Source organism: Sus scrofa, chromosome 1 (genome assembly GCF_054392235.1).
Source record: "Sus scrofa isolate SSC_HxYL_T2T_F1_AM1 chromosome 1, Sscrofa_HxYL_maternal_Yorkshire_Landrace_v2.0, whole genome shotgun sequence".
Classification (NCBI taxonomy): Eukaryota; Metazoa; Chordata; class Mammalia; order Artiodactyla; family Suidae; genus Sus; species Sus scrofa.
The window spans coordinates 128,326,376-128,448,271 of NC_139383.1; the positions used below are offsets into that span (position 1 = coordinate 128,326,376).

Below are 121,896 nucleotides of genomic sequence, written 5' to 3' on the forward strand. Positions count from 1 at the left end.
ATGATGACTAAGCAAAGTCCAGCCAACTGCCCCAACCACCCCTTCCCCACACATCTGCTTCTGTAAACTTGCTTCCGCATCTACTGCCTTGCCTGACCTCACTCCAGTCCGCCAAGCATGGACCCAGAAGAACTAGCCCATAAAAGCCTTGTGAAACCCTTCTTTGGGGCTCAGACTCCAGAGAGTGATCTCCTCTGAGCCTGCTGGCATAATAAACCTGAGTTCTCCAATTCTCCAGTGCTCACTTGGTTTCTCGCCGGGTAAGAGAGCTGATACACTAAAGCCACAGAGCTGCTGGAGCTGGTACACTATAGCCACAGGGTGGTCGCTAGAGCTGATACACTGCAGCCGTGGGGCTGCTGGGCAGCTGCAGTAACATTGTCACCTAGGATGGCTGGGGGTGTTGGACCTCGGAGATCACACCCTGTGAGTTCCATTCTCCCTAGCCAAATGATCTCCCTCAGGGACATTTTTCCGTCTCAAGCCTGACTGCAAAAGGAATAAAATGTTCTTCATTCCCAAGTGCCATCAGGGTGAAGGCACAGACAAGAAAGAAAAAATGGGACTTATAGGTGTTCCCGAATGGCAAGGTGGTAGTCATATTGTAATATGAAAATATATCAGGTCAACACACTATATACCTGAAATTCATACAATGTTATATGTAAGCTATATCTCAATAAGAACTTAAAACATGACATGTTCTGACGGTTAGGAGGCCAGCATTGTCACTGTATTCGGTGATTTCTGAGCCACATTCTCATTGATACAATGCTGGGGCCTGTTTGTGCTAACAGTGCATTTGGGTAGTTTGCTTTTGCTTTCAAAATACTTCTGTTTTCATTCTCTTTTTTACTCATCCAAGAATAACTTTCTTATTTTTTCCACTGGGTCAACTGCCAGTTTGTTTTGGACCATATTAAAACCATTTTCCAAATGGTTTTTGCCATGGTTTAAGTTTCCCAAAACACTACCACTTCTGCAGTTTTGACCAATTTTATTTATTTTACTTAGTGAGTAATAACATACATATAGCAAATATATAAAGTGCACTCATAAGCATATAGTTTGAATTTTTACATATGTATATCTGAAGAACCACCCTTGAGTAAACTATAGACTATTTCCTGCACCTTATGAAATTCTCTTGTACACTTTTCACATTTTTCCCTGAAGGATTAATCACTATTCTGACTTCTGGAAACTTCTTTTAGTTTTGCTTGTTCTTAAACTGCATATAAATGGAGTCACATACTAGAACTCTTGTGTCTGGCTTCTTTCACACAACATAGTATCTGTGAGATTTCTCTATCTTGTGTTGCAGCCATTTTTTTTTTTTAATTGTGGGTAGTATTCCATTACCTAAATTATCACAATTTATCTGTGATGAATATGTTGTCTGATTTTTTGGATATTATGAATAAAGCTGCTCTGAATATAATGTACAAATGAGAGGGCATATGGATTTTTTTCTTGTGGGGATAAAAAGTAGAATCTCCCATATGAAGGTTTAGGAACTGCCATAGGCTTCTGCCAGGCAGTGGGTTTGGAAATCACTGAATTACATGGGACGCGCATGTATGACACTGCACTCTGTCATTGTGCGCCATCTTCAGTGATACTGTTCTGTATTGTTGATGCTCTTAAGTATATATGTTGATCTTCCTTTTTTTTTTTTATCTGTGATGAATATGTTGTCTGATTTTTTGGATATTATGAATAAAGCTGCTCTGAATATAATGTACAAATGAGAGGGCATATGGATTTTTTTCTTGTGGGGATAAAAAGTAGAATTGCTGTATCATATTTAATTCTAATTGAAACTAACTGATGATTTTCCAAAGAGATTGTACTATTTTGCAACTGCCACCAGCAATATATGGGACTTATATCCTTGAAAACACTTGATATTGTCAGTCTTCTAATTCTTGGCCTTTCTGGGGAGGAAAGAGTGGTCTCTAATTGTGCTTTTAATTTGCATTCCCTGATGAGTCATATAAATCCCTATTGAAATTTATTTCTCATTTATTGCCCATTTAGAATCCTCATTGTTCAAGTTTCTGTTCAAGTCTTGTGCCCACTTTGTGGGTTGAATTGGTTATCTTTTTCTGATTGCTTTGTAGGAGTCTTTTTTTTTTTTTAAGGTGGCTCTGAATCCTTTGTCAGATATATGCATTGCAAATATCTTCTCTTGTGACTTGCAAGCAAATTTATTTATAAGCAAATGGAATTATATGATTAGAATGGTAGTTTTAATCTTTTTAACCTTTTTTGCCCTTGAACCCGTTTGCAAGTATGCCTAAGAAGCCTATAAACTCCTAATGTAATAATTTTAAATGAATAAATTAAAATGCTTAAGAATTAAAAGGAATCTGGGGTTCCTGTCATGGTGCAGTGGAAACGAATCCAACTAGGAACCATGAGGTTGCAGGTTTGATCCCTGGCCTCGATCAGTGGGTTAAGGATCCGGTGTTGCCCTGAGCTGTGGTGTAGGGTCGCAGGGTTCCACATTGCTGTGTCTGTGGTGTAGGCTGGCAGCTACAGCTCCAATTCAACCCCTAGCTTGGGAACCTCCATAGGCTATGGGTGCGGCCCTGAAAAGCCAAAAAAAAAAAAAAAAGAATTAAAGGAATCTAATAATGTTGAAATACAAAATATTTAAATACATATTTTTTTGGCTGTGTCCATAGCATGTGGAAGTTCCTGTACTAGGGATCATATTCATGCCACAGTAGTGATCCAACTGCTGCAGTGACAACACTGAATACTTAACCTGCTGCAAAATGTTTCTTGCTTATGATGTTTGCTCCATGATTGGTACATAAAAAAGATCTAGCAGTAGATCTAATAATGATCATAATTTCAAAGTAAAAATGACTGTAAATAATATCTTGAGATAGATGTTTTGACTTGAATGTACTGTGAAAATATCTGTAATTTCTATTGATGAGAGTCATGGGTTCTATCACTATTATGCTTTGTTGCTTACATTTATAATTGAAAGAAATACTACATTTCAGCTAGATATTAGTGAAAATTAAAATGTTCTTTTCTCACAAAGTTCCAAGGCAGGAACTTTGCCTTATACACGTGAAAACTCTATGTGTGTATCCCAGATGAAGATTGCCTGTGGACAGAGGATGCCCCAGGTGAAAGGATAGATTAGAAGAAGGCATGAGCTGGTGGCAGGGAGGCCATGTCAATGGTCCAGACACATTTGAATGAAGGCTGTGGTAGTGGGGTTGAGGGCAGTGGCTGGTACTCAGAAACAGAATTGATGTGTTTGTGTTGGGAGTAGGTGCGGAAATGCCTGGTGAAACAGGAGAAAGTCCTGACCAGAGTTCACTGAGGCTCTGAGTTTAGGTAAGAGGGTTGTCGCGGTCCCAAGCCACACTAGCCCTTACCTGGATTATAGTAATAGCCTAGTAACTGGCTCGCAGTGTCTGTCCTTAACCACTGTATATAGTCTGATTTCAACAGAGCAGTCAAAGTGGACTTTTAAAACATAAGATTACACAATGTTTCTGTTCAAAGCCCTGCAACAAGCCTCAGTGCCCCATAAGATCTGGACCTCTGTCCTCTCTCCAACTTGTCTTCGGCTGTCTCCACCACCCCTCTCCCTCCCTCCCCCATTCACTGGTTTTCTGCTGCAGTTGCTCTTTTCAAACATACAAGGGAAAGTTTCTGCCTCGGGCCTTTGCACTGACTCTTCTTCAGTCTGGAACAGTCTTCCTTTAGGTAGCCACATGCTAACTCCCTTAACTCCAAGTTTAGGGCAAACCTCTTCAAGGGAGGTTTGCTAAGCTCCCTTAACGTCCTTCAAATCACAGCAATGAAGCCCACTCTGATGATATTTCACTCTATTTGAAATAGCCTGCCCATAACTGAGCAGGACCCCATGGGGCCTTCCTGGGATAGAGCCCTCCCCCATATTCTCTTCTTTAGCTCCTCTCTGAAGTACCTAGATAGTTGTATTTGATGCATATTTCCTGAGTTTTTCAGATGCTAAAACCCCTCACCAAATGGAAGGAATTAACTGCTTGATTATCATGAACACTTAGCTCCCAGACCTACTGGTGCCGAAGGATTGATAAATGTTAACTCTTGTGACACCACCTTGTTACCTCATCATCAACCAATTAGAGAATTGTATAGGAGCTGATCACAGAGCCTAGGACGCCCCTCCCTTACATGGCCCTTAAAAATGCTTTGCCAAACCCTTCAGGGAGTTTGGGATTTCTGAGCATGAGCCACCCTTTCTCTTTGTATAACATACTTTGCTTTACCACAACCCAGTGTGGTATAGCCCAGTGGCTATAGCTCTGATCTGGCCCCTAGCCTGGGAACTTCCATATGCTACAGGTATGGCCCTAACCAAAAAAAAAAAAAAAAAAAAGTTAAAAAAAAATGTACTCTGTTGGAGGTTTGAGTGTGAAATACAAAGAGACTGACGTGAAAAGTTGCAAAATTCTACGGTATATTTTTGACAAAAATGTATCAAAGTGGTCACATTATATAGTACACATAATTTAGAGAACTCACCTAGGGTCTTTGAACAAAAGAAAGGAGAGCTAGGTAGAAAGAGAAGAAAATGATTTAACTAGTTCAGGCACTCCTATCTGCCATTCCCCTCAATTAATACCATTTTCTATGTGAGCCGGAGAAGCGAGAAGGCTTGAAGCGACAATTCCATTACTTGGTATTAGTTTTCACAAGCTCTTTGTGTAAGCATTTCACTGTGTCAAGAGTAATTCGAGTGTTTCATGTAAACCTTTGTACTCAGTTTGCCAAATTCCATTTAAAAATCTTTTAGAGATTTTGATTGAGGTTGTGTTTAATTTATAGACTGAGAAATCTTTGTATTTGTTTTCTTTCTTTTTTTTTTTTTTTTTTTTTTTTTTGTCTTTTTGCCTTTTTCTAGGGCCGCTCTCTCACAGCATATGGAGATTCCCAAGCTAGGGGTCCAGTCGGAGCTGTAGCCACTGGCCTACGCCAGAGCCACAGTAACGCGGGATTCGAGCAGGGTCTGCAATGCCAGATCCTTAACCCCCTGAGCAAGGGCAGGGATCGAACCCACAACTTCATGGTTCCTAGTCAGATTCGTTAACCCCTGCGCCACGACGGGAACTCCTATTTTCATTTTTATTTTATGGGTAATTTGTAGTGATTATAGGAAAGCCAGAAAATACATACCATAAACATAAAGAAGATAAAAATCACCTATATAGATTGATAGATTGGGTAATCTTATCTTTAAACACTGAGTCTTCCTATCCAGAAACATGGTCTGTCTTTCCAGCTACTTAAGCCTTTTTTTGTTTGTTTTTTCGTTCTGTTTAGGGCTGCAACTGTAGCATATGGAAGTTCTCAGGCTAGGGGTCAAATTGGAGCTACAGCTGCTGGCCTACACTACAGCCACAACAACATCGGATTTGAGCTGCATCTGTGACCTAACACCACAGCTCAGGACCACATAGGAGCCTTAACCCACTGAGCGAGGCCAGGGATCAAACCCACTTCCTCATGGATACTAGTTGGATTTGTTTCCGCTGCGCCACAATGGGAATTCCCTGTTATCTTTTTTTAGAACTAGATCTTTGACTATTCTATTTCTTAGATGATGATTAGACTAGTCAAGTCCTCTACCAATTTTTGGTTCCATATTATGGCTTAAATATAATTATCCACTTCATATTAACTTTACAATTAATTATATAAATTATAAAATTATATAAATTAGAGTTCCCTTTGTGGCTCAATGGTAATGAATCTGACTGTTATCCATGAGGATGCAGATTTGATCCTTGGTCCTGCTTAGTGGGTTAAAGATCTGGCATTGCGGTTTGCAGACATGGCTTGGATCTGATAAGCAGGTAGGCTGACAACTGCAGCTCCCATTGGACCCCTAAACTGGGAACTTCCATGTGCTGCAGGTGCAGCCCTACAAAAAAAAAAAATAATTAATTAAAAAATAAATCAAATTGTATAAATAAAACTTTTGGCAATTAAATTATCTTCTGTAGCTGTAATTACGTCATCTCTTGAATTTCTCACATTGTCTGTGTTCACTGTTTGGAGGGCTGCAGATTGTTTAAACCACAGCCTATTGAAGACAAAGAGGTAATTTCCATAGAGGAACCATAATGACTAGACTAAGTCTTATGTAGCAATTAGAAGTTCAGGGGTATAGGGATTTGAGTATCTTAGAAGATAAACATGAAAAAGTTTCAGTGGTAAAATATAACTAAGAGCATTTCAATCCATTGATGCACCAAGTAAAATAATGGAGTCTGAGAACCTATGAAGACCTTAACAGTTTTCTCCTCTCTGCTCTCATTGGGCCATCTTATCTCCACTGAGAAAGACATTCACTCTTAATTTTAGTCAGTCTAAGAAATACAGCATTAAAATTTTTTGCTTGACTATTGAGTTACCAGCAGGATGCATCAACGTCAATTCCTTGACATTTCACTTTCACCAAGCACCAGATTCCATCTTCTCCATTTTTCTTCAATCTAGTTTAATGAATCACCTATATCTTTATTTTCAGCCTTGTTATCTTGGGCAATCCATGCCATTAATTTTCAGTTTATCTTTTACTTAGGACGAAGAAAAATGTTCAGCCTTTTTACCTCAGGATTCACTTTCATTTAGAGGTGGCACATTGCCACTGTTGGAAAATGTTGGCATATAAATATCATCACTTTATTCTCTTCAGTTGATTTTTACAATCCTCTTCTTGCTACTCCGCTTCTGGCTCTACCGCCCAGGTGAAATTCTAGTTAATAGCTTATAGTTTTGTTAACCCTGATTTCTGTTGTTTGCTTTGTTTCAAATATGGTTAATCTTAGAAAGCTCCAAACTAAATGTTATTTGGATATAAATGTGGGTATCCTTAGACTAAAGTATTAACACAAGTATTAACACCATACCCTTATCAATGTAATATATTTAGAAAACCATTAATTTAAAGCAAAAGAAAGCAAATGTAGATTACAAGCTTCTGAGACATATTAAATTCAGTTTGTCCATAAAGTATGTATATATTAAGACCCAAGTAATCTAAGTGTTCCGGCCTAGATCATAGCACTGTACAGGCAGGAGTCATGTCAGTCTTGTTTACTACCAAATTCTTAATGCTGGTACACGACTGGTTACATAGTAAGTAATCAGTACATATTGCTGATTGAGTAGTTTTAATTGACATATGTAGGGACCCTAATTCAATATATATATATATTTTTTTTGTCTTTTTGCGTTTTCTTGAGCCACTCCCACGGCATATGGAGGTTCCTAGGCTAGGGGTCTAACGGGAGCTCTAGCCACCGGCCTACGCCAGAGCCACAGCAACGCGGGATCCGAGCCACGTCTGCGACCTACACCACAGCTCACGGCAACGCCAGATCCTTAAGCCACTAAGCAAGGCCAGGGATTGAACCCGCAACCTCGTGGTTCCTAGTTGGATTCGTTAACCACTGCGCCACGACGGGAACTCCCTAATTCAATAATTTATCTTAACATTTTCACTCATGATTGAAAGCAATGTAAAACTATGTTAGATGTTTTCAAGTTTCAAGTATCAGAGATCTTCACATTGCCTTTGTTATAGAGGTTTATTGTAAAGATTCATGGAACTGTAAAAGGAGAACTCCCCCCCCACAGAATCTCAACACATATTCAGCTGGTTAATCATTTCCATCCTTTGGGACTGGCAGCACCTCTAGCAGCCTAATTGCAGCTCTTGGCTTAATAATACTTAATGCTTTTTTAGGAGTTCCTGCCATGGCTCAGCGGTAAGAAACCCAACTATCCCAAGTATCCATGAGGATGCCAGTTTGATCCCTGACCTCTGTCAATGGGTTAAGGATCCGGCATTGCCATGATCTGTGGTGTAGATCACATACAAGCTCAGATCCTGTGTTGCTGTGGCTGTGGCATAGGCCCATGGATACAGCTCTGATTTGACCCCTATCCTCTGAACTTCCATATGCTGCAGGTGTGGCCCTAAAAAGACACACGCACAAAAGAATACTTAATGCTCTTTTAGAATTGTGTGTCTGTTGCCGCCTTTTCCATTGCTCACCATGAAGGTGGCCTCTGGGTTTGCTCAGCTGCTACTAATTTTACATGTTTGGAATAACATCACTACCCTCCCACCACCACCATCATAATGATTATGATTAGCCAGTCACTAGCCAATATAATGGTTCTCCAGCTGGGCTTAGAATCTAACACTGAGCCACTTTGCAGACCACATGCCAACTTATATAGGATTGTCTTCAGGTAAGATTTGATCCTTAGTTCAGTCACCTGTGGTCAAAAAGTATAGGGTCACATGGCAAAAAGGATGTCACAAATAAGGCAGGTATCCTGAGGCACTTGCATGGCCTAGTATTATCTCACTATTAAAAGCAGTAACTAGGGCCTGTCTAACTATCCAATATCTAACTATCCAAACAGCCCTGCTGGTTTGTTTTTGTTGATTTTTTTGACCATGACTGCAGCATGTAGAAGTTCCTAGGCCAGGGATCGAACCTGCATCACAGCTGTGACCAGAGCTGCTACAATGACAACACCAGATCCTTAACCTACTGAGCCACATAGGACCTCCACATTGGTCTTATTTTATATTTGTTTTACTACGTATTTGCTGTGTGGATTCCATTAACTAGACATGCCATCAATACCCAGTTATGTTGTGTTCTGATGAAGAGAAAGAAATGAGCCATGATTTCCTGAGAGAAAAATAGCAAGTACATAGCACACTGAAGAGACATTCAAAATATGGGCACTTATGAATAAGAACTGGGGAGGGTGTTTTTATTTTTTTGTTTTTCATATGTGACATTCCTATAAATCATAAAACATTTCTGAAGTACCTTGCTCTCACAAAAGCAATTTCTGTGAAATCTCTGCATGTTGGATTTTGCTGGTACACTTCATGAAATCATAGATAACGGTCTTTCTGGGATATAGCACAAATGATGTTGAATTCCCAAAATATAGGCTGATAGTAAATCTATCAGCTATTCTTAGAATTATGCCACACAGACCTGGTGTGAAGTAGTGATCTGCCCTGGCATGCTGAATTTCTCAGTTATGGGTTATTTTCTGAATACGTAAATGGTTCATTTGGGCCCAGGCTACTGCTGTCAATTTGTAAAAATTGTTCCTTCTTTTAAGGGTGACATGATTGTTAAAAGAATATTTCTCAGTCCTTACCTTTTTTTTTTTTTTTTTTCTTTTTTTCTTTTTATGGACTGCACCTGCAACACATGGAACTTCCTGGGCTAGAAATTGAATCGGAGCTACAGCTGCTGACCTATGCCACAGCCACAGCCACAGCAATGCCAGATCAGAGCCGCGTCTGCAACCTACACCACAGCTCATGGCAATGCAGGATCCTTAACTCACTGAGTGAGGCTAGGGATCAAACCCACATCCTCATGGATACTAGTTGGTTCGTAACCCACTGAGCCACAACGGGAACTCTCTGTCTTTACCGTATTTGACTTCTCCACAACAGTCAACATTTATGAGCACCTTTCCTTCTTATACCCGTGATAGCTGCTGCTGCTTCTAGGGAGTAGCCACCATTTGGATGATGATGGTTTCTGAGTAAGATACATCTGTAGGACACCTCATCCCCAAGCTTCAGGATAGAATTTTCCTCTGCTTTCATAATGTCTGTCTAGATCATTACAGGTTTTTCAAACTTAATGTATCTAAACCAAATATGTTATACCCTGTTCCCCAACTCCTACCCCACACCTCAGTGGCCAATCTGATTTTCTCCTGTGTTTCCTATCTAAGAAGTATGTGGTGGTACACCAACTACTCCAAGCCAGGGTAGGGTAGAGTGGTGAGGGCAGGAATGCTGACCTCTCTCTTTGCCTGCAACCAATCACCACCAAATTCTGTACCTAAACCTCTCTCTAGTCTGTTTTCTCTACTCCTTATCCACTGCCATTCAGTTAGGTCTGAAAGCTCTGGGAGTTGAATCATTGGAATAGCTTTTTTGGTCACCACTTCTTTCCAATCTCCATCTTCCACTGTACTGCTGAAGCCATCTTTTTGAAACAATCTGATTACCTATTTATTACAGTCCTTTATAGTTTTCTGTCATCCACAAGATAAAATCCAAGTTCATTACAATGGCTGTATTGGTTTGCTAATGCCTCAATAATGCTGTGTAATAAACCACTCCAAACCTTACCGACTTGTATACTCATGGATATATAGGTTGACTGTGGTAGTTCTGCTAATCAAAGCTGGGATTGATCTATGTGTCATGTGAGGCAGCTAAAGTTCATTCCACTTGTCTCTGATCTTCCACGTACCAGCAGGTTAGCCTTGGTATCTGGTTTTCATGGTAATGGCAGAGATACAAGAGAGCAAACAGCCAAGGCCTGATAAGGTCTAGCTCAAAACTATAACATTAGCCTCATTCTATTCATCGAAGCAAGTCACATGGCTGAACCAGGAACTGGGAAATATATTCTGACCTATTACTGGGAAAGACTGCTGGTTATAAGGGAAAAGCATGGATTTGGGGAGGGATGAAGAACTGGGGCCAATACCAAAAAGGAGGGGGAGAACCTAAGATTGTACCTATCACTTGCATTTAACTTCCTTGAATCTGACCTTCTAATATGGCTCCCTAAATAAAATATGTTCTGTCATGCCTTGATAACATGCTGGAGTGGCATGTTAGGAACAACTCCCCCTTCTCCATCCCACTCCATTATGCCTGTCTGATGATGACCCCTTCATTCTCCAAAACATAGCTAATATGTTCCTTTTTAGCAACCCTTTGTCCTAGAGGGGAGGGACTTTCCTTCTTTGTGCCACATGTTTTCCTTAGGCATAATTTCTTTGGTATCAAACAAATTGCAGTTGTTTATTTACATTGCTACCTCCTTTTAGATTAACAAAGCTTTTTGAGGGTAAGTACTTGCTTTTCTGGCCTCTGTCTCTCTAGGGTCCAATAAAGTTTTTGGCATGTGAAGTTCAACGAAAGCTGAATTGAATTAAACTTATGTTAGGCAGAAATGACATTTTGGAGGTAAAGATGAATTACACTGAGTTGCAAGTACAAAATTTTGCCTGTGCAATTTGGAATAAGAAGGCAGCTAATGTTCTGTTCTCTCTGAAGAATGGCTGTATGAAATTATTGAGATATACACAGCAGGCAAACAAAGGAATCACTTCTAGAATTCTTTTTATGCTGCATTGAGCTTTTGGGTTCTGACAGAAGCAGTAGAAATTTGATTTATTAAAAATAAATTGCAGATTATTCTATCATGCTCTGTTACAGGTGAAAAAATTAGTTTCAATTATGAGTTGTCCCATTTGTGAAAAGGAGTTAGGGATTTTCCGCATTATTTTTGTACAGTCTTATAAAACTTTTTTTTTCTTTCTTAAATACCTAATAGCATTTTAACATAAAGAAAGATTGTTTCTTTCAAACCTTTTTTGAGGGATAAGACTATGCTCAAAATTATTTTCTGAAATAGCTGATCATGTACTTTATCATATATGTTTTGAAACTGAGATCACTGCTATTCTTTATACTGTATTCAAGTCAAATGTCTTTTTTTTTTTTTTTTTTTTTTTTTTACTATGTAGAGCACTGTTGTAGAATTCTCATTAGGATGCAATGAACTGATATATTCTGATGGAAAGATTTAAAGGATCAGTAACTTGATTTATAATAGCCTTAATATCTCTACCAACTCATGGAGAGCTTAACTATTCAGTCAGATATACTTATCACTGCTTCTGAAAATAGCTGACACTGTTTGGGGGTAAGGTAGTTAGTTCTGTGTGTGATCCTTTCACAGACATGAAAGGAAAAATACTGTCTATGAAAACTCTACCAAATTTAATGTGTGTTTGTACTCGTCATTTACTACTGTGTCTACTACCTCTAATGTGTACTCTGACTATTTTTGAGGTGCAGTCAAGTCTCATTAGGATGCATAGAACTTTTGATAGAATGAGGGCAAGCAGTAACTTCCCTTGGCCCTACATTTGAACTGCTAGAAGGCATCATTTGGTTGGGGAGCATAGATTTTCGAATGTCTTTTGTGTTGTTGCCGCTAAGCCACTAAGTCCTAGAGCAGTGTTGTCTAATGGAAGTATTGTATGAGCTACATATGAAACTTTACATTTTCCAGTAGCCACATTAAAAAAATTTAAGAAAGCTCATCTATCCAATATGATCAATATCTTAAAAGTATTAATAAGACATTTTACATTCTTTTTTTTACACTAAGTCTTTGAAATCTAGTGTCTATTTGACACTTTCAGCACGTTTCAGCTTGGATGCTAAATTTTCATTAGAAATAATTGATTTATATTTACGTTTCCTACAATTTGCCGCTGGAGAAAGTAGATTCACACATCCAGGTGGTTCCAAATATACTTAATTTTCTGTCTTTTTTTATGGCTTTACTTTTTTTTCCTTTTTTGATTAAATTTTTAATTTTTTTCTATTATAGTGGATTTAAAATGCAAACATGCTTAATTTTCTAACAGTGGAATCAGTCATTAAGTTTATGTTTAAATTAATTAAAATGGGAGATTCAATTTCTCAGTTTCACTAGTAACATTACAGGTGCTTAATGGTCACATGTGACCAGTGGCTAGTGCATTAGCTGGAGCAGTTTTAGAGAATAGTGTTGGCCTCAGGTCTTGAGTAATTCTTGAGGCTTTCTGCCCAGGCTGGTGCTAGTCAACACAAGGAAAACAAAGGAACCTGAGGTCATAGTTCATCTCTGCCCATAAAAAGATAAAATATATATATGATTTTAATATCATAAATTAAACATAAATTCAGAGAAAAGACAGATGGGTGTGTCTGAGTGTGGGCTTTAGAAGGCATTGTAAGGTATGATTTTTGGCCCTGAAAGTCTACAGGGCTTAGATAGGAATTGGGGAGGGACATTATGTGGGGGAAATGACAAAAGCCCGTAGCAGGAGGGTACAGAGTTTAGGTGGAAAATCAAGCCATATGGGACCAATACTAGGTGTTGGTTAAGACCTAAGCGCCACAGTCACCTCCTTGGATTTAAATCCTGGCTCTGCTACTTCCTAATTGCTTGACCTTTGGCACATTATTTAATTCCCTTTTCCTCTCTATTGGGTTATAAAATGAGGATAATAATACTTCATGGGAACATTGTGAGGATTAAATGAACTAATACTTATAAATCACTGAGATAGTGCTTACTACTTAAGCACTTAGGAAATGTTAGCTGCTGTTGTTAACTGAGTGTAACAAAGAGTATGTAACAAAACATAGCCATTTTATTTACATTTATTTTTATTATTTTTTATTTATTTTTATTTTTTGGCGGCACCCATCCAGGGATTGAACACAAGCCACAGCAGTGATAATATGGGATACTTAACCATTAGATCACCAGGAAGCTCCTTTACCTATTTTATTTAGAACATATATCTCAAAGCATTGAACTTAAGTTTATATAAACCAATTTACATTCCAAATGTGCAACATTTTCTATGTTTCTGAGTCTTAGTTTCCCCATTTGAAAATTTATTTATTTAATAATTTAACCTACTTTGTAATGTTGCAATGGAAATTAAGTGAGCCGATTTAGGAAGTCAGCTTCTTCTACTTATTAACTAAGCCTTGGGAAATTTACCTCAGCGCCTCAATATCACCCTCTTAGGATCAAATGTATAATATATATGAAGTGCTGAACACACTTAGTCACAAAAATGAGCAATTATTTTTAACTTTTGAAAAGATCTTAAGTCTTGATGACTCAAGACTACCAGCAGCTCAGCAAAACTTCAGATTAAAGGTTTCCATGGCTTGAAGTTTAGAGGCTTTTGACTTTCTAACTACTACAGTCACTTCTGCAGGAAGGAACAAAGAAAGAATCATTTTTCACTTCCTTATACCTGTGGTTATAGAAGGTAGACAAACAGGAGTCTCAAAAAAAGACAAACCAGCCAACCGATTTAAAAGAAGGTAGAGGGTTGTTTACATGAACCAATACCTTAGCAATGGCTCCATGATCTTTCTCCCTTGGGAAGAAATGAACTGTAATGAATATAAGTGAACAATCAGAAACAATTTAGATATAGGAAAGATAGCTTGACTTTCATCTTGTTGCTTCAAGAACTGAAAGTACAGTTTGATTTTTTTTAACTTAATGTAGAAGATTTATCTATACATTATAATTAATTCTATTAGTCATTTATTTCCACAGTGATGAAACAGATCTACCAATCACTATATTTAAAAATAGTGTATTTTCATGTGGTGATTCTCAACTACTTATTTGTGATCATAAAGTTGTTCTTTTATGACACTAGAGAGATTTTCTACATATTTCCAACTGATTTACTGTAATTTTTACAGAATTAAAGATCTTGATTTGGTGACCGTTCAGAACCTGGAAGTTTTAGAAAACTTGCAGTATCAGCAATGCAACTTTCATGCCAAGAAAAAATTATGTTAATATTTTTTGCTAGAGTTTTGTATTAGTTTCCTAGGGCTGCAGTAACAGAATATAACATGCTTGTGTGGCTTAAAACAGGAGGTTTATCCTCTCATAGTTCTGAAGATGAAAACGACAAAATCAAGGTTTTGGCAGGGCCATGTTCCCTCCGAAGTCTCTGGAGAAGACTCCTTCCTTGCCTCTTACTAGATTTTGTGGCTCCAGGCAATCTTTTGCATTCTTTGGCTTGCAGCTGGATCATTCCAATCTCTGTTGCCTGGTCACATGGCCATCTTCCCTGTGTCTCTGACTTCAAATCTCTCTCACTTTATAAGGACACTTATAATTGGATTTAGGGCCCACCCCAATCCAACATGACTTCATCTTAACTTGATTACATCTGCAAAGACCCTAATTCCAAATAAGGCCACATTCACAGGTATAATGGTTAGCACATCAACCTATCATTTTGTAAGGTACAATTCAATCCACAATAAATTCCCACTATTAGAAGACAATACCAAAATTTAATGAAAACTTATCTTTCATGTATGAAATTTGTGCCACCCATTGGTTTCTTAACTCTCTAGCTTTACCCCACTAGGGAGAAAATGTCAACTAGTATTAAGGGTACAGTTTGTGGGCATATACAAGAAAATTTAATTGGTGAATACATAGGTTGACATGTTTAGAGTGACTACTCTGGGCCAGGTCCTATGCATGGTGTTAGGGATAGAAGAAGAAACAGGCACCATTCCCTGCTTTAGTGGAGCTCTTTCTGGTAGCCTGGACTGGTTCCATGACCTTGGTAACAGTAACAGTCCTGTACTAATAAAGTTAGCAAAGCAGTTATCCTCATCACCTTAATCAGTAAAAGAACTATAGAGACTTCCATTAAACACATAATTTTGTTATCCACTGCCCATCTCAGCAAAGCCTATCAAGGGTAAGGGGATTACCTCCTTGCTTAAGACAAGCTAACTTTTTTGAGATTAATTACTCGTAAGTCATTGGGGAAAGCAAAATGGAGAGAAAATTGGATGGAAAAGGGGTAAGGTTCCCGAGAGCTGTTTTGACTTGCTTGCTTCACCCACCTTCACCCCTCGTCAAGCAGGAACCAGAGATGTTTGTTTTGCTTGGGTGCTCTAAGGTGCAAACACATTTATCACGAACACTTAAGAGTTCCCATGGTAGGTAGGTCCTTATTTCCAGCTGCTCTGGATATGTTTTATACAGTTATAGGATACTTTTGGAATTAGAAAGGAAACAGATTATTTACTGAGTCCCAACACCTCATTTTTATAGGTTTAAAAAGGCTATAAAATGTGACAACCAGGGCCTTCGTGGCTCAGCAGGTTAAGGATCTATTGTTATCACTGCTGTGGCTATGGTTATAGCTGTGGTAAGTTCAGTCCCTGGCTGGGAACTTCCGCATGCCAAGGGTGCATCCAAAAAATAAATAAATAAGAATGTGACAACCTAGGCTATGCAATTGTAGCAATCAGTGCTATAAGCTTCATGAGGATAATGACCCTGTTTTTGGTGACTTTTGTATTCTCAGAGAGTAGCATATGCTTAGCAGATAGTGAGTGCTCCATAAATGTGTGCTGAGTGAAACAATAATTTGAAAAATGAATGAATGAGTCAAAAATACACCTCTTTGAAATCCTTTTCCCACTGCCATAACAATCTCCAATTGTTAAACAGATTTAAGATGCTCAATAAAAGCTAGTTTAAAGAATGTTCACACATCAGCATATATCCATGTGCTGTTAAAACTTGTTTAAAAAGAGAATTCTTTAGTCTGTGTTCCAGATTATCCAATATTCTCAGCTTCTACTCTGAACTTTTTTAGGACTGTACCCATGACATATGGAGAGGTTCCCAGTCTAGGGGTCTAATCAGAGCTATTGCTACTGGCCTAAGCCAGAGCCTCAGCAATGCCCAGATCTGAGCTGCTTCTGTGACCTACCCCACAGCTTATGACAACGCTGGATCCTTAACCCACTGAGCAAGGCCAGGGATCAAACCAGCAACCTTATGGTTCCTAGTCAGATTCGGAGCCACGACGGGAACTCCATTTAATTGTTCTTTCTGTATCCCATTACCAAGGTTAATTGAGAAGCAATTGTAGAACAAATAAAAACTTCAGTTGGTAAAAGAAACTACATAATATAATATTCAGTAGTATCAGAGTCAGATTCACTGGGAGTTAACTTTTGTAGCCATTCCATAGATTAAGGAACTGTTGCCATTTGTCAGAATTTTTATCTTCATGATGCTAGAACATTTCCCATGAAAATGAATGTTATCCTCCTGAATGTTCTGTCCTGTTTTTATTAGTTACAATCTTAAAGGTTTTAATTACAATTACACATGTATTTTACTGTACACATGAAAACATCCAGATAATATTATTATAATAGAAACTTCATGTGTTTGATGAATTTGAGGCCTTAAAGTAGGCAATCTCAATCTTATAATTTCCAAAACCTTTTCTGATGTAGAAGTAAACATACTCATTGTAAAATTTTGGAAACCTCAGAAGAGTACAAATACTAAATCATCTTTAGACCTACCCTAGTATCTTCCTGTTGTGATTATTGTATGCAAAGTTATTTCCATCCAAAAAAAAAGCTTTTTCTAATGAAACCAAAGAGGATTGCAAATTTTGTACTTCTCTCTGTTTTGAGCTCACAACTCCATCTGTACTTTGTCTATAAACTGAGTAGTTAATAGCTTCAGCCCTTGTTGGGATTGCTTTTTCTAATTACAGCAGATCCTTCTCATCTGTTTGTGTTGAAGTGATGACACAACATCCCAACACGAAATGTCATCATATCACATCGTTATAGCACAACAACAAAATTACATCTCCCCGACAATAACACAGTGTCAAAAGTATCCTCCTGCCATGAGTCAGTGTTTTAGAGGTTATAAAAGTTATTTTTAGCACAGCGAATGTCTCAGGAGCTTGGGTTCCAAATCCTACTAAAACTCCTAGTGATCTGAAAAAAAATCCAGGGGGGAAGGGGGCTTCTTTTTCTTAAAGTCACCAACCCCTGAAGCATATGGCTGCCTACTCTCCTGTCCTGGCCACATTAGACCCGGCTTCCACTGCGTGCTGCAAGCCACTCGGGGCTGGGTCGCAACTCTAAGCCAGCATCCCATGTGGAGGAGGTGGAGGAGACTATAATTATCCTCCACGTCTGGGGCAGGCCCTCGAATGACAGCTCCCCAGTTACTCTGTGCTCTAATAGCTCAGCTTAGATTCCTGGTCCCAGACGCGCAGCAGCCGGCACGGAGCTCAGGCGGGAGGTGAGAGCTGCCGAACCGCCCGGCGCCTCTCTGGCCTCCTGGGCTCGCTGGCCCCTTGCAGCCCGCAGCACCTGCGTGGAAACCCAGGCTGCGGGTTAGAGCCCCTGGGCGCGCTGGGCGTTGCCATAACAACTGGGCGCCCAACACGAAGGCCGCCGGGGAGGAAGTGACGAGCGGTGGGTTGGCTGTTGTTGGGACACGTGATCCGGGCAGTGTTTTGACAGGGCAAACAGCGGAGAAAGAACTGGGCGAGCGAGAGGGGACTGGAAGCTGGGGCGCTAAAGCTAGAGACAGCGGGCGGGCGAGGAGCTGGCAGAGGCGCGGGCCGAGCGGGCCGAGCGAGCCGGCCGGGGCGACGGGCGGGCGAAGCCCGGAGGCCGCGGGGCTCGGGTGCAAGTCGGGCAGGGCTTGGGGTTGAGTGCCCAGAGCGGAACGAGGCGGCGGCCGAGGAGGGGTGGATGGCCACAGGGGCGCCGGGGAGCCGCGTCGGGCTTGTCGTCTCGGGCCCCCATGGTCCCCTAACGCAGCCCAGGGGGCCGCTGCGCGCCACACTCCGCTCTCGCCGGCCCTGCACCTCTCGGAGCCTCGCGTCTGAGGTGGGGAGTGTGATGTGAACCCCTGGACGAGCGGCGGAAAAGAAGTGCCAAGAGGAGGGATTGGGACGGAGAGGAGAGCGAGTTAGTCAGCAGAGGTCGTCCGAGGGAGCCATGAAAACAACTCTCCGGCTGGGAGAAGGGCCGGCGCGGCGCTCGGGGCTGCGGAGCTGAAGGAAATCCCGGGCCGCGGCGGGACGGAAGGGGCCGGCACCAGCAGGCTGTGCGGAGCCCGGGCGAGTGCCCGGCTGTAAACACCGTCCCAGGACGACCTCAGCCGAGACACAGAGGGCCGGGGGGTGGCAGGGGCCACCTGGGACTGCCCAGTAGCGTTCGTTTGGGACTAGGGGCTGGGCGCGAGGAGATGACTCGCGTTTCTTTCTGATCCTCTCATTGTGTAAACTTGGCCGCGGTTTCGGCAGGAAGACTAGCCAGAGGGTAATTACACAGGTGAGGCCCCGCGGGACGGGCAGAGCTCAGGGCGAAGCGCTAGGGGTCTCGAAGAATTTTCTGCGCCCAGTCATCGGTTCGGATCATTTCTACACCAGCCACTGCGGAGGTGCCACAGTTCCCAGCGGCGTTCTTTACAAAGGGGTTAGTTAGCTTGTGTTGCTTGAATCTGTTTTTTTTTTTTTTTTTTTTTTTTTTCTTCCTTGCCTGTACCTCCAGGTTATAAATAGATCTTCCTTTTGGTTCAGAAACACGGTGTCAAAGAAGGACACTTTGGCCTGGAGAGCACAGGGGCGGGGAAGAGAGGTGCTTGGTCCGGAGGAGATGGGGGAGGCGGTGCGGAGAGAGTTTTGCTTTTTTCAGACCTGCGGATGGTGCTGTCACTACAGTTAGTGCCAGGAAGAGGCCTGTTAGCAGTAGTTTTCTTGCTAGATCGAGTGTTAGGGCAGGACCAGATTAATTTTAATTTGATCTCTTTTAGCATTTTTGAAAACGGAGCAGTAGCCACAAAATCCACGGCGAGCCTGTTGAAAGAACCCACACATTTATTTCACAGCACCTGGGTGGAAATTGGTGTGAAAATGAAGCCAGACCGAGGTAAATTATTTAAGTAGGCTTAAAAAAAAATGTGCCCCATTTTAGAAGCGTTAACCTAATTTTACAGCAGGATCAACTCTGAATTGCCTGTGATTACTTGTTTCTGCTACAGATTCCAGCTGGTAAGGTCTGGAGGAGGGCACATGGAAGAGAGAGTAAGGAACTAGATGGGAGACAACATTCTTCAAAAGTGCTTGCAAAGTATTAGTTTCAAGAGCGAATTCAATCCAGAATGAAATGAAATTGTCAAGAATAGCATTTGTATCTGTTGCCACAATACTTATCATTTTAGAGTTACATTACTCATTTTTAGGTAAAGTTAATCTAACTTCGATTTTAAAGAAATTTACAAGCCTTTTCAACTTGAGAATTTGAAATTGATAAATTGAGGAAATTTAAGAAATTTGTTTGAGGTAGCAAATATTTGTCACTGGCGATTTTTGTGCTTTAGGCAAACTCTGAAAGCTTACAAAGTACTCTAGGACTTTATTTAGTATATCAGTGTGTGGATAGGGCTACTGCAATCCCTATATAATAAGTACTGTAAATATGTCATTTCCTTTCTAAACCTATATTTTCAGGACATGTGGGAATAATGTATACACTGTGTTTTTCAAGGACCTCAAAATAATTGAAAACTCATTTATCAATCTAATTTTGATTAATGGCAAGGACTAACTTTATATTTTCATATATGGGTAGTTAGGGGTGAAGGCTTGTCAGTCATATGGGAATTTGATTCCAAGGAACATTGTAGGAAGAGGATTAATGTATTTGTTAGGGAGTTAGACTAGATGACAGAGGTCCTTCCAAATCTGAGAGTTTTGGGATTGGAAATGTTAATTTATCCTTATGAATTAGATGCTCATTTTAAAAATGATATGTATTAAACTGGTTATTTCTTCCAAGTGAATTGGATACATTTTCTTTCCTAGTTAAAATACTTTTGGTAGTATTGTCTTAAAATGTACTAGAAAGAGGTGGAAAAAGCCATACTTAGTTTAAATGGCTTAAATTAGTTTGAAGGGTTTAGTTGTTTCTTATAATCAGCTTTGGGAGCTCAATTTTGGCTCAGGGGAAACAAACCCAACTAATATCCATGAGGACGCTGGTTCAATCCCTGGCCCTGCTCAGTGGGTTAAAGATTCCATGTTGCCCAGAGCTGTGGTGTAGGTTGCAGACGTGGCTCAGATTTAGTATTGCTGTGGCTCTGGCCTAGGCTGTCAGCTATAGCTCTGATTAGACCCCTAGCCTAGAAACTTCCATATGCTGCGGGTACAACCCTAAGCAATAAATACATAAATAAACTAAAAATTAAAATGAGCTTTGTTGCTTTACACATTAGCAAGTATATTGCTATAAGCAGATTGTGTAGAAGTCCAAGTTTAGACTTTTAGATTACATCAGTGACTTTGGAAAGATGGCATCAAAGTCAGTAATTACATCTCAGAATAAACAAGCAAAAAAAAAATCAAAGTTACTATTTGTGGGTTTTTGTTTTTTTTTTTTTTTTTGTCTTTTGTCTTTTGTCCTTTTTAGGGCCGCACCTGAGGCATATGGACTCCCAGGCTAGGGGTCTAATCAGAGCTGTTGCTGCTGGCCTACGCCAGAGCCACAGCAACTTGGGATCCGAGGTGGGTCTGCAACCTACACCACAGCTCACAGCAATGCTGGATCCTTAACCCACTGAGCAAGGCCAGGGATCGAACCTGAAACCTCATGGTTCCTAGTTGTACTCGTTTCTGCTATGCCACAACAGGAACTCCTGTGGTTTTTTTTTTTTTTTTTTTTTTTAAATTGTTGTTGTTATTGTTAAAAGTTACTTTAAAGTCCTTTAAGATCCTAAATTTAAAAAATAATATTTGCACACAATTTCTACTTTAGCCAAAATTAGCACTAAACAAGATAAAATATTATATATTGATATAGGTTACTTGGAGAAGTAAATAAATTTATGCATCGACTCCTGAAGAAGTGACTTTAATGTTAAAATTGTAGCTTTTTCTTTAGAAGTATGATGTAAAAATGAGGGGATCGCAAATTTAGTACTGTGACTATATTTTGTAATAATGTATGAATCTTTAGGCCCATGGCTTTCTTTGACCAGGAACTAGAGTAAGTAATATCTTTTACTTTGCAAAGTAGTATAGAAATACTGAAATAAAGTTTTCACAAAGCACACTTACCCTTACTATGTGCAATGTGGTCTTGTATTTTCTCTTCTATTTCCATTCTTTTTCTTTTTTTGGAAGGGGACCGCAAATGCTGCATATGGAAGTTCTCAGGCTAGCGGTTCAATCAGTTGAATTGGAGCTACAGCTGCCGGCCTATACCACAGCCATAGCAATGCCAGATCCAAGCTGTGTCTACGACCTACACCGCAGCTTGAAGCAACACTGAATCCTTAACCCACTGAGCAGGGCCAGGGATCCAACCCTCAACCTCTTGGATATTGGTCAGGTTTGTTTCCCCGAGCCACAATGGCAACTCATATTTCTATTTTTTGTTTATTTATTTATTTTTGTCTTTTTGCCATTTCTTGGGCCGCTCCCGCGGCATATGGAGGTTCCCAGGCTAGGGGTCGAATCGGAGCTGCAGCCACCGGCCTACACCAGAGCCACAGCAATGCAGGATCCAAGCCACGTCTGCGACCTACACCACAGCTCACGGCAATGCCAGATCCTTAACCCACTGAGCAAGGCTAGGGATCGAACCTGCAACCTCATGGTTCCTAGTCGGATTCATTAACCACTGTGCCATGACGGGGACTCCTATTTCTATTTTTAAATCACTGATATAACCCATTGAATTGATTTCTTGACCTGTGATTGGCAAGGCACAATTATGGGCAACACTTAGCTAGCTAAACAACAGTAATACTTCACTTTCTCTACATTAGTGTCTAAGAAGCTATTCTGTATGAGTTAATTTTCTGTATAACTGAAACTTTACTCTTTAAATGCCAGAAATATTTTCAGTTGTAATTCTGTTATGTGGGCAGATCTCTAAAATAGTAATGCTTCCTTGCCCTTAAAAAATAATATAAAAATTGAAAAAATATACATAGTTTAATCTTTACTTGATGATTAAGGGGTATTGCTATGAATTTCAACTTTGTACTTTGTAGTAATCTAGAAATGCCCTAAAAGAGATTTTTTTTTTTTTTTTTTTTTTTGCCTCTAGCTTAAACCATGTTAGCCTATTTTTTTTTTTTTTTTCTTCTTTTTAGGGGCACACCTGCAGCATATGGAAGTTCCCAGGCTAGGGTTTGAACCAAAGCTACAGCTGCCAGCCTACACCACAGCTCATAGCAGCGCTGGATCCTTAACCCACTGAGTGAGGCCAGGGATCAGACCCGTATCCACATGGATCCTAGACAGGTTCGTTAACCGCTGAGCCATGAAGGAAATTCCCCAGCTTATTTTTTTTTAAATCTTATTATTATTTTTTTTGTCTTTTTAATTTTTTTTAGGGCCACACCCACTGCATATGGAGGTTCCCAGGCTAGGGGTTGAATTGGAGCTGCAGCTGCCAGTCTATGCCACAGCAATGTGGGACCTGAGCCACATCTGCGACCTACACCACAGCTCACTGCAAGGACAGATCCCAGATCCTTAACCCACTAAGGAAGGCCAGGGACCGAACCCGTGTCCTCATGGATGCTAGTTGTTTTCGTTAACCACTGAGCCATGACGGGAATTCCTAAGATCTGATTTTTGAATTCTTAGGCTGTCAATAGTCTTTGTTTTTAGTATGCTTATTCTTGCCTGCTTTTAATTTTACTACTTTTAGTTTCCGGGTTAAAGAGCTAGATAACCACGCTTAACACTCAGTTTTCTAGAAAATGAGAGTAAATAGGAAAACCTTCATATATTCATTCAGAATCTGAGAAAGTATATGAATTCTGGTGTAGAAACTGAGATATTAGCTTAGTGGAATACAATTGTGCTTCTGAACATTTCTAAATAGGAGCCTCTTATCCTCCATGATTGCATGTAGTGGTTGGTTGGCTAGTCGAACAAGTCAGTTTAAGTGAGGAATCAGAAAAAATATCAGCTTTAATTGTATTACCTGTCTTTTGATGTAAGCTCTAGGCCCTTTTTGGGGGTGAAATTGGGTCTGTTTTTCAGAGTTAGATGTGATCATTCTTTTGTAAACCACACCAAAAATGTATACCTAAGTTTTCTGGTTTTGATTTCTTTAAAGTGGAATAAGACTTTGCAAAGAAATCTGAGGGTGGAATATTTGACATTTTAAAAACATTAAATTCTTTTTTAATGTTTCACACAATTTTATAGATGCTGTGTACACCAGGAATTATAAGAATATTTGTGTAGTCAATAGGACTTTGTTTTAGGGGGGAGAGGGAATATGTGTTCATCATAGTTAGATTCATTAAAATAAGCTCTTTCCAAAGCATTCAACATGGTTTCACAGAAATAACCTTTTTTTTTTTTGCATTCATTTTATTGATTTATATAGTATTTAAAGAAGTTCATTATTACAGAGTGGCAGAAGCAGATTTGGGAATAAACACCAGATGCTAGTTAAGCGTATAACTTAACTGGTAGGGGGTAGAGATATGCAGGCAACTGGAAAGTAACTTATTAGCTGCTAGGTCTCTCAGTTTGCTGTTTTGGAAGATATGGAAAACATTGGACAGTCTTGCTAGTTGGTTAAGTGAAAGGAGAGTTCCCATTGTACTTTCAAATAAGATATTACTATATAGCACAATGGCTACATTTCATGGCAGCCAATAGGATTCCACAGTAGTCTGAGGTAATTTTTTTCTTCTTTTTTCTTTTCCTTTTTCAAGCAGTTATATAACACTACTTGGCAATGCTGCCAAAGATGAGTCTTTGAAGTTATCATTAGCACAGATTTTGGAATCAGATTTGTATTTGTATCCTTGTTCCATTACTTACTAGCTGTGTAATCTTCATCAAATTACTTAATTCCCGAGTCTCAGGTTCTTTATCTGTAAAAGGAGAATATTTCCAACTTCTCATAGTTGTGAGAATAAAATATCATACTGGTTGGCACATAGTAGATTTTAATAAATATTTATCATGTTAAGACATTACATATGCTTATATGTTGGTCAGTTATAAAGTATATTCAACAGAGGTAAGGAAATAATCAAATGTGCCATAACATAATAGTATCTTGGTTTTTTTGTCTTTTTTTTCTAGGGCCATACTGGTGGCATATGGAAGTTCCCAAGCTAGGGGGTCTAAATGGAGCTGCAGTTGCTGGCCTGTGCCACAACCACAGCAACAGGGGATCCAAGCTGCGTCTGCGACCTACATCACAGCTCACGGCAATGCCGGATCCTTAACCCACTGAGCCAGGGATTGAACCCACATCCTCATGGATCCTAGTCGGGGTCGTTAACCACTGAGCCACAAAGGGAACTCCTGCATTTATAGTCTGCAACATACTAAGGCTCAAGCAGATTTAATAGGTTTTTAATATTTAGTTATCTGAGAAAATATAAAAGCTACAAAAAGATGCTTGACATAGGTGTAATTTAATTCATTTCTTATTACAATTATATCTTAATTTCTATATGTAGAGAGTGGCATGGGTTGACTGAGCCTCCTGGGATTTTATTTTATTTTATTTTTTGGTTGCACTTGCAGCATATGGAAGTTCCTAGGCCAGAGATCAAATTTGAGTTGCAGCAGCAACCTACACCACAGCTGTGGTAACACCAGTCCCTAACTTGCTGCACTCTGGGAATATGTTTTTGAATGGTGTTTAATTCTGACTTGAGCTGGTCAGCTGGGGAATTTAAACCATGTTATGCCCCCCACCTTGTACTCAAGGATGTAAAGTTTGGATCTAATCCTAGTTAGGTATTGAATGCCCAGTGTTTCAAGAGAGGTGTAAAGTATGGGCTTTGCATAGAAGCAATTAAAACATTTAATAATTATTTTTGTTATAAATATATGGTATTTCTAATTTTGTATATTTTTGAATGCATGATGTGTTTTTTCCTTAAAATTTGTTTATTTTTTTCTCATTTTTAAAATTATAGTTGATTTAGAATGTTGTGTCAAATGTATTTATCTACATATTCTTTCGCTATACCATTCCACCAATAGGTTAGCATACATTGTAAAACATGCAACAAGAAAAAGTCAAGTATAAAGAAAAATTACATGCAGTTGTAAGGATACCTCCCCACCTTGGCGGATGGTCATGCCTCAGCCCTCAGGTGTATGCAGTTCCTCGGCAGAGACAGTGCTCCAGAAACCTGAGTTTTCAGGCTAATGCTTTGGACAACAAATGCCTCTGCAGACGGACTACACAGAGGGTCTGTGTAGAATTTCCCGGTGACAGGGCCCTGGCTTAAAATTTATTAAAAATAATAGAATATAAACTTATGTTTTGATTTCAAAAGTCCCAAAGATTTCAGAAGTCCTAAGTTTTCATGGTATTGTACAAAAATTAAAGCATAATAAATTAAAATCAATCAATCAAAATCTTTTTAATTTAAAAGATAAATGTCAATTTTCTATGCTTTATACTTTGGTTAGAAAAGTTTTTTTCCTCAGAAATTTCTTTTTTTTTTTTTCCACTCTTCTGGCTTCTCCATGGCATATGGAGTTCCCAGGCCTGGGGTCACATCTGAGCCACAGCTGTGACCTATGCTGCAACTGCGGCAGCAATGAATCCTTGAATCCGCTGTGCCAGGCCTGGGATCCACCTTGTGTCTTGGCACTGCAGAGTTGACACCAATCCCATTGAACCACAGTGGGAACTCCTCATCAGACATTTCTAAGAATGTTATCTGAGCTTATCAACTGTTATGAAAGGTTAAGGCTTATAACATCTAGTAAATCATCAATACATTAATAATTTAATTTTTTTAATGGCCCAATACACAGTATATGGAAGTTCTTGGGCCAGGAATTGAATCTGAGCTGCTGCTGCAACCTACACCACAACTGTGGCGAGGCCACATCCTTTAATCCTGTGTGCAAGGCCGGGGATCAAACCACCTCCTCTGCAGAGGCCTGGGCTACTATGGTTGGATTCTTAATGCACTACACCACAGTGAGAACTTCAATACATTAATAATTTAAACATACTGTGTTTCAATTCACACTTGAACACATAGGTTATTTATTATTCTTAATTAAAAACTATTATTGTAAAATCTATTCCACAAGTAAAATACCAAACAATTTGATATTTTGAAATTAAAACTGAGAAGAATGTTGTCTTAGTTTTTTCCCTCTGCTATAGGTTGAATATCTGTGTGCCCCCAAAATCTACGTGTTGAAACCTTAAGCACCAAGATGATGGTAGCAGGAGATGGGGGCCTTTAGTAAGTGATTAGGTCATGAGGGCGAAGACCTCAGGAATATCATTAGTGTCCTTATGAAAGAGACCCAAGAAAGGTCCCTTACCCTTTCACCATCTGAGGTTGTAATGAAAAGACAGCTATCTATTGAGGAAGCTGGTCCTTAGCAGACACCCAAATCTTCTAGTGTCTTGATCTTGGACTTTCCAGTCTCCATACTGCAAGAAATAAATTTCTGTTGTTATTAAGCCACCTAGTTTATGGCATTTTGTTACAGAAGAGTGAATGGACTAAGACCTCCCTCCTCTGTTCTCTTTTTGATTATATTACAAATTTAGGCTTTAGCCTTAGTATTGCAGTAGCTTATGAACTTACCTAGAATATAAAGCAAACCATTTTAATCTCAAATAATTCTTTCTGGACAGCTGAAATAGGAGGAAAGAGTAAAGACTGGAAAAAATTAGCATGAGAGTTAGATGCATTGCTTGCTTGCTAAGAATAGTTATTGTTAGCTAATGTAAATCAAACAATAGAAATGACAGATATTGGAGGAAAAGAAAAGAAGTGTTGACTGGATTAAATAGAGCAGCCTTCTGCTAAACTCCCCTGGTGGAGGTGGTGGTACTAATAACAGCTAACTTCTATGTACTATGTGCCAGGCACTGTTCCAAGTTGTGTTTGTGTGTGTATATGCACACACCATGCATATATATGACTCATTTAATCATCACAGTAGTTTAAGGAATTAGATCCTGTTGTTATTTCCATTTTATAGACAAGTGAAACCAAGTCACAGGGAGAGATTTGGTAGCTTACCCAAGGTACACAGCTAATAAGAGGGCTATCCCGTATTTGAAGTAAGCTTGAGTACATGCTCTAGACCCTCTGACTGGTAGGAGCAAGTTACATTAAAATTTATGAGATAGTGGGACCAAACTGGTTTAAAAATAAGCTTGAGGAAAATGGAAAACAGATTGGCTGAGTATTATGATCTTGGAAAACTATGTATCTTATTTTTGGCTCACCTTCTCCATTTTTTTAATGGTGGAAGTGATAGTACCTTACCTTATTTTGAGGATTACATAAGTTAGTGTATGTAATGTGCTTAGAAATATGGCCGGCATAGAGTAAGCATTCAAATGTGAACTGCTCTTGTTACTGTTGGATGTGTTCTAATTAAGAAGTCAGTCATTTAGGGAAAGCTGGGGAGCACAAAAGAAAGGGGCTAATTCAGCTGTACGTGTTTTGTATATTCACTGTGATCTCAAGTCAAAAAATGACTACTGTTGGTCTTTCACCCATTTACATTGATGGATCTTGACACATCAGTAGCTGTCAAATAATTGCTGGCTTGATAACAACTTCTAAGATTTGGATACTAAAGGGATTGACACAGAGGTTCCCTATGTTTTTGCCTGTCATCCAGTAAGAAGGAAATGATTCAGTGGACAGAACATTGTCGTTTCTTTGAAGGATGAGAAAAAAGATAATTGGAAGGCAGAATTGTGAGGCTAATGTGTACATAGGGAGAATGACTCAAAAGCTGATTTCCTTTTCAAAAAGTGAAGAAACTCATGGGGCCTGAGTAGTCTACATTGTGAATAGGCATGGAAAAAAATGTTAAATGTAGAATATTTATATTCATTTATTCTTTTGCCCTTCTTAACTTTGCATCTAATTATGGTAATGTTTTCCCCCCATTTAAGGCTGAGTGTTTTAAAGACTAAAGGAATGTAAAACTTAGAATTCTAACTTAACACTGACTTTTTTTTTTTTTTTTTTTTTTAATGAGAAAGCAAAATCAAAAAGTCCTGGGAAACAGTATTTCTTTCTCAGTTGGGTAAACCAAAGTCAGTTTGTCAGTTAATTCTGTCTTTGCTCAAATGAGTAAAGATCTGACATGAATTGTGTAAGACTTTCATAATAAACTGAAACAGGTTGGACTGGTAAAAATGCCAGTAGCTAGAGAAAATATTAGACATTAATCCATGTGTAATACAAAGACAGACCTAGTAATAACCTAAGTTGAGATTTCTATGTAAAAGAAACTAATCCAGTAAAATGATAATAAGCCCTATTGTATTTTTTCCCTTTGTTCAGCATGCCCAGTCCTATTGGCCACTTTTAGGTTTTTGATTACCATTCACCTCCTTGTGTGCACTATTTCTTCTGCCTGAAAAACCTTTCTCCCCAATCATCACATGGGTAGATCATTCTTCTGATCTTGGCTTAAATATCACTTTTCAGAGGATCATTCTCTGTCTTAAGTGCTCAGTTAATTTTAGCTGCTATTATTATTTATTAAATTAGTATCCTCTGTTGTTTTGTGCCTCAGCAGTCTGTTTCCTTTATAGCATTTAACTACATTTTGTAACTTTTTTCTTTGTTTATTGTCTGTCTCTGCAACTAGATTTTAAGTTCCCTGAGGTCAGGAACCTTGTCTTTTGTTCATAGCTGTGTTTCCATCACCTGGCACAAAACCTCATACATGTTAGGTATATATCAGGTACTTAATATATACTTGTTGAAAGAATGAATGAATCACTTGTATATCCCAATATTTATAGAGCAAAAAGGAATAGAAACAGATGATTAGCATTTATTTTTTAATGATACCAACTGAAATTCTCCTATTTTAGGGATTTGTTTGCTTTATTGACTGTTGGGCTATTACAACTTTATACCTAGTTTTTTTTTGTTGTTGTTGTTGGTTTTTTTTGGGTTTCATTTTCTTTTGTTTTGGCTGCATCCATGTTATGTAGATGTTCCCAGGCCAGGGATCAAACCTGTGCCATAGCAGTGGCATTGCCAGATCCTTAACCTGCTGAGCCACCAAGGAAGTTCTATACCTAATTTTTAAAAAATAGATTTACTGAGTTCCCTGGTGGCCTAGCACCTAAGGATCTGCTATTGTCACTGCTATGGCACGCGTTCAATCTCTGGCCTGGGCGTGGCCAAAAAATGTGTGTGTGTGTGTGTGTGTGTGTGTGTGTGTGTGTATTTGCCCATAACTTAACTTAAAGGAGGTTGTGTTTTATTTATTTTATTAAAGTATAGTTGATTTACAAAGTTGTGCCAATTTCTTTTTCTTTTCTTTTTTACTTTTGGCTGCCCCAAGGTAAGTGGAGTTCCCAGGCCAGGGATCAGATCCGAGCCACAGTTAGGATCTTAAGCCACAGCCACAGCAACTCTGGATCCTTAACCCAGTCTACTGGGCTGGGGATTGAACCTGCGACCCAGAGCTCCCAAGGTGCTGCTTATCCCATTGTGCCCACAGTGGGAACCCCTATTGTGCCAATTTCTGCTGTACAGCAAAGTGACCCAGTCATACACATACATATATATTCCCCCTCCTATATTATCTTCCATCATGGTCCATCCCAAGAGACTGGACATAGTTCCTTGTGCTATACGGTAGGACCTCACTGCTCATCCACTTTAAGTGTAATAGTTTGCATCTACTAACCCCATAGTCCCAGTCCATTCGACCCTTTCCCCCTTGGCAACCACAAATGTTTTCTCTAGGTCTGTGAGTCTGTTTCTGCTTTGTGCCATAGGTTCATTTGTGCCATATTTTAGATTCTACATACGAGTGATATCATAAAGTATTTGCCCTTCTCTTTCTGACTTTATTTAGTATGAAAATCTCTATTGCATCCATGTTGTAATGGCTGAGTAGTGTTCCGCTGTATATATGTACCACATCTTCTTAATCCATTTATCTGTTGATGGACATTTAGGTTGCTTCCATGTTTTGGCTGTTGTGAATAGTGCTACTATGAACAAATGGTGCATGTATCTTTTTGAATTGTAGTTTTGTCCAGATATATCCCCAGGAGTGGGATTGCTGGATAATATGGTAGTTTATATTTAGTTTTCTGAGGTACTGAGAGGTACTGCATACTGTTTTCCACAGTGGTTGTACCAATTTACATTCCCACCAACAGTGTAGGAGGGTTCCTTTTCTTCAAACCCTCTCCAGTATTTGTTATTTGTAGACTTTCTACTGATGGCCATTCTGACTAGTGTGAGGTGGTACCTCATTGTAGCTTTGATTTACATTTCTCTAATAGTGATGTTGAACACTTTTTTTCATGTGCCTACTGGCCATCTATATATCTTTTTTGGAGAAATGTCTGTCTAGGTCTTCCGTTTTGTTTTGTTTTTTCTAGGTCCCCTCCCGCGGCATGTGGAGGTTCCCAGGCTAGGGGGTCTAATCGGAGCTGTAGCTGCTGGCCTACGCCACAGCCACAGCCACAGACACAGCAACGTGGGATCCGAGCCAAGTATGTGACCTACACCACAGCTCTCGGCAACGCCAGATCCTTAACTCACTGAGTGAGGCCAGGGATCGAACCTACAACCTCATGGTTCCTAGTTGGGTTTGTTAACCACTGCGCCACGACGGGAATTCCTGGCTAGGTCTTCTGGGTTTGGGTTGTTTGGCATTTGTTGTTGTTGAGTTGTATGAGCTGTTTGTATATTGTAGAGATTAAGCCCTTGCTGGTTTCATTGTTTACAACTATTTTCTCCCATTCTGTAGGTTGTCTTTTTTTTTGTTTGTTTTGTTTTTTGTTTTTTGCCTTTTTTTTTTTTTAAATGATTTCCTTTGCTTTGTAAAAGCTTGTAAATTTGCTTAGGTCCCATTTGTTTATTTTTGTTTTTATTTCTGTTACCTTTGGAGACTATCCTAAGAAAACATTTGTATGGTTTATGTCAAATAATGTTTTGCCTATGTTCTCTTCTAGGAGTTTTATGGTATCATGTCTTATGTTTAAGCCGTGTCTTATCTTTAAGCCATTTTAAGTTTATTTTTGTGCATGGTGTATAAGGGTGTGTTCTAGTTTCATTGATTTATGTGTGCCATTCTAGTTTTCCCAGAACCAGTTGCTGAAGAGACTTTTTCCCATTTTATATTCTTGCTTCCTTTGTTAAAGATTAATTGACCGTAGGTGTCTGGATTTATTTCTGGGTTCTCTATTCTGTTCCATAGATTCATGTGTTTGTTTTTGTAGCAATACCACACTGTTTTGATTATTGTAGCTTTGTAGTATTCACTGAAGTCTGGGAGAGTTATGCATCCTGCTTTGGTTTTTTTTCCTCAAGATTGCTTTGGTAATTCTGGGTCTTTTATGGTTCCATATAAATTTTTGGATTATTTGTTCTAGTTCTGTGAAAAATGTCATGGGTAATTTAATAGAGATCACATTAAATCTATAGATTTGCTTTGTGTAGTATGGCCATTTTAACAATATTAATTCTTCCACGAGCATGGGATATCTTTCCATTTCTTTGAATCCTCTTTAATTTCCTTGATTAATGTTTCATAGTTCTCAGTATATAGATCTTTCATCAGTTTGGTCACGTTTATTCCTAGGTGTTTAATTTTTTTGATGTGATTTTAAAAGGTATTTTTTTAATATGCCTTTTGTAATATTTCATTGTTAGAAATGAAACCAATTTCTGCATGTTAATCTTGTATCCTGCTACTTTGCTGAATTCATTGATCAGTTTGAATAGTTATGTGTGAAGTCCTTAGGGTTTCTATATACGGTAACATGTCATCTTCTATATGGTAACAATTTTACCTCTTCCAATTTGGAAACCTTTGATTTCTTTTTTCTTTCTTTCTTTTTTTTTTGGTCTGACTTCTGTGGCTAGGACTTCCAATACCATGTTGAATAAAAGTGATAAGAATGGGCATCCTTTTTTTGTTCTAGGTTTTAGTGGGAAGGCTTTCAGCTTTTCTCCATTGAATATTATATTGGCTGTGGGTTGTCATAAATGGCTTTGATTATGTTGAGATATGTTCCCTCTATACCCACTTTGGTAGTATTTTATCATAAATGGATGTTGGATTTGAGAGTTATGTTTTTAAATTTATTAAATCTCACTGAATTGAAATAAAATACTGTAAAATAACCAAGGAGTAGGCAAAAGCTTGTATAAATGGCCACCAGTTTATATACATCTACTTAATAAATGATCCACTCACAAACATTTGCTGGTAGCGCTTTGCTCTCCATCCACCATGCTGAATTTGTTCCTGTTGCTTTTTCTTTGAAAAAGAGAGAGATTAAATTGATTGGTGAACTTCAGATTTATGAGTATAAGTAAGATAAACACTCAAAGGATTTAGGGTTTAGATTTGGGGTCCATTCTGTTACTTATAGGTTCTATGACTTGGGTCTTCCAAACCTGTTTTCTCATCTGTAAAATGTCCTGGGCTCAAAGTCTTGCTTCTGAGTTTCAGGTAAGACAATGTGCCAAAAACTTTATATGAGGTATGAAATCCTGTATATGTTGACTGGTTTTCCCAATGGACAGGATCATCTGTATAGGTGAGGAAAGGCCAGGTGCTCTCAAGCATATCTTAGGTGGGGTCACTGTCTAAAAATATCTGTTCACACCGTGCCTGGTTTTTGCTGTTTTGAAAGTTTCTCCTTGTTATCCTGACTGAAAGTACACTCACTAGAGATACCACTTAGATTAATAAATGCATATTTAATTACAAATTTTTGAGGAGTATTGAAATGATGGTCATATTTTGTTATAAAATTAGCTCAACTAGATCCTTTTCAGCAATATGCCATAAAGGAAGATTTAAGACCCTAAGGCTTTAAGGTCAAACCTAGATCATAATTCTAACTTTAGCACTTGTCAGCAAAATGACCTTGAGCAAATTACATAACCAGTCAGAACTTCAATTCTTTTTATTTTAATACCATCAACTTTAAGGATTGTGGGAGAGATGAACTGAGAATTTGTGGCTTAGTACCTAGTATGTGCCTGGCACAGGATAGGGATTGTGAAGTGTTTTACTTGCAAGGATATGCAACTTAGATCAGCTGCGCATAGGAAATGTGTGTTTGGGTGCTGTATAGTGAAAGCTAGTTATAAAAGGCATAGGATCAATAGACCGTTATTGTTTGTTGCTTTGATCTTTGTATTCTGGAGTATACAATTAGAGGAATTGAAAACCAGCACTGAAGTACACACCTGTAATGTGCATGCAAGGGAGATGGAAAGTAGGTAATTGGAGCACACTACCTATTTCTGGGTGATCATACACCATTAGGAGCATTTAGAACAGTGTTAGGGCAAAGAGGTTGGGGTGGGAGTGAACACTAGAAGGAGGCTGATAGAAATTATTAGAATGGTCAAATGGTGCCCCAAATTGCTTTTTTCTTAATTTCAGAATATTACCTAGGATTGATTCAGTGCTTGGAGCATGGCCCTTCTACTTCTGTGACCCTGAATGTAGACTTGTTCCATGATGCTACAAGTAAGGGCCTAATTATTATAGGTCAAGAAAACTTTGGTAGGCTAGCCAGGGTATCTAGTCATAACTTATTATTTGTAATTATTTTTTGTTTATTTCTTTGTATATACAAATAATGATATTTATTCAAAGTATGACCATTATTTGGACTTTAAAACTTAACCTTTTTGAGAGTATAAGCAGTTTATAATTAGAAATTAACATTTTGCGATCCGGCGTTGCCGTGAGCTGTGGTGTAGGTTGCAGATGCGGCTCGGATCCCGCGTTGCTGTGGCTCTGGCGTAGGCTGGTGGCTATGGCTCCGATTCGACCCCTAGCCTGGGAACCTCCATATGCTGCAGGGGCGGCCCAAGAAATAGCAAAAAGGCAAAAAGGCAAAAAAAAAAAAAAATTAACATTTTAAATTAATATGAATTTTTTATTTTTTATTTTCCCACTTTTAAACTTACATATTCTTTTTTTTTTTTCTGCTTTTTAGGGCTGTGCTTGTGACATATGGGAATTTTCAGGCTAGGGGTCCAATTGGAGCTACAGCTGCCACCTTAAGCCACAGCCAAAGCAACATGGGATCCAAGCCACGTCTTTGACCTACACCACAGCTCACGGCAATGCCAGGTTCCTGACCCACTGATCAAGGCCAGGGATGGAATCCAAGTCCTCATGCATACTGGTCGAATTCATTTCCGCTGTACCACAATGGGAACTCCCTAAACTTATATATTCTTTTTTTTTTTTTTTTCTTTTTTGCCTTTTCTAGGGCTGCACCGGTGGCACATGGAGGTTATCAGGCTAGGGGTCGAATCGGAACTGCAGCCACCGGCCTATGCCAGAGCCATAGCAACGCGGGATCCGAGCCGCGTTGGCAACCTACACCATAGCTCACAGCAATGCGGGATCCTTAACCCACTGAGCAAGGGCAGGGATCGAACCCACAACCTCATGGTTCCTAGTCAGATTCGTTAACCGCTGAGCCATGACGGGAACTCCTAAACTTATGTATTCTTGAATGGAATTAAATTTGTTTACAATAGGTAAAATCAGGCCATTTATAAAACTTTATCCTGCTCTCTAGAGAATTCTTTTACATTTTTTAACCAAATCAGCCATTTTTTGGTAAAAAGATATTAAGATTTGTTGCATTATCTAGTGAGTCTTTTCTACTTAGATTTATAATGGTAAGAGAATATGTAACTTTAGCACTAAATATTGGCAAATTGCTTTTAAGGCTTTGATCTTAAAAACAACTTTAGGTTAAAGCTCTATATTATGTTTGGTATACTTCACAATATTTTGACATACAAAAAACTTTTTTTTTTTTTCTTTCTAGGGCCATACCCATGGCAAATGGAATTTCCCAGGCTAGGGGTTGAATTGGAGCTGCAGCTGCTGGCCTACACCACAGCCATGGCAATGTGGGATCCTAGCCATATCTGCAACCTACATCACAGCTCATGGCAAGACTGGAACCTTAACCCACTGAGAGAGGCCAGGGATTGAACCTGCATCCTCATGAATACTAGTTTGAGCCACAACAGGAACTCCCCAGAAACTTTTTTTTTTTTTTTGTCTTTTTAGGGCTACATCTGTGGTATATGGAGGTTCCCAGGCTAGGGGCTGAATTGGAGCTGCACTTGCTGGCCTACACTATAGCCACAGCAATGCCAGATCTGAGCTGTGTCTGACCTATACCACAGCACACAGCAACGCCGGATCCTTAACTCACTGAGCAAGGCCAGGGATCGAACCCGCGTCCTCATGGGTGTTAGTCAGGTTCATTACTACTGTGTTACCATGGGAACTCACCATATACAAACATTTTTTAATATACAAAAGAATTGGCTGTAGGATTTTGTTAATCTTTCCCACATTGCTTGCTCTATAATTTAGTTTACATCTGATTTTTAAAAGTTTCAAACCCACAGGGAAAGTTGAAATCATACAATTAACAACCAAATACCTTTTCATAGATTGTGAACATTTTACCACTTTTGTTTCATCTCTCTTAAGTGATAGGTAGGTAGATTAGGCATAGAGACATGGGAACTTTTTTGTTTTGTTTTGTGTTTATAATTTAAGGGTAAGCTGCAGCCAACATGACTCTTCAACCCTGTGTACTTCTGCATGGAACTGGCTAGTAACCACATGTGAGAACTGTTGTTCTTCCCATCTCTGCATCAAGTTGGTGCTTGAAGTCAGCAATTGCAGCAATGTTTACACATGGAAATTGGCAATGCTACAAACCAAGGTTTCTTTCTCCTCTGCAGAGCCAGTTGTTAAACATTTACCATCATACCGCTGTGTATATCTCTTAAAAATAAGAACATTTTCCTAAATATCTACAATACAATTATCATACCCAAGAAATCTAACATTAACACAATGCTAATACCTAATATACCATAGATATTTCTCTGGTTGTCCCAGTATTGTTTTTTGTCATATTACATTTTAAGGAAATAAGTTGCTTCCTGTTACAGAAGAGGAATTAGACCCTAATGTTGGATAACATTTAGAAGGATTTTAGAGCACCCATAAAAATATGTAAAGGTAGAAGTGAGTAAAGTGATTGGCTTTTTGAAAAAAAAAATTGGATCATGTAAATAGGATAGTTAATTCATATTTTAGCAGACTTTTCCTTATTTTATTTAGCTTTTCAAAAAGCATTACTTGGACTAGGTAGATTTAAGACGAAAATGAGTATTAGTGAAATTCCAAGACTTTTTCTATTGAAAATAATTATATTTTGAATTATTTTTGAATTGGGAAGAACTCCAAACTCCATTTTTAATCCTGAAGCCTCATGCTACCTCTCTGACCTCATTTCTTGGTACTCTTCTAAGGTTCCCTGGACTCCAGGCACATCGATCTTACTTGGGGACATTGACACCATGGGGACTTGGAATTTGCTCTTGCCTTTTGGAATACAGGTCTCATAACTCTGTGTTTTACTTCATTTGACTTTCTGTTCAGTTGTCACCTCCTCAAAGAAGCCTTCCCTGACCATCCTATAAAAAGAGTACAGCTCTTTTTTTCTCTCGACACTGTGTTACTCTTCATAGTCATTATTAATGCTTGACCTGATGATCTATGTTTATTTATTTGCTTTTTGTTTTTCTCCCAATAGAAATGTTAACTTCATGAGGGCAGGGACTCAGTTTGTTTACTGCTATGTTTCCCCATGTGTGAACTGGTGCCTGGCATTTAGTAGCAGTTCAATAAATATTTATCATTAAGTGAATGCTTGCATGCATTTTAATATCTTTGTGGTGTAGCATAAATTTTTTTGCATTATTTTTCTGTGATTTGTTAATTTTGTAGCTGTAAGAATTAACCCCTATAGTGTCAGTTTTTATTTCTTTTTTTTTTTTTTTTTTTTTTTTTTGCTATTTCTTTGGGCCACTCCCACAGCATATGGAGGTTCCCAGGCTAGGGGTCGAATCGGAGCTGTAGCCACCAGCCTATGCCAGAGCCACAGCAATGCAGGATCTGAGCCGCATCTGCAATCTACACCACAGCTCATGGCAACGCTAGATCCTTAACCCACTGAGCAAGGGCAGGGACCGAACCCGCAACCTCATGTTTCCTAGTCGGATTCGTTAACCACTGCGCCATGATGGGAACTCCGTCAGTTTTTATTTCTGAATGAGAATATTCCTGCTTCTTTAAGGTCATTGGGAGGATCAAATGAGATTACACACACATAATGCAAGATATTTGATAACTGAATATGTGATAAAAGTAATATCTACTATTAGAGTTCATAAGTTTTCATTAATTTCTGCTGAGGTTATTAATTTCAGGGCCTAGCCTCTCTGCTGGAGAGATAGCAACTATATTGACCCTTAAAAATGGTATGATTTAGACAGATGAAAATTTACAGAGATTGAGAGGGGGAGGTTTGGGAGATAGGACATGATGAGCAATTAAGGTGTTCAAAGGATAGCAGATAGGCTTATGTGAATTGGATGGGTTACTTAGGAATAGGGGAAGAATAGGGTTTTGGCTGCCAAGTGAAGGACGTTGAGCTTCATTTATTTGTTAGTTAGGCACTATTAAGTAGTTTGATATGATTAAAGAACTTTTTGGAAGAATAATTTGACAGTACATTTCTATTATTTCACTATAAACCATTTCACTATTATTTCACTATAAACCATTTCACTATTATTTCACTATAAATTATTAAGTAGTTTGGTATGATTAAAGAACTTTTTGGAAGAATAATTTACAGTACATTTCTATTATTTCACTATATAAACCAATATAGAGATATTATTAAATATCTGACAGTTAAAATCTGTTATTTTTATTTTTATTTTTATTTTTTAACAGCCGCACCTGCAGTACATGGGAATTCCTGGGCTAGGGTCAACTAGGAGCTGCAGCTGCTGGCCTACACCACAGCTACAGCAAACCTACACTGCAACCTATACTACAGCTTGTGGCAGTGCCAGATCCTTAACCCACTGGGTGGGACCAGGGATCGAACCCACATCCTCATGGAGACTATGTCACATTCTTAACCCATTAAGCCACAAGGGGAACTCCACTATTTGTTTTCAAGTAGGTCTGTGTTAGAACAAAAAAAGGGGAGAAAAACCAAATGAAGTTGGAGATTCCTTCTCTCATTCCAGACAACTGCTGGTAAAAAATTAATGAACTCTATAGGATTAGAAGCCCTTGTACCTTCCAATTTCATGTGAGCTCTAAGAGGAGATCCCCACAGTACTGATAAGGTTTTTTAGCTGTGTTAAGGAGAAAATGGACATATATCTTCTCCCCATCCAAACAAATAAACACTTTTCACACCAAAGCTTCAAGAAAAAAAATCTTGGTTATAGGAAGGGTTTGTTTAGCAATGGATTGTGGTAGAAAGAACACAGCAGGAAATCTTAAATTACATCATTCATAACTCCCTTCTTAAAAATTGTTTCTCTGGGCTTGTGTGTTCTTAAGTTAGTATATGCACTTTTCAGAAGTTGGGAAAAGGAATATGCTTATGCCTTTGAGGAGTATGTTCAAACCTTAGTAATTATTGTATTGATTAAATGCTGGTCCTGGAGACATATTTCTGTAGCCCAGGGTATAGCAACCCTGGCCTGTGCTTTTTCTTGTAGCTTCTGTTGCAGAGTTCAGGTATGTGCCAGGGGAGTGAATAACTCACAGTGAAAAAAAATCATTGGGTTACATCCTGGTATAGGTTAAATTCCTTTATGAAGAGCTCAGGACATGAAAATGCTTTTGTTTTTCTGAAATTACTCTAAAAGTTATGCTACTGATAGAAATTAGATTTGGAAAGGTCCTTTTTCATTTTTATAGTTGGAAAAACATAAGGCCTAGAGAAAATGAGTAACCTAACTACAAAAGTAAAACTTAAATTACCTGCTAGCCAGTTGAGTATTTTCTATATTACAGTACCTCTAGCAAGAGTACAGTTCTGACAGCAGAAACAAAGACTAGGTGACTATAATTTAACACTCTTCTTCTAGTAAGGTATACATACATACTTTAAAAAGAAAGTCAAATAATAATAGACTCAAAGTGAAAAAAAATTCATCTTTGAAATTAGGATACTAAAAAGAGAAGAAATATAAAGATATTAGAGATAATGAAAGTCAAGAAATAATGTAAGCTTATTATTAAGAAATATAGGGGAAATCTGGCTTTAGTTTTATCATGTGAAAAACAGGGCTTGTGATAGTACCTAAATAAAGGACTGTCATAATGGTTAAATGAGGTACTCCATGTAAAGTGCTTAGAATAGTATTTGATCCTGAAGAAATAGTCAATAAATGTTACTTCTTATTGTTAATGTATTAATATTTTTTAAACAAGTGAGATAAATACATGTCTTAAGTGCTCAGAAGGAAATATACAAAGGTTAAGGCCAGGCGTCTTAGGGCAGATCAAAGAGCCCTTTGGTTGGGATGATTAGTTAAGGTGCCTCTGAGAAAGTGCGGTGTGAGGCAAGAATAGGAAGGAGCCAGCTGTGTGAGGAGTGAGGGGAAGAATACTACAGGCCAAGAGAGTAGTATGTGCAAAGGTCTTGAATTTAGAAAGAGCCTGGCATGCTCTTGGAAATGAAAGAAGACTAGGGTACATACCACAGTTTGGGCTTCCTTCACTTGCTCATTTTAGACTGTCTCCTTCGCTAGGGTATTTGTTCTCCAAGGACAAGACAGCATCTGACTTCTTCCCTGCACTATCCCTCACGCCTGTTATGGTGCTTGGCATGGAGCTAGCATTTATTAGATGCTTGAAAAAACATTCAAGTACCGTTTGCATTCTTAATCACCATAAATGTTTTGATGGTGTACAATGAATCTTTTTTCCCCTTCCCTTCAGATAAGAAAGTGAGGATGTAGTGAGTTGCATATGGTAACTTTGGTATGTGTTTTAAAAAAAGGATGTTTGAAAAACCTGACACATAGTTGTAAAGTATTTCAGATATCATAAAATATCATAATTTTTATATTTTGACTAATAGCAGTGAATTTCATGGAATAAAAAATTTACATTAAAAATTAAAGTAATTTGAGTTAACCATTTTATATATCTATTTTTAACCATGAAGTTCAGATTTTCTTGGGGGATAAGACAGATTAAATGCTACCTGAGATGGTCGTGGTTTATGACTTGTTGTCCCTGTGTCCAGTCTTATTTTACAGTTGTCTCATTTCACTCTATATGTGTCATTGTTTGGACAGAGAATTTTATGTTCACCCTAATTATTAGCCATTTTGCTTTCCTGCTAGTAAACTCAAATTGTGTCTTCCATTAACTTGTGTTATATTCCCTATTTAAATAGCTTCAATATAGCTTGAGGTAGACTGTTTGCCCCAGATGTGTTCTGTAGGATACTGCATCTGATATTTTATAATTTATGTGGACTCTTGTCATAAATCAGATAGATGACATGGAATGCTTGCTTTGCTTTAGTTCTAAACACTTGGACTCTTTCATAAATTCCTAATTTCTAAAATGTTTCTACCAAAATGCACATATTTTAACAAAATTTTCTTTTATTCAAGGTCATCTGAATTCTTATAAACAGCACCTTTTATGGTAAATATTCAATTAGTGATTACATAGTATATGGGTAAAGCGACATCATATTTAGAATTTACTGTTAAATACAGTATAACCTTGGACGGTTGGATTCCTTTCCTTTTCTTCTCCTAAAACAAATATTCATTGAACACCTGTCATGTGCCTGGCATATATGTGCTGGAAATACAATGATGAGCAAGAACTAACATGACCTTTGCCCTCTGGAACTTGCAGCAAATGTAGTCTTTCCTGACTTTTTTTCCCGAGTCAACAGACAGCTCAGGACTGGAGGTTACCTTGTGCTGTTCTACCCTTTTCTATTTGTGATGTTCTCAAATATTTTGGCTTTGAGTATAGGGTGTGTTTGTATGTGTTGGTTGTGCTAGTTTTTTTTTTTTTTTTTTTTTTTTTTTGAGAATGAGGAATGGAAAATTATACTCAGGAAGTGCAGGTTTCAACTGAGGCACTCAGTTCCTGAGGCCTTATTGATTTCTCCTCTAAGGCAGTGCAGCTAAAACCTTCCTTGTCTAAAAGGTTGGAAACCATTGAGGTATTCAAAGTACAAGCCCTGGCTTGCTGGGAGGAATAATTGTGTAAACTGAAATTGTGTTGAAAATGGAGAGCTTTGATAGATTCACTGTAGCATTTGTGTGAGGAAAAAGCAAACTGTCTCCTACTACACAAAAAGGCATAGTCAGTAGTTACAGAATTCATGTATTCTGGTTGTAAATCTCTAGGAACTACTTCATTCTCAAACAAGGTAAAACTTTATATCAGCTGTTAATATGTGCTTCCAAAGTCCGTGTTGGTTGAATGTGATACAGTAGAACCAAACACCTATTTGAGAAAATTAAAGGAGGTGGTGGTAACTGAGAGGCAGTATCAGATAGAGCAGTAGGTTATAATATTTTGTGACTCACAATTACAAAGACAGTTGAACAAAGCGTTCCCTCCTCCCAAACCAAAGTCATCACTCAACCTTGCTTAAGCAGTAATGGTTGATCTTTTCTTTTTCCTGCTTTCAAGAGAAAATGATAGTCTCAATCCCTTAAACTAATTTCATAACACATTTAATCTTGCAGATTGTTTTAGCATTTAGAAGAACTAGAAAGATCTGAGTTCAAGTTCTGGTTTTGTCACCTGCTCCCTGAGCTTCAGTTTCCTCATTGGTTAAAACTGAGATAATAATAGTACTCATTTTATAGGTTTGTTGTAATGATATAATCTAAGTAAAATAGTTGTGTGAGGCACAATATAATCATAAAACATATAAGCAGTGGCTATTTTTATTCTCTCCAAAGTTTGTTAGCTTAGGAAATTGGGAGTGGTAAAAATGGAGAATACTATTCAGAAGAAAATTAATTCAGTTTTAGATATATTAGATTGCAATGTTACAGGTAGCTGCAAAAGTTTAGTCATATCATTTGGAAACAAGACTATATGAAATAGCCTGAAATGAGCAAATTTTAAAAATGCAAGCAGAGTATTAAAGCTTTGAGGACTTAAATGTGTGTTAATTTTCAATATTCCACATAACTGTCTTTTTTTACTAGATTTTCCTCCGAAATTTAAAATGTAGAATCTGTCATTTGTATGACTATTGGCATAATTCGCAGAGGTTATGACATCTATCAGTGATAACTAGTTGTGAGAAAAAAACAAACAACCCAGGATTTGGGATTAAATCTGGGTTAGGTAATTCAACCAGGTATCTATCAGCTGCCTTAATCTCAGTAATTCTGTTTTTTCAATCTACAAAATATTCTTGTTTCTCAAAGTTGTGATTGTCAAAGGGAAAACTAAGTGGAAGATACATTATCTCCATGGAAATACTTTTACTAAAACATTTTATCGGAATAAAAAAAATTTAAAAAATCAAAAAAATTTTTGATTGGCTCTGGATTTTTTTTGGGGGGGGGCTCTTTTTGTCTTTGCTAAGGCTGCACCTGTGGCACATGGAGGTTCCCAGGCTAGGGGTGGAATCGGAGCTGTAGCCACCAGCCTACACCACAGCCATAGCAACGTGGGATCCAAACTGTGTCTGTGACCTACACCTCAGTTCATGGCAACACCAGATCTTTAACCCACTGATTGAGGCCAGGGATTGAACCCGCAACCTCATGGTTCCCAGTCGAATTCGTTAGCCACTGAGCTATGACGGGAACTCCTGGTTCTGGATTTTTAGGACTGAATCAAACATACCATTCTTTATGATAGCAGGATATTAACAGCGTCCCAGACTATGTCTTTAAATAAATACGGGTGTAAGTGAAGGAGAACCCATATGCATCCTGGCAAATATTTTATGTAATAATGATGATATTACTTTATAAAGCAAGTACTATAGGACATTAAAAATGAATTCTTGGAGTTCCTGTTGTGGCGCAGTGGTTAACGAGTCCGACTAGGAACCATGAGGTTGCGGGTTTGATTCCTGGCCTCGTTCAGAGTGGGTTAAGGATCTGGTGTTGCTGAGAGCAGTGGTGTAGGTTGCAAACGCTGCTCGGATCCCATGTTGTTGTGGCTGTGGTGTAGGCCGGTGGCTACAGCTCTGATTAGACCCCTAGCCTGGGAACCTCCATATGCCACAGGAAGCAGCCCTAGAAAAGACAGAAAGACAAAAAAATAATAAATAAAATAAAAAAATAAAGAATTCTTATACTTGATCTTGATACTTATTAAATCTAATTGTATAAGATATTATTGGAGTGTCCAGTAGCTTAGATTATAAATAACCCCAGTTCTAGCTCATTTTAAACAATGTAGTATGAATGATGCCAAAAAAAAGGCCAGAACATTTTCTTCTCTCTAACTTCTTAGATTTTGTAAACAAAGCTCTGCTCCTGGAACTAATCTAGGTCATCATAACCCAAAATCTTTTGAAAGATGAAAATCACCATTAAATCTCTTAGGTACTTTTAAATATTATAATCGTAGGAAGTGTTTTAGCTCTTAAAAACACAGTATGTTTGGATTGTTTAGCCACTTGGCTTATTTGTACCATGTCATAATGAATACAAATCACTGGATAAACATTTCAGCAACAATGATCACTAGAAATTTCCATGCGAGTGGAAATTAATGTAATTTTTATGGCTTAATTTATCCCAGTACTGACCTAACATCATAATTTTTGAATAAAGAGTCTGATTTAATGGGAAAAACAATAAATTTCCCTAATTTCCAAAACTGTTAATAATGTTAAATTTAGCTTTGTTTAGTTATTCTTGCAGATGAGTTAGTGAGCTGTGAAATGTGTTGTTAAGGTGACATTATTTAAGAAACTTAAAAAATATCTTTGTTATAAAAATCTTTCTTTGGGATTCAAGATTTAAATTTTATCCCCATTGTTTATTAATATGAGATGTTACTAATGTATTGCCCTTTATTTGTTGGTATGTTTGTGTATATATGCATTTGCATTCGCCGTTTAGTAACATCTTAAAGACCTGATGTTGACAAAAGAAAAGAGGAAACTTAAATTGTTTGAGAGCCGAGAACTGGGCTAGATGGTTAACTCTAAAGTGTAAGAAATTATTATTCCCACTTTATAGATGAAGTAATAGATCAAATAATTTGATAGCACAGCTTGTTAAATGGAAAGAACTTGAACCCTAGACTGACTGGCTCTTCTCCACTATGTCTTGCTGCTTTAAGGGATCTTTTCAGTAATGAGGTTGAATTTTATGCAAATGTGTTTACACTGTAATCCCCTAGAAGACTGGCCACCAGGAATGAAAATATCCTATTAGTGTAGCACATTGCTGTTTTCAAAATAATTGAATCTTGTCCTTTTTGATCCTTACAGCATACCAATAGGCAGGCCAAAAAAAAAAAAAAAAGATTCATGACTTAGAAATGAGCCATTTCAAAGAAGGGCTTAAGATCACAAAACTGATTATAGAGAGGTTAGACTGGAACCCAGATCTGTGGTTCCTGATTCAGTGTTCTTTTCTACTTCCTTTACTTTCTCTGGATCAGATCAGGAAGTAATGAAGTTTTACAGATTGAATCTTTTATTGTGTCCTCATATAGTAATCACATTATAGCTATAGCTTGTATTATAAGTAGTGTATAAATGATAATTCTGAGGTGCAATGGGGCTGTATTGGTGATGATTAAATGAATAATAATAGAAACTGTTAACTTGAGATTTCTGTATTTAAATTTCATTTTCATGTGATGCCATGTTTATCTTATGGAAATGTAATTATGAAAGGAATTGCTAACAGCATGCATATTAGATTTAGGAAAACCTACGTCCTGGCTTTGCCCAGTTACTTCTGGTTACTTGGACAAGTTACAAGCTGGTTTCCTCATCTGTGAGAATACCACAGAGTCAGAGAAGATGGGCATTTAAAGAAAAGAGCACCATGCCTGGCCCATGGGCCTAGGTGTAGAGTAGCTATGTAATAATTATTTTTGAAGGGCTCTTTTTTTCTTCTAGGAATATTTCTTTTTGTTTAAAAAGTGTCCAAGCTAGCATGGTTATCTCTAAGGTATCTTGAAAGTAGATGGTTCCCAATTATTTCTGCTAACAGAGGACACAGATGACCTGAAACAGTTGATATTTCAAATTTTTCCATTTTATATTTGGAATATGTAGCTTTAAAAAAAATTATGGAGGTGTTCCCACTGTGGCACAGTGGGTTAAGGATCTGGCATTGTTACTCTGGCTCGGGATAATGCTGTGGCACGGGTTTAATCCCTGGTCCAGGAATTTCCACGTGTCAAAAAAACAAAAAAATAAAAAACTCTTATGGAAGACCTGCTTTCCTATCTATTTCCTTACATTAGTATAATATAAGTAATTTATATTTCTTGAACTGGTCCATTTGGAGGGCACAATTATGACCATGTTAGGTTGGGGTGCTAGGGAAAAGAGGTTTTTTCACAGTTGAGGGTTGAGAATTGAGAACCTGAGACTAGCACTTAGTATAGTATTTTATATTGTTCAGATTCTTTTTTTTTTTTTTTTGTCTTTTTGCTATTTCTTGGGCCGCTCCCGCGGCATATGGAGGTTCCCAGGCTAGGGGTCGAATTGGAGCTGTAGCCACCGGCCTATGCCAGGGCCACAGCAACGCAGGATCCGAGCTGTGTCTGCAACCTACACCACAGTTCACTGCAATGCCGGATCGTTAACTCACTGAGCAAGGGCAGGGATCGAACCCGCAACCTCATGGTTCTTAGTCGGATTCGTTAACCACTGCGCCACGACGGGAACTCCTGTTCAGATTCTTAATTTGTAGACTGTTGAAATCATTTATAGTTTTGGGTACCAAAACCAGGGAAAAAAGCAAGTATTCTTCAGAATTACATAAAGGGCCATTTTGAAATTTATTAGAAAAGTGGTAGCACAGAGGAATCATTCAGCTAAATAAATCTCTTGGCTTGATTTTACTTTTTAAGGTGGCATGTCTCTTAGAGTTCATTTTATTCACTTATAATCGCATGTTTCTGACCAAATGTAATGTTTTCGATAAGTTCTCTTTGCATATGTTAATCATTTGTTTTAGATTATAGATATAGGCTATCATTAGCCTCTTACTAAAAAGTTTAAGAATTATAACTGAAAGGAAGTATTCTAAAACAGTTTAGAGATTATATTTTTTTTTCAAAGATATGGAAGAATTTTGGAGGAGTTCCTGTCGTGGCTCAGCGGTTAACGAATCCGACTAGGAACAATGAGGTTGCGGGTTCGATCCCTGACCTCGCTCAGTGGGTTAACGATTCGGCGTTGCGGTGAGGTGTGGTGTGGGTTGCAGATGAGACTTGGTTCCTGCGTTGCTGTGGCTGTGGTGTAGGCCGGCAGCTACAGCTCCGATTAGACCCATAGCCTGGGAACCTCCATATGCTGCGGGAGCGGCCCCAGAAAAGGCAAAAAGACAAAAAAAAAAAAAAAGATATGGAAGAATTTTGAATTTATTAAAAATGTATTTGCTTTTACTTCAAGTTGTATGACTTGAGTAAATCAACATTTAGAGCTGATTTTCTCATTGAACAATGCAGATAATGATAATTGTTCTATTTACATCCAGTGGTTGTGAAATCAAATAAAATAGTATGTGGAATATTAATCAAGCATGGTGCTAGGTAAGCAGTAATGTAGACAGACATAGTACCTCCTTTTAAAGCACTTTTAGTATAGTGGAGGAGAATGTCACACTAGTCATTTTGTTAACAGCTATTTAACCTTCTATGAGCTTAAATTCTAAGAAAAAAGTACAAGGATCCTGGGCCTAGTCTTGGCTCAGGTAAAGCTGCCCTGGAAAAGAGAAATTTAAAGGAGATATCAATTGAAGGGGTGTAGGAGACCACTTCTAGCAAAGGGAGTAATATTGCAAAGTCTCAAAGTTTTGAAGAAACCGAAAAACAAATAAACAAAAACAAGTCTGCTGGCAAAGAGCACCTTTTGCCTTCACTATAGTCCTGTGAGTTAATAGATAAGAAAACTGAGGCTCAGAGTAGATAATTTGTATAGGGTCTTACTGTTTGTAAAGGGCAGATTCATCTTTTGAACATAGGTTGTTCAGCCTGACTCTAAAATCTTTATTTTCTCTTCCTATGTCATTCTTTCTCTCAGCCGCTTTCCCTAAGAGGTTACTGTGCTCCCAAACACATCTTCTCTTGTTATTTCTCAGAGGGTTTAATAGCTCTCCCTTTGGCTAATTGTGGAACCATCATTCAGATTCTTCCTTTATACCAGGTTAATAAGAAGAGATACTCATACAGGGTATATCTCTTGGTTATATTCTGTAGAACTCTAGGGATCCTGAAAGCTTTTTCAGGGGTAGGAATTTGGTGGATTACAGGGCTGATAAGAAACTGCGGTGTTGTTTGTAGCCTCTCATTTAAAAATAGCCTCGTGGTGCTCATGGGGTGCTTCAGTAGTGCCAACATTTCCATCAGCCTTTGCTCCCTACTCTCAGGACACTCCAGATAAACAAAGATCTGAATTATAAACAGTATGCTTCTGCTATAGCCTCCGCCTACTCCCACAAACCCGTCCTGTATAGAAATCCCAATGCAACCACTAATAATGCATTTTACTGGAAGAATGAAATGGGTTAAAAAGGTTCCATTGCTTTAAAAGTTTGAAAAACACTATCCTAGTTTATATGATATTCAAGGGAACTCTTTCCTAAATGAGGAATTTTTCTGATCCTTAGTATCTGTTTGTTTATCTCCTCTGCCTGCATTGACACCTCCAAACATCTTTGTAAGTTTGGAGGGATTTTTGTTTTTGCTCTTAAAGCTTCTGGAAATAGTGTAGACTGGTACATCGGAGTCCAGTACTTGAAACCTAGTGGAAAAGAAAACAAAACAAGAAACTCCTATGCCTTCCTATCTCAGAAAATTTTATGATAGAGGAAATAAATTAATTCAGGTTCAATGTCATTATTGTTTTATGTAAGAAGAGACATTTTAATGGAGATAACCTAGTTAAATCTTTTATTGTCAGAGTTTATTAAGCAGTTTTCCTTTTAAAATATTTTTCTAAGCAATCTGTTAAACTCAGTTTTTCTTGACCTCTTAAAAGGCACTACATAAACGGGGGCGGGGGGCGGCACTATTTTTAGGCCCTGTCTAATACTCACTATCTAACTGGTGGTGCTTTTCTTGGAATTTGTGAAGATTGTTGTAAAGTAACATAGTTCTAGGTAGATGGAGGTTGATGTTTTATTCTAATTGTTGTAAAGTTTTGTATTGTTTGTTTTCAGAGGGTTTCACTTGGTAGAGGCTGATTTACTTGCAGTGCGAAGTAATAAATGATTCCCTCCACCACCCCTCTTTGTCCTCAGTTTTATGTGAAACACTGAGGTAAATGTTTACCCTATGACTTTTTCTTTTAAAAGCACCCAGAGACGTACGTTTTAGGGGCTTATGCTGGAGTACTTTGTCATTATCGTTCTATTGATCTTTCCTTTCACGTTGCCTAAACACAGCTGAGTTGGTAAGAGGAGCAAAGACAACAAGACAGTGCTGCCAAGTAGACAGGAAGCTGTAGTGGACCTAGCGAGCAGGGGCGGCAGAGCACACCCTCCGTCCAATCAGCTGTGAGTGCTGTTGCTATGTGCGCTCTTACTCTGCTGCCTTTGTGAAAAACCTTACACAGAGGGAAGCGGAATCAGCACCCACTGCTCAACATTTGTTTTAACCACTGCAGACATCTGGATCCCTCAGTTACTGACTGTATAGCTACTGACAGCCAGGAGGCAACTTCTTTTATACAAGGATTCCAATATGGTTTTCAGTGGAAACAAAGGGCTTCACAGAGAAGGTGTGTAATGAAGTGTTTTTTAACGGCTTTATTTTTAAGCTTCCAATTTTCTGTAGCTGTTTACCAGTTATAGGGTTTGCTTTGCGTGGATTTTTAATAAATAGGTCTGGGAAAATGATCTCACTTTGAAAAACATTGAACTTAGGGAATTTTCTTTAGCTTCATATTGCCCGTTTTCTTTGAACAGCATTGCTTAAAAGATTATTAAAATGCTGATCTGAACAATGAGTAGGGAGAAAAGAAACCAAAATACAATGTGCTTAACTTAATGGGGGAAAATATGATAAAAACGAGGAAACGGGGAAAAGGATGAAGGTTAGACAGAAGTATTAACTGTACTTGTGGACAGGAGGTTTTTTTTTTTAAAGAAAAATGTGAAGGAGAATGTATTTAATATATTACATATTTTTATGAAAATGAAATTCATTTTTTCTGATTTGACAGAATTTGACAGAGATTGTCAGAATTTAGCTTAGTGAGAATTTTGACATAGTTTTGACATGCTATCTTTCTGTGAGGAATTTCTGAAGATGCTACTGCAGATTGTGTAACCTCTTAATTATTTGATCCGTTGACTAGTTCTTCTCAGTTCAGATAAAGGATAAATAGTATAATCCAACCTCAAAGACAGTGGCGTGTTCTATTAAATATCCATATAGAAAATTGAAAAAATAAAGGATTTTGAAGACAAACTAGAAATGTTTAAGATAGTATTTTTAAAGTAAGCCTCTTAAATGTAGTAATTCCAGATCTGGCATAGTTAATACTGCAAATATAGTAAAGCCTTATTAAATTAAACCTCACTAATTCAGTATTTGTGATAATTGAACAGAATAATGGTTACAGTTTGTTTTTATAAAATCTAGAAAAAAACAGTTTAACTGATTATAGGAAAGTTTTAAAATATCCTAAACAAGTTTCTACATAATTTCAAATACTATGAAATTATACTTTACATTGTTGATTGTTTTAAATTAATTAAAGCAGAACAGAATACTAATCAGTATATTGCCCATCTATGAACAATCTTCTTTTGCTTGTCCATTTTCACCTGGTTATGTAAGTGGCTCCGTTTTAATTCACTAGGTGATTTATGTCTGAAGAAAATTAGTACAGTATAAATTCCAAGCCTTATTTCTTATCTCTTCAAATGATATATTTTGGAACAGGATTGGTTTTGATGTTGTTGCTGTTCTCTTCAAGAAGTACTTGTCATTAGGAAAGGTTAGTATTATTTGCTAAGTGAGAAGTATTTCTTTTCTTGAAAAAAAACTCAAAATATATTTCTTGCTTTTGTGCCCATTACTGACCATTTTAAATGATACATATGTATTTATATTACATTAAAGACTTCAAATAGTAAATGCAAATTTACAAAATATATTGTCTTTAAACATTAGAAAAGTATTTTATGTGAACCTCTGTGTGGCTGAACTTTAAAAGACTCGGGCATTTCTTAGTTTTTTCACTTTGTTAGCTGTAGCCCCAAACTTGATCTTGATGGGAGTTATAAAAATTACAGCAAAATGAAGAAAGCTATTATATTCTTTGGACTTGGTGGCCTTCATAATATAAAACACTCATTTGCAGAAGAGGAGCTGGGAGGGGGGCAGGGATAGGAGGCAGGGGTATTTTGAGAGGACCCAAGTTCATCAAACATAGATTTGATCACATGGAAGTCAATCCTAGTTATTTCCATTTTGAGTTATTACTCTAATTATTCACTTCACTTTATTTTTTAGTTGCAGAACCACGAAAACCAAATTTTTGCTTGGTTTACAAACCTTTTTCTCCTTGCTTTATTTCTTAAGAATTAACAGATTTTTCAAGAGCAGAATGATTTCATTCATATGCTTCAAAAATAAAGGAACACAATATTGGCAAATTTGGATTGTCACACAAGGCTTTACCATTGCGTTGCAGGAGGAATAGTTTTGGTGGAATTCCAGATTTTATTTCTGAGCGCAGTACCTAAAGATCGTTCTTGTATGTCTTATACATCTGAAAATTCCTGTTCAATACAGAGCCTCAGGGTAATAACTGAATTTTTAAATCTGGTCAAGGCTAGTGACATTGCTAGCATATTATGACTCTTGGAATTTATCTATAATTTGATAATAGAATTTTAGTTGTCTTATTCTGTGTCACATCTTTAAATTGGCTATACTTTTTGTACTTGTGAGTAGAAAAATACTTCACTTCTCAAAAATAATTTTTTTGTCTTAGTAACTTGATAAAGAATAGCAAATAGAAGTTCTAATATTTTTCAATGCACTGATTGCTGTAACTGATTCTATTTTAAATAAATGTTTTGTTTATTTTGAAATTACCAGGCAATAAACTGTAAATAGTATCTCATTTACAGTTCTTTAAAAAAATCTGTAATTTAAAATTTCAGGCTGGGAAAGGATAACAATCTGAGTATTTCTTTTTCTTTATGTCCTTTGAGAAATCTTTTTTTTTTTTTAATCATTCCTATGGCAAGTATTATCCCAAACGTTTGATTCGTACATGTATGCTCTAAGTGCTATATGACACAATGTTTCTTTGACTCTTCTTTGGAGAAATTGCACTACTTGTTCATATTCTGAATCCAAAAAAAAAATTTGATTATTATTGGCAGCTGAGCAGAGGAGTTTAGTCTTGACAACTTTTTATCAGGCATTTTCATGTAGCCACGGTGTTGTTGCATAATCTATACTGCTTTTGCAAGGTATAGTAAATCTTTTTTTTTTTAATCTTCAGATGTCCTTGTATCTAAAATCAAAGACCCCAGTTTTAAAAAGCATAGTTATTTGCAGTATTGCTTGACTCTGATTATATAATTTTTTTGTGGTGAGTCTGAGTTATAAGTAGTAGCATGATGGCTGTTACTTGAGAAACTGGAAATATCGCTTTGTTCTTTCTTCGTTGGTCTCAATTTTACTCATTCAGAGATTTCTGAACATCAAAGGATTTGAATTATAAGGTTTATATGATAAGCACAGGGCATTAAAATTATAAATTACAGGAAGAAGTCAAGATATGGTAGAAAAAATAATCGGGCCCTAGTGGTCATACATAGGTGGGTCTCAGATTTTGCTGTAAGGTTCTTGTCATCCAGAGTGTGAAAGGGAAACTGCCAGTTATTTATAATCCCTGTTATTTATATAACATTTTATTGCTAAATATTGGCCATTCTCTTTTAAATTATCATACATTTTTAAATTCTGAGATTTTTTTAGTATTATTTAAGTATAGTTTTTTAGACTTTTCCTCTAAGTTTTACATTTACAGATATCTCAGTTTTTTGAGATACTTCATGACAAAGAAAGTCATGAAACTGGGGATTTGGGCTGAAGAAAGGGCAGGGCTGATAGGGAAGTACATGACTAAACCTGTGAAGAAAGATAATAGTCAATAATGGTAAGGAAGTAATGAGAATATGGAAAGATGAAGAAGAAGAGGTAGAAAAAAGTTGTTCTGTTTGAGGTAGTGTTATTTTGGTGTATGTGTGTGTACACACACACCATGTGTGCATACAAGTGCCCACAAGTGCTGGTTTGACTGGCTAGAGTTGCTAAATCCTCAGAGATTTGTTTACTGGGAAGTAACTTGTTTCTGATTTTTTAATTCCTCAGTTAGGATTGGGCTAAGGGTGACCTTATATTTACACTCATTAATGACAAGGCACAAGACAACTTTCTGGGAGCCAGAAATTAAATATTATCACATACATGATGATTGTAACTTTTGAAATATAAGAACTTAAGAGAATAAAAATCTAGTGGTATAGGGCTAAATTTTGAAAACTCAAACTTCTAAGTGAAAATGTTTAGAAAATGTTCTTCTGTCATCTTAATAAGTATACAAAATTTCAGGTTCTTTTCAGCTTACCACAGTATTTATTGCTTTGGGCAGTGATAATTTTATGCTGTGTTGGGGGAGAGACTTAATCTTTGTTTCCATCGTGGTTTTCATTTTTTCATCAAGATTTTGTGATTCTCACATAAACATATTTAGTCTTGCAATTTGCTGAAGATAAAGCTTAGCTTATTGAGAATTAGAGAACAAACAAATTAAAGACAATCTCTTGCAAGTATACTCCATTTTTTCACTGTCAGTGCATTCAGTGATACTGCCCAAGTGGCTTTTGCATTAGGTCCATTGACTTCTTTACATCTGATAAAAGAGTAGTTATGAGAACCTTTTTAAAAATAAGTATCTTGGTTTTACCTGATTGCATTTCATTGGTGCATTTGTTTTGGGTAGTGCATACTTACCTTAAATCACTTTTCTGAAAAATATCCACACAGAAAAAGAACAAAAAGATTGTTCTGTATCACTGTTTCTCATTTGGGGATACTGACCCATTTGAGAATCTGCTGAAAAATATCAGCCCTCTTTTTAGGGGAAAAAAAAATGCATCTGTGTATATACATAATTTTGTGAAAAATATCCAGAAGTTCATAAATTCTCTAAAGAAATCTTGTTAAACATAACTTGGTTTTAGTCTGAAAATAAGAGCATTAATTCTAGAGAACTGAGACTTTAAAAATACCATATAAGGACTTCAGGATATGTATGCAAGCAAAATGTTAAGTAGTGAGCATGGGACATTATTTTATAGCTTCTGAGGAGAGGGAAAATGTTCTAACTTGTGCTTCATATGTTAGTACTCTTGCGAATGGATTCATCCTGGGGAATACCCATATTCCTGTGCTGACTTCTATATTCTGGATGGGTTTCTGATACAGAACCTAGTACAAGAGGACCAGGCCTGGAATGCAGTATCTAGGTTCTGGACCTACGTACTCTCTAAATTGTAAACTGAGATTAGAGGAGACCTAGAAGATACCTTCTTTGGCCTTACACTTTAACCTGGACTCTCTTCCAGAAATCAGTCTGCATTAGAGATGACAGGTCCACTGCAGTGGAAGTTAACTGGTTCCATCTTGTGCAAGAGAAGTGAGCCGAACTGATCTTACTGTAGATGTTCAGAGTTTCTCAACTCGTAGTTAAAAACAACTCTCTATCCATTTTCTACTTCTGCTGGAGTTTTAGGGTTCACACATACCAAGACACACTCAGTGGAAAATATGAATATTGAGAATACTTAGAAGTAGGAGTCATGCATGTGGTAGAGGGGAGGAGGTTGAAAGGACAGAGTGTATTTTTTGGGACCAGCCTATGTTGTAACCATATTCCCATGAGGTAAAAATGTAAGAAAGACTAAATTAGGTTAAGCTTGAGGATAATTTTGGAAAGTTATGTGCCAGTTATCTGGTATTAGTAAAGCTGGAATGAAACAAAACAGCACCAGAGTAGTGGATTGTTGCTTTTTTATCGCAGAGTCATCTTTTGAGTGTATAAATTAAATCTAGAACTTGTGGTTTTGAAAGATGGGCTTTGTTTCTTTTTGTGACAGTGTCTTCTCAATTTTTTGTCCCATGGTTCTTTCTGCGTGTGGTATGGAGTAATAACACCCATATAATCAGAAATATTCCCACAAAGTACAGTGGAAAGGACAGTGTTTTCTACTTGAGGATTTTCAGGCCCTGAAACAGTGGTGAATTAGGCTTAATGGTTTACACAGTGCACAGACAAGTTAAATAAGGTTAGTTCAGATAAGAAGGAAATCAATAAAATCTGTAGAGCTCTAACTTTGTGCCCATGCATCTATGGTGCGTGGCTAAAAGCACAATTCTGGCAGCTTCAACCTTAAGGAGGCAGAACAAAAGGACACCAGTAAATTTCCTCAATAACATTGACTAGTTCTAGTTTTTTCATTTTAAATATCAAGTTTTCCAGAAGCTCTCTAACATCTAATATTGAGTTCCCACCTAAGCATTTCCACAGCACCGTAATCTACCCCTGTTATCAAACATCACCCTGAATTAGACTTAGGTGAACGTACTCAATAAGACTGTCCCCCCCTTGAAGGCAGAACCAGCTCATTCTCTCATGCCTTCTGGAGAACTGGATTTCACTTGAATTTTTTGTGAAATTCAAGCTACTTTTTCCATTCGTACTTTCCAGCCCAGCAGTCACTGGATTGGTATGATGAATTCTCTGTTATCCCTAAAAGACTTACACGACCTAGAAATTCCATTAACCAATATGGAAACTAGAACTCACAAAATGCTCTCTTTTTTATTTATTTTATTATTATTATTATTATTTTGCCTTTTCTTGAGCCGTTCCCGCCGCATATGGAGGTTCCCAGGCTAGGGGTCGAGTCGGAGCTGTAGTCACTGGCCTACGCCAGAGCCACAGCAACGCGGGATCTGAGCCACGTCTGCAACCTACACCACAGCTCATGGCAACGCCGGATCCTTAACCCATTGAGCAAGGCCAGAGATTGAACCCACAACCTCATGGTTCCTAGTCAGATTCGTTAACCACTGTGCCACGACAGGAACTCCAAGTGCTTTCTTTAAAAAAAAAAAAAAAAAAAGTAAATATTTTGCCCTGGGCTAGAGATTTGCTGATTACCTAATGCAATTTCATTATTTTTTAATGTGGCTTTTATTTTTTCCATTGTAGTTGATTTACAGTGTTCTGTCAATTCCTATTGTACAGAAAAGTGACCCAGTCATATAATCTTGTTATTTTAAAAACAAGTATTTCCTTGTCCCATTTAAGAGAATTATATTTGATAAGGGCATCTAAAAAAAAAATTACAAAGGAGTTCCCTTTGTGGCTCAGTGGTTAATGAATCGGACTAGGAACAATGAGGTTGCGGGTTTGATCCCTGGCTTCGTTCGCTCAGTGGGTTAGGGATCCAGCATTGCCGTGAGCTGTGGTGTAGGTCGAAGAAGTGGCTTGGATCCCATGTTGCTGTGGCTATGGCGTAGGCCAGTGGCTACAGCTCCGACTGGACCCCTAGCCTGGGAACCTCCATATGCTGCGGGAGTGGCCCTAGAAAAGGCAAAAAGACAAACATACACACACACACAAAACCTCACAAAAACTGTATTTCAGTGCAAAATACCAAGTCCAAGAGAAGAACAAAATAATTATCTGGAAAGAGTCACAGCAAGCCTTTATCATTTTAACCAGAAATAAGCTGAAATAGGAAGAAAACAAACTATGATAGAACATTAACTATTCATTATCTCCACAAGCATTTGAGAACTTGTTCATGCCAAGTGCTATGATGGGCAACTGTAGAAAAGTTGGTCCCTGTTCTCATGGAGATTAGAGAAGAGAGGCAAATAGTGGTTTATTTTTATTTGTCCTATGTTTCAGGAAGGAAAAAAGCATAAGGTACAATGAGCTCTTCTCCTAAAAAGAATAAAACATCATGGAGAGTGTAGTAGAAGCAGGTGAACTGGGGTAAGACCTAATGAAGAATTGTGTTTAAGCTGAGATAGAGATTATCACATTATTTCAGACTCTGTTCTTTTAATCTGTAGAACTTTGATCAAGTGGTAACATCACATTTTTTAACTTCTTAAAGAGATTGTTAGAAAATGCAATTTTAAAAAACCCCATGCAGAAGAGCAACAATTAATTTCGAATGAACTTAATAGAAGGCTCTTGATGAAGAAAATTTTAAAACTTTTCCAAAGAATGTTTGTGAAGGCTTATATAAATGGTGAGAGTTGAACCTTTAAAATGCAGTTTTTTAAAAGTTGAAGTGAGTTTTGAGTCACTAACTATAATTTGGGGGACTCATTGATAAATTAGTGAGGTATCAAGACTGGAAAAGCAGTAAGAATGTTAGGAGAGTTGGAGTGCTCTCCTAATACACAAAGGATGAATGACCTTACCACAGAGTTTTTCCATGGCGTGGCTTTAAGGATATTGGCATAGTTGGAGAGGATTAAAACAACTGAGATGTCCCTGTGAGGCTTGCCAGGAGGGGGAGTGCTGGAAAGGAAACCTAGTAATTTAGTGGAATGCATAGCGGGCTGGGGTATCTTGAGGTGGCTCTAGGACAGAATAAGTACATCAGGTGGACCAGACCATTGGATACATAAAGGACAGTAATGAGAGAAGAGGTTAAAAAGAGGTAGGTAGGGTGCTTTTTCATCTCATCTCTCCTTACTCCCTTTTATGCATCCAATGCTCTGGTCAAAGTGGGAATGGTGGGGGGTCAGATAAGGGACGTTGTTTATAGAAGCAGTCAGACTTTACCACTGATGGCTTATTGGAGACGGGAGAAAGGGAGGAGGCATAGATAATTCTAAGATTTCAAGTCACAAAGCAAAAACAGCTGTAGTTGGGACAAGTTTTGTACTCTGACTAGCACTCCCATGATTATTTTTAGTTTGTGGTAGACTAGAAGTACCAAGATCAGTCTGTGCTTGTGGGCAACGTGGTACTGACAATAAATGGGATGGTAGTATTTTATAACTCCAAAAATTGGCACATGTAGAATCAAATATTATTTAAACTGGAAGGAGCCATCTAGTTTCACCTTCCTTCATTTTACAAGTGAGTTTACTGAGGATCACAGAGTTTAATTGACTTTTCCCAAAGTCTTGGAGCTAGTCATGACAAAGTTGAAATTAGGATCCAGACCTTTTGGCTTCTAGTATAACATTTTTCATACTTTTTGCAAGTTACTATAATTTTTTTTCATTTGTTTTCTGTTTTATTGAGAGAGCTTTCAATTTCAAGGTCTATTACAAATATAAATGTTGGTATTAAGATTTGTTTTAGTTTTCCAAATTTAGGTAAAAGAGTTAAATATGAAATTAAAGTAGAGTGGCAAGTTTATTTTCTAATCAGATGATTTTGGAATAATATAACAAATAATTGCTTGATCATAATAGCTGTGCTCAATTGATGATTGTTCTAATTGTGTATATATTGGCTGAACTAAAACCAGTTTAATCTGGTTTCAAGGAAATATTCTATATTTGGCTGATTGACGTTGATGATAATGACCACAGAGTCAGCCAATAAAACATTAATTAAAGCATTACATTAGCATTAAATCCCACTGCTTGATCATTATCTTTATCAAAGGATACTGTCTTTGGGAGAGTTACACATTTTAAAGGGGAACTAGAGCAGTATGAAACTGTCTTTGAGGAAAAAAATTAGAAAAAAAGTACTGTTTCTGTTCCTACCAAACTTATGTGTATGGCAAGGTGATGTCTTTACAATAGCCATTTACAACTTAACTGTAATTTCCGTCCTAAATAATTGATCCCCCCACATTTGTGCAAAGATTAGTGAATGAATCTGCTTGAACAAGTAAATGGTTACAAGGGTAGCATTGTCTGCCTACTTTAACTGGTTGAATCACTGAAGGAACCAGTGGGTATTCTTTCCTGGTTATTACATCATCTCATTTTCTTTTTGGCAAGCTATCATTCTCATTGACTTCTGGTCCATTGCCCCCTTTTTTAGAATTGGCAGTTTTCCACTTTTGTGGAACATAGTCTCTACCCTCCCCATCATTGTTCCTTCAAATGATAGATAAGCTTCTCAGGCTGATTGAAGTGGGATCAGTGGGAAGAGGGGGGAAAACCCGCAGAGAATGTAGCTGGGCTATTCACACAGGGCCTGAAGTCAAATAGTTTTCAGGGTAGTAGTTGTGGTTCCCTAAGATTGTTCCTTAGACTTGTGAGAGTCTAACTTCAATTTTTCATTTGTCTGTGGCAAAGACGAAGCCTTTCTTAAGAGAGACTCCTTTTCTGTGATTATGACTGTCAATTTTTTGCTTTTAAATGCTTTTTCTTTTATGAAATGATGTTAAAAGTAAAAGATAGGTAGTACTTTCTTTTCTCCTTTTTTTCCATGCTTTCTTTAAGAAGGGAAATATTTAACATTTTTCAGGAGCTATGGAGGTCTTGTTTTAGCAAACTTTTGCAAGCTTATTTTAATTTTTTATATTGTCATTGATACAGATCAGACCTTTATATAAGTTTATACATTGTAAATAAAAAGTAAAAAGTCATAAATATAAGATTGTATATGTTGCTGTTTAGCTTAATGGATTTATCTTTTTTTTTTTTTTTTTTTGGTCTTTTTGCCATTTCTAGGGCCGCTCCCGCCTAATATGGAGGTTCCTAGGCTAGGGGTCAAATCAGAGCTGCAGCCGCCAGCCTATACCACAGCCACAGCAACTTGGGATCCGAGCTGTGTCTGCGACCTACACCACTGTTCACCGCAATGCCGGATCCTTAACCCACTGAGCAAGGCCAGGGATCAAACCCGAAACCTCATGGTTCCTAGTAGGATTCGTTAACCACTGAGCCACGACGGGAACTCCTATTTTTCTTAATAATACAATTATTTTGGAGTTCTCTCGTGGCCTAGCAGTTAAAGGCTTCAGTGTTGCCACTGCTGTGTCTTGGGTTTGATCCCTGGCCCAGGAACTTCTGCATGCCAGAGGCATGGCCAAATAATAATAATAATAATAACAATAACAATAACAATAGTAACAATAATAATAATAATACAGTTATTTTAAAGGCTATGGGGATATTCCATCATGTTGACATAATACCACTCAAACCATTTTCCATAGATAATTTTTTTTCTTTTTTAGCTGCACTGCGGCATATGGAGTTTCCAGCCAGGGATCAGATTTGAGGCCCATTGCAACCTAAGCCACAGTTCTGTCAACACTGGATTCTTAACCCACTTTGCCCAGCTGGGGATCGAACCTGTGTCCTAGCACTCGTAAGATGCCACTGATCTCATTGCACCACAGCAGGAACTCCTCCATAGATAATTTTTTAAAATTCTTTTTAAGTTTACCTTTTTTTTTTTTTTTTTTTTTGCTTTTTAGGGCTGCACTCGTAGCATATGGAGGCTCCCAGGCTAGGGGTCCAATTGGAGCTACAGCTGCTGGCCTGTGCCACAGCCATAGCAATGCCAGATCTGAGCTGCATCTGCCACCTACACCATAGCTCACGGAAGCACCTGATCCTTAGCCCACAGAGTGAGTCCAGGGATCGAACCTGTATCCTCATGGAGACTAATCAGGTTCGTGACCTGCTGAGTCATAACAGGAAGGCTATTTTTAACTAAAAATAAATAACAGGTGAAAAAATGAGATGTTCTTCAACAGTTATTACCCAGAGGTTTTTTTTGTTTATTTTTAAAAATTTCTTCAGCATTCATGGGGCATCATAAATTAAGTAAAAGTTGACATTTCCTTGAGGGATTATAAAATTGAAATGACTTTATAAAACTTCTCAACCTGATAATGAATATCAATGAGAAATCTACACCTAATATACTTAGTGGTGAAATACTGAACACTTTCTTGCAAGATTAGAAAGAAGGTGCTCACTCTAGATACTTGTATACCACATTGTATACCTAGCCATTGCAATAAGGTAAGAAAAAGAAATAGAAGCAAAAAGATTGGAACAAAAGAAATGAAAGCTCTTTACAGTGATATGATTATTAGAAAATCCTGATATGTAGCTATAGGAATGAGTGAACTAGCCTCTAGTCTTCAAGGAACTCAAAGGTATATTAGCTTTAATAGCAATAGTATCATAAGAAATACATGCCTGAGAGAGTAAGGGAGGTTTCACCTCTGCCTCTGCTGAGTGAATTTTAAACTGGTTCTGAAAAAGTAAGAGTTTGGGAGTTCCCTGGGTAGCCTAGTGGTTAAAGACTCAAGAGTTGTCACTGCTGTGGTTCAGGTTACTGTTGTGGCTCTGGTTTGATCCCCAGCCCAGAAACTTCTGCATGCTGTGGGTGCAGCCAAAAATTAAAAAATAAAAAAAATTAAAAATTGAGGGTTTGGACTTTAAATTGTAAGAAATAGGAACTTAAGCCATCTTAGTCACATCCATATTTTAGGTAGAATTCTAACAAAGGAGAAGTGTGGGAAACAATATACAGGGAGACCAGTCACAGAGCTATTGTAATTATCCATGCAAGAGATGATGGCCGTGGTAGTATAGGTAGGGGCCATAGACTGAGGAAGAAAGTGGCTAGAACTATTTAGGAGGTGTAGTTTATGGGATTCAGGTGCCATATTTTTGGCTTGGGCAGTTGAGGATGGATAATGTTAGACTATATAGGGAACTCAAGAGAAAGAGCAAATTTAGAGTTGGAGGTGCATAGGTAGTATGGATGATTAGGATATAATGTTGGACTTAGTGAATTCTACATGTATTTATCATTTTTTTCTTTCCCCTTATTCCTCATTCTTTTCACTCTTATTTTTCTTCTCTTGCCCCCACTTTGACTTCATTAAATGCCATGCCATAAACAGAAGAATTTTTTTTTTCTTTCTTTCCTCACTTCTGATCATAACATTATGTAAGATGGTTGGATAGTTATCATTGTTATATAGAGTCACAGTACTAATCACCATTTCTCCTTCTGAGTTGAAGTTGTACATATTTGCACGTGATTGATAGTAGAGTGAGAAATAAAGTATCACTTTATTAAACTAGGCATGCACCCTATTGTTCTTCAAGTGCAAGGATTCTAGAAACCCCTTTATGCCTGGCATTTTCACTCCCTCTTTTATTAATTGAAAACATCTAGGCTCTAAGCACAGGCTCCAGCATGCCTTATCTAGAAATCTGGAGCTAAGCACAGGACCACTTCCTCTTGAGTTTCAGGAAATAACAGGAAATATGGAACCAGATTCCTGGCTTTTAGCCTTGGTGAATTAGCCAAATTGCACTGCCATAAGAAAATACCGTGGACTAGGTGGCTTAATCAACAGAATTCATTTTCTCACAGTGAGGCTGGGAAGTATTACAGTCAAGGTGTGAGCTGATTTGGTTTCTGGTAAGGCTTCACTTCTTGGCTTGTGCTTATATGGTTTTCTTTGGTGCATGTGCAGGGGTGGTGGTAGGGGGACAGGAAGAGAGGGAGAGAGTTGTCTTTTCCTCTTCCTGTAAGGTCACCAATCCTGTTGGTTTAGAACCCCACTTTGATGACCTCATTTAACCTTAATTGCCTTCTAAAAGCCATCTCTCTTAATGCAGTCATATTGGAGCTTAGGGCTTCAACTTATGAGGCTGGCGGATACAAATCAGTCTCTAAACTTGGAAACCTCAATTCAGAGTAAAGAGGTGGTCCAATGACTATTAAAATCAAGCCAGTTAGGGAAGTCCCATTGTGACTCAGTGGTAACAAACCCAACTAGTATCCATGAGGATGAAGGTTTGATCCCTGGCCTTGCTCAGTGGGTTAAGGATCTGGCATTGCCATGAGCTGTGGTATAGGTTACAGATGCAGCTCACATCCCATGTTACTATGTCTATGCTATAGGCCATCAGCTGCAGCTCTGATTTGACCCCTAGCCTGGGAACTTCCATATGCTGCAGATAAGGCCCTAAAAAAGCAAAATACAAAAAAAAAAAAAAAAAAAAATCACAGTAGTTCCTTACTTTCCAAATATTTAGAGATTTTGAAGATATTTTTATTTTATTGACTTATGATTTAATTCTATCATGGTTGGAGAATATACTCTAAAATTTTTAAGACTTGTTTTGTGGCCCAGGATAGGGTCTATCTTAAGTATACAAAAAAGTCTATGTATACCTAGTAAAGATGTGTATTCTGCTTTTGTTGAGTAGCATGTTCTATAAATGCCACTTAGGTCAAATTGATGGTACTGTTCAAGTTTTTTACATTCTTACTGATTTTCTGTTACTTGTTCTAATTGATTATTGTAAAAGGGGATGTTGAAATCTCCAAAAATAATTGTGGATATATCTGTTTCTCCTTATAGTTCTATCAGTTTTTGCTTTATAATATTTGAAGTGGTTTTCTTAGGTGCATAAACATTTAGGGCTATTATACTGTCTTGATGGACTGGCCTCATTATCACTTGCAAGATCTTTTGCTCTGGAATCTATTTCATCTGATTGCTGTATCCACTCCAGCTTTCTTTTGGCTAGTGTTAGCACTAATTTTTAGCTTATTTGTGTCTTTATGTTAAAAATGGTCTTCTTATAGGTAGTATACAATTGTGTCTTGCTTTTTATACCAGTCTTAAAATCTCTGCTTTTTAATTACACCATTCACGTTTTAGGTTTTTGTTGATATGGATGGGATTAAGTCTTTCATCTTACTGTTTGCTTTCTATTTGTCCCATCTGGTATTTGTTCTATTATCCTTTTTCTGTATTCTTTTGGATTGAGGGTTTTTTAATAATTCCATTTTATCTCCTTTGTTAACTTATTATTTTGTCTTTTTAGGGCCGCACCTGTGGCACATGCAAGTTCCCAGGCTAGGAGTCAAATTAGAGCTGTAACTGATGGCCTACATCACAGCCATAGCAACATGGAATCTGAGCCACGTCTGCAACCTACACCACAGCTCATGGATTGAACCCGCATCCTTATGGATACTAGTTGGGTTCATTACTGCTGAGCCATGATGGAACTCCAGTTAACTTGTTAATTATAATCAGGTTTGTGGGGGCTTTTTGTTTGTTTTTTTCACTAGTTTCTTTAAAATATGCAGTTATGATCCTTAACTTGTCAAAGTTTACCTTCAGATACTTCAAGGTTTCCTTTTAATAATCAATTCTATTTAAAAGCGATTTATGGAGTTCCTGTCATGGCGTATCTGAAAAGAATCCAACCAAAGGAACCATGAGGTTGCAGGTTTGATCCCTGGCCTTGCTCAGTGGGTTAAAGATCTGGCGTTGCCATGAGCTATGGTTAGGCTGCAGATGCAGCTCGGATCTGTGTTGCTGTGGCTGTGGTGTAGGCCGGCAGCTGTAGCTCAGATTAGACCCCTAGCCTGGGAACCTTCACATGCTGTGGGTGCAGCCCTAAAAAGACAAAAAGACCAAAAAAAAAGGTGATTTAAAAATGAAGAATAATGATGTGCAGCAGAAATTGGCATAACATTATAAGTCAACTATAATTTTAAAAATTAAAACAAAGAATAAATTATTTTTCATTTACCTATATATGTATGGTCTCTAGTTCTCTTTCTGCAGATCCAGATTTCCAAATGGTATCATTTTCTTTCTGACAGATGGATTTCCTTTAATATTTTTGGTAGGTCTATTGGTGATAAACTTTTTTTCAGCTTTTCTGTGTTTAGAAAATCATTCTGCCTTAGTTTTTTCCCAAGAATTTCAGGTTAACAATTTTTTTCTTTCACTTCTCTCTTTCTCCTGAGCTCTTTCTGTGTGCTGCTCTCTCCTGTCTGGTACTTGGCCCTGTGACTCTAGCTACCTAACCTCCCTTTCCCTTAGTTCTTTTGTCCTAGAGTCAGAGACTTCTGAACTCTGTCTGGCTTCTCCTTTCCCTTGCTTCAGCCTGGAAAATTACTCCAGGCATTAAGGTTGTGCAGTTGTAGCTCTCACCTGTTTATTTCCCTCCCAGAGATCTCTGTGTGACAATCTGTTGTCAGTGTCAGGAAAAAGTTGTTGTGGTGGTTTAGATGTGTGGGTAAATCAAGTCCCTACTATTCTATTTCCACTGGAAAGACTCCAGTTGACTACCAAAATAAAATCAGTCATGTTAGCCCTCCCACTGGCCTTTTGGAAGAATTCATAAAATGGATGAATACAAAAATTAGTCTTTTCTCTCCAGTATATCCTTTGGCAGGAAGATAAGGATTGTGGTAAAGTCCTGCTCTCCCTGTGTGCAGAGACCCAATCCAAGTAAAGGAGAGAAGTTCCAGAGTTCCTGCTGTGGCACAGTGGGTTAAGGATCTGGTATTGTCTCTGAGAGGGCGCAGGTTCAATGCCAGGTCCAGGAACCTCCATATGCCATGGGTGTGGCTGAAAAGAAAAAAAAAAAATTGCATTAAAAAAAAAAGTTTCTTCCTCCCTTAATGTTTATCATTACAATTGTATAAATGAAGAAATTAAGTGACATGTCTGACCTTGCCCAGGATTGTCCTCATTGGATCTTACTGTCTTACTTTGTGAAGTAAAGTCTGATTCTACAGTGAATATTTTACTTATTGCTTTACAAAATAGATATTAAAGGTCAATTTTATTTTCAAATCTTTACATGAATTTTAATTTTTTCTTCAGCCATCAGTTATAGTGTATATAACATCATTTCATTTCTGAAAATGGGAGGATTTTGTGATTTATGACATTCCTTGAATCAAATATATTATGAAGGAAATATACCATGAAATCAATAATTTCTTAATTTAGCTTCTGGTCCTTTGCATGAAAACTTTATTAAGAATGTCTTATGGGGAGTTCCCGTCGTGGCGCAGTGGTTAACGAATCCGACTAGGAACCATGAGGTTGCGGGTTCGATCCCTGGCCTTGCTCAGTGGGTTAAGGATCTGGCATTGCCATGAGCTGTGGTATAGGTTGCAGACGCGACTCAGATCCCACATTGCTGTGGCTCTAGCATAGGCCAGCACCTACAGCTTCGATTAGACCCCTAGCCTGGGAACCTCCATATCCCGTGGGTGCAGCCCTAGAAAAGGCAAATAGACCAAAAAAAAAAAAAAAAAAAAAAAAAACACAAAAACAAACAAACAAAAAGAATACTCTTATCTCCACACAAATGACTGTCCTTGAATTGGTAAGGAGCCAGGAGGGGAATGTGGCTTTGTGTAATTGGAAATTCGAATTGTTGAGGAAAAGGAGATGTTTTGCTATGGCAGCCCATTATAGTCCTCTGGGAAGAGAGTTGCCTTGCAGAATTGTATGAAGTAAAGTTTTACCTTCCTTGGCTTCTGATGAATGCTATTTACTTTTTGTACCTAGAAAATATCTATTATGAAAAATCCAATAAGTAGTTGCATAAATTAGATTGAGGTTTTTTAAGTGAACTCACAAATTTGTTTTATTACTATAAAGAGTTGTTTCTTTTGTGTTGTGTGTTTGTAACACTTTTAGTTAAAATTATTTTAATGGAAGATATGTAAATAGTAATCATAAATGACATTGCTTCATTAGTCAAGCCTTTACTCTGTAGTATAATCATATGACAAGTTTAAATAACATAAAATACCTGCCTTTTAAAAAGTTTTGTTGGAGTACCTGTTGTGGCGTAGCAGAAATGAATCCAACTAGTATCCGTGAGGATGTGGGTTTGATCCTTGGCCTTGCTCAGTAGGTCTGGGATCTGGCATTGTCATGAGCTATGGGGTAGGTCACAGACCTAGCTTGGATCTGGCATTGCTGTGGCGTAGACTAGCAGCTGTAGCTGCGATTTGACCCCTAGCCTGGAAACCTCCTTATGCTGCAGATGTGGCCTTATAAAAACAAAAACAAAAGAAGAAAAAAAATGAAAAATTTTATTGTAGTCTACAACAGTGTTTTTAAAAATTACATAGCATTGTATTTTTTGTTACTGCCATTTAATAGTTATGGTAAACAAATTCAAATTGGTGGGTAATTCCTCTTTTATATTATGGAATATTTGCAAAGGTGGGGAAAGGGTACTTATTTTATTACTTGATTATAAGTAACTTGGAGAACATAGGAATTCATTCCTGAATTTTTGGGTACACAGCCTTGTCATAGCTCATATCAAAGGAGCACCTTCTGTGCTTACAGAATTCTTGTAGGTACTTTTTTAGTCTTAGAACTAGCACTATTTCAGAGTTCTCACTGTGGCACAATGGGATTGGCAACATCTTGAGAGCACTGGGATGCAGGTTTGATCCCCACCCAGCATAGTGGGTCAAGAATCTGGCATTGCCACAGCTGTGGCTTAGGCCACAACTGTGGCTTGGACATGGCCTGGGAACTCCATATGCTGCAGGGCTGTCAAAAAGGAAAAAAAGGAAAAAAGAACTAGCACTATTTGGCTTCCTTCCCTCCCTTTCTGGCTTCTGGCCTTGGCATGCAGAAACTTGATGTGGGATCTTGGTTGCTAGACCAGGGATTGAACCTGGGCCACAGTGGTGAAAATGCCAAGTCCTAACCACTAGACTACCACAGAACTCCCTCTTTGGCTTTTAGCATTATTTAGATCCTTATTTCAAGAAGCTCAAAGGGCTTTAGAAAATATTGTTGATCTTAAAATACTAAGGCTGATTGAATGAATATCATATTGATTTTTTCACAATCATTAAATTTTGTGTAGGATGATTGAGTGAATATCATATTGACTTTTTTCACAATCATTAAATTTTGTGTATGTATATAAAAATTGAAAAACACTAGTTCTGAGCTCTATAGAATTCAACAAATATAAGCAGCTTTAGAAAAATTAAAGAAACATTTTAGAGCACTGAAAATAATTGAAAGTCCTAATTTCTACAAAATCACTAAGCCTGCCTTTCTTTTGTTCATTTCCATTGGTTATACTAGTTGTGTTGATTATTAATGATAGGGGATTAGTGATTAGGGAATTAGCCAAGGCTTTTCCTTTGGTTTCTTTGAGATTTAGTGTGAAGATGTTTGCACCACCTGACCCTCAAAATTACCTACTTTTAGCATTTTAGAGAGTACACTAACTGGCTATCAAGTTGCTATTTAGGAAATAAATTCTCGTGACATACTGACAATTGAGGCCCAGAAACATACATGAATATAATCATTTTAGTGGTGTGTGTGAAAAACCCTTTATTAGAATGTCAGTGTGAATAAGTTAAGTTCTATTTTTAAAAAGCGTAGTAAAATAAAAGTTTTTTTTTTGTTTTTTGTCTTTTTAGGGCTATACCTGCAACATATGTCGATTCCCAGTCTTGGGGTCGAATCAGAGCTGTAGCCACTGTTCTGTACCACAACCACAGCAATGCCAGATCCCAGCTGTATCTGCGACCTATACCATAGCTTACGGCAACACCAGATCCTTAACCCACTGAGCAAGGCCAGGGATCAAACCTGTGTCCTCATGGTTACTAGTCAGATTCGTTTCCACTGAGCCATGAAGGAAATTCCCTGAAATAAAAGTTAAAGAGCTTCTTTTGCATTGCCTGATGTCCTGACTGCCTTCAATCTGACATTTGTTATAGAGCTAATAATCTGAGCTCACTTTTCCTATCATACCTGAATCCTACAATTGTTCATACTTCAACAAAGATCTCAAGTTGATCTACAACTGCCACAGCTTGTTAGTTAGTTAAATAATGACACTTAACAACTCTGTCTTCTTGCTTATGTATTCATTGAGCTTCTCCCATATGCCAGACACTATCCTAGGCACTGGTAATAGAATGATGGATGTATTAGACCTGACTCCTGCATGCCTAGAGTTTATATTCTGGTTAGATACTAACATTAGAGTTACTACTAACATGTGGAATTCATGAGAGGATTTCCCTCTGCATCTGCTTCCCAGCTGACTTGAAATTTAACTGAAGTTGGGGGCTAGAAAAAATTTGGCAGGTTTTCAAATTCTCCACTGGAAAATATACATTTTGTAACAGTGTACTCCTTAAGTTAAGCCTTTTAGCCCCTGCTTCCCTTCCCTGTTTGATTTTCCAACTCCTTCACACCTCTTACTTTGCCGCTTTCAAAGTGTCAGGTTTAGTTGGCACATAGCAGTCTCTATCAGGTGTAATAGGTATTGAGGAAACAATCCTGAGGTAGGTAAGCACCTCATGTCTCAGTGGCAAAAAATAGATTCAGAGTGGTTGCATGGACAGAGAAACAAAATTCTGTCAAGATTGCAGAATAGTAGCTATGTAAACTGGTAAGTCCAGTTAGAATTCACAGGAAGACAGAGATTGGGAATTAGACATCAAGATGTTTTACAGTGGAGTTCCTGTTGTAGCTCAGTGATTAACAAATCTGACTAGGAACCATGAGGTTGTGGGTTCGATCCCTGGCGTTGCATGAGCTGTGGCGTAGGTCACAGATGTGGCTCGGATCCCGAGTTGCTATGGCTCTGGCGTAGGCCAGCGGCTACAGCTCCCATTAGACCCCTAGCCTGGAAACCTCCATATGCCGTGGGAGAGGCCCTAGAAAAGACAGAAAAGACAAAAAAAATAAAAAAATAAAAATAAATAAGATAAGAATGACCTTGATGCTAAACCCAACAAATACCTGAGGCTGAGTCTCCATCCATGATTTACCTTGTGTCAGAACTGGAATTGAATTAAGTGGGGTTAGAGTTTAGATAGGCACAATGGATGAGACATGGACATAAGTCCTCAAATTTTTAACATTTTACGTACACAGGAGATCTTGGTTTAAGGCCTCTCTTTACCATTATGTTGCTCTGTGTGTCTGAGCTGTCACTTTACTTCTCTCAAGCCCAGTTTCTTCGTTCATAGATTAATGAAATACATGTTCTTGAAGGTTCTTTTGAGGAGTTTAATTCCTGAATTCTATACAGAAACCAAGATGTACTCCCCCCGCCCCTCCGTAACTTATCCCCTTATCCCTTTTGCCCACAAAAGCTACTTACTTTTCTTTGATGATAAACAGATGAACACTTTTGCCAGGCATTATAAGGGTAATATTTCTAAGTGGGATATCCTCTTGGCTTTTTCTGGAACCACATAGTCTAGGCTTTTTCCATGATATCTACATTGAGAGAGTTTTAAACAAGGGAGACATAAGGAAATAAAGTAATAGGTGTCCACATTCCTTTAATATCAGGAATCATTAAAGATACGTCTGTCTGAGGAACTTTCTAGGATCTATGTTCTGAGTTGGAAGGGTAGCCTCTACCCTAAAAATGTCATTTTTTGTGTGAAATGCAAAATAAGGATAAACTTCCATAATTGAAAATTACTAAGAACTATTGCTAGTGGAAGGAGGATGTTTCTCTGCTTATCGATAATGTGTGTGACCTTGGGCAAATGATATTACAAATTTAGTTTTTCATTTGTAAAATAAGAAAAAGACCTATGTCACTGCATTTATTTTTATTTTAAATTTAAGAAACAGTATGGTGCTCACTATGTGCCAGGCAGTATTCTAAAAATTTTACAAATAACAACTCAGGTCAATACTATTAATAGAAGGTCAATATTATTATTATCCCCACTTAGTAGATTTAAAAAACACACAAACTATAGCAAAAAGAGTTTGTATCACTTGTAAGAAGCCAAACAACTAGCAAGTAGCAGAACTGGTTGCCTGACCTCAGTGTTTTGATATTCTTAACTATTATTTTATGCTACATCATGAGAATTAAAATGAGGAAGCACTTGATAAAACACTCCACAATTGAAGATGATAGTGATCATCTTTGTTGAAGTGAATGTTTGGATTATGTGACAATTAAAATTTATAGCCAATTTTCAAAGAGCTAGCTTATTATAAAAAAACATGACTTAGTTTTTCAGAGGGAACCTCAGAATATTCATTGCTTTAATCATAATCTTGAATCTTGATGGCTACTGTACAGTGTAGATGTACAGCAGAAATATGTGGTTGAATTTAAACAAACCACACAAAAGTCCAGAAAGTTGCTTTTAAAAGTTAGTCCAGGGGAGTTCCCGTCGTGGTGCAGTGGTTAACGAATCCGACTAGGAACCATGAGGTTGCAGGTTCGGTCCCTGCCCTTGCTCAGTGGGTTAACGATCCGGCGTTGCCGTGAGCTGTGGTGTAGGTTGCAGACGCGGCTCGGATCCGGCGTTGCTGTGGCTCTGGCGTAGGCCGGTGGCCACAGCTCCGATTGGACCCCTAGCCTGGGAATCTCCATATGCCGCGGGAGCGGCCCAAGAAATAGCAAAAAGACAAAAAGAAAAAAATAAATAAATAAAAAAAAATAAAAGTTAGTCCATGGTAAGTTTGTTTACAGATCCCTTGCCTTTTTCATAGTAGAGTGCTGAGGATTGTTAAAAAAAAAAAAAAAAAAAGAAGAAGAAGAAGAAAGTTCCTGTTGTGGTTCTGTGGTAATGAGCCTGACTTGTATCCATGAGGTCGAGGGTTTGCTCCCTGGCCTTGCTCAGTGGGTTAAGGATCCGGCCTTGCCGTGAGCTGTGGTGTAGGTCGAAGACATGGCTTGGATCCCACATGGCTGTGGCTGAGGCATAGGCCGGCAGCTCTAGCTCCAGTTCAACCCCATAGCCTTGGAACTTATATGTACCGCAGGTACAGCCCTGAAAAAACCACCACCAACAAAAAAATTTCAGTGTATGTAGAACTTAACCCATTAGAAGACAAATATCCATGAAATATTATGAGTATTTTTTATAAATGGATGAGTTGGTGTAATGGGAAGTGTCTTCGGTTTGAGAGAAGGTTGACTAAAGTTACTGGTACAGTCCGTCCGTGGAACAGAGTGAAACTTAACCAGTTGGATATGAAATTTATGACCTTAGGATTGTGCGCCAGTACCCTGACGTAACCATTCACAGCATATGTGGCTTACGTAAGTTCTGGGGAAGAGTACAAAGTAAGTGAAAGATAAATGTGGAAATGAGATAGGAAAGGACTCTTTTGTAAGAAAAATGGAGCCAGAAAATCTCTTCAGAAAGCTTGGGATTGGTAGAAAAGAGAGGAGAGAAGAACTTAATAGGTAAAAAAGAATAGTGGCACTAGGCGGGAAATGGATAGAGCATACTATAGAGATCAGTTGGGTAGAACAGAGAGACCAGGTAGGGAGCAGTGAAAAATGAGAATAGGAGCCAGAGGTGGTGAAGTTGCACCTCAGTGTGTAACTTTAAGAGGTAGTTGTTCACATCAGAACGTGGCAATGCGCAGCCAGAGTAGCTGGCTCTGTATGGTGGCCCTGGCCCTAAGGTCAGGCTTAGGAATTTACACTGGGTTCAGTAGGTGGTTAGTGAGCTGGTAAAATAAACAAACAGAAAATACTTTGAGCTGAAAGGAATGTGATGGAATGACTTTTTAGGAAGATTAATCTGCATCAGGGTGCATGATGAATAAGAAAGGGCCTGAGTTCTAGACCACAGCTAGGAGACTGGTGTCATAATTTACGTGTAAAGTGGTAAGAACCTAACTTGGTAACTGTTTTGAGGTTAAAAAGGAAGGTTTAATTTCAAGAGAAATTTGAAAACAAATTAGTAAAATTCAGTGACTAGATTTTAGGACTATAAAGCGGGAGAATCTCCTGCCCCTATACCATAGTCTTAGAAGGGAACTTTTTTTATTCTCTCTTGGGTCTTGGAGATAATCTTGTGGGAGTGATGACCTTGTGTGTTTAATACCTATATTGTGATACATGAATTACCATTGTGTTAAGAGAGGACTTGGAAAGTATGCTTTTGTATTTATTATCTGTACTCTTCAGAATAATTGACAATGTGTGTCACATCTGTCTAATCTTCCATCATCACCATCTACTGAGACCGCTTTTGTCAAAGTCACCAAAGACTTCCTTATTGTCAAATGCAATGGTCATTTTTTGGTTCATATTTTATTAAACCTCACTAGTATTTCAGACCATTGTCCACGCCCTCCATGAAACATTTTTTTTCCTCTCAGCTTCCATGATATCATACTTGACAGTTCCTTTTGTTGGTTCATTATCTTCTACCAGATCTCTGCTTGTCAGAATGCCCCAGAGCCCTTATCTTGAATACCCTCTATATGTTTCTAGGTAATTCTTGCCTCTAAATACTATCCAAATGCCAATGATTCCCCAGACTATACCCCCATCCTTGGAAAATCCAACCTGCTAACCACTAGTATACCTACTCTGATTCTTTATCCTCTATTTTGTTATCAACATAGCAGTCAGGGCAATCATTTAAAAATGTAAATTGGGGAGTTCCCAATGTGGCTCAGTGGGTTAAGAACCCAACTAATACCCTTGAGGATGCAGGTTCAACCACTGGCGTCGCTCAATGGGTTAAAGGATGTAGTGTTGCTGCAAGCTGCACTGTAGGTCACAGACACTGCTCAGATCTGGCATTGCTGTGGCTATGGCTCTGGTGTAGGCTGACAGCTGCAGCTCCTATTTGATCCCTGGCCTGGGAACTTCCACATGTGATGACTGGATCACTTTGCTATACAGCAGAAATTGACAGAACATTGCAAATCAACTATAATAGAAAAAATAAAAATCTAAATAAATAAATAAGTAAACTTTATTTCCTACTACTTTCCCTCTGTGCTATTGCCTTTCCAGCATCACTTACCTTCTTTTAGTTCCTGTGACATTACCCCTCTAGTCTCACTTTAGACCCTGTGCTCAGAATGCTCATCCCCCTAATTTTTGAATGGCTTGTTCCTTGTTCATATCTCAGGTTAAATGTCATCTGTCCAGAAAAGCCTTCCGTGAACAGTCAGTATAAAGCATTCATGTAGTTACTCTCAGTTTTTTCAGTTATGGAAGTTCTGTTGTGGTTCAGCAGAAACAAATCTGACTAGTATCCATGAGGATGAGGGTTCGATCCTTGGCCTCGCTTAGTGGGTCAGGGATATGGTGTTGCCATAAGCTGTGGTGTAGGTTGCAGATACGGCTAGGATCCCATGTTGCTGTGGCTGTTGCATAGGCCAGCAGCTACAGCTCCAATTTGACTTCTAATCTGGGAACTTCCATATGCCTCAGATGCGGCCCTAAAAAACAAAAAATAAAGTTTTTTCGTAATTATGGTATAGCACTTAGCACCATCTTAATACCTCCATACTGGTTGTATCAACTGAGAGTCCATTTCTCTGAGCATAGTCTCTTGCACTAGTTCTTAACACCTATTTTTTTTCAGATTCATCCATTAATTTCTCATATTATCAGTTTGAGATACTAGTTCTTACCTAATTATTATTATTGTTGTTGTTGTTGTTTTTTTATGGCTGCACATGCAGCATATGGAGGTTCCCAGGCTAGGGGTCTAATTGGAGCTGTAGTGGCCGGCCTACATCACAGCCACAGAAACACAGGGTCCGAGCCACCTGTGACCTACACCACAGTTCATGGCAACGCTAGGTCCTTAACCTGCTGAGCAAGGCCAGGGATCAAACCAGCAACCTCATGGTTCCTAGTCGGATTCGTTAACCACTGAGCCACGACAGGAACTCCTTGCCTAATTATTTTTAAAGTTAATTTTTAAAGAGAAAAAAGAAAGCAAAGCAAAGCAGATAAGTGTTTCTAATTTTTCAACATCAGAACTAGTATTCTGTTACCCATGTATGTCTTCACAAATTTTTCTAAGTAACTAGACTATGACCTATGTAGCAGAAGTTTTACAAAACAATAACTCTAATTAACTAAAATATATGACACTATGTAATGCTTTTGTTTACATGTTATTTTTCAGTTAGTAGGCTTTATCGTTTATCAAATGCTGGTCAGAGAACAGTAATTTATTTAAAATTTAGTTTATGTGTTTGCTTTATAGGACTTAATACTTTGTTGCACATATGTATATATTTCTATGCATATGTGCACTGTGCACATGTGACTCCACAAACAAATGATTATAACATTCTCTTCAAAGTTGTGTTTTCACTTAGGTTGTGAATAATCTTTCCTTGTCAAAAGTAGATCTATGTCATTATTTTAGTTAAAACTGTACCAAAGTATATTTAACCAGTCCCTCTTTGTTGGGCATTTAGATTACAATTTTTTGATTAGTACAAACATTTATATAAATACCTTTCAACATTCAGCTCTGTGTACTTGTTCTACTATTTTGTTGGCATAAATTCATAGTAGGAGAATTTTAAATCATATTACCAGATTATCAACCATAAGGTTGAAAAGACATGATTTTTAGAGAAATTTTATCAATCCTCCAAGTTACTCTTATGCTTCTCTTCCCATTTCATTCCATATATGAGGGATATGAAATTTGCCTTGGCAAGTTTAGAAGTAAATTGAGTAGCATATACAGTAGCACAGTGATTAGAAAGACATTATTCCATTTCCTTTAGACAGAACTTTGAAGTATCCTAGGTTTTTGTTTTAAGTCAAGGATCCAGAGACACCATCATGAAATGTTTACGTTGAGTACCAGTTCAGAGGGGCTCCTGGTTAGGAGAAGGAAATAGTGGTTCTGGTGTCTCCCCTGGGTTTTCTCTGAACTCCTTCTGAAGAGCAGAGATTCATAGATACTCAAGGTTGAAAGAACCACTGCAAGTCTAATTCAGCTGCCACTTGACAGCTAAATCCCTTCAACCACATCCCTGACAATTATCTGTCTGTCCCTGAATCCCTGGTGATAAAGAATGTACTTAACCAGGTTGGTCCATTTCACCTATAAGTCATTCTGATTGTTCAAAGTTTTCCCAGTAGCCAAATTATTTACCTCTTCTGTTGGACAGAACAGATGAAGAATTTTAATAAGATGGCTGAACTCCAGAGCCGGAAGGTTGTGCCACTGAAAAAGCAGCCAGTCAGGTCATAGCTGAGGAACTTCCATATGCCTCTGGTGCAGCCATATAAAAAGAATGGTGATAATAGTTTCCACCTTCTAGAACTGCTTTGAGAATTAAATGAGTTAATGTATGGGAAGCTGTGAAAAGTGGCAATGCCTGACAGTGTTTCTAAGTGTTGGCTGTTACCTCATATGTTGCAAATAGTTATTTTAGGGAAATTTTTCTGAATGGTCTTAAAATACCAGCTCAATCAAGATGGCCCTCAAGGCTCCTTTTCCTGATAAGCCTTCCTGAGGCTAGAAATAGGTACTCCTCATCATCCCCTTCAAGGCTATTCACAATTTGGCTCCAGTCCTGCCTTTTCTACACTTTCTTCAATTGAATACTCCACTTAAGTTGAACTTTGTCTCTCACCTACCACTTTTGCAAAATTTTACCACAGTTATCTGAACTTCTTTGGAAATTATTTTATGCTTTAGTGTTCTATTTGTTTTTAAAATCATCTCTGAATCACATCAGTGCAATGAAATCATTGCAATACTGGCCTGTACCTCCTGCTGGATAATTATAAAATGTCTTCCTCTGAAACAACTACTGCTGTGTAGCAAAGTCAGAGAAGGAACCTGTGGCTGTGAGTGTCCACATCATAGAATTAGGGCTGTAAGAATAAGGAACTGATTAAAGAAGGGAGAAAGTCCGAGAAAGGGAGACACATGCATTTGGATCTGCTACTTTTTCTAATTTTTAATAACAGTATTAAAACATCTTACCTAAAAATATGCAACCTAATGAGACATTTTTACATTTTGGCTATTGGTGAAGTCTTGTTTGGGGAAACTATTGTATTTGATATCCAAAAATATAATTATCTGAAGCATTATAAATGTATTCCTAAATCTTAAATATTTTAAAGTTTGTATAAAAACAATTTTATGCCATAATTTTAATCAATTTTGTCTTAATTAAAATTTGGAATTATCTGGAGTTCCAGTCATGGCTCAGTGGTTAACGAATTCGACTAGGAACCATGAGGCTGCGGGTTTAATCCCTGGCCTTGCTCAGTGGTTTCGATCCCTTGCCTTGTTGCCGTGAGCTGTGGTGTAGGTTGCAGACGCGGCTCGGATCCTGAGTTGCTGTGGCTCTGGTGTAGGCTGATTCAACCCCTAGCCTGGGAACCTCCGTATTCCATGGGAGCGGCCCAAGAAATTAAAGAAAAAAAAAAAAAATTGGAATTATCTATCATTACCTGACTTCTGTGTACCTTGTGAATTAAGAGTTTATTGTATTTTAATTGCCTCATTTTTATACTCTTTTCATTCTTGGTTAGTGAATATGCTTGAATATGGGCTATGACATTAGTTATTTTAGGCATAAAAAATGAATTATCAAGAGTACATTAAAGCAAAGATCCATATTTCTTTTTTTTAATACTAGATACTCTAGATGAATATTTTGAATATGATGCAGAGGAGTTCTTGGTCTCTTTGGCCTTGTTAATAACAGAAGGACGAACACCTGAATGTTCCGTTAAAGGTCGGACAGAAAGTTTCCATTGCCCTCCAGCACAGTCCTGTTACCCAGTAACTGCTAAACATGAATGTAGTGACAAGCTGGCTCAGGTGAGTAGTGTGTGTTGAATGCTTTTTATCTATCTTTTATATAAACTAGTTTAAATTCTGTCATTGCCTTTGTTATATCACAATTATAATGTTCACATTTAAGTGTAAAATTGGTTACAGCATTGCTAATCCTGAACCACAGCTAATAACTTTATTGTCAGCAAGGCTCTTAAAGACACAGTAAGTAGCTTTTCCATCCATCAGTAGGCAGGTGGGCAGCCAGTTTTATATCTACCTCCACACACACCAGATCTAAGATTATCTTTGGTATTGTGAATTAGCTTTCTTTATTTTTAGTCTCAGCTCTGGTTCATTGACTTTGTCTTCTTGTTTATTTGGTAGATTGATGTTCATAGTTATTTTTGCCACATTTATCAGCTTTCCTCTTATATCCCTCCCCTTTTTAATGGGAGGATTCTTTTTACTGTCATTAGTGTTTTTGTATACTTTACAAAAATATTTTTTGGTATATATAATTTACTGTAAGGATTTCTTTCCCAGTTAGTTTTTTAAATATAGTCCAAAATTTTAAACTTCTAAAATCTTGTCTCTTTGAGTGTTTAATTAAGATGAATTTATAATATTTTGCTCTTAGAGTGAATCTTTCTTCTGTAAGTAATGATGGTGTAATTAACAAACTAGGAAAGGCTGGACCATCTTGAGGCCTGTCAGACATTGTGCATGGCAGTTTTTTTTTTTTCCACAAAAAAGAGAGCAAGGAATCCTCCCCCAAGAAAATTTGCATCATAATTGTTGTTCACCACTAATCCCTGCACTCTAGAGCTCCTGGTGCTGATGCATTATTTAATGAGGAAACCTAAACAGAAAGACCTGAGCAAAGCCCTGCAGTAGGTGGCTCATTTTTCTCCCCTCCCCACTTAGCATTTTTACTTACAATTTTTTTTTTATTGAAGTGCAGTTGGTTTAATAAGTGACTCATTTTCATACTGATGTCTGCTTTACAGTTATGCTTTTCTTTTTTTTATAATTTTTTTTTACAATTATGCTTTTCAAATTTAAATACAAAATTGAATGGTCTATTAAACCATTTTTCTTATCTGCATCTTCTCTTTAAGTGTCGTCAAGCCAGACGAACTAGGTCTGAGGTGGCATTGTTGTGGAAGAATAACCTTCCAATCATGGTGGAAGTGATGCTACTACCAGACTGCTGCTACAGTGACGATGGACCCACCACAGAAGGAATTGACCTAAATGATCCGGCAATTAAGCAAGATGCATTATTATTAGAAAGATGGATATTGGAGCCGGTTCCTCGACAGTAAGTTGTTAAACTGAGTTGAAGTTGTCCTTGGTAAATCCAGTTTTCCATTACTTTCTATAAATTATTTAAGAGTATAGGATATCTTTGAATCCCTCTATGTAGTAAAATTTGCATATTTAGTACTTATGTGACTTCAGGTGACACTAGTAAATGCACTCCTGTACTCTTGAAAGCACATATCCTGAGTGACATGTTTATTTCAGTTTCTGTCTTTCTAAAATTCAGTCACTTTGTACTTGCTGATATTTAGATGATGCTTTTTTATTACTTCCCTTAGGAGTGGTGATCGATTTATTGAAGAAAAGACTCTTCTATTGGCTGTCCGCTCATTTGTGTTTTTTTCTCAATTAAGTGCTTGGCTGAGTGTTTCTCATGGTGCTATTCCACGAAATATTCTTTACAGGTAGGTCTAGGGCATAAAAAAGGACACTGTGTATTTAGCTGCAGAGGTTAGGTACTGAATGATACTTTACCTTTTAAGCAGTTTATTTCCTTCACTTCTAAATGTAAGTGAACAAAATTTACCGAAGTTTTTCCTCAAAACAAGTTAGAGAAATTTAGGTGTGAATCAATACGAATTTTGCTTCTTGGGTTAAATTTGGTATAGAATAGTTTACAGAGAACTTTTAACCTTACTATAGAGAACCCACAGTGAATAAGTTCCACCATTATAAATAAAGTAGAAAAACTTTTTGGGCTGCTGAATTTCCATAATGATAGACTTACTTAATTTTTGGATCTTGAAATCTATAAACACACAGGCTCCTGAACAACTGCTTAATTGTCTTTTTAGGCAGGAGGCCCTGAGATAAAGAATACATTTTAATCACCTTGCACAGTAGAATTAGCACAATCTATTTATTTAGTAGTAAATGCAAAATCCTTTTTTTTTCTATTTGGACAACTAATTTTAAGTTAAAATATTCTTGAGCTTTGTGCTTTAGTAGAATACTGTTCTGAAAAAGATCATCTTTATTCTAAACATAATCTTTTGTTTAGTTTTTGTTGGTTTTATCAGAATGACATGCATGGTAAGTAGGTAAAAGTAGAATCTCAATAGTAGTTAATGTAAACAGTAAGTATGTGACTTAAAATTTTTAAAAACAGTATATAATAATGATAGAAGTTTTATAACTTATTGATGCCATTTTTTTTTTTTTCTGTGTGATTCTAGAATCAGTGCTGCCGATGTAGACTTGCAGTGGAATTTTTCACAGACTCCAATTGAACACGTGTTTCCTGTTCCCAATGTTTCTCACAATGTGGCCTTGAAAGTCAGCGTTCAGTCCTTGCCCAGACAATCTAATTATCCGGTTTTGACTTGTAGTATTCACACTAATATTGGCCTTTATGAGAAAAGAATTCAAGAAAATGAACTTAAAACCCATCAGCACCGAAGTTCTACTGAAGAACAATGTAGTATAAACAGTTCATATCATCTGTGTAGCAAACAAACTTGGACCATGGCACCCAAAAGTGTATTATTACATGCAAAAAATGGGACAACTTCAGAATATACTACAGCTGTCAAAAATGTCAAGTTATATCCAGGCACTGGCAATAAATCTGACTATGGAACATCTCAAGGCAATATTCTGGGCTTCAGGGGTACGGGAGATAAAAAGTCACATGAAACATCAATGAGAACTTTAAAATCATTTTCAGTGATTGATTCCAGTGTCTCTAGCCACCAGAGTTCCTGGCAGTCAGTTGGTGAAACTAATCCCTTAATAGGTTCTTTAATTCAGGAGCGACAAGAAGTTATTGCAAGAATAGCTCAGCATTTGATTCATTGTGACTCAAGCACTTCACATATTTCAGGACATCCCCTTAATACACAAGAATCTAGTTCACTTAATTCAAAACTTTTCCAGGTTTCACAAGAAAATGAAAATGTGAGAAAATGTAAAGATACTTTCTCCATTTCTTTTGGTAGTCCAGAGCTTACCTCCTCAGAAGACATCAATGAGGGGAAAATTCGAGTAAAACCAGAAACTCCTCGAAGTGATGGGTGCATTTCTAACGGTCTTCATACTCGTCATTCTGTTGGTGAGACTAATCCTTTGATAAGCTCTTTACTCCAGGAGCGGCAAGATGTCATTGCAAGGATTGCTCAGCACTTGGAGCATATTGATCCAACGGCATCTCATGTGCCCCGGCAGTCATTCAATACGCAGGACTCTAGCTTGCTTCCTTCTAAAGTGTTTAGGAGTTCTTACGAAGACAAAAATTTGTTGAAGAAAAACAAGGATGATGCCTCTATTTCCATTTCTAATACAAAATTTTCTTTGTTAGATGACATCAGTGAAGGGAAAAACTTAATACCTAATAAATATTTTAGCTTTTTAAAATGCAATAGTAAGGTCAAGACTTCTTTGAAACCTCAAACAGGAAGAAATTTGTGTCAGGAAAATCCTACGGAAATCCAAAGTACATTTCAAGAGACACAGAACAAAGCCACTTGTTTAATAACTCCCTCAGATATGTCTCATTGCAAAGAAAATAATTTAGATTTGACAATCAGATTGGAAAACACATTTTCTGACTGTCAATTTAAGGAGCAAGAAATTAATGGTGAAATTGATAAACAGTATTCAAATTGTAACACTGTTGATAAACAGATTTGCACAAATAAGTATGAGGACAAAATAATAACAAATGAAAATTGTGATCCAGAGTCTATTAATAATCACCAACTTGATAATTCAAAAAATAATGACTCGAAAGTAAAAGTTACTGTGTCTGGGTACTTGAACAAACGTGAAAAAGAGTGCTCAAATAAAGACTCAAAAAAGCCTAAACCATGTGAACAAAGTACACAACTCAATAGTATAGAAAATTATCTCCATAAAGATAGTGAAGGTTTCAAATGCAAAAAGCCAGACCAGTTAAAAAATGAACAGAATAAGAAAGAAGATCCAATTGATGAAAAATCTCAAAACTGTCAGAGAAAGAATATAAAAGACTGTTTGTCTACCTGTGAACGACTGAAAAATACAGAGGTGTTGGTAGGTAGTATCTATTATTTCAAATATAGTTCTCAAACATTTGTTATCAATTTCCTTTTCAGGAGATCTAATTATAAAGGCCGAATGTGCCCATTTTATCTTTAGAACCCACAATCTGGGGAATTCTCTTGTGGTGTATTGGGCTAATGATGCAGCATTGTCACTGCAGCACCTGGGGTCACTGCTTTGGCACAGGTTTGATCTCTGGCCTGGGAACTTCTCTAGACCACAAGTGCATCTAAAAAAGAGAGAAATGGAGTTCCTGCTGTGGCATAATGGGATTGGCAGCCTCTTGGGAAAGCTGGGATGTAGATTCAATCCCTCACCTGGCACAGTGGGTTGAAGGATCTGGCATTGCCACAGCTGCAGCATAGGTAGCGACTGCAGCTTGGATCTGATTCCTGGCCCGGAACCTCCATATGCTGTGGAGCAGCCAATAAATAAATGAATGAATGAATGAATGTATGTATATATGTATGTATGTATGTATGTATGTATGTATGTAAATTTGGAGTTCCCATTGTGACTCAGTGGTAACAAACCCAGCTATTATCCATGAGGATGGAACTTTGGTCCCTGGCTTCCCTCAGTGGGTTAAGGATTAACATTGCTTAAAGCTGTGATTGATGCAGCACAGCTGTGGCTAAGATTCAGTCCCTGGCCTGGGAACTTCCATATGGCTGGGGAAAAAATTCTTTTAAATAACCCCACCACTTAAGAGCAAATGCTAGGTAAATTCTTCCTGTTGCCCCCTTTTAAAATTTCATTGCAATGAACAGTTTCTGGAGAGTAAATAAGAGTCAGAAATGGAACTTGTATAATTAATTTATTTTTTATTTTTTTGTCTTTTCTAGGGCCGCACTCGCGGCATATGAAAGTTTCCAGGCTAGGGGTCTAGTCGGAGCTGTAGCCGAGGGCCTTTGCCAGACCCTCAGCAATGCAGGATCTGAGCCATGTCTGTGAACTACACCACAGCTCATGGCAACACTGGATCCTTAACCCACTGATCGAGGCCAGGGATCAAACCTGCAACCTCATGGTTCCTAGTCGGACTCGTTAACCACTGAGCCACGACGGGAACTCCTGTATCATTAGTTTAATGTATTGTTTGTTAGCAGCTTTGACCTAGTATAAGCAGTGTGCCCACTGTGTTATGCTACTGCTCAGCTATGGATTTTAGGAATATATACGGTGAAATCACTGGGCTGTCAAAATACCTAGGTTCTAGTCCTGACAATTTTTTCCTTGTGTGAAGCTGAATAAATAACAACTTCTAAAATTCTCATTTGCCTTGATTTTAAAATAAGAAAGATGAATCTCATTTGCTTACTGTTGTGGTGACAATCAATAATAGATTTTAAAATATTTTGTAAGCTTTTAATGCACTATATATATCTAAGATATTTAATTTATTTTTATTTATTTCCACCAGACCACTTTAGAAAATTTTTATTAGGCTTAAATTTCCTTTATTTCTCCAAGAAATATCATAAACTCATATCTCCATTAAATAGAAAACTATGTAACTGCCTTGATCCAAATCTGAATGACCTCGATTCATCTTTATCATACAAATTAGTTTTGCTGGGCATTTAGAGTCTTAAAATTATGCCATGTTTCCAACAACTTATATTTTTCAACAGAAGATCTCATCTTTCTAACACATGAGTTTAATTAAATGGCAGTTTCCAATTTCCTAAAACTATAATTGTCTCAAGAATCTACCTCCCCTTACCTTAAGAATATTAACCTTTCATGTTCCTTTCTGGCACCTAATGGGGAGGCCTATATTGACCGTGGTATTTTTCAAGCCACTAAGATTTTCTTTTTCTTGTTCTTATTTTATTATTATTATTTTGGCTACATCCATGGCATGTAGAAGTTCCTGGGCCAGGGGTTGAACTCCTGCCACAGCTGTAACCAGAGCCACAGCAGTGACAGTGCCACATCCTTAACCACTGAGCCACAAGAGAACCCCTGGTGCACTTATTTAAAATATAATTATGCAACATTTACTATCTGCCTTGGCACTCTTCTGAATGTTTTATACATGTTAGCTTACTTAATCCTTTCACTACACTATGAAGTTAGGTGCTGCTACAAACTCTAGTTTACAAATGAGTTCTCCAGGCCTGGAGAGGTTAAGTAACTTGCCCAAGGTCATAAAACTAGTAAATGGAAGAGCCAGGACCCCAATTAGTCTTTTCTGATTTTTATTCATGTGTTTTTGCGAATTTCTGATTTCTGGGTATAAGCTTGCCTAAATTCTTAAGAATTAGTTTATGTCCTATATTACTTCAAAAGCATGATACTGTGACTGTGTTAAGTATATTTTTAAATTCACATTTATTACATTTTTGTATCATTCTCTACCAAATTATGTCCTCTGAGAATGACTCTTGCTTTTGGCATAGTTTTCTATTTTACAATATGTTTTTTTCCCCACAAATTAGAAGAATTGAATATTAGCTTACTAGGTGCTGAGTATTTATAACTATGACTATGTTGATAAGGCAGTTGTTTTTGGACATACTTTATTTAGAATATTTGAATTTATTCAGCATCTTAAGAAAAACTCTTAAAACACTGATTTCTGATTAAAGTGTATGTATGTCTGTGTATAGATAGATATACAGGTCATTAATCTTACCACCAATGATATAGTACTTCAGTACATATTAAGAATAAATCTAAAACAAAAAATTTAAATATTACCACTAAAATCTAATTATATTCCTAGCAGAGAACGGTACCATTTAAACATTCAAGTGTCTGGCAGAAACATAATTTTCATTCTTTGGATGGAACCTCAACCAGAGCCTTTCATCCTCGAACTGGATTGCCTCTTCTTTCAAGTCCTGTAAGTACTTTTATTTCATGTTTAGAATAAGATCATTCAGTGATTTAGATTATTTTGTCCAAATTTTAATTGAAAAATATTTAAACACCTTCAAAATAGATTTCTAATTGGAAAACATTTTATTTTTTCATACATTTACTAGGTAGGTGTTAATGTGGAAAAAGGCAGAAAAATGAATAAAAATGAGCTTTATTTTGTTAGGATTATAAAATTTCTCTGAAATTCTTTTGTCTAACATATTTATTCTCACTAAATATAAGGAAATACTTGGTGTCAAGTGGATTTTCTATAAATAGATTGCATCATAGTGCTGGGCTGGTTGACACCATCAGCTGGATCATCTGGGAATCAAATTTGTGGCTGTCTTTGACTTGGGATCCATGTAGTTAATTGTCTTATTTACAAATTGTCTTATTTACAAATAGATTTACGAATAGATTTATAGATCTGAGTGTGATGGCTAAGAGCCTTGTTTTTAGAGTCACATTGTCTTCACCCTCACTGTGTGGCATTAGGTGAGTAATATTATCCCTCTGAGCCTCAGTTTCCTCATCTATAAAAGGAGAGTAGTCATGTCTCCCTAGTGTTGGGAGGATGATTAGTATCATTCCTGACATGTGGTAAGCATTTGGTAGTTAGTTGCTAGAGCTACCATTTCAGTTAAACCAAAGGTAAGCAGTCAATATCTCAGCAAACTAAAAACATATTTATTTTGTTATTGACATAAGATAACTTTTGTTGTTCTATATATGTTTTTAAAGTAAATTCGAAACATACAATATCTGGCATATGTTCAAAAAATTATTCTTAAATAAGAGATCTAGATTTAAATTTGTAACTTGGACCTTAAGTGTTTATTTTAGAAAAGTTCAATTCCAAACAGCTTAAAATACTACTCCCCCCACCAAATAGACTAAAATAAAATAACCCTCAATATTTGACCTACCTATGAGGTGCTTTCAAAATGCCCAAGTGATCAGGAAAAAACTAATCAGCATCAGGCTGATATAAAAAGCCCTACAGACTTTTCTGTTCAGTATGGTGGACTGAATTGATACAAGAAGACCCTTCTTCCTTCCCAAAAATGGAAGTCTTGGATAAAACATAACACAACTTCTAAATACATAATGTAGTGTAAAAGCGAGAAAGATAAATCTCCAAATACTAACTTGGGGCAAATTACAGCCTTCTAGGATATCTAAACCTAATATAATGCTAGGGTTTAATGCCCCCACTGGAACAGGAGTCAGGGCTGCACTGATCATAGCTGGGACCTAAAACCAAACTCCATAAAGCCAGAAATAGGGGAGGACTGCCATTCTAGAAATGGAAGAGGAGGGGAAAAAATCACCTATTTACTTAAGGGTGCAACTGGGAGGTACAGAGTAGGTGGGAAAAGCAACCTCAAAGCCACCCATGGGTAGGGGTTCTGCATTTGTGCTGTCGATAAGGAAACATGAAAACTATACCACTCTATAACCCATGGCACCAAGGATTTATTTTCAAGCAAGATAACCCTTACCAAAGATGATCTCAGAGGAATTAAAATTACAAAGCACCTTAAAAGAATCAGCAAGAGCAAGTGGGAGAATTCATATTTAGGAATCCTGTTATCAGAACAATTTCAAAGAAAAATAAAAAATAATTCTGTTTAAAATGTTCCAAGAGATAAATGAAGATAAAGATAGGGAATTAAGATGAGAGACTACGTGAATTGGAAAAGTAGATATTATAATTGTAAAAAATGTAATGAAGTGTACATGCACATGCACATACACATACAGATAGATTAAATGGTGGGCTGGAGTCAGCTGAAGAGAGAACTAATCAATGCATAGCCACATACTAAGAAAGCACCTAGGCGTTCCTGTTGTGGCTCATTGGAAACGAATCTGACTAGTATCCATGAGGATGTGGGTTTGATCCCTGGCCTCGCTCTGTGGGTGGAGAATCCAGCGTTGCCAGTGAACTCTGGTGTAGGCTGCAGATACAGCTCAGAGCCTGCATTGCTGTGGCTGTGGTGTAGGCTGGTAGCTGTAGCTCCAATTTGACCCCTGGCCTGGGAACTTCCATATGCTGCAGGTGTGGCCCTAAAACGAAAAAAACAAACAAACAAAAAAAACAAAAAACAAAAAAGGAAAAGAAAGCACCTAAAGTACAGAAGGGAAGATAGATGGTAAAATATGAAAGAACCCTGAAGGATAAAATAAGATGTTCAATATAAGCTTTGTAGAAATTCCAAAAGGAAGACTGGACAGAATAAGGAAAATGCAATATTAGAAGAAATGAAAGTTGGGGTTCCTGCTGGCACAGTGAGTTAAGAATTAACTGCAGTGGCTCAGGTCACTGTAGGGGCTCAAGTTCAATCCTCAACCCACTGCAGTATTTTAAGGGATCCAGTGTTGCTGCACCTGAGGCCTAGCTTGCAGCCCCAGCTCTGATCTGATCCCTGGCCTGAGAACTTCTATATTTCTTTTCTGTGGCAAAGAAAGAGAGGGAGGAAGGAAGGAAGGAAGGAAAACTTTGTAGAAGTGAAGACATGAGAATTTGGATTGAAAATTTCATACTAAATTCTGACTACAAAATATAGTGTGGTGTATTTGTACAACTCTCAAAAATAATTGCGATTGTTTAGACTTTCAGTATCATATGTTTCTTAGTCACAATTTAGACCAAATGTAATGATAATTTTATAAACAAATCTGTCTAACTTGTGTGTTTTGTATGATTTGACCTTTAATTTAGACTTAGGTCTCTCATTTTTAGGATATTTTGAGCTAGTTTGTGGTTTGTTTTAAGTGTAATCTGATATACAATAGAGGTTGAAAATCCAGAGTGGTATTTTTCAAGCCTGTTCTCTATGAAGCCCCAGCCAGGGTTCTTAAAAATCTGCACTGGGGGTAGGGATGGGTAAAAGAACAGCAGAATTGTCAGGACCCCATGTTCCCATTACCATTTAATTCTTTTTTCCCCTTTTTATTGTAAAACTAAATCATTCATTCCTACCCCCCATACAGAAGTACTTAAGGTAACAAAGTAAAAGTCTTATATTATTTATTATGAGTCCATGTAAGATTTAGGAAAAAAACTGGTTCTGGTTCTTAAAAAATAAACCAAGTAAAGGTGGTTTAATTAAACATTCTTTTTTCCAAACCAGTTAATAAAATGAGCACATGGGACAATATGTAATAAAGAGCATGATTTTAAGCAGCTGTTAGGGGAGAAATTTTATTTTTTTAAGATATGCTTTCATTTGAAAATTGTTCTATCAATTCAAGAAAGAATTTATTGTTTTTAAAATTTTTTTTCAAGAGAAAAAAATTATTTTAACCCTAGGTTCCTCAAAGAAAGACACAGTCAGGTTGCTTTGATCTGGATTCTTCATTACTACATCTGAAAAGCTTATCATCTAAAAGGTATTTTCTTAAAATTCATTTGTGTATAAGAAAGTATTATACCAAATTCTGGCCTTTCACAATAAATAATATTGACTCTGAAAATTAAAATTTTTTAGGAATCTAATTTTTCAGTTTATCATTTTAAGGTGATTTCACAAGCATAGTTACTAAGGATGAGTAATGAGAAATTAAAATGATGAGTAGCTACTATATAATGGTCATGATGATAGACAAACATTTACAATGGTTTTTAATATTTAAGTGGGTTTGTATATTTCTGGTCATTCACCTCCTCCTTTGCAAAAAGGCTTTGGCAATTTGTTCCAGGTTGACAAATAATACTCTCATTATGGTCTTTAGTCACATAATTTTGCCTTTGTATTGTAATTTTAAACTGAAAGCGAAGATTGATATAGAAGACTGCACTATAGTATTATGTATTTCCGGTGGATGCCACTATGTAATATGTTATAAATCCCACCTTGAAACCTAGGAGATATAGATATATGTATATAGATATGTATATATATATCTATCTATATATATATATATATACATAGATTTTTTTTTTTTTTTTGTCTTTTTGTCTTTCTAGGGCTGCACTCGTGGCCTATGGAGGTTCCCAGGCTAGGGGTCCATTCAGAGCTGTAGCTTCTGGCCTATGCCACAGCCACAGCCACAGCCACGAGATCCGAGCCGCATCTGCGACTTACACCACAGTTCACGGCAACACCGGATCCTTAACCCACTGAGCAAAGCCAGGGATCGAACCTGAAACCTCATGGTTCCTAGTTGGATTCGTTTCTACTGCACTGTGAAAGGAAACTCTGATATATTCTTTATTAAGTATAACAAAGTTTACAAAATCTAATCAGGAATTTAAAGCTAGATATTTCATGTCTCGAAATTTGGTTACATTAATTTTTTATTATGGTAGTTTAAGTTAAATTGATCAGATCCTCTTAATTTAATTTTGTACAAAAGTAAACTAAAAAATATTATAGTTAATGTTTCTATTTGCTGATTTGTTCTTTTTCTTAAAAACAGTTCTCGACCATGTTTAAACATTGAAGATGATCCAGATATTCATGAAAAACCACTTCTGAGTTCTAGTGCTCCACCTATAACAAGTCTTAGTCTCTTAGGAAATTTTGAGGTAATGTTTTTTGAAACTATTTTAAGAGTTGAAGTTTCTTAACCCAGACCCATGGTGTCATATATGTCATTTGCTTGTGAAAAGGAAATAAATGGACTGTATTTTTCTAAAGGCTTGAAATCACCTTCTTTTCTTTCCTTTCTTTTCCCTTTCCTTTTCATGAGAAGTGAAATTGGGAGTATTGTTGGCAGTGACATCTTTGAATTGGGTAGCTGGAGGAGAAGATGGAGGACTTAGGTGAAATCAGGTAATGGAGCTATCCATTACTCTAGCTGGAAGATAGACTTGGCCATACATCCTTAACTGGTAAAACTGGCTTTGGGGCCCAGGAAGGATGATGGAGTGCTGTATTTGCAACTTCTCTGTAAATCTAAATTTAATAAGATTATTTTGTAAAAAATAAAGTGATTAAAGGTCTCTGAAACATGTTCTGCTTTATTTAATATGAATATTCTACTTAGGATCAAGGATATTGGGGGTTTAGATGTCTTTAGTTAGAAAATAATCTTTTTAAGCATGAGCCTGGAAATGACTTTGTTTTGTTTTGTCTTTTTAGGGCCACACCCACAGCATATGGAAGTTCTCAAGCTAGGGGTTGAATTGGAGGAGCCGTAGCCACTGGCCTATGCCACAGCTATAACACTAGATCCCAGCTGCATTTTTGACCTACTCTACAGCTCACAGCAATGCTGTATCCTTAACCCACTGAATGAGGCCAGTGATCAAACCCACACCCTCATGGATACTACTTGTGTTCTTAACTTGCTGAACCACTATAGGAACTCCTGTAAATAACATTTTAGAAGTTATTCTAATGGGTGAGTTTTTTAAAGGAAAATAATTAAAAATCTGTGGGTTTTTTTGTTTGTTTTTTGTCTTTTTAGGGTTGCACTTGCAGCATATGGAGGTTCCCAGGGTAGGAGTCAAATCAGCTGTCACCTCTGGCCTACACCACAGCTGTAGCAATGTAAGATTCGAGCCACGTCTGCAACCTATACCACAGCTCATGGCAACACGGGATCCTTAACCCACTGATCGAGGCCAGGGATAGAACCTGCATCCTCATGGATGGTATTCAGATCATTTCCACTGAGCCACAATGGGAACTCCTAAAAATTTGTATTTTTAATTTAAATAGCTTTACTGGTCTTGTGGTGGTTTGATATATTAACAGTATGTTTTATTTAAAACAGTATTTTAATTTTGAGGCTTATCTTTCAAAGTTTTAGTGGAAATAAAAATATTTTATGGTAAGTTTGATCTCTTCTCCAGGTCACTTTCAAGGTTTAGAGATGTTGAACTCTATTCTTTATTGATTTTAAAATTGCATAAGACCATTATGAGGGTCAGGTGCTCTGCTGCTTTTGTATTACAAGAAAATTTACAGCAAGTAAAAGAGGTGTTTGAATGGCTGATATGTGAAAACTTCAGGAAAGGAAAGACGCTTAAAAGATCAGTACACTGTTCTTTTCACAGGATTCTGTTTGTGCAGATATGCATACATTGTTAGGTGATTTAAGTAGAAAAATTCAATAAAGTTGAGACTGTTTAACCCACAGATCCTCTTTAATTTATAATAAATCTGATCTTTCAACAGTAAATGGCAAAATATATTTATTCTACTAAGTGAATTTGGCCCTCCATGGCAATAAAAAAAAGGAGAGATGATAGACGAATTACTAAACTGACGCTTTGGTTTTGTTTTATGAAACAGGGCAAAGCCTTTATCATGTAATGCTGTTAATGAGAATTGTAATGTTTTGGCATTATTTGTGGGGCTTCAGGTGGGGCTTTAGTATAAAAACACATTGACCCTGAGTAACACCCAAGTAGAAGGCTGTCTATCTGATTTCTGTGGCTAGTTATTAACTTTTCTTGCTACCATTTAGAGTTTTCTACTAATTAAACCTTGTCCTCATCCATTTATCTCACCTGACCTGTGATTTTTCTTCTATCAGTTCAGTCTAGCACAATACTCACAACCATTCAAAATGGGTTATTTTTACCACATGAGGGAATCCGAGTGATTACTATCACTATAATAAAATAGCTCCAACTTTCTAGAATTTTATATAGATAGAGTCACTTTGTATTGACTCTTTAGGGTTGGGATTTCATTCAATCACCATCATTATTTCGAGATTATCCATGTTGTTCTGTTCATCAAAAATTCATTTCTCTTTATTGTCATTATATGGCTATTCAGTTTGTTTACTCATTGACCTGATTCTAGAAAACTTGGTCATTCCCAGGTTTTGGCTATTACAAATAAAGCTGCCATGAATATCTCTGTATGAATTTTTGTGTGGACATAAGTTTTCATTTTACTGGGGTAGCATGGTAGGTGTATGTTTAACTTTTTTAAGAAGCTGCTAAACTGTTGTCCAAAGTAGTTATACTATTTTTAATTTCTATTAGTAGTGGTTTGAGAGTTCTAGTCCCCCCAGATCTTTTCCAGTGTTTGCAATGATCCATCTTTTTTTTTTTTTTTTTTTTGTCTTTTTTGTTGTTGTTGTTGTTGTTGTTGTTGCTATTTCTTGGGCCACTCCCGCGGCATATGGAGGTTCCCAGGCTAGGGGTTGAATCGGAGCTGTAGCCACCAGCCTACACCAGAGCCACAGCAGCGCGGGATCCGAGCCGCGTCTGTGACCTACACCATAGCTCACAGCAACGCCGGATCGTTAACCCACTGAGCAAGGGCAGGGACCGAACCCGCAACCTCATGGTTCCTAGTCGGATTCGTTAGCCACTGCGCCACGACAGGAACTCCGATCCATCTTTTAAATTTCAGATGTTCTAGTTGGTTTGCAGTGTTATCGTATTGTGGCTTTAATGTGAGTTTTTCTAGATAACTAATACTAAAGTACTAATACTCAAGAGCCTCTTTTCTGTATTTTTTCTTTTAGCTTTGCATTCCCAAATAAGCACATATATTTTCCAAATATTTTCTCCAAATCTGAACTTAGATTTACAATTTTATTACATTACTTTTTTTTCTTTTTCTTTTCTTTTTTTCTTTTTAGGGCTGCACCTGTGGCATATGGAAGTTCCCAGGCTACGGGTCTAATTGGAGCTGCAGCTGCCATACTTCACCACAGCCACAGCAACTCTGAATCTGAGCCATATCTGTGACCTACACCACAGCTTATGGCAACACCAGATCCTTTACTCACTGAGTGAGGCCAGGGATCAAAGTTGCATCCTCATGGATACTAGTCAGATTCTTAACCCACTGAGCCACATGAGGACTCCTATTACAGTACGCCTTGAAGAACAAAAGATTTTAACTTTGTTGATATCCAAATTATTTTATTAACCTTGATTTTGATGTTATATCTAAAAAACTTTGCCTAACCCAAGGCTTCTCAACCTTGGCACTCTTGACATTTGATAAGGATAATACTTTGTTATGGAATATGTCTCATAAATTGGAATATGTTTAACAAAATCTTTGCCCCCACCCACTCTAGTAGCAACCCCCCAAGTTGTAGCAACCAGAAATGTCTTTAATTTTGACATATTCCCATTGTTGAGAACCAGTGGCCTAACCTAAGGTCACAAAAATTTTTGTCTGCATTTCTTCTAGAAGTTTTGTTGTTTTAGCTTTAAAATTTAGATCTATATTTTGAGTTAATTTTTATATATGATATGAAGTGTGCAGTCAAGTTCATTTTTATATGAATGTCCAGTTATTTTAGTCTTAACATCAGGTAATGTGAGTCCTCTAACATATTGTTGTTTCTCAGAATTGCTTTAACTATTCTAGTGCCTTTCTTCCTTATATAATTTTTTTTTTTTTTTTTTTTTTTTTTGCTATTTCTTGGGCCGCTCCCACAGCATATGGAGGTTCCCAGGCTAGGGGTCTAATCAGAGCTGTAGCCACCAGCCTACACCAGAGCCACAGCAACGCGGGATCCGAGCTTGTCTGCAGCCTACACCGCAGCTCACGGCAACGCCAGATTGTTAACCTACTGAGCAAGGGCAGGGACCGAACCCACAACCTCATGGTTCCTAGTCGGATTCGTTAACCACTGCGCCACAACAGGAACTCCCCTTATATAAATTTTAGAATTAGCTTGTCTTTTTCTACAAAACAGCCTGCTGAGATTTTGTTTGGATTGCACTGATATAGATCAATTTGTCAAAAAATTACATCCTAAGAATATTAAATCTTTTGATATATGAACATCATATTTAGCTATTTATTTAGCTATTCTTTGATTTCTTTCATCAGTGTTTCATATTTTCTAGAATACAGATATTGGGTGTATTTATGTAGATTTATATCTAACTATTTCATGTTTTCTGATAATATAAATTATACTTAAAAAATTTAATTTCCAGTTCTTCATTTGTACATATTAAAATATGTGATTTTATATGAATGTGTATGTGTGTATACACACACACATATGTACATGTTTAAATATGTGTATAAATATATGTAATCGCTTATGACCTTGCTGAACTTGCTTATTAATTTTATTGATTTGGCAGGGGGGATTTTGTACGTAGATTGCCAGATTATCTACAAATTGGGACAGTTTTATTTCTTTGTAATTTGTATGCCTTTTATTTCCTTTATCATTTTTGCACTGAATAAGGCCTAGCATGCATGCTAGTATATTATTTTAAAGTCATAAAAATCTCAATAATGTCAAAGACTAATATGGGCCATTGGCCTTACCCATAAGCATTTTTGTATGTGCTCTTTCTATAAAAATTTCATACATATTTAGGATATTTTTCTTATTTAAGAAACATTTATTCCGTACCATTAGAGATGAAATAACTAATTAGAAGGTGTTGCATTTGTTCAGAGAAGAGCTTGTAGGAATGTGAACCTGGATAGTGGTATTGGGCTAGAGAGCTGAGGCTGTGAAACAGAGGGGGCACATCAGCAGGATATAAACTGGATTGATTGCAGGGCAGGAGGGAGATACAGAAGGTTGGTTGTGACATAGGTTTCTTGATCTTATCTTTTAGACAATGGGGTTTGAGAATTGCTTATGTCACTTTCAAATTTAGGTTTATGAAGACTTAGAGTGTTCCTTTTCAAAGAATTACTGAATCAAAGGAATGCTACTCACATTTTATGATATAGGCATATATGTGCTGATATATGTATAAAAAAGAGCTTGTGAAAGGTTTAACATATTTCTCATACCTGAACAGATAAACACTAAATTATTAAATGTGATCATCTCAGCAAGTGAGCATGGGAGAGATGGATAAACAGCTTCTATTTATGTATTTTAAGCTTTTTTCCAATGTGTATATATTGTTTTTAAATTACACTGAATAGCAAAACATATGTCACATAACAATTTTTAAGAAGTAATTGTTTTTCTTTTTTTATTTTATTTTTTAAATTATTTCCCCAATACAATTTTTTTTTGACTGTACAGCATGGTGACCCAGTTACACATATATGTATACATTCTATTTTCTCACATTATCATGCTCCATCATAAGTGACTAGACATAGTTCCCAGTGCTATACAGCAGGATCTCATTGCTAATCCGTTCCAAAGGCAATAGTTTGCATCCATTAATCCCAAGCTCCCAATCTACCCCACTCTCTCCCCTTCCCCCTTGGCAACCACAAGTCTGTTCTCCAAGTCCATGATTTTCTTTTCTGTGGAAAGGTTCATTTGTGTCCCATATTAGATTCCAGATATAAGTGATATTATGTGGTATTTGTCTTTCTCTTTCTGACTTACTTCACTCAGTATGAAAATCTCTGGTTCCATCCATGTTGCTGCAGATGGCATTATTTTTTTATGGCTGAATAGTATTCATTGTGTATATATACCACATCTTCCGAATCCAGTCATCTGTTGATGGACATTTGGGTTGTTTCCATGCCTTGGCTATTGTGAAGAATGCTGCAATGAACATGCGAGTACATGTGTCTTTTTCAAGGAAAGTTTTGTCCGGATATATGCCCAAGAGTGGGATTGCTGGGTCATATGGTAGTCCTATGTATAGATTTCTAAGGTATCACCATAATGTTCTCCATAGTGGTTGCACCAGCTTGCATGCCTACCAACAGTGCAGGAGGGTTCCCTTTCCTCCACACCCCCTCCAGCATTTGTTATTTGTGGACTTACTAATAATGGCCATTCTGACTGGTGTGAGGTGGTATCTTGTGGTAGTTTTGATTTACATTTCTCTAATAATCAGGAGTGTTGAGCATTTTTTCATGTGCTTGTAAACAGCCATCTGTACATCTTCCTTGGAAAAATGTCTATTCAGGTCTTTTGCCTATTTTTCGATTGTGTTGTTGGCGTTTTTGCTGTTGAGTTGTCTAAGTTGCTTGCATATTCTAGAGATTAAGCCCTTGTCAGTTGCATCATTTGAAACTATATTTTCCAATTCTGTAAGATGTCTTTTTGTTTTCTTTTTAGTTTCCTTCGTTGTGCAAAATCTTTTCAGTTTGATTAGATCCCATGGGTTTATTTTGGCTTTTATTTCTGTTGCTTTGTGAGACTGACCTGAGAAAATATTCATAAGGTTGATGTCACAGAATGATTTGCCTATGTTCTCTTCCAGGAGTTTGATGATGTCTTGTCTTATATTTAAGTCTTTCAGCCATTTTGAGTTTATTTTTGTGCATGGTGTGAGGGTGTGTTCTAGTTTCATTGATTTTCATGCAGCTGTCCAGGTTTCCTAGAGGTATTTGCTGAAAAGACTGTCTTTATCGTATTTTATGTTCTTGCCTCCTTTGTCCAAGATTAATTGACCGTAGGTATCTGGGTTTATTTCTGGGTTCTCTCTTCTGTTCCATTGGTCTGTCTGTCTGTTTTGGTACCAGTACTATACTGTCTTGATGACTGTGGCTTTGTGCCTGAAGTCTGGGAGAATTATGTCTCCTGCTTGGTTTTTGTTCCTCAGAATTGCTTTGGCAATTTTGGGTCTTTTGTAGTTCCATATAAGGTTTTGGATTGTTTGTTCTAGTTCTGTGAAAAATGTTATGGGTAATTTGATAGGGATTGCATTGAATGTGTAGATTGCTTTGGGTAGTATGGCCATTTTTACAATATTAATTTTTCCACCCCAGGAGCATGGAATATCTTTCCATTTCTTTACATCTTCTTTAATTTCCTTATTAGTTCTCGGCATATAAGTCCTTTACTTCCTTGGTCCGATGTATTCCCAGGTATTTGATTTTTGGGGGTGCAATTTTAAAAGGTATTGTATTTTTTTATTTGTTTTCTAATATTTCATTGTCAGTATACAGAAATGTGACTGATTTCTGAATGTTAATCTTATAGCCTGCTACTTTGCTGAATTTGTTGATCAGATGAAGTAATTTTGGGGTTGAGTCTTTAGGGTTTTCTATATATAGTATCATGTCATCTGCATACAGTGACAGTTTTACCTCTTCCTACTTGGATGCCTTTTATTTCTTTTGTTTGTCTGCTGTGTCTAGGACTTCCAATACTACGTTGAATAACAGTGGTGAGAGTGGGCATCCCTGTCTTGTTCCAGATTTTAGTGGGAAGCCTTTCAGCTTTTCTCTATTGAATACTGTATTTGCTGTGAGTTTGTCATAAATGGCTTTAATTATGTTAAGGAATGTTCTTTCTATACCCACTTTGGTAAGTGTTTTGATCATGAATCGATGTTGGACTTTGTCAAATGTTTTTTCTGCATCTTTTGACATGATCATGTGGTTTTTTACTTTTGTTAAATGGTGTATGACATTGATTGATTTGCTTATGTTGAACCATCCTTGTGCACCTGGGATGAATCCCACCTGATTGTGGTGTGTGATCTTTTTGATATGTTGTTGGATTCAGATGGCTAAAATTTTGCTGAGAATTTTTGTGTCTATATTCATCAAAGATATTGGCCTATAGTTTTCTTTTTTGGTGGTATCTTTGTCTGGTTTTGGAATTAGGGTGATGGTGGCATCATAGAATGTTTTTGGGAGTGTTCCTCCTTCAACCTTTTGGAAAAGTTTAAGGAGGATGGGTATAAGTTCCTCTTTGTATGTTTGGTAGAATTCACTGTGAAGCCGTCTGGCCCTGGACTTTTATTTATAGGGAATGTTTTTATGACATATTCAATTTCATTTCTAGTGATTGGTCTGTTCAGTTGATCTGTTTGTTCTTGATTCAGTTTTGGCAGGCTGTAAGTCTCTAGAAAGTTAGTTGTCCATTTCTTCTAGGTTGTCAAATTTATTGGCATATAGTTGTTTATAGTATTCTCATATGGTTTTTTTTCTCTTCTTTTTTGACTTTCTATTTCATTGATTTCCTCTTTGACCTTTATGATTTCCTTCCTTCTGCTGACTTTAGGGTTTTTTTGTTTTTCTTTTTCTAATTCATTTAGGTGGTGGGTTAAGTTGTTGATTTTAGATTTTTCTTCTTTTTCGAGAAAGGCCTGTATTGCTGTGAACTTCCTTCTGAGCACTGTTTTTGCGGCATCCCATAGATTTTGAGTCTTTGTGTCTTCATTATCATTTGTCTCCAGGTATTTTTAAATTTCCCTTTTGATTTCCTCATTGACCCATTGGTTTTTTAGTAGCATGTTGTTTAGTCTCCATGTAGTAGGTTTTTTCTCATTTCTTTTCCTATGGTTGATTTCTAGTTTTATGCCATTGTGGTCATAGAAGATACTAGAGATAATTTCTTTGTTTTTTTTTTTTTGTTGTTTTTTGTTTTTGTTTTTTTGTCTTTTTGCCATTTCTTGGGCTGCTCCCGCAGCATATGGAGGTTTCCAGGCTAGGGGTCGAATCGGAGATGTAGCCACTGGCCTGCGCCAGAGCCACAGCAACATGGGATCCGAGCCACTTCTGTAACCTACACCACAGCTCCCAGCAACACCGGATCCTTAACCCACTGAGCAAGGCCAGGGATTGAACCCGCAACCTCGTGGTTCCTCGTCAGATTTGTTAACCACTGAGCCACAATGGGAACTCCACTTGAGATAATTTCTATACTCTTAAATTTGTTGAGGTTAGCTTTGTGCCCCAATATGTAATCAATTCTTGAGAATGTTCCATGTGCACTTGAGAAGAATGTGTATTCTGATTTTTTTGGTTGTAATGTCCTGAAAATGTCGATTAAGTCCAACTTTTCTGTTGTTTCCTTTAGAATCTCTGTTGCTTTATTAATTTTCTGTCTAGAGGATCTGTCCATTGATGTCAGTGGGGTATATAAGTCTCCTACTATGATTGTGTTCCCATCAATTTCTCCTTTTATGTCTGTTAGTATTTGTTGCCGGTATCTGGGTGCTCCTATATTAGGGGCATAGATATTGACTTTTGTAATATCCTCTTCTTGAATGGATCCTTTAACCATGAAATAGTGTCCTTCTTTGTCTTTCTTTATGGCCTTCATTTTAACATCTTTTTTGTCTGATATGAGTATTGCTACTCCTGCTTTCCTGTCTGGTCCATTGGCAGGAAATATCTTTTCCCATCCCCTCACTTTCAATCTATATGTATCCTTTGATCTAAGGTGAGTTTCTTGTAGGCAGCAGATTGAAGGTTTTTGCTTTTTTATCCAATCTGCCACTCTGTCTTTGGATTGGAGCATTCAGTCCATTGACATTTAAGGTGATTATTGATAGATATTTATTTATTGCCATTTTAAGCCTTGTTTTCCAGTTGACTTATGTTTCTCTTTTCTTTTTTTGGTTGGATGGTTTCCACTTATTTTATACTTGAGTATTTTTCTTTTCAGTTTTTGTGAATGTAATGTTCAGTTTTTATTTGTGGTTGTCCTGTTTTCTAAGTATATTCATACCTTCCTATATCTGCTTACTTTAGCCTGATATTCACATAGGCTCAAACACATCATTAAGATAAAAAAAAAGCATCTATTTTTTCTTATTTCCCTTACCCACATTGCGTGATTTTGATGTCTTTTTTTTTTTTTTTAATTAACATCTTCATGTTTGGATCTGTATGCTGGCTTATTTAAATGACTGCTTTCCAACTGTGATTTCCTCCATCCTAGTTCTTCCTTTTTTTTTTTTTTTTTTTTTTTAACCTTCGAGAAGCCCTTTCAGTATTTCTTTTAGAATGGGTTTTGTATTGCTGTACTCTTTCAGCTTTTGTTTGTTGGAGAAATTCTTTCTTTCCCCTTCTATTTTAAATGATATTCTTGCTGGATAGAATATTCTAGGTTGCAGATTTTTTCTTTTCAGCAGTTTAAATATATCTTGCCGACTCCCTTCTGGCCTATAGTGTTATTTTAGAGAAATCAGCTGATAGCCTCATTGGGATTCCCTTATAATTAACACTTTGCCTTTCTCTTGCTGCCTTTAGAATCTTCTCTTTAACTTTTACCATTTTTATTATAATATGTCTTGGTGTGGGCCTGTTTGGTTTCAACTTATTTGGGGCCCTCTGTTTTGTAAGTACTTGGCATTCTCTTTTGATGGAATTTCTTTAGATGTCATGTTAACAAGTTTTCAACTGCTTCTCTGTGGCTAGCACCAGGAATATACTCTGTAAGAAATAAGGAGTTCCCGTCGTGGCGCAGTGGTTAACGAATCCGACTAGGAACCATGAGGTTGCGGGTTCGGTCCCTGCCCTTGCTCAGTGGGTTAACGATCCGGCGTTGCTGTGAGCTGTGGTGTAGGTTGCAGACGCAGCTCGGATCCCACGTTGCTGTGGCTCTGGCGTAAGGCTGGAGACTACAGCTCCGATTGGACCCCTAGCCTGGGAACCTCCATATGCCGCGGGAGCGGCCCAAGAAACAGCAAAAAGACAAAAAAAAAAAAAAAAAAAAAAAAAAAAAAGAAAGAAAATTATTGCTTTGGTCAAGCATATTTTTCTTTACAGAGATAAGAATGGCAAATTAGCAGTTCCTGTTGTGGCTTGGGGTTAATGAATCCAGCTAATATCCAAGAGGTTTCAGGTTTGATCCCTGGCCTTACTCAGTGGATTAAGGATCCACCATGCCATGACCTGTGGTGTAGGTTGTAGACATGGCTTGGATCCCATGTTGCTGTGGCTGTGGCAAAGGCTGTAGCTGCAATTTGATCCCTAGCCTGAGAACTTCCATTTGCCACAGGTGCAGCCCTAAAAAAAAAAAAAAGGAAGAAGAAGAAGAAGAAAAAGAAAGAAAAACAAATTAAGCAATTAGGCCTAAGTAATGGTGAAGTTCAAGGATAGTTTACTGTCAGTGTTTATAGTGAGGAGGCCAAATTTTTTAGGGTGATAGATGATTGAGGTGGGAGGGGGTTAATTTCAGGTCAAATGAACATTCAGAATGTGAGAGCATGGCAAGGGCACAACCACTTTTCTAGTCCAGAAAGCACAGTAATATATTTCTTTAAATAGGAAGAATTATGTTCTCTTTCAAATTTTATTTCTTAAAAATTCTTTTATTTTGTCTTCCAGGAATCTGTCTTGAACTATCGTTTAGATCCTCTCGGCATTGTTGATGGTTTTACTGCCGAGGTAGGGGCAAGTGGTGTTTTCTGCCCCACTCATTTGACTCTTCCAGTTGAAGTGTCATTCTACAGTGTTTCTGATGATAATGCTCCCTCTCCTTATATGGCAAGTATTTTTAAATTGTCTTTTTCTGCTGAAATCAACCAACTAAATGACAAATGCCTTCACTTTTAAAGAGATTTAGTACTGCTCTGGTGCAATGATTGAAAACACAAAGCATTTCCTAAGAGAATTGAAGGCTGATTAAGAGACTAAAATAGCAAAAGATCACCTCACAACTTTTTCTGAGAAAGCTGTAATGACACACGTCCCCTATCTCATTTGAAGAAGATTTTGAGAATTTACTTGTTTTGTGTAATTTAAAAAAATGATAAAAGTTTGGTTAGTGACACTGTAATTCCATATCTTGCTGAGTTGACACAGTTCTCAAGTGCTTAGTATATACTCTAGTGTACCTGTGTTGCCTTCACTGTGGTCGTCCTCTCAGTAGAGTTCAAGTAAAGATATGGTGATCTAAGGCATCTGTGAGGCCCTTTCACCCCCTTTCTCCTGTTTGGCTTATCTTTGGACCATTCTTTTTCCAATCCTAGGTTTCTTTAGAATACTCACTATTTCTGACTCCATGCTAATGTTTTAGTAGAGAGTAAAATAGCAAAGGGGAATAACAGCACAGTTTTGAGCCTTAAGATCCTATAATTTTACATTTTCCACTTTTTATTTCAGTGGATTTGAGGGTAAATTAAGCCTACAGCTGCAAAAATGACACCAAGTTCTGGTATATGATTACCATCAGCCCTTTTCTGAAAGTCAAGGGCTAGCAGTGCAAGTTGGAAGAAGTTTGCAGTGATGCCATCAGATATGGAGTCAGATCTGGGTTTTTATGTTACTTCTTACTTTGAGAAATACAAATTGCAGTAAGCATAGAAATGTACAGCTCAGGTCTTGCTACTTGAATTTCCTAGCTTATCACCTGCCCAATCCTTTTCTGATATCCCTTTCCTACTGTCTAGGTTTTCAAGGGCATTAGTAACATTTTTTTGTTATTGTTGTTATTTATAATAGCTATGAAAAGGGAATTCTACATAATTGGAAGGCAGCTATGCTCACCACTATACCACCAGTGCTGCATGAATTCTGTGTAACTGAGAAACAACAGAGTAGTTATAGTTTTTTAGGGACCTAAATATAGACCACTCATTATTGGCCTAATTTGTTCAAGGAAGGTTATTTAGACTTACTTTATTCTAAGAGTGAAAATTTGGAGTTCCTGTCATGGATCAGTGGTTAATGAACCCAACTAGTATCCATGAGGATATGGGTTTGATCCCTGGCCTCATTCAGTGGGTTAAGAATCCGGTGTTGCCATGAGCTGTGGTGTAGGTCGCAGATGCGGCTCAGATCCCACATTGCTGTGGCTTTGGTGTAGACTGGCAGCTGTAGCTCTGATTCATCCCCTAGCCTGGGAACCTCCATATGCCATGGGTGCGACCCTAAACAGGAAAAAAAAGTGAAAATTTTAGTCAAGCATCAGTGTTTCATACTTTGAAAGCAAAAGTATAGTAGCGTGTAATCATTTATTCGGTTTTCTCAATAATATTTACATTTGTGAGTCATAATCATAAGATGAATAACAATGGTTATTATAAAAAAGAGACTCAATTCTTATAAATCTGCCCAGTTATCATATGTACCATTTGGCATTCATTTACCGCTTTCCAGTAAAAAATTTTTAGTGCCTCCAGAATATAGAAAAATATTTATTGCCAAGGGAACAAAGCAACAAATATTTTTACTTATTGAAATTATACCTAAATATGACATATTGTGGTAATATGTGTACAGATATAGGTATGGCTATATATATGAATTTATAAGGAAGAGAGAGAGAAAAAATGTACAAGATTGTTAACATCATTTTTCTCTGGATGGTAAAACTACAAGTTACTTTGCCCTAGTTTCTTTCTTTCTTTTTTTTTTTTAATTTTACTGGAATATAGTTGATGTACAGCATTGTATTAGTTTCAGATATACAGCAAAGTGAATCAGTTACACATATACGTATATTCATTCTTTTTTTACATATAGGTTGTTACAGAACATTGACTAAACCTCCCTGTGCTATACAGTAGGTCCCTTTTAGTTATCTATTTTATATATAGTAGTTTGTATGTTTTAATCCTATCCTCCCAATTTATCCCTCTCTCTTGCCGCACAGTCTCCCCTTTGGTAACCATAAGTTTGATTTTGAAATCTGTGAGTTTGTTTCTGTTTTATAAATAAGTTCTTTTGTATCATTTTAAAAAGTTAGATCCCACATATAAGTGATATTATATGATATTTGTCTTTCTTTATCTGACTTACTTCACTTAGTATGATAATTTCTAGGTCCATCCATGTTGCTCCAAATGGGGTTATTTCCCTTTTTATGGTTATAACCATTGTATACATGTACCACATCTTCTTCGTCCATTCCTCTGTTGATGGACATTTAGGTCGCTTCCATGTCTTGGCTATTGGAAATGGTGCTACAGTGAACACTGGGATGCATGTATCTTTTCAGATTATGGTTTTCTCCACATATATTGCCCAGAGTGGGTGGGATTGCTAGATCATATGGCAGTTCCAAATTTAAGTTTTTAAGGAATATCCATACTATTCTCCATTGTTGTTGCACCAAGTTACATTCCCACTAGCAGTGTAGGAGGGTTTCCTTTCCTCCACATCCTCTCTGGCATTTTTTATTTGTAGACTTTTTAATAATGGCCATTCTGACTGATGTGAGGCGATACCTAATTATACTTCTGATTTGCATTTCTCTAATAATTAATGATGGTAAACATTTTTTCTTGTGCCTATTGGCCATTTGTACTTCTTTGGAGAAATGTATATTTAAGTCTTTTGCCCATTTTCCAATTGGGTTGTTTGTTTTTTTCCTGTTGTGTGAGTTATTATTTGTAGACTTTTTGATTCAGAATAATTTTGAAAAAAATAACTGATATTTTGGATAATTAATAAAATGGAAAATATCATTGAGATAAGCTCATTGTCAGAAAAAAATGTGTATCATACTAGAATGCTTACAATATTAGAATATAGCTATGAAAATGCACATTTTGCTTTACTAGGACATCAAGAATTCTCATCAGTTTCACACATTCTGTTGACACAGAGAATGGGAAGATAAGGTCTAAAATAATGTAACCTGTCATTGGTATACCAGAGTCCCTGATGACCAGTAAGATAAGTTAGAAATAAGATAAAAGTGAATTGGTTGAAAGTCAGCTCAAAAAATATGTTTGAATGAAATTCATGAGCAAGAGGTAATTTTTTTTTTCTTTTTTTTTTCTTTTTAGGGCCATACCCGCAGCATATGGAGTTTCTCAGGCTAGGGGTCGAATCAGTAGCTGTAGCTGTTGGCCTACACCACAGCTCATGGCAATGCTGGATCCTTAACCCACTGAGTGAGGCCAGGGATCAAACCTGAATCCTCATGGATGCTAGTCAGATTTGTTTCTGCTAAGCCACATAGGAACTCCACAAGAGGTAATTTGAACTATGATTTAAAATAGCAAATAACATTAATCCTTAAGGTTCGGTGAATCTAAAAAATGAAGGATTAAGAAATAAAGGATTTACCACTCTGTCTCCAGAACATACACACAAATGGTCACAGATTTTGAATAAAAACTGAGGAGTTTAAATCAGGTCATCAACCCCTTAAGATTATCTTACTTACTTTTTTCTAACATTCTTTAATAAATTTTCCATGCATAAAAAATATGTAATTTATTTTTACTCATTAGGAATGGATTCCCTTTGCAGATGACCCAGTACAAATTTTAGACCATATATCTTTCCTACTGTAAATTAATAAAATTAATCTTGTTTTTTAGGGAATCTTACTTATATTTTGGTAGTTTTGTCTATTTTCAAAGGACTGAATGGAGTTCCCTTGTGGTGCAGTGGGGTAAGGATCCAGCATTGTCACTGTAACAGCCCAGGACACTGCTGTGGCATGAGTTCAATCCTTGGCCCGGGAACTTCCATAGGCATGTGACACCCCCCCCCCCCGGATAAAAAGAAAGGACTTGATATTTTGATAATACACACCACTGGAGCTGAGACACACCAAACTCCCATATGTTATTCTAATAACTTTGGATCTCTCAAAACAAATTTTACAAATGACACACAAATGTAAAATTTTAGCACAGAGAATTCTGTTTTTATGGTACAGAGATAGTACAGGGCTTTTCATTAAATAATTCCTATAAGATTAGCTCAAAGCCATATAATAGCTCTATCCAATCAGATGTCAAAGGTAAAAATGTTGTCCAAATGTTATGTAATATGACGGCATTTCACAGTTTGGAAACTGTCGCATGGTGGAACCAGGCAAAAAGGTCGAAAGCAAATTTGCTGGTGGCAAATTCATGGTATGTCTTGTATTATGATCATATTAACAACACCGTATATTTTCTCCTGTGTATAATTGATCAAATTAAGATGAACCTCTTTCAGAATCCCCTTGGTGGTGCAATGTGTTAAAGAATCTGGTGGTGGTGTTGCTGCTGTAGCTTGGATCACAGCCATGGTGGAGGTTCAATCCCTGGCCCCAGAACTTAGGCATGTCACAAGTGCAGCCAAAAAAAAAAAGATATACCTCCTTCAGTTTTACTTAGCTATATGCATATTTGAGAAGTTTTTGTATAAGAGTTTGGCCAGATTTAGTTCATCTTAATCCTCCTATTCCATCCTAAAATACCAGAAGGAAATGTGTTTTTCTTTATGTTAAATATAATAACTTTCTCAGTGGAAATATTAATATGCCAACCAATTAAAATGATGAAATTATTAAAATAACAATAAGTTCATTAATACTAATAAAACTCTAAATACATTCCCAACCTCTTTTTAAAATTCCTAACTTGAGCATTCCCTTGTGGCTCAGTGGGTTAAGGATCCGGCATTGTCATTGCTATGGCTCTGGTTAGAGCTTTGGCGAGAGTTCAGTCACTGGCCCAGGAACTTCCACATGCCACAAACATAGCTGAAAACAAAAAATTTTTTTAATTAAAAAATTCAGGACTTGCCAATGCCTAGGATTTAATCAACTATACCTGTGTCATGAAGCCTTCATAAAATTCCAAAGGAAAGGGTTTTATAGAGCTTCCAGGTGGGTGAAGCAGAATGCCTCCATGTGCCACTGTCCTGGGTTCCAGACTCCAAAACCCTGACAGAAGTTCCTTTGTTCAGGACCTTGCCTTGTGTATCTTTTCATCTGGCTCTTGGTTCAAATCCTTTTAATATCTGTCCATAATAAACCAGTCATCTGGAGATGGAATTAAGATGGCCAAGAATAGAAGAACTGGAGGGAGCTCACCTTCTCTCATAAAAAAAACAAAATTACAACCAAATGCTGAACAGCCTTCAGCCAAATGGACTGGAAACTTTCAAAAAGATCCTGCTCCAGAAGACATAGAGGAAGCCACATCAAGAGGTAGGAGGGGCAATTACACCATGTAGCCAACCCCATACCTGCCGGGTGGGCAGCCCACAGACTGAAAAGTGACTGTGTCACAGGGACTCACCTATAGGAGTGAGAGACCTGAGCTCCACATCGGGTGCCCATGCCTGGGGATCTGCCATTGGGAGAAAGAGCCCCCGAAGCATCTGGCATTGAAGGCCAGTGGGGCCTTCCATAGGAATTTGGATTGGAACTGACTGCAATTCTTGGAGGATCTCCTGGGAAAACACTGGGTGACTGTGACTCATTGTGGGGGAAAGACATTGTAGGCAAAGGTCTTGGGAATACTTGTCAGTGTATGTTCCTCTAGAGGTGGCCATTGTGGGAAAACCTGGCCCCACCCATCAGCACTGAGAAGCCCCAGGCCAAACAATAAACCTGATGGGATCACAGCCCCACCTATCAGTAAACAGGCTACCTAAAGAACCCCCAGGCACACAGCCACCTCTAATCTCACCCAGACCCAAAGCCCCACCCACCAGAGGGATAGGAATCAGCCCCACTTACCAGTGGCCAGGCACCAGTCCCTCCCATCAGGAAGCTTATAGCAAGCTTTCCTACCAACCTCAGCCACAAGGGGGCCAGACACCAGAGGTAAGAGAGGGTGCAACTATATTGTCTGCAAAAAGGATACCATACCAAAACCCTATAAAAATGAAAAGACAGAGAACTATAACTTAGATAAGGGAGAAAGAAAAACCACAGAAATACAGCTAAGTTATCTAGAGATTATCAGCCTCCAGGAAAAAGACTTCAAACTAATGATGCTGAAGATGATGCAAGACACTGAAAATAAACCGGAGGCAAAGATAGATAATTTACAGCAAACATTGAGCAAAGAAATACAAGATTTAAAACTCAAGCAAGCAGAGATGCAAAGTACAATAACTGAAATAAAAACTTCATTAGAAGCAACCAATAGCAGGAGTTCCCGTCGTGGCGCAGTGGTTAACGAATCCGACTAGGAACCATGAGGTTGCGGGTTCGGTCCCTGCCCTTGCTCAGTGGGTTAACGATCCGGTGTTGCTGTGAGCTGTGGTGTAGGTTGCAGACGCGGCTCGGATCCCGCGTTGCTGTGGCTCTGGCATAGGCCAGCAGCTGTAGCTCACATTCAATCCCTAGCCTGGGAACCTCCATATGCCGCGGGAGCGGCCCAAGAAATAGCAACAATAACAACAACAACAAAAAAAAAAGACAAAAAAGACAAAAAAAAAAAAAAAAAAAAGAAGCAACCAATAGCAGAATACAGGAGGCAGAAGAACAAATGAGCGAGGTGGAGGACAGACTAGTGAAATCATGGATGCGAAACAGAAAAGAGAAAAAAAATTGAAAAGAAAGAAGACAGTCTCAGAGAACTCTGAGACAGTGTTAAATGCACCTACATCCATACTATAGGGGTGTCAGAAGGAGAAAAGAGAGAGAAGGGGACAGAAAAAATATTCAAAGAGATAATAGCCGAAAACTTCTCTAACATGGGAAGGGAACCACTCACTCAAATCCAGGAAGCACAGTGAGTACCATATAAAATAAACCCAGGGACGAACATCCTGAGACATGTATTAATCAAACTGACCAAAATTAAAAACAAAGAGAAAATATTGATAACAGCTAGGGAAGAGAAACAAATTATATACAAGGGAACCCCGATAAGGTTATTAGCAAAATTTTCAGCAGAAACTCTGCAGGTCAGAAGGGAGTGGCATGATATACTTAACAGGATGAAAGGAAAAAACCTCCAACCAAGATTCCTTCACCCAGCAAGCCTCTCAATCAGATTTGAAGGAGAAATCAAAAGCTTCACAGATAAGCAAAAGCTAACAGAATTCAGCAACACTAAACCAGCTCTACAGCAAATACTAAAAGAACTTCTCTAGGCAGAAAAGAAAAGGCAGAAACTGGAAACAAGAATACCACAAATGACAAGGCTCACCAGTAAAGGTATATATACAGTAAAGGTAGGAAATCATCCACACACAAATAGGCCACCAAAATCAGGAATCATGAGAAGAGGAGGGTACAAATGCAAGACACTGGAGATGCACTTGCAATTAAGAGACCAACAACTTAAAACAATCTCATACGTATATATAGACTCCTATATCAAAACTTCAGAGTAACTGCAAACTAAAAATCTGCGACTGATACACAAACAAATAAGAAAAATCAACTGAAATACAACACTAAAGATAGTCATCAAACCAGAAGAGGAGAGAACAAGAGAAGAAGGTAAGAAAAAAGAGCAACAAAAACAAACCCAAAACAGTTAATAAAATGGCAATAAGAACATACATGTCAATAATTACCATAAATGTAAATGGATTAAATACCCCAACCAAAAGACACAGACTGGCTGAATGGAAACAAAAAACAAGATCCATGTATATGCTGTCTTCAAGAGACCTGCTTCACTTTTAGGGACACACACAAATCGAAAGTGAGAGGATGGAAGAAAATATTCTATGCAAACAGGAATCAAAAGAAACAGAAATTAGGAATCAAAATAGGAAACAAGAATCAAAACAAACAGGAATCAAAAGCAATACACATATCACACAAAATAGACCTTAAAATAAATAATTTTTTTTTTTGGTCTTTTTGCCATTTCTTGGGCTGCTCCCATGGCATATTGGAGGTTCCCACGCTAGGGGTCAAATTGGAGCCATAGCTGTTGGCCTACACCAGAGCCACAGCAACGCAGGATCCAAGCCGCGTCTGCAACCTACACCACAGCTCACAGCAATGCTGGATCCTTAACCCAATGAGCAAGGCCAGGGATCGAACCACAACCTCATGGTTATTAGTCGGATTCGTTAACCACTGAGCCACGATGGGAACTCCCAAAATAAAGAATATTTTAAGAGACAAGTAAGGACATTACATAATTATCAAAAGATCAATCCAAGAAGAAGATAGAACAATTGTAAATATATATGCACCCAACATAGGGTCATCCCAATATATAAGGCAAATGCTAACAACCTTAAAAGGAGAAATAGACAATAACACAGAAATCAACTTTAATAACACCCCACTCACAGCAGTGGACAGATCATCCAGACAGAAAATTAACAAGGAAACATAGGCCCTAAATGATGCACTAGACCAGATGGACTTAATAGATATTTATAGGACATTCCATCCAAAAGCAACATACACATTCTTCTCAAGTGCACATAGAACATTCTCTAGGATAGATCACATCCTGGGCCACAAATCAAGCATTGGTAACTTTAAGAAGATTAAAATCATATCAAGCATCTTTTCCGACCTCAATACTATAAGACTAGAAATATACTACAAGATGGAGTTCCCATTTTGGCGCAGTGGTTAACGAATCCGACTAGGAACCATGAGGTTGCGGATTCGATCCCTGGCCTTGCTCAGTGGGTTAACGATCCGGCGTTGCCTTGAGCTGTGGCATAGGTTGCAGACGCGGCTTGGATCCTGTGTTGCTGTGGCTCTGGGGTAGGCTGGCAGCTACAGCTCCGATTCGACCCCTAGCCTGGGAACCTCCACATGCCATGGGAGCGGCCCATGAAATGGCAAAAAGACAAAAAAACAAAAAACAAAAAAAAAGAAAGAAATCAACTACAAGAAAAAAAGGGCCAAAAAAGTACAAACACATGGAGAAAAACAATATGCTACTAAACAACCAATGGATCACTGAAGAAATCAAGAGGAATTTTAAAAATACCTAGAGGCAAATAACAACACAGATACAACACTCAAAAACCTAGGGGATGCAGCAAAAGCAGTTCTAAGAGGGAAGTTTATAGCAATACAAGCATATCTCAGGAAAAATGAAAAAGCTCAAATAAACAACCTAACTTTACATGTAAAGCATCTAGAAAGTGAAGAACAGACAAGAACCAAAGTTAGCAGAAGGAAAGAAATAAAGATCAGAGCAGAGGAGTTCCTGTTGTAGCACAGTGGAAACGAATCCAACTAGGAACCATGAGGTTGTGGGTTCGATCCCTGGCCTTGATCAGTGGGATAAGGATCTGGTGTTGCCGTGAGCTGTGGTGTAGGTTGCAGACGTGGCTCGGATCCAGTGTTGCTGTGGCTCTGGTGTAGGCCAGCAGCTGTAGCTCCAATTTGATCCCTATCCTGGGAACCTCCATATGCCCTGGTTGTGGCCCTAAAAAGAAAAAAGAAAAAAGAAGGTCAGAGCAGAAATAAATGAAATGCAAATGAAGAAAACCATAGAAAAGATCAATGAAACTAAAAACTGGTTCTTTGAAAAGACCAACAAAATTGATATACCCTTAGCCAGACTTATCAAGAAAAAAAAGAGAGAGGGCTCAAATCAATAAAATTAGAAATGAAAAAGGAGAAGTAACAACGGACATCTCAGAAATACAAAGGATCATAAGAGACTACTACATGCAACTGTATGCCAATAAAATGGAAAAAACTAGAGGAAATTGACAAATTATTAGAAAAGTACGCTCTTATGAGATTAAACCAAGACAAAATAGAAAAGATGAACAGACCAATCACAAGTACTGAAATTGAAACTGTGATTTAAAAACTTCCAACAAACCAAAGTCCAGGACCAGATGGCTTCACAGGCAAATTCTATCACACATTTAGAGAAGAGCTAATACCTATCCTTCTGAAACTATTCCAAAAAATTGCAGAGGAAGGAACACTCCCAAACTCATTCTGTGAGGCCACCATCGCCCTGATACCAAAACCAGACAAAGACTCCACAAAAAAGAAAGAAAACTATAGTCCAATTTCACTGATGAACATCAATGCAGAAATCCTCAACAAAATACTAGCAAACCGAATCCAACAATACATTAAAAGGATTGTACATCATGATCAAGTGGGATTTATCCCAGGGATGCAAGGATTCTTCAATATCCACAAATCAATCAATGTGATACACCACATTAACAAACTGAAGAACAAAAACCATATGATCCTCTCAATAGATGCAGAAAAAGCCTTTGACAAAATCCAACACCCATTTCTGATAAAAACTCTTCAGAAAGTGGGCATAGAGGGAATCTACCTCAACATAATAAAGGCCATCTATGACAAACCCACAGCTAACATCATTCTCAGTGGTGAAAAGCTGAAAGAATTCCCACTAAGATCAGGAACAAGACAAGGATGTCTGCTCTTGCCACCACTATTCAACATAGTTTTGGAAGTCCTAGCCACAGCATTCAGAGAAGTAAAAGAAATAAAAGGGGGAGTTCCCGTCGTGGCGCAGTGGTTAACGAATCCGACTAGGAACCATGAGGTTGCGGGTTCAGTCCCTGCCCTTGCTCAGTGGGTTAAGGATCCGGCGTTGCCGTGAGCTGTGGTGTAGGTTGCAGACGCGGCTCGGATCCTGCGTTGCTGTGGCTCTGGCGTAGGCCGGTGGCTACAGCTCCGATTCAACCCCTAGCCTGGGAACCTCCATATGCCGCGGGAGCGGCCCAAGAGATAGCAACAACAAAAGACAAAAAGACAAAAGACAAAAAAAAAAGAAATAAAAGGAATCCAAATTGGAAAGGAAGAAGTAAAGCTATCACTGTTTGCAGATGATGTGATACTCTACCTAGAGAATCCTAAAGACTACCAGAAAACTGTTAAAGAGTTCATCCATGAATTCGGCCAAGTCACAGGATACAAAATTAATGCACAGAAATTGACAGCATTTCTATATACTAACAAAGAGCAGAAAGACAAATTAGGGAAACAATCCCGTTTACCATCACATCCAAAAGAATAAAATCCCTAGGAATAAACCTACCTAAAGAGACAAAAGTCCTATACTCTGAAAACTATAAGATGCTGATGAAAGAAAGATGACACAAACAGATGGCAAGACATGCCATGCTCTTGGACTGGAAGAGTCAATATTACCAAAATGACTATACTACCTAAGGCAATCTACAGATTCCATGCAGTCCCTGTTAAATTACCAAGGACATTTTCACAGAACTCGAACAAAATATTTTAAAGTTTGTTTGGAAGCATAAAAGACCCAGAATAGCCAAAGCCATCCTGAGGAAGAAAAATGGAGCTGGAAGAATCAGGCTCCCTGGCTTCAGACTATACTACAAAGCTATAGTCATCAAAACCATATGGTACTGGCAGAAAGAAAGAAAATATAGATCAGTGGAACAGGATAGAAAGCCCAGAACTGAACCCACGCACCTACAGCCAACTAATCTATGACAACAGAGGCAAGAATGTACAAAGAAAAGACAGCCTCTTCAATAAGTGGTGCCAGAAAAGCTGGACAGTCACATGAAAAAGAATGAAATTGGAACACTTCCTAACACCATACACAAAAACAAACTCAAAATGGATTAAAGACCTAAATATAAGACCAGATGCTATAAAACTCTTAGAGGAAAACATAGTCAAACACTCTCTGACCTTAACTACAGCAATATCTTCTCAGATCCACTTCCCGAAGTAATGACAATAAAAACAAAAATAAACAAATGTGACCTAATCAAACTTAAAAGTTTCTGCACAGCAAAGGAAACTCTAAACAAACCAAAAAGACAACCCACAATGGGAGAAAATCTTTGCAAATGAAACGACTAACAAGGGAATAATCTCCAAAATTTATGAACACCTTCTGCAACTCAATACCAAAAAAACAAACAACCTCACCAATAAATGGGCAGAAGATCTAAACAGACCATTCTCCAAAGAAGACATACCAGTGGCCAAAAAACACACGAAAAGATGTTCAGTATCACTCGTTATTAGAGAAATGCAAATCAAAACCACTATGAGGTACCATTTTACACTGGCCAGAATGGCCATCATCAAAACGTCCACAAGCAGTAAGTGCTGGAGAGGGTGTTGGGAAAAGGGAACCCTATTACACTGTTGGTGGGAATGTAAATTGGTTCAACCACTGTGGAAAACAGCATTCCTCAGAAAAATAAAGATAGAATTACCATTTGATCCAGCCATCCCACTCCTGGGCACTTATCCAGAGAAAACCATGATTCAAAAAGATGCATGTACTCCAGTGTTCATTGCAGCATTGTGTACAGTAGCCAAGACATGGAAACAACCTAAATGCCCATTGATAGAGAAGTGGATAAAGAAGATGTGGTACACATACACAATGGAATATTACTCAGTCATTAAAAGGGAAGAAATAAAGGCATTTGCAGCAACATGGATGGACCTAGAAATTATTATGCTATGTGAAGTCAGTCATACAGTGAGACACCAATATCATATGCTATCACTTACATGTAGAATCTAAAAAAAGGACAAATGAACTTCTTTGCAGAATAGGTACTAACTCAAAGACTTTGAAAAACTTAAGTTTTCCAAATGAGTTATAGGTTGGGAGTCAGGGGATGCAATGGGGGTTTGGGATAGAAATGATGTATAATTGATATGTGATGATCATTGTACAACTATAAATGTAATAAAATTCATTGAGTAATTTAAAAAAAATTAATGGGATAATTTGAATTGTTAGGTGAGCAGTTTTCGGGATAATTTGCTTTGATAGGTAAGCAGTTTTGTTTTCAATTATGATATCACTTTTATCTGGAATCTTATATATGACACATATTAACCTTTCCACTGAAAAGAAAATCATGGACTTGGAGAACAGACTTGTGGTTGCCAAGGGGGATCGAGAGGGAGTGGGATGTTTTAATAAACTAGAACTAATATTTTTACAGGAAAAAAAAATTGGGGGGAGTTCCTGTGGAGTACACCAGAACTGAATCCAACTAGGAACCATGAGGTTGTGGGTTCTATCCCTGGCCTGACTCAGTGGGTTAAAGATCTGCCATTACCATGAGCTGTGGTGTAGGTAGCAGACACGGACTCAGATCCTATGTTGCGGTGGCTGTGGTGTAGGCCAGCAGCTGCATCTCCGATTTGACGCCTAGCCTGGGAATCCCCATATGCTGTGGGTGTGGCCCTAAATAGATAAAAGACAAAAAAAAAATTTTGTAACTTGACACTGCCAATACTGGTCTTATGTTGCTTAGAAATTATTGTTGTGAAGTGTTGCCCTGGGAGTTCCCTTTGTGGCTCAGCAGGTTAAGAATCTGGATAGTTTCCATAAGGTTGCAGGTTTTATCACTGGCCTCGCTCTGTGGGTTAAAGGATCTGGCATTGCCATGAGCTGCAGTTGTGGCTCAGATATGGTGTTGCTATGGCTGTGGTGTAGGTTGGCAGCTGCAGCTCCAGTTGGACCCCTAGCCTGGGAACTTCCATATGCCATGGGTGTGGCCCTAAAATGACAAAAATAAAGTGTTGCCTTAAACTTTGAGTTTTTTTTTTTAATCTACATTTTTTTATTTATAAATTGATTTAGTTACTCTTGCCATTTTTTAAAAACTATTAGAATTTTATGTATTAAAGGAAATAAGTATAGGCTTGTTAGTATATTTTTGCCTCTTCAGTTTTCCTGTATGTATCTGAAGGAAGATGGCAAGGAAGAACAATAATGTATTGCCCATAGCAATGTGATTAGAAAAGCAGCTGTTACACAGGGAACTATATTCAGTATCCTGTGATAAACATAATGGAAAAGAATATGAAAAAGAGTGTATATGTGAGTGTGTGTGTGTATGTGTACACACACATATGTGTATGTATCTCTGAATCACTTTGCTGTACACCTGAAACTAATGCAGCATTGTAAATCAGCTATAGTTCAATAAGATTTTTTTCAAAGGTAGCTATTATTTAGATATATTTTGCTTTTTCTTTATGGAACTAGGAAGAAAAGGAGCATTATATACCATAGCATTTTTTTCATGTAGTGAAGATTGTAAGAGAGAAATTGTTAAAGGTTCATTGCTACTTTGATTAGGGATGCAGTTTGTTGATACACTGTTTTTATGCTTTAAATGCCATGTTATAAATCAAATTTGTTAAGAACCCCATATGTCTTTTCAGTGCCTGTTTCCATGAACATTTCCTATTATTAATATGTTAATTTAATAATCTGATTTTCAAGTGCTGCTCACTTCGAGATTAGGTATTCATGTATTGGAGTCTGGCCCTCTATTTTACCTTTTTTTCTGCTACTCTTTACCCCTCATCCCATCCCTTACCCCTGGTCTGTCTTTCAAACCCAACAGAGATGTTACCTGATGAGATAGTCCTGTTTTATATTGAATTTTACATAAGGTTGACAGTTTTGTCAGGTAAGGAATAAAATGACAGACTAAGAATTGTAGAGCTTGGGGAGTTTCTTTCATAGCACAGTGGAAGCGAATCCAACTAGAATCCACAAGGATGCTGGTTCCATCCCTGGCCTCACTCAGTGAGTTAAGGATCCATGAGCTGTGGTATAGTTTGTAGACGCGGCTTGGATCCCATGTTGCTGTTGCTGTGGCTGTGGTATAGGCCAGCAGCTGTAGCTTCAATTCGACCACTAGCCTGGAAACCTCCATATGTTGTGGGTGTGGCCCTAAAAAGAAAAAAAAAAAAAGAATTGTAGAGCTTGCAAGTTATTTTAACTACTCAAAAGAAAACTATTCACCCAGTTAAAACAAATGAATCAGCATTTGTTTCTTAAAGTAATCTATAAATTAACAGAGTTCCTGTCGTGTGGCAGTGGAAATGAATCTGACTAGGAACCATGAGGTCGTGGGTTCAATCCCTGGCCTCGCTCAGTGGGTTAAGGATATGGCGTTGCCGTGAGCTGTGGTGTAGGTCGCACACATGGCTCAGAACTGGCATTGCTGTGGCCATGACATAGGCCATCGGCAACAGCTCTGATTAGACCCCTAGCCTGGGAACCTCCATATACCACGGGTGCGGCCCTCAAAAGACAGAAAAAAAAAAATTAATCTATGAATTAAGTATCATAGTCACCATCTGTAGTCATTTGGTCATGCTCACACATTCAATCTCAGGAATGATTAGTACATCTTTCTCAGAAAACTACTTTGTATAATACAATAGTACCTCTCAAACTTTAAGGTACATCTAGGGGATCTTGTTAAAGTATAGATTTGATTTGAATTCTGCCTTTCCAACGAGTTCACAGGTGATGCTGATAATGTTGTCTAGTCAGAAATCCATACATGTATATAACAACTCAACTTACTAACTGAAAAACTGACCTCATTTTTAAGCAAGACCTAATCAGGATCATTCTTCATTCTTGACTTTTTATATGTCCAAAGATAATAAATTATTTTGTTTTTTCATTTCTTTCCTCCTACATGATAGAAGAGAATAATCCTGTCATCTCCTTTATTTCCTTTTTAGTTTTAAGGAACTCCTCACTTTTGTATCTTATATCTTAATAGAAATTTCAACCAGTATGGTCATTGATGTTATGTATTGTTTATTGCAACATCTCCAGGAAGAACAGTGAATTTTTTTCTTACTGGTGGGATCCTCACTATTTCATATTTGTAGAGTGTGCCTCTATTAGAGTCAATGTGAATGTTTTTCCATACAAATACAATTCCGAAATATTAGTAATTATATGATTTATTATTCTTGTTTTAATTATTAGTGTGTCTGTGTGTATGAATATATGCATCAGTTTGTACTCAATTTGTCTTCTTTTATTTCAAGGGTGTGATTACTTTAGAGTCCCTTGGTAAAAGGGGTTATCGAGTACCTCCTTCAGGAACAATACAAGTGGTATGTGTTTTATAGCCTACAATTGCAATAATCATTCTCTCACATACATATAGAACTTAGCCCTTTCTCCTGCTACTGCTGCTGCAACAACTTTGGTAAGTAACAGTGGGGCTGCAGCTTTGTTTGGAGTTTACCTGCTCTGCCTCAGGAATGACCATTTGGGGACCTCCATAAAAGGAAAACATTAATAAAGCTAATCAAGGTGAATGCTTTAGAAAAGTAGTATATAACAGTTAACTTAAATAGTACTATTTTTAATATAATTATAATTTAGCATTACTCATGCCTTCTATTTAATAAACTAGCTTGAGATTGACCTTTATAAAAGGAGACCCCCAAATATTAGTATTGCTTTGGCAGGAAAACTTGGGAAGCAATTATCCCTAGTGTAATCATTTCCAAAATTGACTTAATGAGACGGTTACACAAAGCAGAAGTCCAGTCTGACAGATGTCAGGGTGAAAAACGTACCTTTCCTTTTGGTCTAGGTGTTGATCTAGTTTTGGCTCAGGTAAACTTTACTAGCCTAGAGCAATAATTTTTCTTCATCCTGGGTCTAGGGTTCTCAAAAGAGTAATTTTACATCAAGGCCAGTTTGTGACTGAATTCATCTACAAGTCAGACTCACAATAATCCTGTAAGCCCAGAAGTCTGTTACAGTGTTGGCTCCTTGCAATGAGTCTAGCTGATATTTGCCAACAGTACCTCAATAAAGCAGAATTTTTTTTAAGTGTAACTGAGTGCCTCATACTCAGGATCTGATCTAATTCAGCAAGCCTTTTTACATCCTTTGGCTTCAGTGTGATAAGTGCTTTAAGAGAGCACTTCTTCTCAACACCATTGTTCTAGTACAGCAAAGAGTCTGTACATTTGTTTATTTCATATCACATAGGAATGAAATGTAGTACTAAGCAATATTTATGTGTATATATATATATATATTGCAATACATGTATAAATTTTATTGAGGAAAAATCACTGCATTTTGAGTAAGATTTTATGTTGAATGGATTTCTTAAACTAAAAGAGTGATCATCTTCTGATCTCTTGCCTCTGGCTATGTAGCTCTTGTGAAAGTGTGAGTCACTGGAAAGCTAGCTGTCATTTGTCATAATAATGAGGCATAAACCCAGAGGCAGCACATTTACCCTTGTTTGAAGACTGCCAACTCTACTGGCTATTTTAAATCTGAAATTTGGGTATGTCTTTCATTCCTTATATAAGTTTAATTATGTATAAACATGGCTTGAACTCCTCTCTTGCTAATTGTTGTAGTTGTTAAATGTTTTAGCCTTAATCTTAAGACTCACTAGATTTCAAAAGTTGGATCATAATATTGATATATTTCTCATTTTGATTCAGTGAGTGATGTCCAGTGCCACGGATGAGCTTCTGAAAGCATGGGCACCAAGTTACCTATTGATGTGTTGGTAATTTGGTTAAAGTCAAATCACCAGCTTGGAATTTTGTTTAAAAATTAGTACTTTAAAAAATAATACTCCTTCAGTTATTAATGGCCAAGTATCAGTTGAATTTAATTTTGGTTATGATACTGATGATAATAAAAAAAAAATCTAGTGTCACTGCAGCTTTTGGAATGAATCCAACTGTGAGAACATGAAGTATTTATTACTTAGCCTACTTTGTAGCTAATAACAATGAACTTTATTTTCTAAACTTGGAAAAATTTCCAAAAAGGAAAATGTCTCTTTTTTGAGAACATATTTTAAATTTTATAATTACCCAATGTACCCCAAACACCAAAGTCTAATTTTACCAAGCTTCTATTTAAAAAAAAAATTCTATTTATTCACTGTTAAAATGTGAGGAAAACTAAAATTCTATTTTGAGTATTTTACATTGGATATATTTTAATGAAGTTAATGTTTAAAATAATTGAACTGGAATGTTTTAATCCAATGAAGGTACATTTTGCTTAATCTAGTAGAACTATTTCTTAAAATAGGAACAAGATTGAAAGTTATATATTTTCAATTATTAATATGAGATTTGTAACTAAAGATTTTGATTTGTTACAGGATATTATATTACTGTGGATAACAAATTAAATTGGAACTTTTTAAAAATATTGAATATAATTTCATAAACTTTTGAAATTTTATCAACTTTATTCCCCCAAACTGAATTATATCCACTAGGATTAAATTATTATTAAAAAGCCTATTTTATTACTGACACAATCATTTTGAGTCAAATCAACAAATCACTGTTTTTAAAGAATAATTTCTATATTGTTTCTTCAGACCTTATTTAATCCTAATAAGACTGTGGTGAAGATGTTTGTTGTGATATATGACCTACGAGATATGCCAGCCAATCATCAGACATTCCTCCGACAAAGAACTTTTTCTGTACCTGTTAAACAAGAGATGAAGAGAAGTGTTAATAACGAGAATATCCGGCATACAGAAGAACGGTTATTACGCTACCTCATACATCTGAGGTAATGTTTCAAATGAATGTGAAAATATATTACTTTAGAAGAAAACTCAAATTTTTAGTTTAGTTTTTAACAACTGTCACTCTAGGAGTTCCCATCGAGGCTCAGTGGTTAACGAATCCAACTAGTATTCATCATGAGGGTGCGGGTTTGATCCCTGGCCTTGCTAAGTGGGTTAAGGATCTGGCATTGCTGTGATGTAGGTTGCAGACGTGGCTCAGATCCTTGGTGGCATAGGCCAGCAGCTGTAGCTCAGATTATACCTCTAGCCTGGGAACCTCCATATGCTGTGGGTTTGGCTCCAAAAGACAAAAACAGACAAAAAACCTGTCACTCTAACTAGTGCTCCTTGGAATTTACTTACCTTGGACAGTGTTTGTGAAATGCCAAGATGCAGAAAACACATAGCATATCTTTTTGCAGTCAGTATTATTTGTTGAGTTAGGGGAGTTTTCATTTATAGCTGTGTAATGTGAAATATTTTATAGCAAAACAGATGATGTATCTTGGGGCGGTGAAACACAGTTTTCTAAACTAGCGTTGTCCAGTAAAATTGTAATATGAGCCATATATGTAGTTCTGTATTTTCTAGTGGCCACATGATAAAAAAGTAATAAGAAACAAAGGATTGGAGTTCCTGTTGTGGCTCAGTGGGTTAAGTACCTGACTGGTATCCATGAGGGTGTGGGTTAGATCCCTGCCCTCACTCAGTAGGTTAAGGATCTGGCGTTACCACAAGCTGTGGCATAGGCTGCAGATGCAGCTTGGATCCTGCCATTGCTATAGCTGTGGTGTAGGTTGGCAGCTGCAGCTCCAATTGGACCCCTAGCCTGGGAACTTCCATATGCTGCCATTGTGGCCCTAAAAAGCAAAAAAGAAAAATGAAAAAAAGAAGAAAGAAAGAAAGAAAAACTTCAGAGAGAATGAGTGAACATGTCAGAGGTGGGCTTTAATATATACAACTGACCACCAGATTTTTCAGCAAATTTAGGAATAAAATCTACAAGCCCAGAGTGTTTCTGCTACACAAGGGGAAAACTAGAGAAATTAGCCCTAAAGGGTATGTTTGACTATCTGCCAGATAAGTGTATATGATAAAGCTTCCACCCCTCCCTTATTATGCAGATATTAGCAGAGGATAGAAACAGTTCCATATACAGCTTTGAAAACCGTTTTCATTTCACTGCTAATTTTCTGCTTAATTTTTAATGATGATTAGGCTTTAGTTAGCTAGCCACTACTGATGATAACAAATCCTCTCTCATCCTGTGCTTGTCCTCAAAATTTGATAATTTTCTGTGCTAACTTTCCAAGTGTGGAAATCATTCTAATGTACTCAAAATTGTAGGAGAGCAAGTTGTGTGAGTTTGGTCATTCTGTTTAGCTAAAAGGTGCCCAAAAGTGGTATAATTGACTGATGTAAACTAAAACTGAATGCTGTAGAGAAAGGTGCATGTGCTGTGGTGCGAGGGGTGTAGGGTGAGATTGTATGTGAAACCCAGACTTACGGAAAGAAGCACTTCTGTCATTGTAGGAGGGGAAGGAGTATGGAATGTTTAGGGAATAGTGGGGGAGAGGTCCTTAAATAGCAGTATGTGCTTTGGCAATTATAAGACTTTAAAGAGGAACTATTAATATTGTAGCAAGAGTAATTCTTTCTGCTTCCAGTATTTAATTACTTAGGTTTGTTTGATTTAAACACTAATTCTCTGAAATGATGGATTCTTTTGTTGTTTCTTTGTTTAGGTTCCAGAGTTCTAAATCTGGAAAGATCTACCTCCATAGAGATGTACGGCTCCTGTTCTCTAGAAAGTCAATGGAAGTTGATAGTGGTGCTGCATATGAACTCAAATCGTACACTGAATCGCCAACAAACCCTCAGTTTTCACCAAGATGTTAATAAGGCGTGACAATTTAAAGTATTTGCTCAGTACCCAAATTTGAAAGTAAAAATTAGCCTAGAAAGGAGTGTATCAAATTAATGAGCAGGAGAGTAGATCCTTTCCTGTTATCCTGGACCAGTTTTTATTAAAGGATTTCTGGAATGAGATCCACATATTCCAAGCAGACTGGAAACACTCATGTCCGAATCCTTTTTGTACTGTTGAAACCACTTCATTGGACATGTTGCAATAGCAAAGCCCCTACCCCACCAGTTAGGTTAGTGTTTACACGTTTTATTTCTCAGTTATTTAATATTTAATGTTTTCCTTAATACTCAAGTGATGTTTGTCTCTAGTGTTCTAATGTAGCACAAATCCTGTGTAAAATCATACTATGTATTTTTGACATTAATGTTGAAATTGGAAATATATGCACAAGTCTTTTAATTTTGTGTGATGGGTTTTAAGTGCTATTCATTTAAGTTATTGAAAATGAGAATGAAATGTTGAGCTTCTTTAAGATTAACGCACTATGCAAGCATGTGTACTTTTTATATCTCCCAGGTTTAGTTTTTACAATACCCCATCTAGGTTGCTGTCTCACACAGTAATCCTTTCACATGCTGTATTGGCAGTGCAGTGCGGACTAGGCTGCTTCACACTCCCTTTGCAAGTTCAGATCATCATGCGATTCATATTCCTTCTAGAATCCCTTATCCCCAGAACAGCTCTATTTTTTCCTTAGTCACTACTACAGAGGCTTTACATTAAATTACTGTCTCATGCTAGATAATTTTTGCAAATTGTTAAAAGAATATGTATTTGAAAACAAATTAGTATTTATATTGTAAATATATGAAAAAAACAAAGAAATGTGTATTTGACTTTTATTTTTAGATGAGATATATATGTGATTGAGTGAATATCTGGTACCCATCAGATAGTTTCTGTTCTGGCTTTACAGCTGACAAGAGGAAAGAGAAGATGTCTTGAGCCTTGTTCCAGTTTATCCCTTTCTCATTCAAGGTCACATGGAAGGCATTTAGCAACTGGGGAAACCATCGAGTAAGGGAACTTGCGTGCATCAAAAGTCTTCCACCTATCCCTCTCAGAAAGAAGAGTGTTTTGTTTTGTTTTGTTATTTTATTGTATTGTACTTTATTGGCTGCCCCTGTGGCATGCAGAAGTTCCACAGGGGCAGGATCAAACCTGCACCACATTAGCTAGTGACAGCACTGGATCCTTAACCTGCTGAGGCACCAGGGAACTCCAAGAGTAGTTTT

The 121,896-nt window shown here is 37.5% G+C and overlaps 1 protein-coding gene and 1 long non-coding RNA gene across 25 annotated transcripts; one reads left to right on the forward strand and one right to left on the reverse strand.

The window, feature by feature from the left end:
- The first annotated feature begins 17,994 nt into the window (after positions 1-17,994).
- ATOSA (atos homolog A) lies at positions 17,995-121,486 on the forward strand. 24 transcript variants are annotated; one of them, XR_002344858.2, is made up of 14 exons: positions 17,995-18,979; positions 19,317-19,432; positions 76,836-77,020; positions 78,097-78,299; positions 78,580-78,705; positions 79,477-81,310; positions 84,051-84,170; positions 87,507-87,586; positions 88,616-88,724; positions 100,087-100,245; positions 116,201-116,364; positions 117,335-117,468; positions 118,534-118,733; positions 120,477-121,486. XR_002344858.2 is itself a non-coding variant. In XM_005659593.4 (13 exons), exons 2-13 carry the CDS (start codon positions 19,417-19,419, stop codon positions 120,628-120,630), a joined length of 3,255 nt encoding a protein of 1,084 aa, XP_005659650.2. In that variant the 5' UTR covers positions 17,995-18,979; positions 19,317-19,416; the 3' UTR covers positions 120,631-121,486. The 24 variants fall into 24 exon arrangements, 6 of the variants coding, with proteins under 6 accessions (XP_005659650.2, XP_020950847.2, XP_020950854.2 ...); XR_014811181.1 differs by having other exon boundaries at positions 84,054-84,170; XR_014811199.1 differs by lacking the exons at positions 17,995-18,979; positions 19,317-19,432 and adding exons at positions 49,177-49,357; positions 50,527-50,581.
- LOC146406358 (uncharacterized) lies at positions 56,633-64,752 on the reverse strand. The gene is made up of 3 exons (XR_014811218.1): positions 64,031-64,752; positions 62,575-63,488; positions 56,633-59,349 (listed from the first exon to the last, which is right to left on the reverse strand). It is a non-coding gene; the product is annotated as an uncharacterized LOC146406358 (long non-coding RNA).
- Positions 121,487-121,896: the final 410 nt, after the last annotated feature.

Bases quoted from the DNA above. Each gene is read 5' to 3' on its own strand.
- ATOSA (XM_005659591.4), top strand. From the start codon at position 49,321: ATGGTTTTCAGTGGAAACAAAGGGCTTCACAGAGAAG. The intron at 88,725-100,086 runs GTAATGTTTTTT...TTTGTCTTCCAG, and splicing joins GTCTCTTAGGAAATTTTGAG to GAATCTGTCTTGAACTATCG. The intron at 118,734-120,476 runs GTAATGTTTCAA...TTCTTTGTTTAG, and splicing joins CGCTACCTCATACATCTGAG to GTTCCAGAGTTCTAAATCTG.